The 132,598-nt window shown below is 32.7% G+C and overlaps 12 protein-coding genes and 1 long non-coding RNA gene across 24 annotated transcripts; 6 read left to right on the top strand and 7 right to left on the bottom strand.

Moving 5' to 3' along the window:
* Nucleotides 1-7,098: 7,098 nt before the first annotated feature.
* Nucleotides 7,099-7,629, bottom strand: LOC123697053 (protein GVQW3-like). The gene has a single exon (XM_045643471.1). It carries the CDS (start codon nucleotides 7,627-7,629, stop codon nucleotides 7,099-7,101), a length of 531 nt encoding a protein of 176 aa, XP_045499427.1.
* Nucleotides 7,630-37,938: 30,309 nt separating this feature from the next.
* LOC123696903 (60S ribosomal protein L26) lies at nucleotides 37,939-40,279 on the top strand. Its single transcript, XM_045643292.1, has 4 exons — nucleotides 37,939-38,053; nucleotides 38,279-38,459; nucleotides 39,023-39,163; nucleotides 40,106-40,279. Exons 2-4 carry the CDS (start codon nucleotides 38,292-38,294, stop codon nucleotides 40,241-40,243), a joined length of 447 nt encoding a protein of 148 aa, XP_045499248.1. The 5' UTR covers nucleotides 37,939-38,053; nucleotides 38,279-38,291; the 3' UTR covers nucleotides 40,244-40,279.
* An 879-nt stretch (nucleotides 40,280-41,158) lies between these two features.
* Nucleotides 41,159-43,067, top strand: LOC123696902 (bifunctional lysine-specific demethylase and histidyl-hydroxylase NO66). Its single transcript, XM_045643291.1, has one exon. It carries the CDS (start codon nucleotides 41,304-41,306, stop codon nucleotides 43,044-43,046), a length of 1,743 nt encoding a protein of 580 aa, XP_045499247.1. The 5' UTR covers nucleotides 41,159-41,303; the 3' UTR covers nucleotides 43,047-43,067.
* A 659-nt stretch (nucleotides 43,068-43,726) lies between these two features.
* LOC123696900 (protein PBDC1) lies at nucleotides 43,727-46,369 on the bottom strand. Its single transcript, XM_045643290.1, has 5 exons — nucleotides 46,234-46,369; nucleotides 46,059-46,157; nucleotides 45,522-45,948; nucleotides 44,156-44,190; nucleotides 43,727-43,980 (listed from the first exon to the last, which is right to left on the bottom strand). Exons 1-3 carry the CDS (start codon nucleotides 46,234-46,236, stop codon nucleotides 45,559-45,561), a joined length of 492 nt encoding a protein of 163 aa, XP_045499246.1. The 5' UTR covers nucleotides 46,237-46,369; the 3' UTR covers nucleotides 43,727-43,980; nucleotides 44,156-44,190; nucleotides 45,522-45,558.
* Nucleotides 46,370-47,337: 968 nt separating this feature from the next.
* LOC123696899 (proteoglycan 4-like) lies at nucleotides 47,338-56,238 on the top strand. Of its 7 annotated transcripts, none has more exons than XM_045643288.1 (9): nucleotides 47,338-47,355; nucleotides 48,136-49,100; nucleotides 49,280-49,395; nucleotides 50,043-50,206; nucleotides 50,779-50,952; nucleotides 52,031-52,137; nucleotides 52,409-52,591; nucleotides 55,314-55,440; nucleotides 55,932-56,238. In XM_045643288.1, exons 1-9 carry the CDS (start codon nucleotides 47,349-47,351, stop codon nucleotides 56,018-56,020), a joined length of 1,932 nt encoding a protein of 643 aa, XP_045499244.1. In that variant the 5' UTR covers nucleotides 47,338-47,348; the 3' UTR covers nucleotides 56,021-56,238. The 7 variants fall into 7 exon arrangements, with proteins under 7 accessions (XP_045499244.1, XP_045499243.1, XP_045499245.1 ...); XM_045643287.1 differs by having other exon boundaries at nucleotides 47,346-47,455; nucleotides 48,118-49,100; XM_045643289.1 differs by having other exon boundaries at nucleotides 47,355-47,455.
* Nucleotides 56,239-61,143: 4,905 nt separating this feature from the next.
* LOC123696783 (potassium channel subfamily K member 1-like) lies at nucleotides 61,144-74,740 on the bottom strand. The gene is made up of 5 exons (XM_045643147.1): nucleotides 74,010-74,740; nucleotides 64,787-64,927; nucleotides 62,942-63,151; nucleotides 62,057-62,245; nucleotides 61,144-61,802 (listed from the first exon to the last, which is right to left on the bottom strand). The coding sequence occupies exons 1-5, from the start codon at nucleotides 74,365-74,367 to the stop codon at nucleotides 61,501-61,503; spliced, it is 1,200 nt and encodes a 399-aa protein (XP_045499103.1). The 5' UTR covers nucleotides 74,368-74,740; the 3' UTR covers nucleotides 61,144-61,500.
* Nucleotides 74,741-76,235: 1,495 nt separating this feature from the next.
* LOC123696782 lies at nucleotides 76,236-90,754 on the bottom strand. The gene is made up of 3 exons (XR_006752122.1): nucleotides 90,628-90,754; nucleotides 79,311-79,421; nucleotides 76,236-76,334 (listed from the first exon to the last, which is right to left on the bottom strand). It is a non-coding gene; the product is annotated as an uncharacterized LOC123696782 (long non-coding RNA).
* Nucleotides 90,755-93,359: 2,605 nt separating this feature from the next.
* Nucleotides 93,360-96,469, top strand: LOC123696740. Its single transcript, XM_045643102.1, has 4 exons — nucleotides 93,360-93,425; nucleotides 94,443-94,645; nucleotides 95,142-95,247; nucleotides 95,387-96,469. Coding segments are annotated over exons 1-4 (783 nt in total). The 5' UTR covers nucleotides 93,360-93,423; the 3' UTR covers nucleotides 95,859-96,469.
* A 695-nt stretch (nucleotides 96,470-97,164) lies between these two features.
* LOC123696930 (pleiotropic regulator 1) lies at nucleotides 97,165-100,694 on the top strand. 2 transcript variants are annotated; one of them, XM_045643326.1, is made up of 9 exons: nucleotides 97,165-97,279; nucleotides 97,407-97,567; nucleotides 97,639-97,766; nucleotides 98,148-98,366; nucleotides 98,774-98,860; nucleotides 99,090-99,175; nucleotides 99,331-99,525; nucleotides 99,898-100,218; nucleotides 100,464-100,694. In XM_045643326.1, exons 2-9 carry the CDS (start codon nucleotides 97,452-97,454, stop codon nucleotides 100,653-100,655), a joined length of 1,344 nt encoding a protein of 447 aa, XP_045499282.1. In that variant the 5' UTR covers nucleotides 97,165-97,279; nucleotides 97,407-97,451; the 3' UTR covers nucleotides 100,656-100,694. The 2 variants fall into 2 exon arrangements, with proteins under 2 accessions (XP_045499282.1, XP_045499283.1); XM_045643327.1 differs by having other exon boundaries at nucleotides 97,226-97,274; nucleotides 97,402-97,567.
* A 1,220-nt stretch (nucleotides 100,695-101,914) lies between these two features.
* Nucleotides 101,915-104,460, bottom strand: LOC123696891 (tubulin-folding cofactor B). 2 transcript variants are annotated; one of them, XM_045643274.1, is made up of 6 exons: nucleotides 104,369-104,460; nucleotides 104,176-104,299; nucleotides 103,771-103,970; nucleotides 103,504-103,647; nucleotides 102,921-103,079; nucleotides 101,915-102,639 (listed from the first exon to the last, which is right to left on the bottom strand). In XM_045643274.1, exons 2-6 carry the CDS (start codon nucleotides 104,296-104,298, stop codon nucleotides 102,522-102,524), a joined length of 744 nt encoding a protein of 247 aa, XP_045499230.1. In that variant the 5' UTR covers nucleotide 104,299; nucleotides 104,369-104,460; the 3' UTR covers nucleotides 101,915-102,521. The 2 variants fall into 2 exon arrangements, with proteins under 2 accessions (XP_045499230.1, XP_045499229.1); XM_045643273.1 differs by having other exon boundaries at nucleotides 104,176-104,412.
* A 3,046-nt stretch (nucleotides 104,461-107,506) lies between these two features.
* Nucleotides 107,507-121,982, bottom strand: LOC123696656 (SR-related and CTD-associated factor 4). Of its 3 annotated transcripts, none has more exons than XM_045642987.1 (23): nucleotides 121,838-121,982; nucleotides 121,478-121,768; nucleotides 120,966-121,107; nucleotides 120,673-120,773; nucleotides 120,226-120,479; nucleotides 119,544-119,625; nucleotides 119,368-119,433; nucleotides 119,110-119,231; nucleotides 118,712-118,816; nucleotides 118,280-118,386; nucleotides 117,929-118,137; nucleotides 117,258-117,449; nucleotides 116,569-116,789; nucleotides 116,125-116,192; nucleotides 115,857-115,943; nucleotides 115,566-115,672; nucleotides 115,099-115,248; nucleotides 114,494-114,786; nucleotides 113,439-113,576; nucleotides 112,851-113,029; nucleotides 111,078-111,158; nucleotides 110,392-110,433; nucleotides 107,507-110,198 (listed from the first exon to the last, which is right to left on the bottom strand). In XM_045642987.1, exons 1-23 carry the CDS (start codon nucleotides 121,871-121,873, stop codon nucleotides 108,769-108,771), a joined length of 4,503 nt encoding a protein of 1,500 aa, XP_045498943.1. In that variant the 5' UTR covers nucleotides 121,874-121,982; the 3' UTR covers nucleotides 107,507-108,768. The 3 variants fall into 3 exon arrangements, with proteins under 3 accessions (XP_045498943.1, XP_045498944.1, XP_045498945.1); XM_045642988.1 differs by having other exon boundaries at nucleotides 116,596-116,789; XM_045642989.1 differs by lacking the exon at nucleotides 110,392-110,433.
* A 1,197-nt stretch (nucleotides 121,983-123,179) lies between these two features.
* On the top strand, nucleotides 123,180-124,726 carry LOC123696731 (protein FRG1 homolog). Its single transcript, XM_045643092.1, has 4 exons — nucleotides 123,180-123,339; nucleotides 123,601-123,971; nucleotides 124,094-124,286; nucleotides 124,523-124,726. Exons 1-4 carry the CDS (start codon nucleotides 123,278-123,280, stop codon nucleotides 124,668-124,670), a joined length of 774 nt encoding a protein of 257 aa, XP_045499048.1. The 5' UTR covers nucleotides 123,180-123,277; the 3' UTR covers nucleotides 124,671-124,726.
* A 731-nt stretch (nucleotides 124,727-125,457) lies between these two features.
* Nucleotides 125,458-131,249, bottom strand: LOC123696828 (DCN1-like protein 5). Of its 2 annotated transcripts, none has more exons than XM_045643203.1 (9): nucleotides 131,208-131,249; nucleotides 130,644-130,760; nucleotides 129,854-129,969; nucleotides 129,434-129,534; nucleotides 129,150-129,278; nucleotides 128,911-129,035; nucleotides 127,843-128,050; nucleotides 127,366-127,455; nucleotides 125,458-127,192 (listed from the first exon to the last, which is right to left on the bottom strand). In XM_045643203.1, exons 1-8 carry the CDS (start codon nucleotides 131,208-131,210, stop codon nucleotides 127,382-127,384), a joined length of 873 nt encoding a protein of 290 aa, XP_045499159.1. In that variant the 5' UTR covers nucleotides 131,211-131,249; the 3' UTR covers nucleotides 125,458-127,192; nucleotides 127,366-127,381. The 2 variants fall into 2 exon arrangements, with proteins under 2 accessions (XP_045499159.1, XP_045499160.1); XM_045643204.1 differs by lacking the exon at nucleotides 131,208-131,249 and adding an exon at nucleotides 130,851-131,120.
* Between the last annotated feature and the right edge of the window lie 1,349 nt (nucleotides 131,250-132,598).

Raw genomic sequence — 132,598 nt, 5'->3', positions numbered from 1 at the left:
GGAAAATGTTCATTTTTAAAACACAATAGCTGTCATATCCCCTTCCTAGTGAGCAGGCCTCCTCAAAAAGGGCAAAATATATAATATAAATATAGTATAACATGAGATGGAGGACAGAAAAGGAAAAAATCTTATGTTGGTAATATATTTTTCGACCATGCATCAAAAATTGTCGTCGATTAAAACATTTACATTTTATAAAGCAGAATATTAAATGAAAGAAAATGATATAAATTTATGTTTTAAATCTAATTGCCTGCCTATACGAACTTTAATTGAAACCCTATTGTGACACTGTCGTTTAAAATATGAACTGAAGATGAACTGTATGCATTTTTCTGATTTCACATACACATTAATTAACATAATTAAACAATTCAGTTCTCAGATTTTATGTACTCAAGTATGTTTACATGTGGTTGGAGTGAAAAAATACGATAAAAATATTACATTTCATAAAATAGAGACTATTTCAATTTTTCAGAAAACCGTAAAAGAAAAGTTTCACAATAGCTTCGTTGTGATACCAGAGACAATCAGACAACACATTTTAAAATATTATTGAAGGAATGCGAACGAATTCCCTTGAGAGATATGAGGCACATGCATTGGCACAGGCAAATCTGTTTCAGTAATAGATTTTCCTTTCAGGCTAAACCTCCTGTCATTTATGAGATTATGTCAAGATTATGTTCCTTCTGGACTTTCCTTCAACAAAATGTTGCCGTAATAATACTGTGTAAATAGAGTCAATAATGTTTTAGTACGTCGCTTAAATAAAGTGCTATTTAAGTTTAATATTTTAATCTGAGCATCGGAGCAAACTTTGAACAAATGTCCCATTTTCTCAAACTGCATTAGCATAAAATATAGGCAAAGTTTCATAGACTACGTTCCCCTTAAAATAAGACTCAAATTTGTTTGATTCCGTCGACCGGGCTGTGCGAAAATTGCTTGAACATAAATTAGTTTCACAGAATCTTAATTTCATTTAATATTGTTTACTTAATAACCGGAATTGATTCGACAAACTTTGCATTGTGGTCGAGTTAATGATAAACTTAACTCGGTAAAATCTTGTATTTAGAAGACTTCGATTTAATCTATCTGCTTATTTCTTCACGAATAAAGCTAATTAAATTATGTTTGTTGATTTTGTTTTAATTGTTTTTCTTTCTATGTATATGACTTGTATGTTCTAGTTTCGACCTTCGACCAATCTGTTGGTTGCCTGGAAGAGATTACTTGTTAGTAATAAGGCCGCCTTCTGTGTTGTATGTCCTAGCTTAAGTTTTTATTATACCTACTATTGTTATATTGGCAGCACAATAAAGTGTTTAATACGAAAATTGTCAACAGATTTAAAAGCTTCCCCAGTAATATCTAAATTGTACAGGTTAAACACAGATATTTTTTACAATCAAGCACACAACAACAAAACACATTTCAAACAGAAGTTCTTAGTATAAGGACACAACTTACAAAACGTACTTGGGCAGCGCACAACAAATTTAACACAAAATAAATTATAATATTTTCCTCATACTGAAACGAGGATCCTTATTACATTCAGCGGTTTGTAATAAAGAAGGAAATGAAACGAATTGAAGAGCGTGGGTTGGAATCGTGGCCCTGTCTTTATTACGATTACGAGTATTAAAAAATCTTTAATTATCTATAAAAACTCTTCTTTCACATTTATTATTTCTTTTGTTGGTTGAGTAAGGAAATCATGAAATGTTATGATTAGATAGCAGAATTTTTACTGTATTTTCTAGCCCGTGTTTTCGGTATAATACCTAATATGTTTTCTATCTACATACTACTAAGTTTTAGCAATTTCAGTTCAGAACTTTATACGTAAATCAGGAACAAACATTTCTCGAAATCTATACAAACTTTCGGGTTCATAAAATGAAACAGGATTAGGTTGACGATTTTCTAGATCTGGTGAAGTTAGATTATTCATATTTACAAGTATTGTGAAATTGTTTGTTACAATGTATCCTGACACTATTACACATGATATTTATAATGTGTACATATTTGTTTATTTTATGAATATTATTTCCACTCTTCTATTTCGGTCTGTAGCTGTTCTTCAAACAAGGGGGCCACTGAAAATCAGTGCTGTGCCGTTGATGGCACAGCTAAATACTGAGTTGGTCCCTTTTTGCTAAAGGTCTGCCACACTTTTGTCTCTTTCTCTGTTTTTGTATTTCTTTTCTTTTATTATATCTGTTGTTGGCCTTTGGTAAATAAATTCTTTCTTTCTTTCTTTCCTTCTTTCTTTCTTTCCTAGATTAAGTCTCAACGTGTAATTTTTTCAGAGCAATAAAGTATAAATAAATAAACCGTACTATAATGGTTCACAGTTCTCGTCGTGTAAGTAATACCATAGCAAAGTAAATTGGTGTCAAGTATCTATTGCGATTTCTCTGAGGGGAGGTGATGCTCATTTATCGAATGGTTTTACCATTAAAAAGTATACGATTTAATTCAGTCACATGATAAACATAATTATAGTTTTTTTAGTCATTCATATTTAGTATGTTATCTTGAAAGTTTATTTTGATTTTACGGCTTTTTGGTATTTCATATAATAAAATATGTCATATGCATCTATCTAATAGGTAATATAACTCTAAAGCATACAAACAATTTTTCCAAAAATCGTTACATTCCTCGTCTAGATATAAAAATAATTCTGAAATAACCTCCCATATCCCCACCTACAATAGTTCCATAAAATAAAATAAACAGTGAGGCAACAAATTCCTATTGCACTCTTGTATGACTGTAAACGACTTGGAGGTAATTTAATTAACAAAACAGTTCGTACAGCTGCGTTCCGATACCCTTTGCCAAAATCAAAATGTACAATTTATGTAACATCGCGATGCTGAATATTCAAAAGCCAGCCTTTGAAATATCTGCACAAAAGGGGCTTATTTAAGATCCCGGAAAGATGCGAGCAATTCCAATTCTATTTGCTGCAAGTTTAAGAAATTCAATATCAGTTTATGGATACCATCATGTCTCATAAGTCAAGGAATGAGGAAAGACTTTATGTAGCTATCCAAAAATAATTTATTCGTGGAGCGAAGATAGTAAAAAACAAACATTGTTTCCATCGGATTCACAAATTCAAATATTTATTCATTCATCTGAATATCGTTTCAAAGCGCTTTTGAATAGTCAAATTATACCAAATTATAGTCAAATTATATATATAGAATATAGATGGAAGAAGATTTATACGAAAAAGTAAGAAGAACCTAGAAAAAACTTCGCCATTGATCTCTATCTAAATAGGATTAGGCGAGGTTACGAATTTGGGCTCCTGTCCCGTCATATGTGGTGTAAAATGCATGGAATCCAGTAGGTATTTCATACATTTTTGTTTGTTTCGTATTAAAAACTTCTATGGTGTTACTGAACGTTAAAAATATACCTTAATATATTCATGAATAGGTATCTTACGTCTAAGTGTAATTCTTAGAATAAATATTTCCGTAAGTTTAAATATACACACATTATTCATAGTCCAACTCAGAAATAGCAGAACTTAAAGTAAAACCTTACTGCTGTAAAATGTATGTTTGAACTAATACAGTAATATATCACAGGCGTGACACAGCATATTCCGCGAGCACTTCTGAATAAAAACCAAGTGTTTCACATCTGGTGCATCTGTATTCTAGTACAACTAAATACAGTAACGTGCTCATAACAGCACGCTTTTCCTAGTACGAATATATGACCTGGTTTACAAAAATATATTACCTATACTGTTAAGGCGTAAAGTCGCCGTAGTAGGCCATTGCGAAGGAAAAGGATCAAATTCACAAATGCCATTTAATTTCAGTATTTCGTCATTATCATGAATCATGATGAATATACGAATCGAATATCATGATACGAATAGTAAAAATACTTTTTAAGAATTAACTTTACATTTGCTTTAAATTGTCCATTATTTAAACACGATGTTCACTTCTAAGAGAGACATGAGTCCCTAATTTTAAAGACGAGATGATAGCGGTTGTGAAAAAGACGGCCATCAGACCTATAAAGTACAAATACAATATTACGATTTCACCATTAGTATAATCACTATCCCACTGAAGTTGGCAGTGGGCAAAGACTCTCAAGAAAATATATTTTGAAAGTGCAATGAAGACGGAGTCTTGAATGAGCCCGTTCGCAGCGAGATAAAACCATTTTAGCACAGAAGATCGACGCTAAGGAGTAACCTTTTAAATTCTTTTGTTGTATAATGTAGTTAAAAGCCTGGATAATGATGTTACTTGCTCACATCATTATTGTCTTATGTAAGCTGTATTTTAAAATGCATAATGTATATAACAACAATATGTACATAACCTATAATCCATGTAACACTATGAATATAATGGCTAGTAACCAAGTTTTAAAATCACATTTACGTTTTATTTTATGAAATTTAAAATGTCAGTCTAAACAACATTAGATCAATAATCTTAACACGCAACAGAAATTGAAAGTAAAAATTTTAATAGTACCTACTGAAACTATCGCTGGAAATATCAGAGAATTCTGCACGTTCGATACGAGCTCTACTTTGATCACATTGACATATTACCGTATTCCTTTTCTGTGCATACCTATTGCTTCACAGAAATCGGTTTAGAAATTTTCATACAAAAATTATTGGAACGTGTGAATTCTCGTTGCACCTGTCTTTTGAATTCGTGCCGTTATTTTCCAGAATTTGAAGTTATTCTGTAATCTGTAATCTGTAGGTATTCTGTGTGTATCTATAAGAAAGTTATTCTTTATTTTAAAATAATCTATTATTAAATTCTAGTTTATTAGAAAGTAAGTATAATTTATTTTGATGCAAACTCTATGTACAAATTTCCCCAATTTGTATTTGACTGCATTAATTTCATTTTTATTCATTTCACATTGAATAAGTTTATTATCTACTTACCTCCACGATTATCGTGTACATGTAAACACACATTTAATTAGTCCTACTAACATCATATCATATGTCTATGCAAGTCTGCAATAGACGTAGAGAGACGTAGAGCTTCATAATAACCACGCTCATTGAAATCGATTGATGGTTGAGTGCCTTTGCTACCCAAGCTCCCATATTTTTCAAAAAGATCAGTATCTATCCTACAAGGTAACTAGTAAAACATGATAACGAAATTATTCTGTCGTCAAAACTTAATTTGCATACTCTCGTATGTGTAATAAAAATACCTGAATATTAATAAAGTACCACTTTAATGGCCTATTATATTTCGTCGCGATGATAATTAAATTAAATTTCGATTAAAATAAGTCATTTAACACGTTATAACAATAAAATTAAAAGCCGTAAATTACGTATTCACGAATTTCGAAACACACGCGTTAAACGTTCCGCCGCTGTTTCGTTGTGTTTAAAACAATGAGAGCTTGAGGCCGGAAACGCGGGCGGGCTGTTTGCAAAAAATATTCAATTTACATGGAGTGCTTTTATATAGCTAAAAGGATAATAAATTTAAATAAATGATAATGTGCTTTGTATGCATTGGAAAGCTCATAGAAAGGTTACTACGCATTTATACTGAGATGCGAATTTTTAAGTAGGCTTTTGTGAAGTAAATTACTTCGGTTGATGCCTTTTGATGTATGCTATAGAAATATCTCTAGCTTTCTCCTGATATTTAAAAAAGATTCAAATACATAATATTTTAGTACAAAAATTTTTATACAATGCCATCTAGTAAATAATGAAGCAAAGCTAAAAGGTAATGACTTTCAGCTTTGCCTAGTTTTTTTTCTAAAAACATGTCAAACATCAAACATATAAAATATGCAAGATCTTAGTGCAAGATAATATATGTAAAATATAATAACATCATATTTCCATAAATTCAACATAATTGTAGTTATGTCTATATTTATTACACAAAAAATGGGCTAATAGCAATCCTAATTTCTATTCATTTTAATCGATGACACAGTCCTTCTGCTAATTATATGCAGGTTTTAGTCTAAAAAACGGTTACTACAAAGCAAGCGATGTCAGGATTCTGAATATTTATGACTATCAAGCCTTTCCCGAGCCGCGCAAAAAAGCTAAAATATCTATCTAGCCTACAAAGGTCCGGATCAATAGCTTTCACGACGGATTGAACGATGTGAAATATTTACATCGTAAAAACTTTCGAAATAATATCGATGTTGTATTATAGTAGTGGGTAAAAAATAAAGATGTATGATGGGAAACTGCAATTGTGAATATGCGAATGCCTAAGCATAGCGTAAAAATAACAATTTGCTACAATCTAGATTATTAGGTTCTAGCTTCGCCCCGCGGTTTCAATCGCATTGCTTCGCTCCTGTTAGTCTAAAGGTCCAACTTTCTACTTTCAATATGTCAATATCCACCCATTAGGTGATGATTATATATAGCTTATACCTTCCTCGATAAATGGACTATCTAACACCGAAATAATTTTTCAAATTGGACCAGTAGGTAGTTCCTGAGATAAGCGTGTTCCAACAAACAAACTCTTCAGATTTATTATATAAGGATACTACTCTGTCAAGAAAGTACCGGGAAAATATCAATAATACACAAAAATTTTGTTATTCATCCAAATTTATTTTATCGCCTTCAAAGTATGCTCCTTTAGAAACTATACACTTACGCCAACGAATAATCCAATCATCAAAACATTTTTTAAACGCTGTTTCCGAAATGGAGTTCAGTTCTCGCCGCGAATTCTCCTTTATGTCTTCTACCGATTGAAAACGGGTGCCACGAAGTGGTAATTTGAGTTTAGGAAAAAGAAAGTAGTCGGCTGGAGCCATATCTGGTGAATACGGTGGTTGCTCGATGGTATTTGTTGAGTGTTTGGACAAAAATTCGTTCACAATGATGGCCTTGTGCGAAGGCGCATTGTCGTGATGCAATATCCAAGAATTTTCTTTCCACAAAACTGGCCTTTTTCGTCTAATTTGTTCTCTTAAACGCCGCATAACGCCAAATAATATACTTTATTTACCGTTTGACCTTCTGGCAAGAATTCCGAGTGCACAACACCGCGATAGTCAAAGAAAACAGTCAACATGACCTTGACTTGTGATCGACTTTGACGTGGTTTTTTTTGGTTTTGGTTCAGTTGGAAGACGCCATTCCGAAGCTTGTTGACTAGTTTGCATGTCAAACTCGTAAACCCACGTCTCGTCACCAGTACCAATGCGTTTCATGAATGTTGGGTCGGTATTGACTCGTTCTAGCATGTCCTCAGCGACTCTCATGCGATTGAGTTTTTGAAGAAAATTCAGGTCTTTTGGGACTAGCCGGGCGGCAACACGTTTCATACCCAAATGATTACTTAAAATGGTACGGATCGACTCGTGAGATACAGAAAGATCGGCGGCCATCTCTCTCAAACTTGCATGAGGATTTTCAGTCACTATTTCCTTCACTTTTGCAATGTTAACTTCAGTTGCAGATGTTGATGGCCTACCAGAGCGAGGCAAATCTTCCATCACATCTCGACCATTTTTGAACGCTTTGTACCACTCATAAGCACGTGTTTTTGATAAAGTCGATTCACCATATGCCTTCTGTAACATTTTCAGTGTCTCCGAACACGAAATTCCATTGGCGATGCAAAATTTAAGACAAACTCTTTGTTCGATGTTTTTGTCCAAACTAAAAACAGCACTGTTTTTAATTTAAATGACAGATGCTACTCAAACTCCGCGCCAAAATGGAAAACAGTTGTACCAACCTAACAACAACGAAAAAAACAAAAATTTGAATTTGGAACCATAAACAAATCATTCATTCCCGATACTTTGTTGACTGAATGTAAATTCCAGATTCCGATCTACAATTATTTTTATCGTTAATGTTTATAACTACAAAACACACTTTATCTTCTTAAATAATATTAATACAGCAATGTATAGTAAAAAATATAAAGCGTGGATCACATTTAACCAATTCAAATTTCACGATTAAAAAGAAAACAAGCGTAAATTTTCTAAACATGTCCAGTTATAAGTAAGTTTGGAACAATCTAGAACATAAAAGACAAGGGATGCAATCGAGTGAGTTGAACGTGACTTGATAAGCTATCGTGTGAGAAAACACCTTGACTACGGAGTTAGGGCTATCAAACTACTTCAAGAACCTTACGAAATTATTATTAAGAAATTATATGAAAACGATAGATACTGCTAAAATAAGGATACTATCTATACATACATAATATTTGTAATACTTCAATTGTAACGTTGCGCATTTTTATAGACCCCATAACAAAACCCTATAAAGACTGATCTATATCTATACATATAATAAAATCGTAGGAAAGCCAAAACTGTACATTGAATATTTTTTTAAAAGAATACTTGATCCATGATCTATAATCGATATAGAAACCAAAAACATAGTTTTTAGAATTTTTGTCTGTTTGTCTGTTTGTCTGTTTGTCTGTATGTATTTCCGAGCTAATCTCAGAAAGTACTGCATAGATTTACTTCAAATTTTGCATGAATATTCCTTAGAGGTCGGGTGAGGATAGTTTATACATATTATCATGATATCACCTTCGGGGGAGCAGCTGTGAACCTTTATTTTTCTTACCTATTCTGTGTACTACGACAGCGTACAATTTAAAGACTCATGTTTAAATGTTGGTTTCGAGTAAGCCATGCTATTATCTAGCTTTACAAAATAAAAACTATGTCATTTACGTAATTTGGGCAGAGAAACAGTTAAATGAATCTTAGCAGTATAAAGACAAATTTGAAACAGCGCCATCTATGTAGTGTTATAAAAATCAAACACACGTTAAATATATTGGAAATTAATAATAATCAAATGACGCATATATAAATGTTGTTTGACAATATCTAGATTGACACTATAAATTATGCCATTTAAGTAACTTGGGAAGAGAAACATAGTATAAAGAATGTTAGTTGTATAATGTTAATTTTGTAACAGCGCCATCTATGAGATTTCGTAAAAATCAAATCAATTTACATGTTAACACTACTGAACACACTGTTAAAAATTAATAATTTAAATATATGTAATTATGTTATTTATTTATTTAACTCTTTAACCCATATCTTCCGTTCCCTATAAGATATATTTCGTGTAAATAATAAATATACTACATTTTTTTAAAGTGAGGGTAGATTTTTATTACCCTCACTTTAAAAAAATAAAAACTAAAACTAGACACCATTATCTACAGTTAATCTAATGATTGTGTTCATTAGTTACAATTTTAAAAATATTCGTGTTTTATAAATTTACTAGCTTACCGCCCGCGGCTTCGTCCGCTTTGTCTAAAACCTAATAAATTATATACTAAAACCTTCCTCTTGAATCAATCTATCTATTAAAAGAACTGCATCAAAATCTGTTGCGAAGTTTTAAAGATTTAAGCATACAAAGGGACATAGGGACAGAGAAAGCGACTTTTTTTTATAGTATGTAGTATGTAGTTTTATTAATTTATAAAGCAATTGAATGCCATAAAACCAAAAATATCAAATGCAATCTTCGTGTTTTGTGAATTTTCACCATCATGCGTTCCCACAAAAGGTAAGTTGTTACTTATAGGTATTTATTTTTTATAATGATAGCAATTCATGTTTTTTGTTGGTATTATAGGTATTACACTTTTAGAATGAAATAATAAATGATGAATTCTTTTATTATTTTGAGGTGCATTGGGAACAGTAGTTTTTGATAAAATTTTATTTGTAAGTAGCTTTTTTTATAGATTTACAGTTAACTTTAGATTTTTTTATTAACAGATTCAATGCTCATAAAATTATATCGCCTTTGGAAGACGATTTCTGCTGATATTTTTACTACACCACTTGAAAATTGATGATTTGATTAAGTGGAAATTAGTAATCATCCGCTTCGTCAATTTTTGACTGAAGTTAATGTCCAACGTCCAATGGTTCAATCATTGGAAGTATCTCGGGAAATTTTGGAGGATATTCTTCAGGAAGGAGAGGAGGGGCAGCCAACCATATATCAAACTACTACGTTTTAGTACCGAAAAAAATATTATTGCCAAATGAAACGTAAATTTTGCACTCACAACTTTACAAGTAATGTTTTTATTTTGACTTTGGGTTAGGTTATCTGATTATAATATTTATCGTTATGGCTATCGAGGTACCGACCATACTGGGATCAGAGTACATGATATACAGTTCATCATCCAGGATTGCTAAGAGCATTTTCACACTGAAAAAGATGTTTTCTTTGAATCGTAGTTGCTTCATTTATTTATTTTTAATCATTTTACATAATATGTTTTATATTTTATACATGTATCATTTTCAGTATTGTAGATAAAATAAATTATGTAACGGTTTTATAAGAAAACACATTATATTTATTAGGTGACGGTGATTTCTTCCAGGCAAAAGATATTCATCAGCTCAATAAAATTGAATAGTATGTTGTTAGTTATTCTTTAGATTCACAATTTTAATGAGCATTTCCGCATGCAAGTTGTATCGTAGTTTAGATATACATATCATAACTTTTACATATTAAAGTTCCAACAAAACCCTCCAATTTTTGAGTAGAGTTGAGCAAGATAATTTTAAAAATGTGCCGTGTTAAGTATTATAGAAAAGGTAAGTTCGTTGGTAATTATTATTTCTTCTTCATTTACATGTTGTTAGTAAAAATAAACTTTGACTAACAGTCAAAGTAGTCAAAGTATATTTTAAGTAATACTACTTAATATCTATTATACTTATGTTCAGTATTTATCTGTATTATTATTGCTTGACAATTAATATATTTTTATGTCGTATACCAAATTATAAACATAAGTTTGATGTGTAATTAGCTGGATTTATTTTAACACACTCACAGACTTATATTTTATGTTAAAAGAGTGTTAATAGTGTAAATCATAATATATTTTTTCACAATTAAAAATAATCCTTTTTTCTGATGGTGTTGGCATTGAATTAAACCGCACTGTCGTTTCGTTCACAGTGTGTTATGAGGAGCATAATATTCGGTCCTCATAATATCATAAAAAATCTGTGCGAAAACAATAAACACGTGTGAGGCCCTCACGGCAGATCGGGGCGGTCTGACGCGAAGTGGGGACAGCGTTGTCACTGTATCGCTCTTGCCACGCTGGTCAACAGACTTATTCGATAGTTCAGTTTTGTATTAAGACCGCTGGCTGTGACAACCAACCCGTGAGACAACCAAACCCGGTCTCCCCTACTATCCCGTGAGACCGAAACCTTCACTGAGAGGGTATGACGTCTCACAGCTGATCGCAAACGGCATATTGTACTATCCCGTGAGACCGAAACCCTCACTGAGAGGGAATTACGTCTCACTACTGATCACGACAGTCATATTTTATCTCGAGAATCTGAAACTTTGCTCAATACGAAGACCGTTTGACAAATGATAGGGTGCATCATAATATTATTCGATCTCTTGAAGATGAACATGAGCATAAGCAATGACTAGAGTAGGGACGCGAATATTACAATTATATGAGACAAGAACGATTAATAAGTTTGTTTATTGAAAGATTAAGAATTGAAACTATTCGGTCTCTGGAAACGTACGAATAGCGAGAGGCCCGTCTTACTGCAGACAGATTTCGTCATGAGGTAAACTATCTGTACGAATTCGGTGGTGTAGTCTGACAAATATAAAAGTGGGTTTGCTCACACAATTGATTACAGATCATCTTCTGTATAGGCGATATTAACGTAGTATGTTCTTTTTGTAATGCTTTAAAGTGTAGTAAGGAGTCGGCTTTCGTTTGAAGATACACCGGTACCTTTGATGATCCTTTGGTGCTCAATAATTATCAGAAGGTCTGTTCATGCTTACTTTTAAGATACAAGGTCAAGTTTACCTTTTGATAGGATCCCTTTTGCCTGAAGGCCAACCTAAGTTTGTTTAAATATATTTTGTATTCGACTACAACGAATAGTGGAGTACAAGAAATCAATATTTCTCAAATTTAAAACTGAACTCATTTCACAATTTTAGAACAGGTTAATTCGTGTGTATGCAGTTTTAAATCGACATTAGAAGCTTTTCCTCAAGATGGTGATATCGGCACTCAGGAACTCCCTGGACGTGTTATAACGCCCAGGCCACAGTATTACAATTTTTCCTACAGTAGGGCGACGAATGTATTTTCGCATAGCAACGGAGGGGAACTCGCGGGGGGTCAAGTGACGCGGGCAACGTACCACAAACATGCTTAGTTTGTGGTACCGAGTGCGAAATATATTCATCGTGTTTTTAGTAAAGTTACTATGTAAACTAACGTAATTTAATATGTACTTAGGTACATGTTCTATAATGGTGTGCTCAAACTGTTAATCTACATTTAATTTAGATTATTATTTGATACTAACTACTAAGTAATGTAGAATTTAAATCACATTCATTCATGTTTTCTTCAGATTTTAAGATTTTCTTATCAGTGTTCAATTTTAATGTAGTTAAATTTATAAGAGACTATAATTAAGAACATTTTAAAATAAATTGTCACGTATTTTTTTTTAAACTACGAATGACGAAAAACGACCTAATCGCGGACGAAGTCGCGGGCAACAGCTAGTTGACTCATAAATTACTAACACCAGAAATTAGCATTTATGCATCAAACCATTCAAATAGTCTTTACATTAATTTATCATCGATGTTTATTTAATTATTATAACAACACTCTGATTTCTATTAAATATAATTAATAAGCAATCATTATAAAACCCCAGTATAAAAAACACATTGCGAATAGAAATAAAATTTGATAAGTTAGAATAATACTAAAAGTAACCCTACTGGTGTGACCTCGACCCCATTTGACCCAATTTCTTTTTAACGACTGCTACACCGATCGTTCCTTGAAAATCGGCTCACATCTGCTTATCAAAACTGTAACACCAGAATAATGATAACGTTAATAGTTTATGTTAAAAATTAATGACATGAAGTGCTTTGGCAGAATTTCGAATATTAATTCCACCAGAGGATTATTTTAAGATACTGTGACAATGTTCTTTTTATTCGTATCAGTTTAGGTATGAATTTTACTTAATTTTTTTTGGAATTTCCTTCAATTGGCAATTATTTCAAATAATCTACTAAAATGTATTCTTAAAAGCCTTCTGTGTTGTATAAATGTAGAGCTAGCTAATCGAGATTCGAGCTAGGGAAAAGGTACCATGAATATATTATTATTATTCAAAAATAAAGACTACTAATATACTTAATAGTAGACTTTATTGCACACTCAGAAGATCACCTACGGCATTATCCAAACCATTTATAATAAATATCACGGAATATGAACCAGCGCACATTCCAGTTTTCTGTATTTTAATTTAAACGTTGGATTCCTAAGCTTTGAACTGAATTGCTTCGTACAATTACTGCTATAATTTGTTGATTTAACCTCTTGAAAAATAATAAGGTAAAATATAAATTGGATTTTAAAGATGAAATTCAATAATTTTAGCAGTCATAAATGAAACAAATTGAACATAAATATTAGATATGGATAAGAATAAATAGACAATAATTTTTTATAATACTTTCCTCGATCAAAAGCCTACTATCACAATAAAAAAGAAAATACGAACATATTAAGCTATTATGTAAATTAAATTTCATCTTCATAATCCGACAATACGTAATCCATTTTGCATTGCTAACTCGACAAAGTACCTTTTCCCTAATCGTCCTTGATATGAAATTAATTTTCTATGCAGAAGACACGCGTTTCTCGTATAATTTAATTTATTTGTCCATTAGTAGAATAGAGAGCTGAGACATAGATATGAATCAAGTCTTCGATAAATTGGGCAGTAAGATATTAAATAATGCACCGGAATTAATGTTCGGTAGCTTTCCAGTAGTACACTATTTTATGAAATCGATGCAGTACTCTTTACATTAAATACTAAGAAACAAACAATCAAATAAAGATTTGACATTTTCAGATAAAGAGGAAGGCCTCCATCTTTAACTAAGAATTGCTTTAATATTAGCAGTTTAGCAAAAAATAAGATGAGCTATGTACTGATGTAATGAGTATGAAAATAAATCTATCATCCTAAATTATAAAGCCTATCTATATAATTATATTTTATACAAAAGTGGGTCTTAACGAATTTTAATGGAGAAAAAAGTCAATAGAACTTTAACACCAAATTGAATAAAACTCATGTAATATAAAATTTACTAGAAATTTATTTGCGGAGGTCGCACAAATATAAGATTATAATGTAGGTAAATAAGTTAACGCCTACACGACTTATCGAACTTGATTGATGAATATAACGTTAGGTAGAGTGATAAATAATAAATTTAATGTTTTACCCCATAAACGGATTTTTCTAAAAAGCTACAAAATAATGTCCCTTATTTATTCTGATTAAACTTCTTATAGTGAAGAAAATTTAAGAAGATTTTCTGTCATTTCCCGCTACTGAACAATACATTTTCCTGGCTAATAAAATTGTAAATAAAAGGGTAGCAGAGCATCTTGTTTGAAACAAAGTTAATGTTCACTTAAACTAGATTTCAGACAGACGAGGAAGTCGGGGCTAAGCATGCGGGACAAAGGGCATCGCCCGCCCAGACGAGAACTGAGAGCATATTTAACATTGGAGATGTCTGAGCGAAAATATATGAGAAATTTTGTGTCCATGTCAACTAATTTTAGAAACAATTGCCAGAGATGTAACAGGACAAGCGTGTTTAAAATCTGAGGCAAAGCAGTAACAATAATTATTTTTTGTATATTTTCGCCTCTGTTAACTGTGTGAGTATTAATTAAGATTTTAAAAAATTATCGTTTTTTTTCTGGTGTCTTAAGTTTTTCAGCAGTAATAGACTTGAGTAGTTTCTATTCACCCTATCGGTATTTAGTTATCATTTGTATTGTGTGAATTTGGTCCCTATGTTATCTGCCATGCTATACTCAATTTATTGGTCTTAAATGAAAAGCTTTTTTAAAACCGGTACACAATAATTTATTCACAATCGTCACGTGTTTTCCGCCAAACTCTTTATTCAGAGGGCTTCTTTGTCATCGTCTTTTCATTTATTTAAAACCACTAACGTATCCTAAAGTCAGACTGTCAATGTAACAAGAGATCCACATTGTACAATTGAATAAACCTTTATTTATTCTGGGCTAGTATTGGCTGCCGATCCAATATCAGGCCGAGTAAAATATATTATGCAAAATGTACTGTCTTTTAAATTGTCCGCTACATGACTTTTACATTATCGGTATGATTCATTCAGTTTGCTTAGAATAAGGTAAGAAATAATTATGCAGCACTTCTATAATTCGGTCGCCCATCGTCATTCTAAAATGATAGTACCTACTACTACTAATTATTTAAGTACCTAGTATCTAATAATTTGAGTAGAGTTACATAATCCAAAATAAATACATATAAAAAACCTTTTTTAATTATTTAAATTCAGCTTTTATAAAGTTTCTTCAGTTGTTCTCGAATTACGGCGCCAGAGGGACGAAGACTTCGAAGTCCAATAAACAACTCTTTACTTTAATTGAAAGAAAATCTTTCCGACAGTTCATAAACTGACCTCAATAGAGACTGGTGTTTGTTCTTAAATAACTATGTATTTTAGGTTCAAAATCGTGTAACAAGATCAGTGGGAATATGCAAAATGTGGCACGATAAGTTATTACATCTAATAAGCAAGGCCAATGTTTCACAGTTTAATTGAAAATTTAATATCATGCACAGCTTGCCCGAATATTGGCTTTGCCATTCACGCCACCCCCATATTTAAGCTGAAATGTTTCAAAATTTCCTCGTCTTTGTCGGATACTGAATCGAACGCTGATGATATTCATCACTTATTACACAGTCTAAACCATTCAGACACGTCTGAATGGTGTACAACTTGACATGCGGAGCTTTGCTTAAAATTATTCTGCAAACTACAGTTCTGCAAGCTATAATTGTTCGTGAAGGAATTCAAATGTGCTTTATAGCCAGAATTTTTAAATGAATTGCACAAAGTTATACCCTACACAATTATTTTCAATTTCGACTTTTGAATATTTTAATATTTTATAAGACCTGTTTATATTAATACAAAACACCAATCAGTAAATATTTGTTACAATTAAAAAAGATCTTTTTAAATACATGAAAATAAGCTAGCTTTAACGAGCTTATTTTTATTTGCAATTGATTTTTAATATCGGTTATCGGCTTATAGTATTCGTGCCAGAGATTTTAACGTAAATATTGTGCAGCTTTCGTGTTGGTGGATAAGTCGATTCGAGGTTACCACTTGCTCTCTATTACGTAGGCGATATGGAAATATAAAAAGCTGAAAATTAAATGGTTATAACGTTTTATTATTTCTCAGAAAAAACGTGTTTGAGTTTACCATTTCGTATGAATCTGTCAAAGAACAGTATGAAAGTGTACTTTTAGGGTAAAAGTATAATTGCATAATATTATGAACTTACTAAAACTACAAAGAAAGAAGATAACTTAGATAGAGCACGTTTAATACGTCTAACCTAGCCTTGAAAATGAAGGGTTCTCATTAGAAAACCGACGACTATAAAGCAAATTAATTAGCAACAGCTTTTTCAGACTTTTCTGGCTTAAAACAATTCTTTAATGTTTTCATGATTCAAATTATCGTAGAAATCTACTCGTATTCATTTTTTGTAGATATCCAGTGATATTCCTAACAAACTACATTAATGAATACAAAAAATTAATACAAATACCTAATACAGAATGACAATCTGTCAATTGTTAAATGAAAAAAATATTTGTTTTTTATTTTTTTTAGCGGCAACGGCAGGTGCGACTTTTAAAATTAATCTTTAGTTAGGTTAGGTAATAGCTCAACTCAAAGCGTTAGATATACAAAAATGTTTATGCTGTAAAGTGCTGCATTCAAAATATTTCAAATTGGCTTGAATTCCCATATTTGTTTTTACGACATTTTTTGATATCGACGTCACAAAATATTTGCTTTTATTAACCGACTTCAAAAAAAGGTCAATCAATTCGACCGGTATATATTTATTTTTTTATGTTTCTGAACCGATTTACGTGATTCTTTTTTTGTTCGATGCGGAATAGTTTCGAATTGGTCCCATAAAAAATTCTTGAAACTTGTTTGGCAAGATTTAAAGACACCAAAATCGTCGCCTTACCCAAGACGTGATGGTAGTGTCATGATGCGACATTGCCTACGCGCTCAACGAGCCTAAAGAAGTTTTACTTCAAAACTGTTTACACAATGCTTGAAACTGAAAGATTAAAAGGTAAAAAATAAATAAAACGAGATCGCTCCCGTACTTTAAACCATCCTTAATTACATAGTTCTAGTGTAGCAAAGCAAAAGCTAAATTCTGTTCAAAGACTGAAATCTTTGACGTAATTATCATAATATGGGGGTTGAAAATTTAATTATATTTAATTAACAAGCGCTCGCAGCGCTACAATCCATTGAACGTGAGATGGCATTTTCTCTCCAATCATTTTGGTTAAATTTTATTTAGGTCAACTTCAACTACCAGTGATTTTTGAATGTACTAAATACGTAGTAGAACCGATATCGACTGTACGATGTTAAATTGGTTGCAACTTGCAAGTACCGAAAATAACATTTCCAATGGTTAAATCGATCGTTATAGGAGTAAGGAGAGCAGTGAATTCTTAAAAAAAACTTATATGTTATTAAGTCTAAACCATATAACAGAAAGAGGAAATTTTCTATCGTTTGAGTATAAAAGCGAGTCATTTTAACTAAGAGTCATACTAAATGAACATGAACATAATACAAGTGTCATTTTATGTGTAAGTACGATGTTTGGTAGTATACTAAAATATGAATTGCGCATAACAAACATTTCTTTGCCATATATATCACTATTTAATTATTTATACATTCGCTGTGGGTTTTATTGCATAGTAAACCAATCATATCCAGTAGTAGTAATATAAACAACGATTATTGAGGAACCTTTTCTTTCTGTATTACGTATCGGTACTATCATATCGGTCGTCGAAACGTCTGTTACTTATTTAATTACTCACAAAGATATTATGTAACATTAGAACGGGAAAAATGCCGCCTACTTGTGAATTTCCCACAAACGGTGTGGGCGGCAAACAATCGAATTGACCTCTTTAATTTATGCCTTGGAAGATCAACCATCAACCTCTGTTTATATCACTTGTATAACAAGCTTTATCGATTCGAGACAATGGCTATATGGTCAAATAATTTAATAACTCAGGCCCCGGTCGTGGACCGATCGGGCCGCTCGGGGCTCAATGGGTTAATGGATTTAAGTTTTTTTGGTAACATCTATCAGCATAATTATCAGCTTCATGTGTGTGGGAAATGGGAAGTCAAGGCTAAAATACGACAGAATAAGTGTATTTCATTCGAACGCAATGAAGATTTAACTAAGTATTGTCTGGAAGAAATCGCTCTTAGTCATAAGACCCCTAATAGTTCTAAGTTTAAGCTATATTTAAGTTGTGTTTGTATTATTTATTTTATCTTTAAGTGCAATAAAGTATTAATAAATGTATAAAAAAATAGCTAAAAAAAACTTACATAACAACTCACTTTAATACAAAACAAAAAGGCAAACGTGTAAAGGAACTACGATTTCCAAATTGAAACAAATGACATCCAGTAGTTTCGCGTCAACTCACATAAAGTTTAACGTGAAAAATCGCGCCACTATAACAAGTAATAGTTGGGAATGGACGAGATAAATAACATTTTGTGGTTGCTGAAAAACCACAGATAGCAAACAAATTTGAGGTGCGTGATTATAATTATTCGACAAATGTACAATGTACATATCATCGTTATCATTAGATTGTAATGGTTTTAAAATGTATTAAATCATTATTAAAAAAGGTAAGACTGAAGTTTAATATTTAAGATAGCTACGAATCTTCTTCTGACGCTTATGAGATTTCCGTTTTAATTAAATTCATTTATTCATACTACATACTACAAAGACTAAAACGAATGAATACGTTATTAACTAAGTTCATTTAAAATCTAGTTAACTAAAAGACTGAGACCATAATAAAAATCACCCAGTTGTCTGTTCTAAGTTTCTAACGCCCACTCAATGGATCCCGTATGAAAGTGTTACCAAACACACACCCACGCACTTCTTTCTCTACAATATTTCAAGCAGATTGAGCAATAGCTTCATTGAAAACTGAAAAGTATTGTATTAAAAAGACATGTTACCATACACTAAGATTTTTATCTAATGTGCGCTTAGTTGTTAGTGCATTTTTGTCATTTATTTAAAAGAAGCGACAATGGCTTGAATGGCTTTAATTTTTACCCGACTACGGCAAAGCAAAAGGAGGGTTATGATTTTGACAGGCTATGTATGTATGTATGTATGTATGTATGTATGTATGTATGTATGTATGTTCATCTGTTCCCTCGTAACGTCTAAACAACTTATCAGAATTTGACAAATGACATATCATTAGAAGCGTCTTAATTGTCCGCTGGTTAGGCTATATAGGGTTTCACAAAATCTAATGTGGCGTCCTCTATCGGAAAAAACATACAGAGTAAAAAAATAAAGTTAAGATAAATATCCCGTGTTTGGTATCATTTGAAAGCGCTTTCCTTGTACATTTTGAATATATATATATTACTAGTATTTGCTCGTGACTTTACCTGTATTCATGGGCTGATTGCATATAATTCACATCTTTTCGTCCATAGCTTCTTTATTAGTTCATCAGTTTAACTTTTGTTAATATTATGCCCCCAAATACACTTTAACACCAAAATAGTACAAATAATATAAAGTGAAAAAACTAAAACCCAACTACGACAATAACCGGCGCTGAAAAAGTATAAAACAAGATTTCAGAATACTGAACTGAACAAAGTTGCTAATGTAGTTGCAAGTAAATGGACACAGTAGACTCTACCAAGATGCCTTCGTTGTAAATTGACAATAATGTCATACAATACTATTCTGAAGTATGCAATATTCCACTATGTAAAGATAAATTTTCATGTTTGGAAAGGCGTAGTCACACGTTACATAATATACCTATCTACCGTAGCACTTCAACAACGTGTGACTACGCCTTTCCAAACATGAAAATTTATCTTTACATAGTGGAATATTGCATACTTCAGAATAGTATTGTATGACATTATTGTCAATTTACAACGAAGGCATCTTGGTAGAGTCTACTGTGTCCATTTACTTGCAACTACATTAGCAACTTTGTTCAGTTCAGTATTCTGAAATCTTGTTTTATACTTTTTCAGCGCCGGTTATTGTCGTAGTTGGGTTTTAGTTTTTTCACTTTATATTATTATTTTCAATCCCACAATTTATTCTGTTTACCTTTCGACTTCGTTTTTATTTTATTGCCACAAGTTTACGACCGTATAATATTATCCTGGTCAACCTTGCCAGAATGGTTGATTTTATAATTCAAGTATGTTAAAAATTCTGCATTTACAGTGGAATATTTATATAGTAAAAATGTGCAAATAACATGCGTGGATCGCATTAAATCTGTAAGTGTCAGTTGAGCATGCATCGGCACGAATTGGGTCAAACTCGCATGGAAGTAACCACACCCACTTAGAAGCTGTATTCAGAATTCATCGAGTATCAAACGGTGAGCGAAGGGGATGGGACACCCAATCCTTCAGTTCTGTTTTCCTAATACCTTTGACTTACTGAGTTCCTAGAGAGTTTTTATAATATAATCTGCTTTAGTTTCTGGATGTTTGTGGATGACAAACGTGGTACCTACAATTTTGTCTATAAGATTTATTAAAAATATCTTTTTTTTTAGTAGATATAAAGCAAACAACAACAAAATTCTGAATAAATATGACACATATGTTTATTTAAATTTTGAAGTCAACATTCAACGCGTATGATTTCATAAATAAAAATAAATCCAAATATAAAGATTAAGGATAAGGCGTTAGTCAGTAAAAAATAATGTCAACACTCGCCAAGCAAACTCGGATAATGTTTGATATTTTGCCTCAGTCTCGAGGTTTCCGTACAGAACCCGAATTAATCCCGCTTACTTATACCTGCTTACGCGCTATCATCATTTGCCCTTTCCCAAATATCTTCTGCTTAACTTAACATCGCTTACACAGTACTGCGTGGGCATTATTACTATATTAATTTATTATCAAAGGACCCCTGACTCCTGCTAAAAAATGAAGATCGCCTAATTCTGACTTTTTTAATATTTAAAATAGCAGTATTAAAACGTTTGTAAGTTATTCCTAGAGAGTAGGTACCTAAAAATCTAACTCTCGAGTTTCGTATTGACAAGAGAATTTATGTATAATAATTCAAATTACTGTAAAATAATACAATTTTGAATACACAAATAGCTAAACAGTCAATCTAAGACATAACAAACAATATGCAAATACGATTTAACATTTTGACTCATTAGAATCAGTCTCAGTGAGCTGGACTTTAATTAAATTCCGCAATCAATGCCGCCATTCTGTCGGATATTTAGCATGTTATGGAGCAATCGTTACCTCTCCATGTGACCTTGTTTATCCCCCGCCAGAGTTTATGGGATTGCCTTTATTATTCGGCACATTCAACATATTTTTCGCTTCGGAATTTTCTTGAGGTATAAATATTGCGGTAGCCATAAATTTACTCTATGATCGGTAGAATAATATTGATTCGTATTGAGATTAATATTATTATTAATGAACTACTGGCAGATGCAACAATCTTTTAATAAAGAGAAAAACAATATTTATCTATCCCTGTTGGAAATGGAGAATGAAAGCCGAACATCTACTGTATTTAATGTAAAATCAAACAAAATATTTATATGTAGATTAACGAGGTTTCCGTACTAAATAATAATTTGTAGCATAAATCCAATACCCATCCAATTAATTATTTGCATAAAATATAGATTTGAAATCGTGTTCCTCCAATTAATGTGAGCATTGTTACAACGACATAAAATTCAACCTTCCCATCAAATACAAGGGCCATCTCTAACACGTACTTCATCAAATCGATGATTGGAAATCAAATCCATGCGTCCGTGCTATTTTAATTAACCACTAGTAATATTTGTTTCACTACAGTACATATTCATGGTCTCATCAGCTTACCAGTTAACATTCATCGGAAATTATGACATGATTTTACTCGAAACGATTTTATACACACCTATTTGTTATAATAGAGTTATCAAAATATACTTTTTCTGATATAAAAGCCTTTTCAAAGTCATATTTGCCATAGTAAATAAAAAAAAATAATAATTTACATTTTCAATAGAAGTCTTTCATGGTAAACCTATTAATCTACTTAAATAATTAATTTTCTGAATTCATTATTTTTTAATTGTAATTCAATTTGTAAGTTCTTTAAATGCTAATTGTATGAAATGTACAATTTATAAACTCATAAATGATCAGTCTTCATTTATAAAACCAATATTTACTGTGGGACGCGTTAAACTTGTGATAAAGGCTTATTAGACCACCCAATTTTTAGGGACCCTAACCCTAACTAAGAGTGGTGTAATAAGACTTAGGGAGTTAGTGTCCCGATTTAGGGCGATCGGGTCTGCCCGATCTGCCTAGCTCCCTAAGCGCCCTGCAGATTGGGTAATGTAATAACGTTTAGGGCGGTTAGGGAGCTCAGTTGCCGCGCGACTAGTGCGTGGAGTGGCTGTTTTTGTATGTAAGGTGTCACCAAACTTCCCTACTACAGGTTTATATAACTTAAAAGGGAAGTTCCAAATGTTTGTGACCACACCGCCATGTTAACAAATAAATAAATTGTTTAAATCAATTGTTTTAAAACTCAACAAGTGTTCAAATTGTTCTGCACCTACTCTAATTAATTCATTAAAACTCCCGGTTCAAGCACGCTTAGTATTTGCATATTTGAAAGCTTTTCACGTAACCGCAAATACTCTTTCACCCAGATCTTTCTCTTCTTTTTTAAATATTTGTTATTGCGACAACGGTTGCCACTGCTACAGCAACTTTTTGAAGTTTCGATACTGACGGCGGCATAATGTAAAATGCAACAATACGTTTATCTCTCTAGACATTCGCGTATAAACTGAGTTAGGGCCCAATTCGCAGAGAAGTGTAATAAGCGCCACACTAACTAGGGTACACGCCCACCCTAGATGCAGGGCCCTTCATATCGGGTAGTGTAATAAGCCTTTTAACTTTTGTCCCCTCACTGTATTTAGGTTAATTCTGGGATTTTTGGGACAAGGTACATTCTTGTTTGAGCATTAATCTCCCAACTTTTAAATCCGTATCCCAATCAGAAATTCGGACGGTAACGTATTTCAGCCATGTTTGACCAAAACCAATATTATCCCACAGAGCGCACCCCATAAATTGTCTCTGGTCGTAAATGTTAAATTTAAGTTTACGAGGACGCGCCGACCCACTGATTGATATTGGAAGATTGTCTTTAACTTTACGAGAATTACGGATTTTGTACATTTTATGGTGGCTTACAAACCTGATTGATCAGTATAGTCGTAGTTATTGCTTCTGGTTGAAAATGTTCCTCGACATTTATGGTAATCGCTATAAACATACGATTTACTTATTGAAATAGTTAATTTAAATCTTTATACGAATGTGAACGGAGATTTTTTACATTTCCAGGCCCAATAAATTTCTAGAAATTTTACGATCGGTTGGGGACGGATGCAAATCGACACATCGGGAATTTTTATTGGGTTTTACTCACAGATACGACCTTGTACGTGAGCCTAGTGTTGGATAAATTGGATTTTAATACTGGTGGAAGAATTCATGAGAATTATTTCGCAATAAATTTTTGCCTTTCATATAAATTTTGGTGTACTGCCGTATTAATCTGCCTATATTAATATGTTTATTAATTCTATCTATAAATCTGCCGTATACGTATTTATAATACGAATATGGCGATTAATACATACAAAGATAACAATATGTGAATGCCGCGATTTTTTTTAAATTGTATATTTCTTATTTATATATTTTGTTAAAGGTACTTATAATGTGCGAACACGTTTTATTACTTACCTTTTCCAAATTTTACTTTTCTATAACGCCGCAAAACAGAATTTACATACAGAACAGTTTCCATCCAAAAATGCATTAAATTTCAATAAAAACAAACTAGAGTTATAAGTGCGCAACGGTCGCGCAGGAAACTCTTTTAATTTTTTTCAAAAGTTCTCCATCTCGCTTCATCAAGATTCTCGCAATTTGCATTGAACTTACAAAACTCGCTCTCTCTGTAATTGAATCGTAAAAGAAAATTAAATTTATAACATTGAATTAATGTTTTCACTTATTTAATACATTCTACAGATAATAAAAACCAATTTGTATACGAAGTCGGTACTTTGAAAGTGTACATACTTCAACGTCTGATGATTAGTGTCTTAAATTAAATTAACTAAAAATAGTCATCTTTTACACAAATTATATGATTACATACAGTGTTTATTAATTAATAGTGCGTACTTTTTTCTACTCGATATATTTTTTAGTTATCTTAAAACTCGTAATTGTTTCAAACATTTTCATTAGGACTTAATTTCTTATCCGAGTTATGAAAATGTAGAGTCATATTATTGTCTAAAGTCTAAATTCATCTAGGCTTTTTTATCTATCCAATAAAACTGAACTACGGCGATTAAAATCATTATATTTTTTATACTTTATGAAGTTGGGATAACCTTTCAAAGCGTCACAAATATCCATTTCTATAAATAAGCAATGACCTATTAAAGAGCCTGTCACAAGCAGGTAAGTGGGACAGTGTGTGGAGAGTAGGTAAGTGATTAAGCACGCTGCCGACTTTTATATTTTTAACTAACAACCCTTTGCGTTTTATTAACTTTTCAATGAGTTTTTACTGGCAACAACTCAACATTTAATTTGAATTGTGAGATCTGTGAACTGGTCAAAGTTAGAAAACTAATAATATTAAAAACTAGCTTTCCGCCTGCGGCTTCGCCCGCGTTTTCAAAGAAAAACCCGCATAGTTCCCGTTCCCGCGTGGGATTTCCGGGATAAAACCTATGTTACTCGTGGATAATGTAGCTTTCGAATGGTGAAAGAATTTTTAAAATCGGTCCAGTAGTTTATGAGCCTATTCATTACAATCAAACAAACAAACAAAGTTTTCCTCTTTATAGGTAATATTAGTGTAGATGGAATACGTTCGAAATTCAAATTTTGTATATAATCTGTAACACAATCTGTAAGGATACCGCGAGAATTTGTCGATTTCACTTACGCTATTTTGTGAAATTCTCTTAAATATAATCCTTAAATTATACAAGATGCTTAAAAATATTGTGTTTCTTTGTAATTTGTAGAAAAACTTCATTTCCAGTTCTCGAGTGAGTTCGCACGAATGCCATTAGTCACGTCTACGTTGTAATGTTCTACGCTTCGTAGTAAAATGCGAACCACAGACAATTATCTATCTTTCTCTTGCTTTTTAATAGCCCGCTTAGAATGTACCTAATTTAAAAAAGCATAGATAAAAGAACTCAGAGCGCTGAAGAATGAAGATGTTTCTGAACCATTTTTGTATTTATTTAAAAATGTGTTTTTGCGTCACTACCCAAGTACCTAATTCCTATACCATCTTAAATTTAGTACGATTAAAAATAAAATCAGTTACACTTCGATATTATTTAATTAATATTCAGCTATAATAATTCATCAACGCTATATGTACGGTGCTAATTAGTAATTATTAATCGATTAGCAGAACGCAGTTGCGTTTCATAGAACGATGAAGAAGAGGTAATAACTACAAATTTATGAGTCAACTAGTGCCACGCCCACGCTTTATTTCTATTTCAAAATTCCTTACACTTTACAGTGACCTAAGTATATAAAAGCTGCCTGTTGATATAGGTACTTATTTGAGACAAAAGTAAGCTGTTTTGTTCTAAGAAAGTTATAAATCATCTTCAATGTAATAACATATACAATATTTTTTATAACTTTTAATGAAACGTTCACTGGATTTTAAGTGTCAGTTTTAAACCCTCGACTGCGTGAAAAGCATCGCTTATGTAACGTAAACACACGTAACACCGTAAACTATACGTCAGAACTTTATCCTACTAAGTACGATGCCTTTGCATCAGAACTATTATTTATCCCTTGTTTATTCCTCAAACACTTTCCACAACCTTCATAGATTAAAATGTAGTATGTAAGGATCATTTCAGCTATATTATGTGAGCAGTGAGGTACTTGAGCCCACATGTAGCACTATCTAGAAGGTAATTCCAGCTAAACTTGAGTTCCTTGCATGAATTACGCAAATACACTACATGTAACGTTCTACGTGAATTTAGAACATGTAGACTGTGTACTGTTTAATGTTTTCACTGCATTACAATTGCCAATGTTATCTGCTTACAGAAGTCTACACCATAATATTTTGCATCTTGTATTGTAATTAGCTTTCCACCCGCGGCTTCGCAAGCTTTGTGTAAATCATAATATATCTACTAAAACCTTTTTTGAGAACCACTCTATCTAAAAAAAATACTCTTAATCCAATGCCTATTTCCTTTTAAAGATCATAAATAATAAGCATACATAAGGACAGAAAAATGGATGAAGTGCCTTTGTTTCATACTATGTAGTGCTAATTCAACATAATGTTAGTTACTGTTAGTTGTTACATCGCAGCTCTTAATTCCATGATAATATTAATCACGTCATGTGATTCCCGGCAGTCTATAAATTTTAATTCAATGTACACATAAACAATGTCAGCTTCTATAATTTATGCGTTTATATGAATTAATTGGACAAATTGATTTATACCACCTACACAATAGAAGATTCAAATATATGGTCAGGATCACGCAGTGAGCACATTTCGTTTTGCAAGTAATAAAATATATCCCAAGATTGCAATCCATACATATATCACAATATTCGCTCTCAATATTATAGTAGTAGCGTGAGTAAATGCTATAAAAAATAAACAATAAAACTTATTCAGCGTACGCTTTCACACAATATGGTGATAGCAAAGTTGTTTAACAGGATAATAAATGGTTTAGTCCTTCGAGCTGGCGTTGTACTGACCTTGCATAAAGATATTAATGCGGAGACGTCTCAAGACAATAATGACGGAGGTTTCCCCTTGTCCTTTAAGGGTGTGATAACTGATGCGTGTAATGTGCTCTTTCATCATGTGTATGGTGATCGTTTGTTACTGTTAATTAGCATATCTTTCTAGTTTACTTGGAGATAGGATCATTTTCGTTCCATCGAAATCATTATTTTTGGTTCATAATTTTATCTTTGTAATCGTATTTGTACACGAGATCACAGATTACTAAAAAGTTCCCAGCTATGCATATTATGAACAGCCAATTTCCCATCGATATTATCATCAAACATAACTTCTATATTAACTAAATAAATCTATTGCGTAACAATACTTCGATTAAAGATCACCTGAACTAGGAATAAATCTGTGCTAGATACAATCATCTCCCAAAGCCTTTGTCTCATTATTAAGGTTTCGAATCTTTTAGCAGATTGTTGTACAAATAACGCAAGATATTATGATTTCCACGTGCTACGATTGTATCAATTTTTAAAATCCGTATTTTATTTGTTAAAAAATGTTGCTACCTACCCAAACATCAAATTAACCGTATAAAGACTCAAACTAAAACTCAGTTAATTTAGTATAATACCATACTTAAAGAGAGAACAATTTTATGGGCATTATCGAAGCGCTGTACACGTTGAGCTAGCGAAGCGTGAACGATAAAACTTCATAGTCTTTTACTTTCTCTTTAAAATTTTCCCTCGGCTATTTAGTTCCTTCGTGCAGTAATAGTTTATGTTGTACCTTTTTTTAGTTTTTATAGCCATTGTAAATTAGTCTTATTTTATCATTAGTTATAGTGCTTAAAAATCTATACATGCAACTATGCAACCAACATTTTTAAAATGTAGAGCTATGTCAATTTATTGTTGAAGCTTTGGTTGAAGCCAAGTTGAAGCTTACGAAAACTTCAAAAAACGGATCTGTAAATGGAACAAATATATAGTGATTTCGTAAAAGACAAAAAAAATATCACGTCATAAGAACAAGTTATTTTTTCGTAACAAGATACACACGTCCTTAAAAACTGCAACATTAGTATAAACACTGAATATTATTTAAACATTAATCTTTACGAGCATCCATTATCCTGCCATTTGATATGTATCCACATTTTATGACACGATTACGTGGGATGCAAATTTTATTGCAACGTTACACGATAAAAGTGAATTATGTCAAGCTTGTTATCACACGGATACATTGTTTTCCTATAACAATGAAAAACCATTTTCGTTCCAATCATGAAAAAATGTTATTTCAACTGAACCGCGCCCGTATTTTACACGTATTTTACTCTTTAAACGAGATATTTTTCAATTAATACCTGATATACATAAAATATGGCTGAAAATCATTTTCAATTCGTGATAATGCTCACATTTTACTGTAATAACTATAAGAATGTTTACAAAAGGCTATTATGAGATATCTACTATTGATGTACTGATTGTCTTTTTATTTCAACCGACAGTGTTCCCACCAAAATTAGAATATTACCAATATTACCTAAATCCAGAAATTACATAGAACTCTTTCAGAATTACATATTATGTATATCAATTAGAAAATTCAATACATTACACAAAACATTTGAGCTATCATTTTAAAAATGTAAATCATAAAGTCCATTACATATAATACTTTTCATATTAAATATCCAACTAGAAACATAAAGACGATCGTCTACGGTCTAGCTAGTTCGTATTCGGAAAGATCAAGGAAATTTCATTTATCCACGCCGGGTAGCGACATTGACTACCTACTACTTCAAAATTCTATACAACCGTTTTATATTATCGGCCGGTAAAACAATTTGCTTGGATAATCATTTGAGGAGGGAGCAATTCACGGTATGAATACACTGAGATAAAAGAAGCTCTGCGTAGTTTTTTCATGTTTATGAAACCTGTATCATTTCACATTTCTCATTCATCCGTCATCCTATATGTTCGCATTATTTTCATGGAACTTATTAATTGTGTATCTATTTCAATTTGAAAATATTATTTTAAAAAAATGACTTAAATGCATCAATTATTACTAATGAGAACAATTCATTCGTTCAAAATTACAAAAAGAATTGTGAAAAAACGACTCCGCTATCAGCATGTAACAGATTAAAAATCTTAAAAAGCGTCTTTTACACTTCACAAAATTCATGTCCATTTCGCCCTCTTACAAAAGATATGAATAATGAAATCACTCAATGAGGCACTCAGTTTTAATTATCCCGCCCTACCGCTTTACAGCAAGCCACTTGAGCAATTGGGCTACATAACTATCAAAAACATTAACTCTCGGACAAAAGGATCGTGTTTATGTAAAGTGTAGACTCATTTATGTTACTTTAAATAATTAGCTGAAATTGAAGCTGTCTTTATGATTTGCTATGATAATAGAAATAACGTATACCTAGACTTATTTGATTGAGTAAAATTTCTTGTAAAGTCTTTATCGAATATTTACGGACTGAAACGTTTAAAATCGATATTTAATTATTATTTTTTATTTCGCAAACAAATTAAGTAGCTTTTGACGCACAATTTAACATTATGTATGTTCCCATTATTACAATATATTAATACTGACGTTTGCAAAAACAATACAGGAACTGTACTACCAGTTTAATATCATTGTAAAATGTAATCTGGTATATGCCTCCTCATCCGAAATGAATGAAAATGGTACAGCCTTTTTACGGTAGCAAACTATATTGTTGGTATGAAATACACCAGTAATAAAAATGTCATTTTTACTATTTGCTGGGTACATTCGAGTGATAAAAGCAATCAAATGTGATATGATATGAATTGTTTGAATGCTCTCTTTGTGTTTTATTTTTTATGGCCACATGATGGCAAATGGCGGTTTTAAGAAATGTAATTTAAACTTCAATTGAATATTATTCGTACTAAAACATGTATTTTCACATGGAATTTGAATAACATAGAATAATATCATGCGAGCTGTGTATTATTGATGTGTACAATATTTTTAATCGTCAACGTAAAGTCAGATTTAATAAACATAATTATTTTAACTATTTCTTGCAGAAAAAAACTACGAAAGCTGGTACCAATTTAAAAATAAAAATTCACATATTTTTCTATTTTTAAATACTAAATCTTACAAAACGCCGACCTGTTTCCACAATTTTTGTTTAACTACCCGCATAAATAAAAGCGGATTCAACAAGCGCAAGTCCACGGTTTATGTGGTAATACGACATCATAAAATATTATCTGGAACGACCGTACCTTCATACGAGCCTCGACGTATGAATTTTTCACAGAGTCATGTATAATTATGAATGTAAAATAAAATATTACAAGTGATGAATTTTTATTAGTACGAAGTGCTTTTGCAAATCATGTCTGAAGCTTTTTTTTTATTACAGGAAGATGGTTAATCAAGCGGAAATAAGAAAAACCTTGCTAGTTGCAGATGTGCCAATTTAAAAAAAATAAGTCTGTCTTCATGAAAATAGAGACTTTACAGCATTACATTTTATTTATATACTATTAACGTATCATGAAAATTAATGAAAAGAAGAGCAAACATTGCAAAAATCATTCATTGCCTTTAATAATATATTCAGTGTACATAAACAATGGCCATTATAAAATATAAACTTTACAAAATCGACAAATCCCGAACAAAACCTTTACCGTTTCCTATGTAACCAGTATAATCCAAATTTGAACTATTATACACTAATAAATTCGTGGATAGTCCCAAAGGTAATAAATACATAATAGTCCAACTCAAACAAACCTACCCACTTAGTAAATTCACAATTTTCCATTGCGAATATTATACTCTACAGTATCTCTACTTATTACCAGTGAAACGTAGTAGAAAGATATGTACGTAACATATCTTTATAATTAAGAAAATTTAAGTTTGGCTTTTCGTAAACTGTTGGTAGATAAACCGCAGTATTGATTTACAGGTTACTTACAATGATAATGCAAAAAAATTTAATTATAATCAAAAAAATACGCGTCCAAAGAGATAGAAACACTCAATTTAAATTCATCAAGAAAGCATTTTCATATACATTTTATAATTGTCACAACTCACAGTCGACATACTGTTGTCTATAGGTATTGGCATTGCACCAGTATGAAAAAGTGATCCGCATAACCAACATTATTCCTTCAAAGCTTTCCCTTGTATTCATTCTGCTCGCCCATTAATATACCAGGCTTACTGAACAATGTCATATATGGCGGTGATTGGTCAAACGGTTACGAATTAAAAACCTTTACAAATCATGACTGTGTCTTCAAATAAACAGGATTATTTGAAAATTCAACATACCATCGTTGCACGTTATACATTTTAGAAGTTCTAGAGTCTAGTGGACATAACAAGATTTGCTTTATAATACGGATACTTGGAATTGGTACGGTTGAAATGTATATAATTCCTGGTAACTTAAAAAATATAGAGTAATTTCTCTACATTTTTAGATTTTTTAGTCTCTATCTTAAAATTTATGAACCTATCCTTTATGGGAAATAGATATTATTCACGTAATGTTAGAAAAATATCGTGTTCACAGTTCAGTATACATTTGTGATTTACTCTTATATTTACCCCAACGAATAAAAACGTGGATTTGTGTTGCAGATATTTTTATTCAACAATATTTTGGCTCGGTGGAAACTATTCAGAATGGATAGTGTTATGGCGTTAATGTACCACAAGTCACAAGTTATGCTGAATCAGACTACCCTTTTACAACAACAAAAATAAATACATTTATCATTCTTTTTATGGCTAGTAGAGAGCTTGAGCCCTGTGAAATATCAGCAGCCAGCATCACAAGTAATGCGAATTGTGTTTTGAAACGCTTCAAGTCACACATTTGCTGCAAAATAAACATCTTATTATGTCTCGCTTTCTTTCTTGGGAATTCCATTGTTATTATTTTATGCATACTGCCATATGTTTTCCATTCATATTAGATACATATTTGAAAGGGGAATTGTTTTTTCGTATGCAAAAAAATAATAGCATAATTAAATTCTCTGTATCAGCCATATCAGCTGTATCAGCCATAGTACAGCGTTACAGTAATGAAAGTCATGGTCTATATGCAAAATCTTGTCAAAATCAGTACCTATACCTACTTATTTCACCAACAAACAAGCTCAAAAACCTTTGACTACAAACACAAATAAAGTACTAAGAAAAAAGTACACAGATCTGATTCTCGGCTTAAATTAAACATTGAACCTTTTCTTCGAGCTAAAATTATACAAAACGGGAAGGAACATATTTTATGTGCATGTACAAATACGCATAAACATTTCTAATGTGAGGACGGTCGTATATTCACATTTCAATAAAGGCGCTCGCATCTCCGCCTGAATAAATGATTTCAAATACGGTGGAACCTTTGAACATGTATGAGAACTGTAAAATTCTATATCACTACCATCTTAGGAGTTATAAATCTAGCTTAACAGCTGAAATCTTAAGATTTATGACATATTTAATAGTTGAGTGGGAAGGTTGAATATTAACAACTTACCTACGTTAAGTGGTGGTATATTAAAAAATGTTAAATACATAATATATGAGAAATTCTGATCAGAAACTTTATTTAAAAAAAAAGCTCATTGACGTTTTACACAAAGCAATGCACTGGTATAAATTAGGTCACGTCTGGAACTAGAAGTTTAACTACACACATGCAATCTTCTGCAAATATTTCAAGTCTAAGTAGACAAATTGTCCAATATAAATTAATCCTCAATTTCTCATCAAACCAGAGTCCAGAATAATAAAAAAAAAGAATGCATAGGTAGTTAAATTTCACAAGAAAAAGTTTTCATAATTAAATGTATGATTGTATAATACATATTCTCTTACATTCACATTACAAGATCTCAAAGTGATATCATCCAAGCTAAACATATAAATAAACATACGTAATTTATTTTCAATACAATCTCATCCAGTAGGAAAATAACTCTTTGAATCATTGATACATCTAAATACAGATACGTGCGATTGAAGCGACAGTAAATATCTGAATTTAATTTTGAGTTTGTATCCAATTTCTATCGAGTATTTGCTCCCAAATGTAATAACTTTTGATACGAGTTACGACTCACTCAAACACCAATGTGCTTAGAATTTCATCATCTGTATCCTAGCTTCTTTCGATTTATGTAGGGTCGATGAACGAGGATTTTGGGTTTTCTTTCCATATAACATTAGTAGCATACATTAGTATCTAGTAGTTATAGCCTTCATATTTTAAATAGGAAGGCACATGTAACAGAGAGTGTAAAAGGTAAAATCAATCTTTAAATTTTGCTTAATTAATAATTTCGTTTGGATTTATTTTATATTTTACTTTAATATTATTACAATACTAGATAAACTGCCATAGGGTATAGGATAACCATTTGTGAGTAGGAGTTATTTAGGATCACAGAAGCTACGACCAAATGTCGTAGCCTCTAGGATCCTCTGCTAAAATTATAGCTATTGTAGCAAAATCTTAACTTTTAAACAATGTAGGTCGTAATATCTACCAGCTTAGCAAACGTAGATGTTAATTTCAACATAAATACGTTAAGAAGTTCATACAGCTATGGCTTAGTTACGAGCAACGCTGAATTAATCCACCCTTTAGTTTTGTACAATTAGTTATGGAATTTGAACGTAAATTTCGCTCAGTAACATAAGTAATGTGGAAGGGTCTTAAAACCTCTTTGAATTTATGTTACGTATATCAATATAGGTATCTATTTCCTCTAGCAATTTCAGTATGAACTGAGAGATATGGTAAGGTAAGTAATTCGATAAAATAAGTATTTTTGTTTCTTATTGTGAATGATGTTATTCATGGAAATTCGAAATTAGTTGAACTACAAATACAATATAAAGTGCATTTCGTAAACTACAGGTACATCGTTTTGCCTAAAAATTGATTGTGCGGTAAGTTAACAATTGTCCATTCATTTGTTTCATAAAATAAATAAAGTAATAAATAAAATAAATAAAGTTCCCTACCTATGAAGCTGAAATAGAAAAAAAACGAACCAATTACTATAACTAAGTATTTAAAATAAATATGTCTAAGCATACATATTACATATTCTTAAAGAAAACTTATTATTCAGCACGTACATAACTTAACTTGTACCCTTAAACTTGGACAAACTTGTTAATTAAAGTTCAAAATGTAGTTAGAAATTATTAATCTCTACGCACCTAGCACAGAATAATAATTAAACCATAATCATTTATAGGTATGGCTTGAGTTTCACCCGATCATAATAACACTAAAATCATACAATCTTTAGCTAATTCCCAAAAAATATTTTTAAATTCACTCATTTCAAATAAAAATCAACTGAGAAAAAATGTGTTTGTTTTTTATGAATCAAAATAAACATACTCCGCCCTGATTGTATTTTTCCGCGCGGAAATTCATATACCTAAATTCCCACAGATAAAAAATGGAATTGAATTTAGAAATTGTCTAAAACATAGGTGCCCAACCCCGCGACGGAGCATTTTGACAGACGGGTTCGAGCCAGGATTTGGGGTGACCTTCACTTACCTACGACCCCGAACATGGTCCACAGTCGCCGGGCGCTTTAGGGCGCGCGGCCATGTCTCTTTTCACAGATTTATCATCACCACGCTACGCCATTCACTGCACGTCACTCATATTATAACCGGGGGAGCAACGCGAGTAGCGTACACCCTCTGTGCACTCTCTCCATTCACTGAAGGCCCGGGCGAGGGAGGTTTGCGCAGACTCGGATGCGATGGTACAGGAGAGCCCTCTGCTCTCCTTTCACGGGTACGCCTCAGAGGTCAGAGGAACAAACGTGTGTCGTGACCATAAATAAGTAAACTCCGAGTTCTCACTAAGCATTTATTTCAGTTGCTAACTGTTGAAACTGATAATTCTAGGTTATCCTAAAATCTTCAATGCTAACTAATGTATTTATGTAGCTATAATTATGTGAATAGGTTTTATAATAGTTTTAATTAATTATTGAGGTCTCATACTTCAGATAATTTTTGTTTTTACTGTTGTATTATCTCAATAATTTTTACATGATATTCTTAATGGAAAATATATTTTATTAGTATGTATTATATTTTATTAGTACCTATATTCTAACATTAATTTCCACATCCCATATACCTATTATAAAAAATTTAATCCAATAGGATCGATAATAATCGATTCGAATTTATTATTAATGAACCTTAACTTTTGATTAACTGCAGAAAAAAATAAATTTTGATAACATTTTTTTTATATGTTACTACTAACTACTTGGTAGTGTTTATACAAGATTTATATGGAAACATATTAAAAGAATTTCATAAAACATGCACACTTTATATTTCGAACGTTGCATACAAGTTAAGCACTTGCTAAGCAATCGCTCCAGGGGCCAGGGCCTCCCTACTGCGAGGGCCTCCAAAAAAAATAAGATGTATTGTAATGTTGGATTTTTAATTATTTATTTTTATGCGTTGTTTTTATGTTATTTTTAATGATACGGACTAAAACCAATAGACTCGAGTTTTTCTTAGTTGTTTATTTAGTTTTAATAGTAGGTAGTAGGTACCTGGACTATTTTCAACTACTAATCGCGAACACATAATACCTATACCTATTTTTTTTAGTAGGTACCTACTACCTACCCAGCATTTATTTATTGTTTTTATACATAAGTATAATAGGTTCACAATTTTGCTAAGGGTGGGTACACAATAGAGCATTTTCAGTTTTCTCGAGAATTTCTATGTTGTAATTTACCGTTCCTGCGAAATGCGAATATACATATTCGATAAATGTACAAAAATTAACTGTAACAGTTCGAATTACATTGCATTCAATTTTGCTCGTGAAATCATACAACAATACGCTAATGGTTTTTAAAATCAAGGCTTTGGGTTAACCTAACTTCGTGTTCACTGTTCGAAAAGCATTTCTATACATTAAAAAAAGTGTCGAATACTTTTGTTCTATTATAGGTAAACGTTCTGAAATCTAATCTATCAACACTCAACACACGGTTTCAAACTTTCAAAACATCAATAGCTCTGCAATATAAAGCGAATGGAGCTTATAATACGCAAAATGTTCAGGGCCTCGCAATGCTTTGAGCCATCTCTGACATAAGGAAGCCTGAATCTCTCCGCATACAATCCAAACAATATGGCCACACATCCGCAACTTATGATTATAGCCGGCTTGTATGGTACCTACCAGCTACTTCTATGATGATAAAAAATACATACCTACGTATATTGCAAAACTTATATTTATTGTATGTAACATTTTTTTTAATAGTTTACAAAGCCTCATTTCCAATTAAACTGTAGGTTAATTGGTATAGGTAATGATTTCTGGCCTCTCATTCCTGTCTAAAAAAATGTCTTTTACTACCTTTAGTAGACCGTACACTTTAGTAGGTACTTACCTACTAAAATCGTAGAATTCTATCTTATTTTTATTATATTCTTTATATCTCGTTCAATCGTAAATTCGACTGCTATTTTTTATTACCTACCAGTAGGTACCTACCTACCTACATGAACTGATTTTGATGATTTTGTATTTTATTAAAAAAATACCTGCCTACCTAATTAATGTGTTGTATACGTACGACTGGTCAGATTTTAAATTTGTATTATTTCATTAACTATAATCATTTGTTAATTTCCTATCTTAATAATATGGGATTTAGCCGATTTTAGGACCGACATTTCCATGTTTATCTATTTACGAAATACCTATTAGTGGGAGATTGAATAAAGTGGGCAAAATAAGAAATCGACTGATTTTACTAAAGTGTTAGAACAAATAGGCAAATTTAGAGACATTTTTATTTAAAAAATCAAGTCTATTTCTTACAGAAAATACTATAGATTGAGAATATAGGAAGGAATATATTTTGTAAATAAATACTATCGGCTATAAGACTAGTGGCAATAGTTTACATTAAGTAAGAGCAATGCTTCTCTTTTTTCTTCTTCCCCTAGGCACCTAGTGAAGTTTCAGAACTCAAAATATGGACATCATTACAAGAAATTGGATAATTGCACTGTTGATAATAATATTTTGTAATAATATTTTAATATATTCATTGTTGATATTGATCGCTGACTACTCTTGTGGTGAAAAAAATATAGCAAAAAATCTATAAATAATTATTAAAACCGCCGATTACAATTATTAATCGTATCTACCCACTATCTACCTATTTGGTTATTAGTGATTTTTTTTTATTTATTTACTTTCAGCCACATTTTGGAGTATTTCTAACTATATAAGCTTTTTAACTGCATTTCAAAAGATTATTATACTAATAAGTAAATACAAATCAAACTATGTACATGGTAGAAAAACACAAGTAAGTAATAATAATTATTCCACTTTAAAAATATTCTATACATGTCTACCAAAATCATAGTAAAAGTGCCCTCTATGAAAAATGAACTGTACTAACACTTACTACGGAGATGGCAATACCAAATATTATTCATTTAGGTATTTAATTTCTTAAAAAAACGTATTTAGATGACTTATGAATTTATTTATACATAATATATCTTTATTATGGTTCATATTTTAATAATTACCTTTTTTCTTCTTAGTTTTCGGACGACGAAACTGAATATTAGTTTGAATATTTTGTATATGGCAATTCAGAACTTAACATACACATTTGTTTTTAATCTGTATGTCTTTTTAGATTTGATTCTTTGCCGTGTCGATTCGGGTAGGTCTTTTAATCCCAAAAAATCTTAGTAAACGTGTACTTTTATAACTTAAAACCACCAGATTTTTATTTTATAGTAGTCTAAATACGTTAAGCAATGGCTATTTCCCAAATTTACGCATTCAGTGCTTTAAAAAAACATTCCGGGAGTTTGACATCAAACACGCACAAACGGTAACCTATTGAAGTAGCGCAGTGAAATAAACGTGATATTTTGGATTTCAGCGAAGACGCCAGTATGAAGTACAATAAACTGGTTACGTCCTCGAGGAGGAAAAACAGGAAGAGGCATTTCAGCGCTCCTTCCCACATCAGGAGAGTACTTATGTCTTCGCCTCTTTCAAAGGAGCTCAGGCAAAAGTTCAACGTTAAATCGATGCCAATTCGTAAAGACGACGAAGTGCAGGTGAATATCTTTACATTATTTTAGATGGTACATAACCTATTTGCAGGATATATAAACATATTTTTTTAGCATTCTTACATTGTCAAAAAAACAAACTTATGCTTTCGGTTTACCACGTGTTTTCTTTGCTAAATTATGTCTTCATGCATTACTTGTAAATTAAATTGTAAAAATGAGTGCAAAACAAAATGATGATGACAAACCATTCTTAGACCACAGATATTTGTCGTCACTGGAGAGGTGGGCTTGAGGTTTTCTCTGGTCAGCCTCAAAGGTGTATGGCTAATCTGTGCCATGGTGTATTTATGGCTCTGATTGTTTTGCAAATGTAAATACCATGTGCTTATATTATGATGCAAGTCCAGAAGCATACTGAAATACATAATTTACTTAGGTACCATGTATTATTAATACTTTACTAAATGTGTAATTATGAGCAGGATATTAAACTATGAAACAATTTTAAATTCAATTTGTAGTTTTCTTTACTATTGCAATACAACAAATTATACGCTAAATATTTTCTGTAGATAATTTAAAAATAGTTAAAATTGCGGTGACAGGTTGTTCGTGGCCACTACAAAGGACAACAAGTTGGCAAAGTTGTGCAAGTGTACAGAAAGAAGTTTGTTGTCTACATCGAGAGGATTCAAAGGGAAAAGGCCAACGGTGCCAGTGCATATGTCGGCATCCACCCTTCAAAGGTTTGTTATCAATATATTTTTCTTTTATAAGTAAATTTTTCAATTATTATTACAACATACTATTCCTTCTAAATCAATCTACTAAATTCTGTAGCATCATGTGACCATTGTGTGGCTTATTTCTATATTTTATGTAAAATCATTAAATTGTACATTAATAGTTATTAAAATCTAATGATTTATAACACATTGGGCTATGTAAAATTCTAATTGTAATGAGTAAACAAAGCATATAGGTTCTTCTCTTTACTATATGGCAATTCTCGATCCCAGTGAGCATATAGGTTAGGAATCTAATGTTTTTACAATAGAAGATAGTAATTAGCTTAGTTAAATTGACTGCTTTTTAAAGAGTGATTTCCTTAAATTATTAGATAAACAAAAACTTCTGTCAATGGTAAACTAATATAACATAAGAAAAAAATTAATAAAAAAATTTTGTATGAATTTTTTTGATTGCAACAAATCACATCTCTTCTCTACCTGTATATAAGTTAGGTCATATTGTACATTTTAGTTTTGTTTAAAAATTTATTCTTTTCATTGTCATGCTTTATAGACACATCCCACAGAAAGTAAATAAATAAATAAAAAACACTTTATTGTACAATGCACAGATATAAAATACAGTGTGTATCTTACAAAAGGAATCTTCACCGTATCTATCCAAAATAAAATAAAATTTCTTGTGGTTGTGTTATACATTTAGTGATAAGAGAATAGAACTCCACAAAATAAAACATTGTAAACATTACTGATGTTGATTTTATGATGAAAACATTTATACTTAGGCTTTATCATGTCACACATTGGTGAAAATCAATATGTGCGTGATATTGTTACTGCTGAGACACTTCCATGGCTCTGAAAATGTAAAAAAAACTTTGATTTAATTGTATCCTCTGTTGCAATTAGATGCTAATACAAATTTGTTTATTTCAGTGTGTCATTGTCAAACTAAAGATGAACAAGGATCGTAAGGCGATCTTGGACCGCAGAGCGAAGGGCAGATTGGCGGCACTCGGCAAAGACAAGGGCAAATACACTGAGGAAACCGCTACTGCCGTAGAGACCTCGTGAACATAGATTTAAGAATAATAAAATTATTAAAACACACATGACTTTTCTCTTTCTTATTCCTGTTCAGATCAAAATAAAGAGCTAGAGCGCAAGAGCAACTTTTGTCACTCTATGGGGAGTTGCGTCGCTACGTGCGCGCACTTTCTTACTCACTTCTTACTAGCCCATAGAGTTGATGGGAGAGACAAAATAGTTGCGGAGACAAAAGTTGCTCTTGCGCGCTCAAGTCCAAGAGAATGTGAAATATTATTGGCATTTGAACTTGTTTGCAATTTCTTTTTGCTTATTACAGTTCACTGTAATAAAGCAAAAAAGTTTAGTTAGCTAGCTGATAAAATTTAGTACCTTAGGTAGTAATAATATTTCACATTCTCTTGGACTTGAGCTCCCTTTACCAGATAGTTATATATCTTGAAATCAGAATATTGTAGTAAATTACCAAAATGTTATTTAGAGCCTTAGCGTAGGTAGGTACATAAATCTCAAAACAAAACTGTGATTGATTTGGTTTCAAGGTGATATCGGTTCAGTCGTTCTCGAGTTTTGCGCTCACCAACATTAGGTAGGTAGGCGATTCATTTTTATTTTACAGTATTCTTTGTTTTATTATTATGATTAAGCTTCGATCAATATATCGTTTATTCGTTGAACTAAACATAAATTTTGTGAATTATCCTGGATTCATAATACATTCCATTAAATGCTATCATGTTATGTTTAGTAAGAAATATAAAATATTATATACTACGTGAACACTACATATATTATTGATTGGTTTGATTATGTAAATTATTACGTGATTTAAATAAGGTGAGGCGTTAGAAGCGTCCCAATTTACTCGTATTCTGCATTGATTAGTAACCTAGTAAGGCATTGACATGAAATGACTTATGACAATTGGTTATTGAGTTTGACACATAACCTAAAAACCTGAAGATTCATGCTGTTTTTATTATATTTATTTAACATTTTAGAATAGGTAAGTTGTTTGCAAGAATCGTTGAGTGTTTAAATGAGTAGTTGTTCCTTGGTGATTCTTTTATAAGTTGATTTTTCTATAATGGATTCGCCTGTATCAGCATTTGCTGTATATAGTACTATTAAACCTAAAAAACCGAAGAGAAACAAAAAAAGAAAGCCGGCTTCACCTAAAATCTTACTGAATCAAAATATAAGCGATGAAATTATGCAAAAAATTGGATCAAAACTCAAGAAAAAGGAAAATGTTCAAAAACTTGGGAGGATAACTAAAGAGAAAACCATCAAGAAGAAAAAGAAATCGATCCAGAAAAAAACAAAAGTTAAAGTTGATAAAAGATTAGATAAAATTCAGTCATCAGACGATGAAGATATCCCTGAGTTAATACAACCTAGTGTTTCCATAAATACAAATGATATTGACTCTGGGACATACTCCCCTCAAAGCAATGAGAGCTTTGACTTTACTCCTGTGATGACTGACAGTAGTGAAGAAGGCCTAAAGATACTTAAGTGGATGATAGCACCTTGTACAGTTGATGAATTTCTTAATCAAATCTGGGAAAAGAAGCCAATTCATATTTCTAGAAAAAAACCTAAATACTATAAAGAGCTTATTACAACACCAATGATAGATAAAATGCTGAGAACAGAAAATATTCAGTTCACCAAAAATATAGACATTACATCTTATATAGATGGTAAAAGAGAGACACATAACCCAGCAGACAGAGCGCTCCCTCCCTTAGTGTGGGATTATTATCTGAATGGTTGTAGCATAAGATTATTAAATCCACAAACATATATGTCTCGCTTACACTTACTTAATGCCACTCTTCAGGAATTCTTCAACTCGTTTGTGGGGGCTAATGCATATTTAACACCACCAGACAGCCAGGGCTTTGCACCACACTATGATGACATAGAAGCGTTTATATTACAAACTGAAGGAAAGAAACGTTGGCGTGTTTATAAGCCTAGGGAAGAAAATGAAGTACTTCCACGTGTTTCGTCTAAAAATTTTACTGATGATGAAATAGGTTCACCCATGATGGACATTGTCTTGGAAGCAGGAGACTTGCTTTATTTTCCACGTGGATATATCCATCAGGGTGTAACAATTGATGGAGAACATTCACTCCATGTCACAATCAGTATGTATCAAAAGCATTCATGGGCTGATTTGTTTGAGAAAATGTTACCCGCCGCTTTACAACTTGCAATAAATGAAAATGTAGAACTACGACGAGGATTACCTTTTGATATTTATGATAATTTTGGTATAGTACATTCTGATGTGAATACCCCTCGCAAGCAAGAAATTACTGATTTAATTATAAGTATGTTTGATAAAATTAAATCACATTTACCAATAGATGAAGCTGTTGATCAAATGGCTAAAAATTATCAAAGAGATGCTTTACCTCCTGTTGTCACTGATTTGGAGAAAGCTGTAACTGTGTATGGAGACACAGATGTCATGGTGAATGATGGAAAAGTAATAAATAGAGTGGAGATAGGCCTGGACACCAGGATTAGATTGTTAAGAAAAAATGTATTGAGAATGGTATCAGAAGACTGCATAAGATTGTATTATCATGTTGCAAATTCTCTAGAGTATCAAGGGAATGAACTACCGTTCTTGGAAATCGAAGAAGACATGGCTCCGGCAATAGAAACTTTGATAACAGCATATCCAGAATATGTGTCTGTGGAAAATCTTGATTTACAAGATGACAATAAGAAATTACAAATTGCTGATGTGTTATGGACTAGGGGATTGATTATGACTGAATATCCATTAGATAATATTGATGATGATTAAATCCTTTTTTGTTTGAAAAAATATTTTATTTTGTCAATATCCTAATCTCAAATCTGATGAGTTATTAAATATTAATGTTTCGTTGATATGGTCTTCTATTTTGGTTAATGAAATGAAAATTATAGTCTTTTGAATAAAATAAAACACATACGTACTGCAATACAAAATTTATTATAAAAATGTATGAGTAATTGAGCACCTCATTCATTTTTCTAAATTGATAATATCATCTTGGATACATGTTTTTAGCATACATATTTTAACCAAATATAAAATAATAACAAAAGATTACTTTTCAGTATACTTAGGCTGGTTTTAGTTTTACGCCGACGGCACGCGCACCGTCAGCGCTGATGGCCGAGATATATGGACTTCTAGGAAGCGTTTTTAAATGATGCGTACCTATCAGCGCGCACAGTGGTCAGCGCTGATAGCTACGCGGCCGTACGCGTCGCGCTTCGGCCCCGCGTAGCTGTCGGCGCTGACGATCGCCCGAGCGCCTCTGCTTTCAGTGAGCGTTCTAGCGTCGAGCGGAGCGGACGTCGTCAGCGCATTTTGGTCGTTGTCTGTACAGTATGGCGGTCAGTACGATACTAAAAGGAGCCACGCTGAGCCTCAGCGCTGACCAACTACGCGCTGAGGTATGAGCGCTGACGGTGAGCGTGAGACTAAAATCAGCCTTATTCTTATACCACTGTTATCAATAATTTCAAGACTAAAATATATGTACAGTCTTATGTAAGAAATTATCATATACATACATGGATACTAGATCTAAGAATATTTATTTTTATTTATATGATGTGTACTGGCAGGCTTATAGTAGTAAAAAGTACAATTTGAAATTGCTTGTAATAAAGTATTTTTTGATATAGTGTAAAAATGTTTAAAGTATTAAGATAAAATACAGATGATTATAATTATTATAGTTCTACTAGCGGTCCGCCCCGGCTTCGCCCGTGGTACATATTAACGTTTTCTCTACATAAAAACCATCCTCGTACTTCAAGGAATATAATAAAAAAAGAATTATCGAAATCGGTTCAGCCGTTCTCGAGTTATGGAATTACAACGAAAAGTGGCATTGATTTTTATATATTAGAAGAAGATTGCTTGACAATGGCAAGACTGTATTTTTAACACACAATGATATTATATATAGAAACAAGAGGTAGATACGTTACCAACGCACCAAAACGTAAACCGTGAATTGGTCCTAATTGGGACCAGTGGAATCAGTCAGATTGTGACTTGTGACAGCGAACGTACATGCTGATATAAACGTTAAAATTATCAATAATGCCTTCTTGTGTGTTCAGAAAGTGCACAAATTACGATAGTAAAATAAAGAAAGATAGAGGAATATCATATCACAGGTAAATGTATTAAAATATTATAATTTTAGAGCAAAAATAACAATTTGCAATTATTAATGAATGACACTTGCTTGACACTTGTATTGAAATAATGAAAGGGATAAAACATTGCTTCAATCCCTAGTGTGACAAAGCTAGCGCACACTGTGTTCAAAGATTATCATGTAGATACGATTATTGAAAATAGAACGGCTATTTTATTAATTTCGATTTGGGTAAATACTTGATTATTTTTATATTTAAATCCACACAGTGCATGTAATTAACAAATATATCTATTTATTATATACAATGAAATCGTGATGGCAAAAATGTTTGTTTGCAAAAATGATGTTGAATATACGTATACATTAAAGAAAAGATTATCGCTACTGACGAAAAATGCTATTTGCTTTTCTGTAAATAGCTATTGAACATACATTTTATTTGTGTTTTAGATAAAAAAGGCTTATACTTCATCCTTTCTTTTATTTCATACTTTTTTTCATCTAGGCACCACTATTATTATATCCTACAAGTTGGAGTGATGACCTTGTACGGGTTCCGGGAACTGCCTTGAAACGAATAGCGTAAGATCGGTCCGTATGGAGTTCTATAAGGAGGACTATGCTCAGCAGTGGGTGTTTATCGGGTGAAATGATGATGACCGAAAACGAACACCACAGCTAGTAATAAATGCTTAATACAGTTATATCTCCAAAAAAGTTTTTTCATTTTAATACAACTTCATAATAATGATTAAATAGTAAATGAAATTGTCACATTTGTTTACGTGTGCAGGAAACGTAACATCTATAACATTGAACCTTCTGTGTCGTTAGTCTATGCCAATTGCCATGGCAACTATTTGTTTATTTATATTTAATTGGTGAATTCTTGTGACTTTTGCTTACACCTGCGCGGAAGTGACAAACTATCTTTGTCTTTTTTGTTTATATCATTTTATTAGAGCTATCTCTCTTATACAGTCTGTCAATGTAATAAATTAAGTAAAATGAAACTTGTATTTGTGTGTGCCTGACACTGCATAGGAAGCATTTTTTTTGGATATCTTGTGAGTATATAACGTATCTATACATAAAATATCATTGTTAACACAGTATACTTATAATATAAGTGTAAATCATTTTGATAGTTTATGCCATTATTTCAGTTTGATGATTTTGTTCCTCCATATTTGCTTTAGATGCACATTTGTATCGTTTCTTAACTTCATTGTTTAGCCCCTCACGGTTCCTTGCTATCTCTATAGCGTAGAACTGAACCCGAGGAACCAGTATTGTATTTGATTCTGAATAATCACCTTTAGTATCTGCCCTCATTAATGTGCCAAAACTGTAATCTTCAACAATATTTTTAAATTTTTCGCAGTAAGCTCGCCATTTCGCTTTATTCATGTTATTTTTTATTTCATCTTCTTTGATGTATGATACATCCAAATCTGGAAAATCTTGTCTGAAGTGTGTGTATATAAGATCGTCATGTGGAGTTAGCTTTAGCCACCTTGTGTCCACTGAACACAAAACCTGCAATTTAAAATATATTTAATTTGTGATAACCTAGCTTATAGGACAAATAGAGAGCAACGATATATTATATATAGAGAGAGATATATAATAATTTCATATAGACATACATTAAAGTAAATATCACTGTGCTCCATTGCCCTAGCTGCCCATAAATGCTCCAAGGTCTCATCGTTACCAAATTCTTCTGCAGGTCTGGTAAGTACGTCCTGAAATATCAATTGAAGGCATTGGAGTACATTTCAACAGCAAGTTTTCTAATATTTTTGTTGAGAATATTCTTACCATATTTAATACAAATAAATATGAAGAGTGCAGATATTATTATGGCGTATTGTTGCTCTCTATGTATTATTACAAAAGTTTTTACAAGTTTTTCAATGTAATTACAAACACGAGTTCCTTTTGAGAGCCGCAAAATGCGATTGATCATTGACGTTGACAGCGTTGACAGCGATGAGCGAACTGTCACCCTGTTTACCAAAGATAAATTATAATAACACAGAAACATGCACATTCCCAATGAGCTATATTTTTTTAAGTTTTTTTGTAAAATCCTGAATAAATTGGGCGTTTATTCGTGTTTACACCACATACTCTTTAGACATTAAACTATTGGTTACTATAAATTACTATTATTACCAATGTAATTTAAAAAATCACTAACACATAAAGAAAATCACATTTTTTATGAAACCGAATTCATAAAAATATTTCAATCGTCAAAATATTTCATTTATCAAACAAAGGATTAGGTATTTAATATTAATAACCAGATTATTCTTTAAGTCCTATAGAATTGTGTATAGAATGTCCCTTACGTAAGAAGATAAGGGTTTGAAGACTTTGAAGTATTTCTATTTTTTATCAAATAGGTAACTACTAGGTTAATACTTGTAAACCTTTAGTTATTCTAATTTAATAATCTACACTAATATTATAAAGTGGAAAACTTTGTTTGTTTGATTGTCATGAATAGGCTCATAAACTACTAGACCAATTTTAAAAATTCTTTCACCATTCAAAAGCTAAGTACATTATCCATGAGTAATATAGGCTAGGTTTTATCCCGGAAATCGCACGGGAACGGAAACTATGCGGGTTTTTCTTTGAAAACTCGGGTGAAGCCGCAGGCGTAAAGCTAGTATTTAATAAAAAGATAATGATGTCTATCTTTTCTTTCAAAACCAGCTTCTCGCTTGGGCTTTTCATCTATTCATTTCTGTGTTGACATTTCCAAAAATGTTTTTTGAACGTGACCGGATTTAGAACGAGATAGCAGTAACATCAATATCCATCTAATACTTGAGAGAGAAAGAGATAAAATATTTTCAGATTTTATGTTTGAAACTTGACTCTCTCTAGTATTTGATTGGAGAGTGGTAAGAAGAAGGTGGCGCATGCGCTGTAAGCCGACGCCATCTCTAAATTACTGTGCTTATTACTTGTTGAGAAATTTCAATGATTTAAGATTTTACTTACCTATGCTAATTTATATTAAAAAGTGGTAATGATGGAATTACTTATTTGTGACTGAGTGCAAGTGTTTTTAATAAGTGTTTACCAACTTAAATGAGAGAACGCTGAAGGCGGGTATCGGTGTTGCGGAAGTTCTTAGATATAGGAACGCATATTTTTTACGACTATTTCCATTACGATCGTTACACATCGTTTTCGGACGTCTTTTAACATTTTATTTTTGAGTGACGACTTGTCATAGATATTGCTCCGCCTAAAAACAGTTTTTAGGACTAGTGATAGAAAAAGCGGGCAGTTACTTTGGCGTTCTTGCGCGCGTACCGCCTATACATAGACAACTTGTGTTATGTATGAAATATGAATTATTGTTTTGGGTCAAAGACATCTCAGTGTGTTAACCTGTGTCAACAACAGTGAAACCGCGGTCTTTAATGTTTTAACTTAGTAACGTGAGGAGCTTTTGATCTTTTACTGAAATGAACTCGGCGTTAAAGCCAGTCCTACCACAGCCGGGGGTACCGCAGCCGGGGGGTCAGGCTAGTCCCGCCAAAGCTAATGTGGCTAACGCTAACCACGCGGTTGGCTTACCTCAAGGCGCACAAAATTCCCTCCATCATGGTACTAATAATCTTGTAGGTCAAAATTTGACCCATCACATACCTAACACACCACCGTTGCCCGCCCACGCAGTACCGTCAATGGCGCCAGTTACAGCAAATATGGCTCAAATGGCTCAAAACATGAGCCACCATGGCAATTTATCTCATGTAACACAAAACTCTGTAACACCAACAAATGTGGCGGCAAGCCCTAGTAAAAGTGCAAGTACAAGTGCTCCAACTCCATTAAGCTTAGTACAAGATAAAGCAAATGCATCACAACCACTAGCATTAACCAGGACACCAGAAAAGAAAGAACCAGACTCTACAGCACAGGCAAATGGTACAATTGATTCTCCTAAATCAGGGACAAGCGCACCAGCTAATTTAAAGCCTCAGAATCCTGAGGTAAACAAAGATAAACAGGATATAGCTAAGACTTCACCTAGTACACCAAAACCACCTGAAAAACCTGCAAGTGCTCCGAGCACGCCACAAAAAGCAGACACTTCAACTCCTGTATCTCAAGGAGATGGTCCTGCACAACCAAAAGTAGCCACAGCAAATGAACCACCAGAAAAATCACCATCTAAACCTATAGAACTCAAACCAGCTCAAACAGCAGATGTTGCACCCACACAAAGTGACAGTAAACCTGTACCAGAGTCAGCTAATGAAAATCCAAGTCCTGTTATACCACCACAACCACAGAAAGAAGTAGTACCAACTGAGAATCCAAAGCCTGAACCAATAAAGACGGAAGAAAACGGAGACAGTAGAGATGTCGCACAAAGTTCTGAAGATAAACCTGTAGAACAAAAAGATAAAGCAGAAACACCAAAACCTGAAGAAGTTAAAGTGCAAAAAGAAGAAAAACCTGAAGAGAAATCAGAAGTAAAAACTCCAGCTAAGGCTGAATCTAAAGTATCAACAAAATCAACATTAAAATTAGCTACAGTCACTCCTCCCATGAGAAAAAGAAGGCAAATTTCAGAAAAAACTGAGTCTACACCAGCAAAGAAGTCAAATGAGGAGTCAACACCTGATACAAAATCAAAAAGAAATCGAACCAAGGTAAATAATCAATAAAGATAACATAAAAAAATAGTCCTATAATATTTTTGATAAACTTTTTTACCAAGGGCTGAAATCTGAGTGAAAATTTCTGCTTCAGCTTTCTCTTTGACTATTACTTAATAAGACAAGGAAAGTCTTTGGAAAAATATATTCATAATAAATTCCCACAATTTCAGGTGCAACTATACCAATCACCAACTCCTGAAATAGCGATGGCTACAAAGTTATCTGCTTCTGCTGGTAGATCTACACCAACAAAACAAAATGACGATAAATTGATTGTCTTTTATAAGTGAGTATAGATTTTACCAATTGAAACTATGTTTTAGGTCATATAATTATATTGCTATCACAACTCCTCAATTATAATTGCTTAAAAAGTTGATAATGATTGAATTTTGAATACAAACATAACTTTTCTTTGAATACATTATTGTGATGTCATCTTAATTTATAGTTTAAATGTATTAGACTTTTTTTATATATATAAATGTATGAAATAAACATAAAAACAAAGTTGCTAGTAAATAATATTTATATGAATTTGTGTTACTGATTGATATCTTATCTTACATCTATAATATAAAAATGAATCGCAAAATGTGTTGGTAAGCGCATAACTCGAGAACGGCTGAACCGATTTCTATAATTCTTTTTTTATTATATTCCTTAAAGTACGAGGATGGTTTTTATGTAGAGAAAACCTAAATATGTACCACGGGCGAAGCCGGGGCGGACCGCTAGTATTATATAAAATGTTACAAACAAAATATGCAAGTGTTAAGTTACCGTAAATAAATAAAAAGAACTTATTCCAACTTTTCTTTATTTAGCCTAATATCTGAAATAGGAAATATAATGCTTCTTTTTCTTCTTATTTTGAATTTATTTGGTTGAAATTGTAAATTGTAACTGATTATTTTAATTTGTTTTTCATAGGAATGAATACTTGGCTGTCCGAAATGCAGAGGGTGGTTTCTATGTATGCCAAGCTTTACAAAATGTGTACCGCACCACTCGCAAGATCAAAATTCGTTGGCTTTCGCAAGATAAAGCAGACCCCACTGGAGAGACATACAAACCTGATTTCTATGATGTCACAGGTGGGATACAGTTTTATTATTATTAGTATCTATGTGAAACAAAACATAATGGTATGTTGGGACTTAGAATATACTACAGAAATAGGAAATGGGTATTATAATTACATTTCTATAAAGCTTGTCAGAAATAGTAAATATTAAGTATCTACAATTTTGATTAATTTACTTCTATAACATGCATCATATTAAATTAAATGAACTTCATTAAGCAATTATAATATACATAATATAATTGCATTCTAATTTGCCTTCTTATCTCTTATGCACACATGGTAACAATTACTTGATATTAGGATCTTTGAATGTTTATTATAAAAAAGAGTGTGTGTACTTATGTACACGCGTTAGAAGTTAGACTTCTTTGGCGTATGGAAAAAATACTAGAATATACCACTTGAACATAGTTATCAATTTTCATACCACCTAGAACTAACTTCATGCTGTTAAATTTAGGTGTCGGTGTGCGCGCGCATCGTAAAAATTCACTCTCATCATCATTCTCCATCGCGCCAAAAGAAGTATAACATCAACAATTTTTGTTATTGACACGCAACTCTAAATTCGTATTCCAGACATGGAGTGCGTGCTAACGACGCTGTCGCTGACGCGGTCCGCGAGCGGCGGCGGCGCGTGGCTGCTGCGGCCGGCCGAGCAGGCGCGCGCCACGTCCATCCTGCAGCGGGCCCTGCGCGCCGAGCAGAGCGGCGCCAACTGCCTGCAGCTCACTGAGGAGCATCCCGATGGACGTGAGTACACGCACACACGCATGCGCACACGTGTATACAGGCGCGTTCACACACACATCAAAGCCGATTCAAAGGTAGACACACACTGACATTAACGCGTGTAGGAACGCACCTGTATACATGTGTGCGTATACGTGTATACAGGCGCGTTCACACACACAGATTCAGAGATAGGCACCCACAATCCACACTGATATATTGTACGCGAAGCATCGTATACATCATACGCATACGTGTACGGACGCACTCATGTATACAGGCGCGTTCATACACACATGAAAGCAGATTCAAAGATAAGTACCCGTACGCGTAGGAGCGTACATGCGTACACGTGTACGAATACACATATTATAAACATGCGGGTTCAGACACACATAAAGAGGTTAAGAGGGACACCCACAATGTCTTATTAACGCGTGTAGAAATCACACGCACACGTAAACACGAGTACACACACGCACAAGAAAATTGCATTTGACACTATACAAGATAAATTTTATTCATAATATATTTTATTCGTCTATAATATTTTCGTGACAAGTTCATAGACCCTAACACAGCAGGAAAGGTACAAAAGTAGACAAGTACTCTGGATATTGAATGTTTAAATATTCACACAACAACTACATACCATACTGTAGCATTTCTACATTCATAAGTTTCAAAAATCATTTTCATTTACATATTAGTAATTTTTGTTTGTGTGTGTGTGTGTGTTGCCTTGTTAACCGACTTCATATTGCTTACATTGTTAACATATCTTGAATTGCTTATAATTTTTTTGCATGACTGCGAAAAAATGCGGTACTAGAGAGAAATGACTTACCTTAAAATTACCCACTTTCTCAAGAATTCTCAAATAGTATCACATTTTTTTAACAGCTTAGCTGAATTTATGTTTGTGTGAGAATTGCATGTTGCGTACTTACCACTGAAACAAACTGCTTTTCATTTCATAACCTCATCGCATCCTATCCATAAGATTTTAATAATTTCACTATTACTACACGTCTTCATCATTTCAATCACAAAAGACGTCAGCATGGTGAATAGTGAAATATTTAAATCTGTTTGTCAGTGGATCTCTCGCTGTACACAGACGAGTCGCAACTGGACAAAAAGTCAAGGAAACGGACCAGCTCCAAGTCTTCGCCGCGGGGAAAAGACGACGACAATGATACTTCAGTAAGTCGTTATTTTAATTTTGAATATAAATTCTAAAAACACTGTTTTTTGTGTATGTGTGTTTGTAAATAATAGCTAAAACAAACATATTCTATATTTTACGATTAAAGTTAATTGTAAAATATATTTCGAATTTCATCATGTTATTTTGTAGTTCTTTTTTTCATATCAACCCAAAATCTAAACAGAAATTAATACATATTTGACAGACTTCAAATAAGTGTTACATTACAAATTTCATACAGATATTTAACAAAAAATAAAATTCCAGAAGGAAGAATCGACGCCAAGCAAAAAGGCGCGAACGACGCCAAAGCGCAGTCCGCGCTCCGCGAAAAAGTCGAAATCGCCGAAAACAGGCAAAGTGGCCGCAAACAAAGCGAAATCATCAGGTAGTTCGCCCATAGCGGCGGTCACAAGCAAGGTAGGCATAGTACGGCGGATTTATAGAAATGTACGTACTGCTCTCATCTCACTTACATACATTGTGGATTTGTTGCGGGGTCAGCACTTTAAATGCAGTATTTTAAGTTTTTTTTTTCTTTTTTTGAAAATTTGTTTTTTTTTTTCCTTATTTTTTTTTTTTGTTCTATAACTGAGTATATAATATTATGTAGCTAACAATATTGTTATATTATGCATTAATATTCGGTCATTTTTTTTTATTAATAAAGACGTAATTGAAAACAAGAAAAGTTTGTTCAAATATATAATGAGTTTAACAAGTAAAAGATTTATATAAGCATGCCGTGTTAAAGTGGTGACCCCAGTGTGTGTATGTGTGTCTGTGCCAGCCCGTACGTACGGTTTGAATGTGCGTTACGATGGGCTACGTCTGTTTAGATATTTTTTATTGTTTTTTTTTTTTTGTTTATTACATACTTGTAATTATTTTATTGGAAAATTGTTGTATATTTAAACATTGAAAAGTTATTTATTTAAATGTTGTTGAATGTTTTATATTAGTGTTTATGAAATTTGTGAATTTGGTTGTAAAAACGGAGTAATAGTGTAAACTATTAAAGCAATTTTGGTCCATAATTTTTTGTTCTAAAAAAATATTATTATTATTAATTAAATTTTCCTAAAGATTTGATATGAGTATCAATTCTAAACAGACGTTGGCACAGAGTTGTATGAATACAAATTTTAGTATGAAAATAGACATAAGAATGTGTAAACGAGTGAATGTTATGTCGAAATTAATTGATGCAAATGTTGCATGTTATAGTTATATGCGGTCCAACTTTTCAAGAATATTATTTTGATTGGGGTCAAGGTATTATTTAGTTTTCTTTTTATTATTTTTTTATGACGTCACATATCATTGCATTTTTTTATTTTCGAATTTGTGTTAGTCTCTGGACAATGTTTTTTTTCTTTGTTTGAATATATTATTATCATGGTCAAACACATAATCAAATGATAGATGCTCATTATTTTCATATGTTGAAAGTTATTTTCCTTAATAATTATTTCTATAGGTTCATAGGAATGATAGCTTCAACAACTAAACTCTAACATAACTAAATAAAATCATTCATGAGTCATTACCCATCCGCCATGCTTGCTTTGTGTTCTATTTGGTGTTCTTAATTTTATAATTATTTAATTTTCATGACCTCTAATTGTATATGATGTTTATTTAAATGCATGTATGTTAAGCATGTATTTATTTAAATGTGATCACTTTGTTGAAGGCATATTTAGCTGATTATTCTTTTATTTTATATTTTATAAATGTTAATTTGATTAAAAGAAATGTGTCTTTGACAAAGATTAGGATAATTAATGTGTTTGAAGAAATAGTGTCAATGGAAGTCAAATAAAAATGTATATTTGCAATAGATAGGTAAACCATACAATTGGATGTACAGTACTCCCAAACTAATAATGCGCATAGAAAAATTCGTCACTGTTCGGCAACTGTCATATTCCCCGAGCCTCCGAAGATGATAATATGTATATAGAGTGGTTAAATGTATTTTCTTCATACATAGTTTATTAGAATTATGAGTTTTATTGTGATTTTATGGTAAAAGAGATAAGTAACGAAATTTGTTTCGATAATTCAATGTAAGTTAATAGCGAGGATAAGACACACGATTGCGGATATATATTTGTTGTATTGATTTACTCGGAAAATTCTATACTTTATAGAACTATTAAAGTGTCTTACTGAAGCTGGCGTAATGATGGATGTATGGAAGGTAAAATAAGACAAAGTTTATATTTAAAAAAAATATTTTCAAACACTGGTTTACATTTAAATTGTAGAAATTTAATAATTAAAATCTCAGTCCAAAGGATTTACAGAATCAGGGATTATCTCTATTCCTGATATCGTAGAATGATCAGAACTTTCATTATGCCCTTATTAATTTTCATTTTCCCCACTGCTATCTGCCGCCTGTGTAAATAATCATTTTATCGGAAAATTCAACTTTGAAACAAAACTAAGAAGGGTATGTAACAGCAGCTCTATATAACTCCATACAGATATAATACGTGTGGCCACCACCAATATATAAAGACGACTGACGGATTTTTGAATTTTTTGACTGACAGGCTACCGTCACCTATCGCCTGAATTGTTTTCGATTGTGTATGACTCTGAATTGACTCCTATTTCTTTTGAACAAGGTGCAAGATGCAAGTGCATTGTTTAGGGCACTTACGATTCAATGATTCGGGGTGATTCGGGTGTTTCTAGAAATACGATAATTAGCGAAGATCTGCATGCGCATTATTAATTTTGGAATATATTTTTAAATATTTTCCAGAAATATAATACTTGTAGAACTATCTCTTGTGTTCAACAGATTTATGTTGAAACAGATAAAAAATTCCTGCAAAAATTATATGACTTATTAATTCAACATTGACCACCTGCACCGTAACGATACACTATTATATACACGATATTTGGCTTCCGTTTCTCTAATTCTTCCCTCACTATAACAAATATGTATCACTCTTTGACGTTCGTCGACTTTTTAATAGGAAACTTGTGTCATCCTAAAACGATTCTTTGAGAAAAAAACTATTAATACGGATAAAACGTACCGGACATTACTCAAAGCGTCAAAGAGTGACCATGTAACATGAATATGTGTGTATTCCATATACTATAGTTATTAAAAAAGCGGTTTTCGTAAACATAACGATATCCACAGACGGCAACGGCGGTGACGGAGAAAGCAACGGACAAAAAGAAAAACACACCGGCCAAGAAGACGCCGACCAAACCGGCCAAGGTTGAAACGCCGACGTCTACGCGCAAGGGACGGAGAGCGGTTAAAGGTTAGTTTATTTATTAGTCTATGCTAATACGTAGTATATTATTATTAGTCTGTGCTAATATTATAAAGCTGATGTTTGTTTATTTATATGAACGCGCTAATCTCAGGTATTACTGGTTCGATTTGAACAATGTTAGATAGCCCATTTATCGAGGAACGCTATAGGATAGGCTATAGTAAAAGAGCAACTATGGAGTTTATTGCCGGTTCTTCTTAGTAGATACTGCTTTCCCAATCGGTGGTAAATGTTAAAAATATGTAATTTAACGTTTCAAAAGTGCTTCTTGAAGAAGTCTAATTGAATATAATATCATTGAATATATAAAATGATTTTATCGAGCTTTCTGACAAAACAACGCCTTGTGTATAATGGATAACATTGATAAAATACCTTTAAATATTCGAGTCTAATACCTGAATTGATGTTTCTAGATTTTTTAATTTGTCCTCATGCAACGAAACACGTAAAATGATAAAATATTTAATTTGCAGAAACAAAAAGCTCTCCCATAGTCCCGACCCCGTCCACATCGACGGGCAAGACGACTCGCACGCCGCGAAAGCCGCCCTCGAAGAAATAATACACACAGACATACCGACACACGTTATATGTAAGCTAACGGTTTTGTCAAATTGAGGGACTATGGAATGTAAAGATATTGCAACGTGCCTATTGCATTGAGATATACATATGGAGACGACACCGCCTACATCACTTATGTTCCGCTCAACATACGCCATATGGCGTAACTGCACCCTCATTTTTTATTTGTTTTAAAGTGAAATGCATCAAATATGCCTTCGTGTGTGTTACGATATTGCACAAATAATACGGAAAAGTGCAAAGGAATAACTTTCATCGGTAAGTACCTAACTAGATAATAATTTTTAAAACTTAGTTAGAGCAAAAGTATGGCGCACAGATTTTGTACGTGGTGTCTCCTCCATACGTAGTACTATTATCTCAATGGCCTATTGTTAATTAGTTTGGTAATGAAATGATTTTAAATGAAGATACATTAATTCAGTGTACGTGCGGTACGGGAGCGCGTTTTATGCGCTCGCGCGGCCACGTGAAATTATAGCGTTTTTATTATTGACATATTGTCAATATTAAATATATCTTTGGCCTAATTGCTAAAGTTTTTCCCGATGATTACACGTTTAATGTACAATTAATTATCATTTACAGAATTACCGATGAATTTCGATAGTTGAATTTAATCTTTATATGCATGTGAATAGAATATAAAAAGTGAAAACGTTTATACTTTAAATATTCGATATATTTTTTTAAACAATTTCAGTTTTGTCGTTTGCACCACATTTCTCTCCATTTGACAAAACCAAAAATGTGTTTTCATATGAATGAAAATATTTATATTGAGTTAGCATAATGTAGTTTTTATTAATTGACTTATTTACCGGGAAACGTCAGAATTTGTATTTGTTGCGACCATTTTTGGTTATGACGTCATAATATAGTTATTGTAAGTTTCCAAAACTGACACGCCTCTTTATTGTAAAACATTTTAAATGACCATTCATGTCTTTATTGTATTTGATTTGTTAAATTTAATGGACTAATTTTGGTTTTATTTTTGTGAGACTCCAAACAAGGTTTAAAAGTTTATCGCTCAAAAAATGAGATTACTTTCAAAGAAACTCAATTCTATAGTACGCCTCTAATAATAGAACCAAATACCACGTAAAATGAAATATTTTCGCACTAGACATATCATATACGTAGCCTCTCATAAAGCGATAGACTGTTCGATTCTATAGAAAATGTAATACTGTTCTTGGCGCGAGTTACATGAATTAAAAAACAGATGTACATTGTTGTACTTTAAATTTTACTCAATATGAATTCTTTAAATGTTTTAAAAGTACAATAGTTTCAATTTAGATCGTAATAGTTTGAATAGATAGATTGATATTACATAGGATACACAATCAGAGCTTTTATAAGCAATATTCAAGTACACGCCACAATTTTCGTCAATTTACATGCAATTATGTAATTTTTTAAACGCACAGTTCAATTAACGATGTAGGCTGTGTTAGTTGCAAGGTCTATGAACAAAACTTTATTGTTTTTTTCTTTTAAATCACTAAATGTATCACAATCTTTCATTTCATTTCTTTCTTTATAATTACATTTTGGAAGAATTAGTTCATAGGATGTTTAGTTTACGGAATAACCAACGTTGTAAATAAAATTAACAAAAAATATCATATAGTAATGTCCGCGCCGATTGAAGAGTGGCTCCGTGAATATATGCAGTAAAGTTTTATAAATTGAGCCATCGTATTTAATTGGCGGAACATTATGTATCGAGGTATTTTTACCTCAAAGCGTTGAGCAATAGCTAATTAAGTTATTTTAGGATTAACTAATTATTATATAAATTCTAAACTTTTTAGAGTATTCGATTTATTGCGACACAAATTGTATATTAGTACAAAATATCGGCGAGTGCGTTATTGATAAATTTTTGGATGTTATTATTATATGACCTTAATTTACAATCACACTATTTTGTGCAAATAAAAGTTGAAAAACAATCGAAATCTGGACCAAACGTAACGTAGTGAGGTAAGTGTACAATTTGATGCCAAATGTTGAAACACTGCCTCGGATCTTTATATGAATTTATCACCTGAAAGTCTCAAAAGGCAATTTATTCGATGTTTCCTTTTTCTCTTTTAAGTAAAATTATCAAATATACTAATATAATTTTATTTTGTGGAAATGTTATGGCGTACTGGTTGATGAAGATGACGAATGAGTTGAAATAGTCATAATTTCTAATTTTAAGGAGAGAAAATTATGAAAAACGAGATTTATATGCAATCAACTCAATTGTCAACTTCGTCGACATAAATAGTATGTAAATAATTACATCACTGGCACAATATTGTTACGAATGTACTAATACATTTATAGTTTTTTTATTTGTTTTCGATGTATGGGTGACCTTATTGTTGCAACGAGCTCAGTGTGAGCGTGTGTGTGTGAATCATTAGTAAATGTAAGTACCTAAATGTAGGTGGTATTTTATTATTAAATAGAAATAAGATGGAATAAGATTAGTTATAGGTATATTATTGCGTGTGAATTTTCTGTTTTAAGTTAGAGCGAATAACTGGCCCTCTGGTACAATAGATGTAAAACATAAATTTAGCGTTTTATACAAAATAAAGATATCAGACGAAGAGTACTATTGTAACAGAAAGTCCACAAAATTTCTATGCAATTCAGAAATAAATATAAATAATTTAAGAAATGCGTTGTTTCATTTTTCTATTAAATTGTCTTACCATACATGGGCAATGGTCAATATTAAACATTTATTTTATCAAATCTTCATTTTGTAATTATCTGGTCTTAAGTAACCGATATAAATTGCATTATCTTCAAAAATATATTTTCTCATAAGCCCTTGAGATGAGCGAATAGTTTATCATTTGCATTTATTTTAATTTGATTAATAAATTACATTGTATTATAGCTTACTAGATTTCCGCCCGCGGCTTCGCCCGCGTTTGCAAAGGAAAACCCGCATAGTTCCCGTTCCCGTGGGATTTCCGGGGTAAAAATTATCCTATGTGTTAATCCAAGTTACCCTCTATATGTGTTCTCTATATTTCATTGTAATCGGTTCAGTAGTTTTTACGTGAAAGAGTTACAAACATCCATACATCCATACTTACAAACTTTCGCCTTTATAATATATATTAGATATTAGATAGATTGGAGCCACTCTTGGATAGAACTATAACTTGAACTATAAAACACTTTCACACACTTTCTTAAATTTTTATCATTTTAATTTTTCATTCTTTACTTATCTTTTGTCAGTCGTTTCTTGACTGTATCAAATTTAAGATGACAAAAGCAAAGAATCTATATTATTCTGATTTAAGGTGAGCGCACACTTATACGAGCCCAACGAGTCAAAGTCAAATAGACCTCGCACGGAAAGCGAAAGAATTGACCGCGCTGAAGAAATGCTCCGTCGTACACAAATAATAAAAGGAATATGATGAATGACGTCATCCGAAATAATCTAGGATACCCAGAATACTCTAAGGTACGGTGGATTCCACGTGGGCAAGTGTTCAGATTTCATATACTTACCTACGTAAAGAATTTCAAAATTTGTTCCATTGGCCTCGTTCGATGCGTTCGGACAAGTTTTTCGTTTACCTTTAATTAAAATACTAATAGGGGATAAAAAATAAAAAACACGCTGCTACTATATAAATGTTTATTTCAGATAAATCTCGGATACAGTTTTCTTTCTATTAATGCGGTTATCCATTGAAGGCATTTTGTGAGTCAACATCTATAACAGCTACAGTCTATGGCTACTTATCAAAATATTATATACTACTACGTCTTACGTTGTGTTTTTTCGACAAACTACAGTGACATAAATATAAATACATAGACGAAAATTACTAAGTAATTTATAATAACAGTAAATATTTCCTTTTTACACTCGTGCTTTTGTAAGTCCATCGATTCTAGTTACGAGTCAAAGAAAAGATTGCCTTTACATTTTAATATTATGTAGATAGTTTATTCAATGAATATCAAGCTTTTCTCCTTTAAATTTTTATTCGTTCATCTACCCAAAGAGGGCGAGACAGTGACCGTAACATTCAAAATCTAAATTTGACTTGTTGACAATAGTTGATTATTACGTATTTAAAAAACTGTATCTGTTGTGTTAAATTCAATGTTTTTACGCATAAGTTCATATAAATTCGTTAATTCTGTGCATTTTAAATATATTTCTCTAGTTTCATGTTTAAAAAAATATATATTGAATAGAATAAAATAAATATATTTTTCATAAGTATACAATGCCTCTAATAACAACTTTTCCATATAGATTCTATTAGGTATTTTGTATGCATAGTATCATTTTTGTAGGTAATGTAAACATTTGCTATTGTCAATGTTTTATTCTTTAAAATCTAAAAAATAACGGAAAGGATAATCACAGCCGTAGTTAAAAATTAAGAGGCTAGGAAAATATAATGTTTTGTAAAGTACATAATGAAATCAAAATTAACGATAATAAATAATTATATATTGCAACATTAAAAATATGTAATATGTACCTAGTGAGTAATTGTAGTGTGTACTGTGTTATGTAGGTATACATATTTGTTATTTTGAGTAGTTTTATTCTAGCAATTAACAGAGTTTGGATCATTTTAAAATTTATTTCGTCGAAAAGTAAACTTTTTTAAAAAGTGTTGATATGCATTTTTTTTTACTTGTGGAAGGAAGTTATGTATTTTCAAGTAGGTATTTATCAGGAGAAGCATTCAAACTCTCATTAGAAAAGTGCAAAATTTTATAAATTTCGTCAGTCTTACTAAGAATTTCTAAATCTATTTTTGCGGATTTAATAAGAATTCTGATTTTAATAATATAGTGGGGACGGTAATATAAACAAGTATATTATGACATTATAATAATAAAATTTGAAAATCTCAATTGATAATTTATACTTTTGGGATTGTCTAAATATTTTCGTTTTATTTAATAAAATATAGGTGGAAGTAAGTACATATATATTTAGACGGTACCTACGTTTTCAAGTATGCTAAAATATTTTGTAAATAGGTTACTTAACTACACATATTAGATAGACACTGATATATTATAAATACTCTCTTTTTCAAGTCAGTTAGTATTTTACCATGTTTTTTTATATAACTTAACGTTAAGTCATATCCACGATAAAATTTTTATGTTATGTTGTTATGTTAGTACCTACATGTATTAGTATTATATTAAATATTTATGTTTTTCTCTCATACATCAAAAATACCACAATATCTACATTAAATCAAGCATAAAACTCACAAAATACTTAAACTAAAGAAATTCAGTGAGCAAAATATTCACATCGCGTCTAGTCTAATATTTGTTGACGGCCGCCTTTATCGATCCTTTAATAGTGGATACAATGACGTAAGAATAAATTATGAGTCGCGCAAGGTTTTCAGAATAAGTCGGTCTATTGTTGGATAGAATTTACTGGACTCTTAGGTCTCTAGCATGTACTGGCGTGGTGTCCTCGGGGCTTGGGCTATCATCCAAATGTGGCCTGATGTGTACAACGGAACGGCGTTGGTCATGGTGGTTGTAGTCGTCCCTCATCATAAGTCCCCCGATACCGTACCCAGGGCAAATCCCTCCAGAACCACTTAAACGCATCTTCTCCGGATCATCGTCGAGTTTCATCGAAGAAAACACGCTGCTGAGATTCAGCTGAGGTATATCGTAGAAGACAGTCAGAGTCAGCATGAGGAACGTGAGACCCAGTAATAAGTAAACTGAAACGAAATCACAAATAATTCCAATAAGCTACCATATCTCCAAAAAGATAACAATTTAAATGAAACATCTGTTTGTGATCACGTAAAAGGAGAAAATCTGTTATCGGAATGTCGTCGCTCGACCTAGGTCGAATTGATACAAACTACTCCAATTTAATCAATAATGGATTCGTCTTTGGTTTACTTTGGTAAATGAAAGGTAAATGTAATAAATGTTGGTTTAACAAAATCTAATAAAAACATCAACTTACACGTCGTAGCAACTTTGTAGAGGGGTCTATACATCTGATCAGGGGAGTCTCCCGGGATGTAATCACCAAGGCCAATGGTTGTGAGCGAGATGAAGCAGTAGTAGAACGAGTCCAAGTAGTCCCATTCCGGCTCGATTGCAGAAAACACCCCCGCCGGTATCACCAGAAAGAATATCACGAGCATCAGCACTAAAAACATATAATTAGTTTAGTTTTATTAAATTAAAGGAAATAATGTTATATAAATTAACTACCCCTAAAACTGATTTCTAAAAAGTTTAGAAAAGAAAAGTTTAGTTAAGAATAATTAACATGAAAATCTTTATTCTTCATTCGTATAAATGTTTTGCAGATGATCGATCTACCGCTTTCTAGGTAGAAAGCGTTAGAAAACTCGTCTATCATCATGGTTTATAGTTTATACAAAATCTTTAGAAATTTTCATGTGTTATAAAGAGGAATTTTATTAAAACTGTATACGGACTCGGTAACAGTAGCTTGTGATTTGTGAACATTATTAAGTTCGTAGTAAATATGAAGGACCTTCCAATATATTATAAAACGGGCTATTTGCGCATAGGAATATAGACTCAAGGTTTATAAATTGTAGGTATATATAATATTACTAAGCAATTCTGACTTAACAGTTGTTAATAATTATAAATATTACATAATTCAAGAGGTATGTGACTTGCAAATCTAACAATAACTTGATATATAATTCCTTGAAATAGAGAGGACCAAAATATACCTAGGCTTGGCTTTAGGCTTATTGCATATTTCATCATAAGAATTATGAAGAAAGTACCGGAAATTTTTGTTAATAAATCTTACCCTAATCTAATTTTTGATAATCTGAAAAACAATCTAACTTGTATAACTTACCGATAATCGAAAGATGCACAAGCCGTATAGTGAATGGTCGATACAGGTGACCCAGCGAGCTATTGAGCGCCCTCAGCAAGGAGGTCGCTGGGAGCAGCAGACGTTCCACCAGAGCAGACAGCAGTACCAGAGTCAGGGGGATTCCAAGCAAAGCGTACGCCATACAGAACATTTTGCCTGGTTTCGATAGTGGTGTTACGTGACCATAACCTGTTAATGATTGAGAAAATTTAGTAACAATATCAGGCATAGGTATGTATTAAAATATTCGTAACATTATGTTTATCAATTTATATTATAATGCCGTGATGTAATAATAGACAGGCTGGACCATGGCTGGACAAAATTCCACGTGTATCCGATCCCAAAAAATGGACGGTAACAATATAAGTAAATAAGAGCAAAAAACTTTTGTAGAGTAAACCTTTTTTGGGTTCTTATCAGAAGATTGAAGAATATGAATATCATTCAAATATTGTAAAGCAAGATTACCTACCCCGAATAAAGTATTCTGGAATTTCAATGCGAATTTCTGATATAGCTACAAATAGATTTACTATTAGAATATATCACACTGATCTGTAGATACATACCTACATTACCTACCCTATCAGAAGCTAAAGAAAAATATACACTTGAATGTATCGAAATTTCGCATATTGTATTTCCAAAATAGTATCGAAAAGGTATTTCGATTTAAAATTCATCCCTCAGAAGGGCGGGACGTCGATCTCTATTACGCCAACAAACTTACCCGCTTATTTCATTTGAATTATTGATCCTCATACACAGAAAATAGCTCTAATAAAATATTCATACGGCGACATTATTGTCAAACATCGGAATATTCATCCATATTGAATATTATATATCTACCTACCGCCTACGTGCCATTTAGTTACAAGGATAAGAAATATAATAATACTAGCGATCCGCCCCGGCTTCGCCCGCGGTACATGTTTATGTTTTCTTTGATACGTACTCCTCGTACTTCAAGGAATATTATAAAAAAAGAATTATCGAAATAGGTCCAACACTCAACAGTTCACGCGTATAGATTATGTAGGTATGTAGTTTATAATAATTATAAAGTACCTAATGTATTGGTATATACGAGTAGTAATCTTTATTAAATTAGTGTTTAACATAATATAGCATTCAATGAAATGTATCGACTTTGGAGTTTGGATATAGCCACAGATCACAGAAACTAAAGGATCTATATATATATAGCTATATATATAAACTAAAGGATCTATATATGGATATAGCTATAAGATATAAACACCTTTGGTAAATCAAGTGTATAAATAGCATAACTTAGTCCAAATTTCTGTAATGGGTTAGCATGTCGCCTGGAAATTCGAATGACGTCGAGACCCCAGACATTTATGTACAATACAGCTATCTATATTTAGATTTACTATAAGAAATAACTAATTACACTAGTCACTAATTAATTATTTAGCAATTTACTACCTACAAAATTATATAGGTAGTAAAATTACATAAACTAAATATTCATGAGAGCAAAGGTACGTTTACGGTATAATAATTGCAGTTTTAAATTAAATGCCAATTATTTATTTTTACAAGTAATAGATTTTTCGACGCTTTTAAAATACGTTACATAACAGACGTTTAAAAAATAGTGGTTACCTATTTACGTACTTGACTTTGAGTTCGCTAGCTGCAAAGCTTTCGCAAGCTCAGTTTCATCTTTTATCTTTTACGTAATGTCTTGAATTTCTTAATTCAGAATTTGTTTTTTAATTTTGATCTGTAATCTGTGTCCAATAATGCCGGAAAAATTTTTCTAGAAATTGAATTGTTAAACGTCCTTACCAATAGTAGTGACGACAGTGGATGCAAAGAAGAGCGATTGACCAAAAGTCCAATTGGGGCCCGCACTGACATTTCTAGAACCTGATACTCCTTGGTTGCTGGCAGTTATCACCACGTCCAGGAGTGCCTCTAGATCAGCATCTATAAAAATATAAAACAATTAATTATATTCCATTAATTTTTAATATCGCTAGTTTCATAGGCATGTTTGAAATTTGGATGGGAGCAAACGAGGTGAACGGAATTGGACTTTACAGTTTACACAGGTGATTTATAACGTCGCAAGTGACAATGTTCAACCATGCGAAGTCAAAGCGTAGGTGTCTGGTAGGAATAAGCGATACCTAGCTGTTAAAATAAAGCTCATGTATAAAAAAGTAACGTTATTTATTTTAACTTCATTCATCATGAGTGTCGCATAAAAATTCATTTAAACATAAGCCAAGACATGTCGTGACCGCAGTAAGGGCGAAGTGCTATGGGTCTTTGCCCTCATATTAAAGGGAGGTGCCTGTGGTAAATAAACATGACTTTACCCGAGACACTTTCATTTGAGCGCGGGTAATGAAAACTTATTATAATTACATATGAGTGTAAGTATATTATGTAGATTGTAGGTGGGTATAAATTCCAACAACATTATCTTTTACTTTGTCTCTCTAACTTTTACTCTAAAGTATTATCACGTACTTGTCTATAAATAAACAACAACATGTCTTCTCTAACTTAAGTTCGTAAATTATGTCTAAATATAACCTTAAATTTTAATTTTACTTTATAAGTTAATGTAAAATTGTAAAAATTCCAATTATTAAGTATTTACCACATTTCTATTGAATGATAAAAAAACATGAGGGTGCTCCACATGTGCACGAGTACAACATTATAAAGATTTTAATTACTAGGTACTTTTCAGTTCATATGAAAGCGGTAGGAGGTAGGAGATCTCGACACATATGACGTAGTGTTTGCATTATTCATAGAGCACTCGTCCCTGTAAATGGTTTTTGATGCAACGCAATATCGCTCTAATTGCATTTTCAACAACCTAGATAAGTTGGTAAGAACATTTTATACGATGAAATATACCTAATGTAGTAGTTTTCATGTTATCAGCGAAATGTGCGGCGAATTATATATCGGGATCAGGACAATAAACGTGTAAAAATATATATTTTTAATTTATTCGATAAGTATTATAGGTAAATGACCAGCTCCAATAATGATAAAAGCCTACCTACACATTTTTTAAATGTAGATAATATATACCTACGTATATTCATCTATAATTTTATGGGGTTCAGTACGCCTTCTTAAAATTAAAATAGTCCTTTCTAAAATCAATCTTCCTCTATAATCCTCTCTTTTTCAACATACCTACTTACCAACGCAATAAAAGGATAACAGTGAGTCAACAAAATCAACGTAATTCATTATTTTGATATACTTACATATAGAGTCTGGATTATGTTAGGTCTAATTGAAATGGGTCAGCTGCCCAAGACCCGGCGCGCGTTCTGGGATTAATTAAATATGAATTAGGTGTAAAACTGTAAACGATTCTTTCCGAGTAAAATCAATTTTTTATTCATTCATATTATTTGACAATTTTTCCATGTAGTTTATATACCTAACCACGTTTTAATGGAATACTAATTATTTTTTAATTACATTATTGAGTTTTAAATTGGTGACTAGATTTTGTTTTATATAACGGCTATTTTTGCTGATGAATAAGTAAAATTCATACACTCAATAATGTCAATAATGTATAACATAATTTATCATCTCGGGAATATAGAGAAGGATTGAAAAATGGTAGGATTATAAAATACTTATGTATGACTGGACAGCCCTATTTCTACAACATTTGCATTCTATATATATTGAATGTGCACAGGTCAACGGTTTCATATAAAAAATACCACCTATTTTGTCGTAAAATCGATTTTACAGCTAGGTATATACTTTATGCCAGTTACGCTCATAAAGCAGTGAAGAACCAATAAAGAGCTTTTTTAACTTGTTATTTTTTATGTCTTTTCTGTCTGTCAGCTATATTTTAAATGAACGATACATGAATTAGACTTTGAGGATTGAGTAATGCTTACTCTATCGATATGCATTTAAAGTCAACATGAGCGCCTGATAGTAGTTAGGTAGATGATATCTCTTTGATAAGAGTTGTTTGACAGTGTGTAAACAAATGTAATAGTAATTATATATTTTTTAATTGATTAATGTTCACGTGATCGACTAATGGTAATTTAACACCCTTATTAACACCTAATAAAATATTCTTTAATCGGAAGCATGCAAACACGACATGCGAACTTCAAAGAACATACTTATTTATTTCCGTATAAATTTATAAATTCTATACCTACTATTTTCCAGGATAAGGAAAATCGAAACTACTGTTATTGCAATCAATTACGTCAATAAACATATCGTGTCATATTTATCAGATCACGCGGTATTATTTACAAAGGAACGCAATCAAAAGGGTGATAGCCTTTACTCTTACTAGGGGTATGTGTTCTTAAATCATTGTAGATACATACATATATTACTATATTTACTAGTTGTATTATGTATATGTATACTACTAGATCATTATGTTGTTAACTTAAGCATATACATATGCATACTTATAAGATTACGCTACTTACCTACACGTATTATCATGGATAACACATTATTATCAAGGAATATATGTGTTACGACTTAAGATATGTAAACTCGGCGCTGATCTATCGTTATAAAATTATAGTTATCTAAAGCTAAAACTAATTTTGTGATAATTGTACAATTTTATTTCGACTTTTTGTTTAAGTTTTAATTTAGATCGAAATAAAATGATTCTTAGGTAGGTAGTTTTAATGATCTTTAAGTAAACTAAATTGTCTCGTCTAAAATTTGATCTTCTCTTAATAATGTCGACATACGTATAGTTACCAGTTTAATGTAATACAAATAAAATTAAAAATCTTCCCTTTCACTACCAAAGATCTGGTCACATCTCATTAAAAACTATTATGTGTTGTAAGAACATAGTATATAAATGTATGTATGTAAAATGCCTTTTCAGAAAGTTGAAAGTAGTACGTTTTAGTAACGTATCTTGTCAGTAGTTACCTACCTACATATTAGGTAAAAGCTTTACTTTCAAAACTGTAGTTCTTGGTACATATTGAGAGACCTATATTGAAACCAGTTATGCATATCGTTGTAAAATATAGTTGACGAAAATTGATCGCTTTTTGATCCAAAATAAGAGTAAAAGTGAACGCAATGTTTCACAACAATTGCCTCAAGTCAATAATTTTATTAATAATCTGTGGACTACAAAGAATTTAAATTAAATAGTTTAATTCTTTTACTTTACTTTTTACTTTTACTCTTAACTATTTATACCAAGAAACTCAATTAACCTAATTTAAAGTTAGTCATGCTTAGGTATTCTGTCGGAATAATAAGAAGGAACCTATTAATTAATTGTGGAACTGCACTGTAATCTTAGACGATCCCGCCCCCATATTAGCTGATTTACAAGTTACAACACGATTTGACGTAGTGGAAGATTATATATTGATATAAACATATTTATTATTATCAAATGATATAGATTAATAACATACTGATAAGAATGTGCGTGTTACACTCTGTTCGTCATCACACTGTAAGAACAATAATAAATAATGATGTTTCTTTTATCTAATTACCATCAGAGGAATGCATGCGATTGCAATCACTTAGCTCTTCTTTGGTGATTGAGTATTATTTGAGCGACTCATTTTTAGGGTTCCGTACCGAAAGGGTAAAACGGGACCCTATTACTGAAACTTCGTTGTCTGCCTGTATGTCTAGGCTGTATCTCATAAACCGTGATAGCTAGAAAGCAGAAATTTTCACAAATGATGTATTTCCGTTGCCGCTATAACAACAACAAATACTAAAAATTAAACAAATATACATATTAAGGGGGGTTCCCTTAATACGGAACCCTTAGTGCGCGAGTCCGACTCGCACTTGGCCGGTTTTATTTTATAAACTTATAGCAAATCAACGCTACAAAATTGGGAGAGTAAATTGTCATGCCCACTTTATTCATATTTGGCATCTGATACTGTAATAGGATAGCCCTATTATGCAGTTAATTTTATCACCACAAATTGCTCCTTTGTAATATCGTCATACAATATATAACATGTCGGTGTGAGTAGCTCAGAGGGCAGAGCAATAACGTAAAATATATAGGGGTCAACGGTCCACTTTAGCTCACTCGATATATCTTTGATCGTGTGGGGTCAAATGAACTACGATTTTGTGTAGAATAACACAAGGAAGTAAGTGCTTCAATCTAGGTGTCACATACATAACGATGCCTGCGGTCAATTAAAGCTTTATGAATTATGATTGCCAGTGTTACTAGTTGACCTACTATAAAAGTACCCTACATATTACTTTAACTATCATGTTTTAGAATCTCTGTTCGATCGATGAATGTTGAGTTGATTGAGTGATTATAAGGGTAATATTAGTTAAGAATTTATTCTATTGAAACAATTGAAATTTCTTTTGTATTAAAATAAAACAGAGTGACACACTGATTACTCTGTTTGTTTTATTTTTTTTTTAATATTAGGTATATTCCAATTCTAAACTTCTAAATTAGATTTTTGTCTGCTACTATAATAAAAACTGTTCCTTAGCAAACAATTGTGAGACGTTGCCGAATAGTTTGATTGACATTTTGATGAATATTGAATTCCTTACTTACCTAAATATTTTTTGTGTATCTCAAAATTTCACGAAAGTGTAAAATTCTTGTGTTCGGCATACATTCATTTCAAAGTGTCATCGTCCGTAACAGATATATAGGTATTATATTGACATCACTTGACATACAATATCCGAGACAATTGGCGAGATCATTACAATATAGGGGGCGTTAAATAAGATTTATGAATCGATATCTACTTATACCCACGATAAAACTGATACAATTAAATTATATAAGCAAAGTTTAATGGAACGGTAATATTGTGGTAAGTAATATGTTGTAATTAATAGCGGAATGTACCGACATGACACTAATTAGTACTATCAGGGCAATAAAATAATAAATAATGGTCATCGGTCGCTGCCTGCATTGACTGCGTCCACGTGATCTTGGTAGTCTTTCATATAATTTAAATCTAGAAGTTCCTAGCATTTTTTTGGTAAGGCATTATGCCAGTTTGTCGACTGTCGATTGTATTACAAAAATATTAATCGTGATAATATAATTATCTTGCGGTAGAATCTTCCACACCGACAGCGAAGACTGATATAATTATATAACGAACGGGCCACGGCCGGGCCCCTTCCCCGGGATGCATTAGCGTTCCTCAAAAAAAGAGAGTTAGAATGTAGATTATTATTTGTGAAAGTTCAGTAGTGCTTAAAGTTCTTTCTATGTTACTATGTGTTAAACCTATGTGTTGTGCCTATTTTAAAGAATTAATTTATCCCCATTGGGTTTTTTCTATTTAAGACACTTGAAAATAGTTCTGACAGTTTTGATGGGATTCTCTTTACAAAGACAATGTAAGCGAATCTTTCCTTTCATAATTACGATACGAAGCACTACGAAGTTTCTCTTCATAGCTGTCATGTAGGGTCATTGCGCCTGTTCGCGTCCACTTAGTGCAGTTGGAAAGTTTGAAGGAGAAAATAAAAATGTTTCAGAACAAATTTCAACACAAAATTTATGTAACATGTTCGTTACATAGTCTATTTTAAGATTTACTTTCAATTGTGTTGGAAATATCATGTGGTTTTTATTTATCTAGACAAATAGCAGAATTAGGCGTTTTACCCAGTTCGCGTCCAAAAATTCCAGTTTGCGTCCACCCGTGGACCAGTTCGCGTCCACCAGCTTAGAAAAGGAATAAAGAGTGTATTGGGTGATATTTTATCAGATAAATGCAAATAAAAATTAGATTTTAATAAATTATTTATTTACGAATATAGTTATTTAATAAAAACCGGCCAAATGCGAGTGGGACTCGCACACTGAGGATTCCGTATTATCCTGTTTTTTTCATATGTTTTAACTGTAAATGATTATTTTTTCAATGTTTCCCTTATTTGTGCTATAAGACGTTGCTTCGTACCAAACTTCAAGTGGCTGTATTCACGTTAAGTACCCTGTAGGTTTTGATTCCCTTGCAAATGTCGAAATTTGCGAAAATTTTCAGCATAAACCGCTGTATCTTTTGATTGCTTTGGCTTCTAAGTTTGATTTTTTCACTGCTTCAAGGGATCGTAGATTTGAGTATTCAATATAAATTTCAGCTTTATACCTCCACGCGTTACTGAGAAAAAGGGTTTTGACAGAAAGACAGACCAGCAGACGGACATACAGACGGACGGATATCAAAGTAAAAAATAGCATAAAAATTTGCTAATTTTTAATGTGGTCTTAGTCAAAAATTTACAATCTATTTTAAATTACATATTTTAACAAACAATTCATTGCTACGTAATGAAAAACAATGTGGACGCAATATGTTCTATTGTTATGCACTAAGGGTTATAGTTTGCGCCCACCGTGGACGCAAAATGGAAGTTTTACAAATTCGGTGTAGTAATTCGCGTCCACCTTATTTTTGCTATTAATTGTAAAAGAAATAAGTTGATTTATAATCCATACTATTCCATGTTTTGTTAGCAAAGTAAAGAAACAGTTACATATTCAAAAATTCACATTTATCAATAAGATACTTACCGTCAAGCGCGACGCTGCGCACTATTCTTTTTCTCAAAATCCCGCGCGTTTTAGCTCTCTCGTTTAATAGCCTAAATTAAATAATTTTTTTTAATAGGATAGGCGGTCCGCAGGCATATTTTGAATATGTGTGCATGTCTCTTATACATTGAGGTATTATCGAAAATTTTTCTTATTACAATTTTACTTAAAGTACACTTATTTTCGTGAATTTTCTAAAATATGTCCGCAAAATGGACGCGAATAGGCAGGTGGACGCGAACAGGCGCAATTACCCTACATCTTCAACATTCAAACAACATGAGAAATCCATTTCAAAAGAAATCTTCCATTACTTACAATTGAAAGGCATTCTATCGAATAATAACGTTTTGAGAAGGGTCCGTGATTCTGACACACCTGACTTCCAAACTCAATTTTCTGTTCAAAGTTATTTCATTCTTAAGTTATTATTGGGAACCTACATTCTCCATTCTCGACTTAACTTATCGAAATGGCATTAAATGGTTCCTTTAGATATTATCTCGGATTTGATTTTTAAGCTATTGCATAGCTTCTATCGCGGGCCTTGAGCGCGGGGACCGAATCGAGAAATTCCGTAACGAAAAAACCTCACACTCCCCACTCCGACGGGCACGGACGTGTGGCTTGAAGGCATGCTATGCAATAGCTTTACCGAGGCAGTCCCCGAGTGCCACACGTCTTTTTTAGATTTAGAGATAGAGACATACTTAGGAGAATATTTTTCGAGAAGTCAAGCACCAGCAAATAATATTTTTACTAACGTACCCAATAACATAATAAATTTAATACTAATCTAGACAAAATATTATTCATTCTATTTGTACTTATTTATGCGATCACCTTCCTCATTTTATGGCATGCTATAGGCTGTGGCACTAGTTTCTAGTTTTTGTTGCAAGATCATTAAAAACCGGTTAAATGACCCACGCTGTGTGTTGTCTTGTCTATTTCATGTCTATTTAGAATTATTTAAAATTGACGGTGATATTGTGGACTCAGTTTTAAAATATTTATTTTAAAAACAATTGTAAACTGTATTACCATAGCAAAAGAAAAAAAAAACAATCATTTTATATGCTTTTATAAATAGGTAAATGAAAGAATGTGGTTAACATATTGTAATTTTTCAATTTATATCGAGCGTCAAGTCAAGTCTTGGACGCATAGACAAGGACGATGTTCCACGTTATAAAACTGGTTGCGCTGTACCTTTGAAACAGGTTTATAATAATCTATAAAAATTATCATCGTGTTTTATTCTATAGCCACATCTATAGCATTTATTAACATTAAGATATTTTCAAGAACTAGAAATAGGTATATTAGGTATGGAATATGGAACCATATTTACTTTGGAAATTATATACTTTTTCCTTAATTGCTTGAAATTCTAATAATACCTACCTAACTACCAACATAATATTACGTTAGAGAAGAGAACCAGGCACGATCATTACATTCCCAACTCTATAAAAAATAAACCTTTATCTGCAGACCCTCACCTGGAACCCTAGTAAATAAAAGACTGTTATTTGTGAGGAGCACCCAGGTAAAATATGTTTTTTACCGTACAGCTTTTTAACTTTTAAGCAGATAGAAAGCTCGCGTTCTAAACCAGTGACTTAGAAATTCTTATATAAACTTCCCTGATGCACGACTGTGCATCTTAATCTATGTAGTCCTATGTAGTCACATAGCATGAATATAATAAACGTAGGTAGTTGTTGAATTAAAAATATTTCCACGTAGGTACCTATTCGATAGACGAATATAATTGAGATTGAATCGTCTTATTTATTAGGTTTGATCTTATCAGTTCTTCGTCTCTCTAATAATATTTTAAATTATTCACGATAATGCTAATAATGATTATCTCTCTGATATTAAAATATTAATTTTCGGGTCATCAATGTTCATTTATTTTCTATTATGAGAAATAATGAGAATGATATATATTAAAACTGAAAAAAAAAACTTTTTTCAATAGGTACCTATATTAAAGATTTAATAATATGTAATGTGCCTACCAGTAATTTTTTCCCGATTTTAGAGCTAATAATAAGCTTCTAAGCTATACAAAGCTGATGCTGTTTATTGTATATTTTTTTTTAATTAATAGGTAGTTAGGTGCCTAACTAATAAAAATAATAACGATCAAAAGTCATTAAAACACTTTTTATAGCAGCTGTAAATCTGTAAATATAAAAGAATGTTAAAAATATATATTCGAAATATAAAAACGACGCGACGTTTCTAAATTCACAATAATTACCAAGCGTGTGACGGGTATCATTTTGTTATGAAAGCTAATTAAAACTTTCCTTTTCTAGTTCGTTTAATTTTGTTTTCTTTTTGCCGGTAACATAATAAATAGTAGTAGTTTTCACTTAGGTTAATTTGAATATCTTTTATCTAAGTCCTTACCCAAAACAGTTGGATTTTTCAGCATAAAATCTTGCTTCGCACGGATAACTTCCAATCTTATTTGATTTTCCATCGGCGTCTCTAATGCTGAAAACACTAGTGCTCCAGACAAAAGGTATGTTGCGTAGAACATTACATAAATCAGCAATAGACACGCGAATCTAGCTTTCCCAAAAATTCTCGATGTTGCGAAAAGCGGCTGGAACGGTGGATGTTCTTCTTCATACAAAATCTCCCTTTTCACAATCATTTTCTTCTGGTATGGGAATACTTGGCTGTGCACGGTCATATCGTCATCACTTCTTGCAGAGCTCATACTCCCATAGGAATGGATTCTCGTATACTTTGGCTTATCCATCTTTGTTATCGTACTTCTAAATTGCAACCGCAACTAAGTCGACTCACAAATGTCCGAAATAATGTCACAAAAATGTCCAAAACATAAGTAAAATACACTGAATTAACACGAAATTATATAATCTTTTTCAAATTAAGACACGTCAACATACACTTTTTCTAATGTCCGTTACATGAGAAAAACTCGTAACGGCTGTAGCTACGGTCAACTGTATTTGAAGAATCTTTTGGGATGATTCGATTCGAAAAACAACGAACAGGGTTTATATGCTGTGCGAATTACTTTGGGCGTCATCTTGATACATTTTAAAATGACGAAATGAAAAATCTAATTATCGTTTATACGAAACGACGTTAACGTCCGTTATACACCACGTCCGATAACTGAATGAAGCGAAACTGACAAAAAGCGTAAACTACTAATGACATGAGGGATTGCGCACGCGCATTCTTCAATTATTATTGCTTTCTGAGATATCTATTAAAAACTATTTAACAAAAATAAATATAGAAAATATATGAAATACCAGTTACTATTTATTAACTATAAAATTTATAGTAAATTTACGAAATAATAAAATAATTGTTTCAGAATTTAAAGAAATAGTTATAGGTATGTACCTATACGCAGATTATAGACTAAATAGCTAGGAAAGGAATGAATAAATATTTAAAATAACAAAATAAATATAATTCAAGAAAGTATAAATCTGGTAATGATAGCAAATAAAAGCATAGGTTGGTGGAACGTGTTAACCATGCGTGAAAAAGAAGGGTCCGTGAAAGGTTAATTTTGTGAGATAGCTATCAGTGCGAGTATGGATATGTGATGTTATTTTAAAGTTACACATTGAATATTTATTGAATTAGTTAATAACAAAATAAAAAAAAAATACAGTCGAAGCTCGAAAATGCGTCGTCAAAAAATGATAAGTTAATTATGTCAGCTGCTGTTAAAGGCTCTGAACGAAAATAAATAAATGGCTATAAAATCATTAACGTGTTTGTCATTATATGCGGTATATAGTGTTTTTTATTGTAATTTAATATAAATTATTTATTAAATATCTATAACTAAATATAATACATAAAATAAACTTAACACATCTAAGCGATTTTAAAGAGTAACTATTATTATTGTTGAATTGATAACATTCCCACGTATTCAATAGACGAATATAATTGAGATTGAATCGTCTAATATTAATTAGGTTTGATCTTATCAGTGCCTCGTCTCTCTAATAATATTTTAAAATATTGACGATAATGTTATCTCTCTTATATAATAAAATATTAATTTTCGGGGCATCAATGTTCATTTATTTTCTAATATGAAATTTATGTTATTACAACGAATTTTTAATTATAATTGCCTCCATATTATATTATACCTACTTACCTACCTTAGTATACCTACTAAGTACACAATTCTGCTGAAATCACGAAATTAATCCGCGCGTAACATAGAATATACCTATAACCCAAACTTAGTCAAACATTCACATAAATTAGTCTCAGAGCAAGGAATTAATGATAGAAAATTAAATACAAAATGACATATAAAACCCATTAATAATCGTCAATGAATATTTACCTAAATATTATCAATCGTAGTAAATGTGTAAATAATACACTCATAATTACTTTGTTTACGGCACGTGACCTTTATCATAATATTTATCTGCTCCAAATAGGTATCTAATAATTGTATATTATTTAATGTATGTACATATTATTTATTTAGATACTAATAATGTGAAATTGTAGTGCACATGGGATGTATCAATAGTCGAACTCTTTATTACCGAAAACTTCAAAAACAAACTACGTAAGTATTAGAAAATATATAAAAAGATACTATACCCGTAACAGAAGGATGATCGCGTAGAAAATTACTTTTCGCCATCTCCACGCGTTCCTCTCTTGCCTTTTCAACAGGTCCTTCGATTGCTTGGAAAACTGTAGCACCTAGAACAAATTATTAGGTCTTAGACACTCTAAGTACAGCTTATTACTTATATCCTTATAACGGCTAACCTTTCGAAGTACATCTCTTCATCCACCAATCCTATCGTATTTTGATTGACGGATTAGAATTGAATCATATAATGGTTAAGACTTAAGTACGTCGTAGAATATTATAAGAAGAAAATCGTATAATAAGTACGTACGAAACTGATTTGAAAATGTCATACTTATGCGAAAGTAAATAAATTGTTTAAATCAATGAAAACTAGCAAGTGATGAAAAAATCAGTTTTAAAATCCATAGAGTCTATGCTCTTGAGCTAGATGGAGGTAAACGGTACACCAATTAATTCACCCCCTGTGACGCCAGAACCACAGTTAATTGAATTCTCCGCGTCCGTTCCAATATCTCGCACAAAATTGCGCCCGTACTCGATTTTAAATCTATTATAGTTGACACTCTACGCTTGATTACATAAATTATGTTCAGAAATATGTTTTTTTTTTATTTTTTAGGGGTAATCTAGGAACTTAAAATAATAATAAGATAGTTACAATTTACAATCTATAATGGTTAAGAGATAGTTAAGAAATAGTTGTGTACCTATTAATTATACTGCTAGTTAATTATTATTAGTTAATTTATTTATTTATTATTGTCTATCATATAGAAATGAAACAATAATATTATCACAAACATTTAACTCTTCTTACAAACTAAGTTAAATGTATTAGTTAACAAAATTCATGCATTCATTAACCTAAGAGACTTAATGGTTCATATTTTTAATTTGAAAGTTATAAATGAATTAAAGTAGGTACTTCGCAGCAATAAAATACAACGCTACTAACTCTTCGCGAATCGCAAACCTCTTACCAACAAAATTGAATTACGGAGACGTTTAAAATGATTCAATTATAATACTGAATTCATTAACGAATGAAAAATAAAATGTTAGTAGAAATTTAAAGCTAGAAAATTGAATGGATGTTCCATCTCACTAGGATTAGTATTTTTTGCCGTTGAAAGAAGTAATTCAAACAAATTTGATTTAAATTAAAGCTGTAAAAGCGAGTATATTGAATTCTGTTAATAAAGACGTTGAAGGATTGCCCACATTGTAATACTGTTTATCGTGTGGTTTATTGTAAACAAAATCCCACCAAAAACATAAATGTAAAAATTGGAGCCGAGTTCAATCGTTGACTTAATTTGCCAAAAAAAGAAATGAGATCTAAATGTGTGCCAAGTTCTGCAGACAGTCCAGAAATTTATTTACAAAGATGTATTAAGTTCTTAGGTTGACTGAAAACTCAATTGTTTTATTTTCCCTTAGAGAACAATGTTTATTCCAAAATATAACTTTTTTAATTTGAATAATATAATTATTTTCACAAAGCAAACAACTAATGACCTATTGAACCCCATAATTTGATGAGGCTAGTTTTTAGAACCTCACAAAATATAAACAGTATGTAAAACTAGCCTCATCAAATTATGGGGTTCAATAGGTCATTAGTTGTTTGCTTTGTGAAAATAATTTTTTTTTTCTTGCGGTTTCTCTGTATGGTTTGTTTAGTATTTTCTATATTTTCTTGTATGTTATGAATGTCAGCGCACATTGCCCCGTCATTATCTGCAATTTTTTAAACTCGTTTTCTGTTTAAAAGATTACATGATTTTCTAAACATCCAGCGTGAATTTGTACACACACTATTACCAAGATGCAAAGATCGTTGTAGAAGAATCGTCGCCTTACTCCATGACGTTACGGTATTGCCATGACGCGATCTTGAAATTTTACTCTAAACGCGCCTAAAGATGTTTCACTCATATTAATATTACGCAAATTAAATCATTTCGACCTTCGACGAAGCCTTCTTCCATTACACTGAAATTAAAACTAAATAAAGAATAAATAAATGTGAATATGTATGTAAAATTATATATTATTTTTAACTGTATGAGCAATATTTTTATTACAATTTTCTTTTATTTTACGTTTAATAACAGTTTTGAATAAAGAAATCATGCAATCGAAGTAATCCGCCCTAGCGATACTAGCGCGAGTGAGTGTGATGTCAGAGGCGCATCGAATCTACAAATGTTTCGCGCTAAAATATGTAAACTTCAATAATCTATATCTCAGTCATTTATTGATGGATTTCAAAATTTTTTTCGGCCACTGATTAGTTTTGATCTATTTTTTAAGACTAGTAAGGTGAATATACTATTTTCTATTTTTTTAAACTTTTCCATTTTTCCATACAAACAAAATTTATGTCATTGAAAAAAAAAAAAATACAAATAAATTCAGTATTTTCTGATTTTTTCCTTTGTACACTCACTATTACCTAGTTGATTACAAAATTTGAACTTTCTAGGTCATCTGGAAGTGGGTTAGGTTTTGTATATGTCTATAAGTCAGTCAGTCTTAAAAATTGCGATTTTTGGATATTAATATCTACGCAACTGTTTAATCTGTATTTATGAAATTTAAGGTTCTTGTTTATCTTGAGGTCCTCTTGATATGTACCAAATTTGGTTTATATAACTTAAATAGTTTTCGAGTTATAAGGGGGTGAAAAGTGGCTCGAAATGGTTCGTGTAAATATACACACGGCTGCTGCTCGCCAGTTCTCTTCGCTTGAACTCGGCTTGACACGCTGCCGCGTGTCTAGATAAGGCTGGGTACATAAAGCAATGAAACGAGAGAAAATTTAAACTTATATCAGAGGAGAAGTGAGGATATTTTGGATTTACTTTAAGTTTACTAATATTTTAGAAAATTTTATTACAGCTAAGCTTTTTTAAAATACCTAATTAAACTTTAATAATTGTAGCCTTGTAGGTATAGGTACGGGAAATGTCACAGACCACAGTTGCAGAAATACTGTAGGCAAAGGTAGATTGTGGTACTGTGTTTTAAATAATAATCGATATAGAAACATCACTTTAATTGTAAAACATACATACCCATAGATAAATATAGAGCCATAGCCATAATAAGAACGAGCACGCGTAGCGCCGGCACGCTCCGCACGTGGCTCACACAGCCCGGCATCACGAGCCTCATCGCTTATTTATCTGTGGAAGAAACTTTGTTAATAATTTAGGTACATATTGTATATTCATTAAGCTGTTTATTATCTTAGGCTGTTATTGATTTATAAAACTGTTCATGAGCTTGATGAAAATGGTCAGGATGTTTTGATTGTACCTAGGTACCTATCACGATACAACCATGGGATTCAACTTTCAAAATCACTCGCTTTCATACGTACCGATTTTTTAATGACTGATAAAATTCAATTTACGCAAATAAATTACAAACTATAACGTTCTCATTTTGCTTTATTCAATTGCGTAACATTATACGAGTATGGATTTTCATGCAATTAACATCAAAAACAACGTTTACCGTGGAAAATTCAATTTATTCGATATTAAATCTCGTTCGAACTACAGGTAGGTATGGCTCTCTATAAGCTTGAAAATTCAATTACAAACTCTCATATCATCGTTGATAATCAAGTGTTTCAATCGAATGAAATTGGATGTTTTTAATCACGTTCATAGGTGAATATATTGCTCTAATAAGTTTATTCCACACAACCTCCTACATTTCTGCTTATCTTGATTGGATTCGATTCATATAGGTACGTCTCGTATATACTCGTATTATTGTATATCCGATGTTTATAAGTTAATCACAAAGTTGCGGTAATGGATCTCGCCACAGAAAATGAAAGAGCTTCGCTTTGGTCATGAGAATTCATTAAAACAGAGTAGCTGGCTCTCTCGGTAGGTACCTTGTAATTAGGTCAACAAACAATAGTTGAATAAAAAGTTTGAGTCATATTTATTATTATCATTATCCGATTCCGAAAGAGTATGGAAATAAGATAATAAGGCCTGGAAAGGGAAGGAAGGAAGGAATTAGATAACATCTGATTTCAGGCCGATTAATCCATTGTTTTCCGTTTACAGCTAGTCTTGTTATAAGAGCCGAATCATGGGTCTCTTGAACGTTTTAAAATTATGGTATCTATGTAAGGTGCACACACATTTACTATTTAGGCCATTAGGCACTGATGATCTGACCTGAAGATCAAAATAATCAATGCTATTATTATGAAAATTCATGGTTTATTTGCAGATATGTTAAGTTTTCTGATATACCTTTTTACCTAAATACATACCTACTTCATGTCATTCATATTAACTTTGCAAAAGTTAAACATTTCGGCCGTTTCATTTTGATACAAAGCTTTTAGCTGGAGTCCTTGAAAGTTTTACTTCATTGGCGACTTTTTTCCTAAAGGTATTTATCTTTAATATTTACGCATTGTTTTTTTTTATTATATTATCTGCCTACATAATATCTACTTAATTATTCAAAGACTACATCGTTAGCCATCCATTAAATACCAACATACATTAGTAACCATTACCGCTTGCGTGTCTTTACAAATATAGTTACCGTAATTAGGTGGCCATTAGATTAGATTATCTTACAAAATGTATCATGATATGATAGTAATATGCCTATATTACTTGTTTAGTATTCATTCGCCAAAATAATCTAACTACACTATCCAAAAACGTAAAAGATACCTACTTATATACCATAGATAGATAGATATACCTACCTCAGATAAGATAGGTACGTTGTTCATTATCTTTGATTTTGTCTATTATTGAGATTTGAGATTCACATAATTTAGGAATACTTATAATATCTTGATTAATATTATTAGTAAGTAGGGCAGATGCACAGTGCAGTAAAGTCTAAATTAAACAAATAAATTTTGTCTAACTAACTACTTACTGCAGGTTTGTAACAAAACATACTTTATGTTGCCTGTGGGCACTTTTCATGTACAATTATTTTAGCACAGTTGATTTTAGGCTGGAGCTGCTAGAACCTAGACGTCACAATAATACTTCGAATGACGTCATACGTAAAGTATAAAAATTTTATGTTATCGCCTATCGATATTCAATATAGCTACATGTTAGCACAAGGCACATCCGCATAACGTATAGGCTGATACGAAGTTAGCTCGGATTATCGGCTCATTGTATCCTGTTTACTATTATTATGGCGTAGAAAATTGCGGATAAAAACATTATAAACTTATTCTATTACTATTAACGCGTGGGCCGTAAAAGCTATGGTAAAAGTCTAGTTGGCAATAAGAAAAATCTTTATTCTCTTATTACTTTAATTATTTCGTAGACTACGCGATGTACCATTTAAATTATGAAAATAATTAACAATTAAGTATTAAAGACAGTTGGTAACTAATTAGAGTACCTATTAATTTTAATATATATAAATCTCGTGTCACAAAAATAAATAACGTTATAATGTAATATGGTAACTGAAAACGAAATGAAACTTTTCGACCTTAACTAATTACTATGTTTTGTCTAGACACTAGTGACTATAGACGTTATAAAGTCAGTCCAAGTAAATGTTATCGACGTCTATTTTCTATCGATCTTGAATCTCAGGGAAATATTTTGGAGATTTTTATCTAAAAAGTATTCACATGTTTAATATTATTGTTCTTAAACTCAAACTCAAACTCAAACATTTATTTATTCAATAAGACTACTTTTAGTAGCACTTTAGAATCGTCATTACATAAGTATTTTTAACATTTACCATCGATTCGGAAAGCAGTATCTATGGAGAAGAACCGGCAAGAAACTCCATAGTTGCTCTTTTAAAATCATGTCAATATTACAGTTAATTACTAGCTTTAGCTAGTCCAAATTGCCCTATAAGCCAACTAAGTACATACCTTCTAAATCAGATATAGGTCAACGAGTTAAAACGAAAGAGCAAGTTAATATTAAATCAAATTCCATATAAATGAATAAACTTTGACCTTTAATCTGTTATTTATCTAGACTGAAATAGAAACTAATCATCTGCTCGGACCCGGTTTAGTGATATCTAATAGCTTTTTAATAGACTATTAATAATTAGTTGTTTCTAGATATATTTATCTGTATTCCCGAGAATTATTAAATGGAGTTATAGGTTATATCAAAACATACAAAAAAGGAAAATTACTAAGCCTGGAGAGTATTTAGTGAGGTTAATTTTTATGAGGTTAGTGGGAACAGTGAGTTTTCATTTGAACACTTCACGTTTAAAGTTTGGTGAGGACTTAGCTGATAATTGTGCTTACAAGAGGACTTGAGTTCGTGCCAAGAGGCAAGTTGAAGTTTAAAAGTACTTAGTACTTCTAGTTAAGTATTTCTTCGTGAACGTATTAACTATATGTTTTATTAGCAAGCTATTAGACGACCGTGTCGCAGGGAATAAGGCTTAGTAGGAGTTATTTGTGACTCGCGCAGAATACAAAATTATGCTATCAGACTAAGAATTTATATTGAAATATTTTACGCTGTTAAGCCTTTTTGTCTATGATGAAAAGAAAAATATAATGTCGATGTCTAGTTCATAATGTATGAAATCATTCGGTTAAAGTTACAGTCATTTACTTTTTAACAGTTAGGCCCATAGCTATGTGTAAGTACACAGCAATACATGTCAAATATTTTGGGGAAAGATATAAGGAGATGAGATTGCTTGTTGAAAACAAGGAGATGAAAGAAGTACCCACTAGCGTTAAAATATCACAACTTAATCTCAAGCTGACAGATTCAAGCTTGTGTGAAGACAAGATCTTCATATAAACTCAAGTCTCAAGAGTAAGGTCGAGAGATGCCCCTGACCTTCGTGCACAATCGATACAAATTGTGTGTTTCACCCCGTGACATAGTGCGTGCTACGCATAGCTACGCTTGTGCTACGTAATCGAAAAATAGTTTGGAAAATCCAAAAGTGCACGCCTCATAATCTCATCCTTTACAATAAAATTGATTATTTATAAAGAGTACACTATAAATATAAAAAAGAAATAAAATAAAACAGTTGGAAAAGTAAAGAAAGCGGTACCGTAATAATTGAGCTATTTTTCTTGTGGCCCCACCTAGATGTGAAACTGCGCAGGTTTATGGGACTGACTACCAACTTATTTTTTTAAACCTTGGCTAATAGTATAAAGAATCGAGTTTATAATGGTGAATTTTGAGTACACTATAAATATAAAAAAAATAAAAAAATAAAATAAAGAATATATATATAGATATACCTACTAAAATTATGGAGAACAGTCGATATTTTTTTTTTGTTTATTTAATAACAATTAAACCACATCGAATCAGACCCTGAAAAATGAAAGGGTTCTATTCCTGAGCATACTCAAGCGTAAGAGAAAAAAAAAAGACTCGATTAGTAAAGTATTTCGGTCGCTATCGTGTTAACAAGAAAATCCTCCGCACATACAGACACACGGACGTCCAAGACAGAACTTTTTTAAACTGTTTTTTAACTAGTTTAAATAACAAAAATGACATCAAAAATATCATGAATGTTAAAAATAGTGTTTTTTCTTAATATGTGTGTGTATGTATTATCTTACAAGTGCAATGTATGATACATAAAGACATTTTAAGTTTGAAAAATCACAACGCTTCGCATATGAGGCGTGCAATAAATACATAGGTATGTTCGCAGGCAACAGCCTGTATTTACGTACCTATATTATTAATTAAAAAATATATATATGTAGTGTAAAGCAAAATTGCCTACTGATAAACAATGTATTCCTACTCAATTAAATATAATATTACGTTTTCATTTATTCCAACGGCCCACGTTGAAGACTGAAGTCCTAAAATAATGAAGCGTTTATATCAAATTTAGCGCTCTATTTTGTTATTTCGTAGCCCGGCTACGAAGCGCTTCAGGGCTATTTTTATTTATAGACGTAGGTATATGGAGCCTTTAAATTCTTTATTTAGATGAAAATGTAGGTCTCTAGATATTCTAGATATGTCTGCAGATGAAGTCTGGAATTATTTTTGTAACAAAAGAATGAATTAAGTGGGTAATATTATGCGTATCATAAAGGTTAGATAGTTAAATCGACTGAACCTAAAATAAATTATCTAGGTACATATACATATTCCCTTGCAATATTATCAGTATAAAATCTCAGGTTACACGGGTAGAGTTAGAAAGTTTAATCCTTTAAATGTAGAAACTCGTTACGAATGAGAGTTATACGCACCAACTTTTAATTGGGGTTATTGCCAAATCGTAAGTAGGTACGCTACCTACTCAAAAGTCTATGACCAAAAGTTTCTAGGTATAAAGTAGGTACAGTTCGTCAATTAATAGTTAAAATTATTTAATTGCTATTTACGTACTTTCATCTTTTATTTTTAGACGCGAAAACGGATAATTGGACATTCTAATGGAAACAAAAATAACTTCAATTAATCAAATATAATTCCTCGAAAATCCGGAGAGTTCTTAAATTTCGCCCTCGTTTTGGACTAAATACCTATATTTCATATAGAGGTAGATGTTAGGACGTAAGCATGCGCTAAGAAAGGATTTTGATCAATTCAACCCCTAGGGGGATAAAATAGAGTATAAAAGTTTATATGAATGAGATGTTATATGACGTAGGCATAGGCTAAGAAAGGATTTTCTGCCCCCAAGGGGTTAAAATAAAAAAAACTTATATTTACGATAAACATATATTTTTTATGTTTATTTTCCACCCCGTTGTAACTTTGACCATAATAATATCTCTACATCATTTCTACGCGAACGCTACACACTTTCTTCTTCAGGTAGCAACAAATTAAACATTGATATTGTATATCGTTATATAATATCTGTAACTCATGCCGGGGATATCGCGACATCAATCATTCAGAAGCGGGATCCGACCGTGACCCTTGTGACCCTGTCAACACTCGTCACGGTTCACGAATATTTTCACCAGTCCTCTTAATGTACACCTGATGTAGACTTTCAACATAAAAATTCCACGATGTAATTGATATTCTAAATATTCAGCGATAGGCATATATAAATGTATACAATATTACTTAATAGCAATCAAATTCAAAACGATGCTTGGAACAACCTGATTTAATGGGTAGAATGGTAGCCTTACAAAAGAATGTAGGTGCAAATTATAAAAAAGTATGTACTTAAGTATATTTAGAAACACTAAGTTATTAAAAGGTGTTTTTTAGTAATAAACTCATGAACTTATTATATTGTATACAATTTTTAAAAGTGATAGTTTGAATGGAATCTAGCTTAGTCATCTAAAAACAAACACACAATACTAATGAAGCTAATAAGAGCGTGTTAAAAGTAATGCAAGGATAAATATTATAAAAAGGATATCCGATGAAAATGGAACTGGGATACCCACAGGGGATACCACTTTATTATCCGACGTTCCAAAACACCAAAGATTTTCATTTCCGGGAATCTTCAAAATTGAAATATTATATTCATAGCTACACAAACATTAATTTCAGAATTAAGTAGACGATCAGGAATGTTAATGTCAATTCAAATCTCTATTTGAATAATATGTATGTATATGTTACAGTCAAAACCCTGAACCAGTCAATAACGTTATTGACCGGTAAAATCAGTTAATAAGGATATTGACTAAGGGCGTCGGTTAATATCCTTATTAACTGATTTTATCTGATTAAACCAGTTAATAACGTTATTGACTAAGGGCATCGGTCAATATCCTTATTAACTGATTTTAAGTCGAGACATCTAGTCAATATAGGTTTTAACCGACGTGCCCAGTCAAAACTCATAAAAAGTTAAGGACGTTAGTGAAATTATACTAGAAAATAATTTAAAAAGGTTCATAAAACTTTTTAAAGTGCAATATTTAAGAGTTTTAAGTTTTATTAATTAATTCGGGGTATTGTTTGTAAACTGCAACCGCGCGAGAATACATGCCCCAAAATATTTTGAAGATGGCAATTGTGTTTTAATAACAACTAGGTTTCCGCCCGCAGCTTCGCCCGCGCAGTCAAAGAAAAACCGCATTGTTCCCGTTCCCGTGGGATTTCCGGGATTGCGTTAGTTTCTAATTTGAGGAGTGACCTGCAGGTGTACTTCGAAGACTGCTACTGGATCTAATAGACGAGTAGAGCTAGGAATGCCGAGTTTGGGCTCGTTTTGTTAGTTATGTCGAGACCTTACCTCCGGAATTGATGGAGTGACCTGCAGGTGTACTTCGAAGACTGCTACTGGAACTATTATACGAGTAAAGCTAGGTGTGCCGAGTTTGGGCTCGTTTTGTTAGTTATGTTGAGACCTTACCTCCGGACTTAATGGAGTGACCTGCAGGTGTACTTCGAAGACTGCTACTGGAACTAATAGACGAGTAGAGCTAGGTGTGCCGAGTTTGGGCATGTTTTGTTAGTTATGTTGAGACCATACCTCCGGACTTGATGGAGTGACCTGCAGGTGTACTTCGAAGACTGCTACTGGAACTAATAGACGAGTAGAGCTAGGTGTGCCGAGATTGGGCTCGTTTTGTTAGTAATGTTGAGACCTTACCTCCGGACTTGATGGAGTGACCAGCAGGTACTAACAAAACGAGCCCAACCTAGCTCTACTCGTATAATAGTTCCAGTAGCAGTCTTCGAAGTACACCTGCAGGTCATTCCATCAAGTCCGGAGGTAAGGTCTCGACATAACTAACAAAACGAGCCCAAACTCGGCACACCTAGCTCTACTCGTCTATTAGTTCCAGTAGCAGTCTTCGAAGTACACCTGCAGGTCACTCCATCAAGTCCGGAGGTAAGGTCTCGACATAACTAACAAAACGAGCCCAAACTCGGCATTCCTAGCTCTACTCGTCTATTAGATCCAGTAGCAGTCTTCGAAGTACACCTGCAGGTCACTCCATCAAATCAGAAACTAACGCAATCCCGGAAATCCCACGGGAACGGGAACTATGCGGTTTTTCTTTGAGTGCGCGGGCGAAACTGAGGGCGGAAACCTAGTTGTTATTAAAACACAATTGCCATCTTCAAAAATATTTTGGGGCACTTATTCTCGCGCGGTTGCAGTTTACAAACAATACCCCGAATTAATTAATAAAACATAAAACTCTTAAATATTGCACTTTAAAAAGTTTTATGAACCTTTTTAAATGATTTTCTAGTATAATTTCACTAACGTCCTTAACTTTTTATGAGTTTTGACTGGGCACGTCGGTTAAAACCTATATTGACTAGATGTCTCGACATAAAATCAGTTAATAAGGATATTGACCGATGCCCTTAGTCAATAACGTTATTAACTGGTTTAATCAGATAAAATCAGTTAATAAGGATATTAACCGACGCCCTTAGTCAATATCCTTATTAACTGATTTTACCGGTCAATAACGTTATTGACTGGTTCAGGGTTTTGACTGTAACATATACATTTCAGTTGATTATCACTATGATAATGTACATGCTTATGTTTTGCATACTTAGGTAGAATAAAACCGTTATAATTAATTAAGTAGGTACTTACATAAATAGTTATTTGGATTGTAAATATAAATATACATGTCAATTGTCAATGTAACGTCTATTAGTTCCAGTAGCAGTCTTCGAAGTACACCTGCAGGTCACTCCATCAAGTCCGGAGGTAAGGTCTCGACATAACTAACAAAACGAGCCCAAACTCGGCATTCCTAGCTCTACTCGTCTATTAGATCCAGTAGCAGTCTTCGAAGTACACCTGCAGGTCACTCCATCAAATCAGAAACTAACGCAATCCCGGAAATCCCACGGGAACGGGAACTATGCGGTTTTTCTTTGAGTGCGCGGGCGAAACTGAGGGCGGAAACCTAGTTGTTATTAAAACACAATTGCCATCTTCAAAAATATTTTGGGGCACTTATTCTCGCGCGGTTGCAGTTTACAAACAATACCCCGAATTAATTAATAAAACATAAAACTCTTAAATATTGCACTTTAAAAAGTTTTATGAACCTTTTTAAATGATTTTCTAGTATAATTTCACTAACGTCCTTAACTTTTTATGAGTTTTGACTGGGCACGTCGGTTAAAACCTATATTGACTAGATGTCTCGACATAAAATCAGTTAATAAGGATATTGACCGATGCCCTTAGTCAATAACGTTATTAACTGGTTTAATCAGATAAAATCAGTTAATAAGGATATTAACCGACGCCCTTAGTCAATATCCTTATTAACTGATTTTACCGGTCAATAACGTTATTGACTGGTTCAGGGTTTTGACTGTAACATATACATTTCAGTTGATTATCACTATGATAATGTACATGCTTATGTTTTGCATACTTAGGTAGAATAAAACCGTTATAATTAATTAAGTAGGTACTTACATAAATAGTTATTTGGATTGTAAATATAAATATACATGTCAATTGTCAATGTAACACAGTGATCAAAACTCAAATAAATAGGTGATTTGAACGTGCTAGGGTTGAGTTATGTATTAAGTAACTATGTACAAAAGCATTTTGCTCAAAGAATGCTTACTGATATTTAAATGATAATAAGTAATTAGTTAGAGCGAAAATAAATTAATATAATAATGAAAAATTTAAAATTAGGTACATATTGTATGAAATATATCAGAATCTATACATATAATAAATCTGTAGAAGGGTCAATTCTGTACATTGAAAATATTGAAAAAATAAATAGCAGGGGGTGTTACTGGATCGATACCAAACCCAAATATGTGATTAAAAAAGTTTTTGTCTGTCTGTCTGTCTGTCTGTCTGTCTGTCTGTATGTGAAGACATCACGTGAAAACTACCGGTCCGATTTCGATGAAACTTGGTATAATTATACCTTATTATCCTGGGCGTAAAATAGGATACTTTTTATCCTGGAAAAATACGTAGAAAAAAAATAATCTTAATTTTTCAGTTATCCATAGACGTTGTTCTGTATAACAGCGAACACACGTTGCGTATTATTATAGGCCTAGCCGTATTTGGGTCCAATAGATATTAACAAGATGTCATTGTCAGAGTTACTCAAAATGGAGAAATAAACCATCCACTCGAAGACCGACATTCGCGCGGGCGGAGTCGCGGGCGGAAGCTAGTTTAACATAAAATTTTAAAACGACTCTACTACAATTTGTTATTTGAACGGTAAATCGAGCTGGCTGGTAATAACACGACACGGCACAACAAATAAATATACTATTTACTGGAATGAGTTAATTAATTTTTTTTTTAGTTAGAAAGACTGAAAATTGGCTGCGCGTTTGATCATAGGCAAACTCATTTAAACTTTATGATAACAACCCCGAGGTATTTTTCTTACAGGCTAGAGCTTTCGCAAGCTCATATATTTCATTTACAAGATTTCAGTTGACATTTGCACCTAACAATACCTTAAACCTATTTTGAAATCGGTTACCAAAAAATTTTTGTAGAGGCTCGATTAATATGTATTTTATATTTAACGATTTTAGTGTTTAACTCAAAAATATGGAATTTTGTTGACGTTATACGGGAAATATATCTATATCAATTTACAAATAAATTATTAATTATAGTATACGTAAGATAGGTAATTTTTTCATTTATTTGGATTCAATAGCGACAATCACTTGATTTTTTTTAATATGTTTTATTGAAAAAAACAAAACATTTAACAATAAAACGGTTCAGCCGTTCTCGAGTTATGCGCTTACCAACACATTTTACGATTCATTTTTATCTAATATATAAAAATCAATGCCACTTTTCGTTGTAATTCCATAACTCGAGAACGGCTGAACCGATTTCGATAATTCTTTTTTTATTATATTCCTTGAAGTACGAGGATGGTTCTTATGTAGAGAAAACGTTAATATGTACCACGGGCGAAGCCGGGGCGGACCGCTAGTATATGTATATAAGAAGATTATAAAAGATCTGATCCAAGTGATAGGTGTCTAAATATGTAATTAATCAAAATTAAAATAGTGTGCTCGGTGTATTATTTCAAAGAAATTCATATACTTAACAGAAACGGCATTCCATCAGAAATTATAATCATTTGCAAAATAATATTGTTTCCATAAAATAATATATTATAAGTACTGGAATCGTGTGATAGGTACCTATGTATCATACATTTTCCGAACCACCTGTAGATTTACGCACATAGACCCGAGGCACCAAGGGTACTATGTTATGTCTATTCTACGTTAATTTATAATTAATACAGGAGATATAAATAGCCCTTCAAATTAACAGACCTTTCATTATTGTGGTGTCTAAAAATACGTGAGTCTTTTAGATCTGATAAAGATTAGATAATGTATTCACAACTACTTACTTCATTTTTATTTTTTATTTAATAGTCTATTAACTTACCGTGTAACGAAAATGAAATGTAAGTACGAGATACTTAAGTTGGTTTGTAGAAAAGTTTTGAATACCGGCACAATAATTTAATACCCCGAGAGAAGCAGCGAACCGGCCACTTCGGGTGAAATCACCTCCGGACTGAGGTTTTCCTGAAAAGCTTGTGATGTGGACGACATTATTGCCTGAAAGCTTAGCGAAAATTTTACACGAAACGACAGCGACACGACAATTTCTATTACCTACATTTCTATAATTGAAATAATTTGTCAGTAGTAAATGTAAAATGCAAGTTTAATCAGTAATTTTGTTAACAATAAAGTAATTTATTATAATCATACAATTATTACTAATGAATAAAAATTTCACGATTTCAAATATGCAAAGAAACCGAAGAAGAAATCGATTGAAAAATCCGGAAGTTGTTATGAAGTGATTAAGCATAATAAACAGGAAACTATGTACCTATTGTGTTGCTTTTGAAACAGGAAACTATATTTTTTTATTTATAATTATATGTGAAGACTCTCATATCATTTTAAAATCGAATCTGTGCAGTTAAACAACACTAACACAATCTATCAATGGTTGTATACCTCATAACGGAGCGTGCGCGTTTCGCTCACTCTGCCATGACGCTTTATCAATGGGGCGGCCATCTTTTGACGTCATAACCATGGCTGTCATGTTTATTTTGTTCCCAACGAGCTTTTATTTTAAAACTTTAGTAGGTACTGTAATGACATATTGTTCAGATTTAGGTTTTGATAATGAATAAGGTAGCTACAAGCTACGCTTTTAAATTTATAATGAAAGGTTTGCAACCTACGCTACGAAGAGCGTTGTCGTTATGAGGTTATATTATTATGTCGTGGGTAGTTCGTACGTATATACATAGTTTGCCTATGTAGGAATTATGAAAGAAGATAAAATTAAAATAAAAAATCTGCACAAAATATATATTTTTTTTATTTTCAAAAGACCAGAGGCAGACACAGATTAACCCACTTTGCAATATCTTATAATACTTACAAATACGTTTTTATAAAATACGTTTCATGTTAGAAACAAGTGTCTACTTCGAATGTTGCTTTAGCGGATATATCCACTATATGATGTTCTTGTGCTATGTTATGGACATTTTTATTCATAAAATTAAAACATGAATATATATTTAATCTCCGATGTGGCCAAATTAGGACTGAAAATATTTCACCCATCGTATATTTGGATAGGTTTATGAATAGGTTGGCATTCAGGCGTCAGTACAAAAGAACTTATTTTTAAACTCCTTATTTTAGTTTAATGATAGTAAAAATAAACAGTAGTTTAAAATTATAAAATACGTTAGTAATTAGTTTTCAGTCCGCAGTTTCCCCCCTCCTCCCGTAGACAAAGGAAATTCCCAGGAAAAGTTGTGATCCACTTACCTCAGTCTCTAGCCTCATATCATAACTAGCTCCAGACACAAAAATCATACCATAAAATAGCTCAGATAAAAAAGAAATATATACCTAGATACTTTAACATTTATTACCTCCATTATTAAGGTCTAAGCTAAGTATAACTAAGTTATACCGTATACGGAATACCGAATACTAACATTTTAAGTAACAAGTAAAAGAAGACCAAGACAAGAAAAAAATCATACTAGGTAATTTTATGGAAAATAACTTAGATCCAGTAATTGTTATCTGGTGTTTCAAACAGTATTAAATAAAGTTTTGTCATTTGTGACGGGCAACAGGCAACTAAGGAAACCTACAATGGTTATTCATAAAAATATATAAAGTATGTTTCCGTATAAAGATACTAAATATTAATTTTCAAAACGTAAAAGTTGTCCTATTGAAATTGAATGTGGGAAAATATTTGTTATTATGATTAGGAGTTAATATATTTATTATAATTTTTAAGTTTAGAACAGTAACAGTAGAGAGCTCTTTTGCGTGTGACGGTAGCTTTAAAATCTATCATCTTTTTTATAATATCTAATATCTATACTAATATTACAAAGCTGAAGAGTTTGTTTGTTTGTTTGTTTGAACGCGCTAATCTCGGGAACTACTGGTCCGATTTAAAAAATTATTTCGGTGTTAGAAAGCTCATTTATCGAGGAAGGTTAGAAGGTTAGTTAAGGCTATATATCATCACGCTACGACCTACAGGAGCGGAGCCACGGGGGTGAAACCGCGGGGAGCAGCTAGTACAATATAATATGAAAGGAAACAAATAAAGTTATTTGTAGGCTTAAAAAATATAAATATATATAGTATTAAACTAATAAACTTTATAGTAAGTATTAAACTTATAGTAAGTATTAAACTACATGTTCCCTTTTTTTAATCTTTCCTTTTATCCTGTTTTAATTTTATACGTTAAATGCCCATACATTTTGTTTTGCCTACAGAGCATGTTATGAAAGAAAGAGTACACTATTCAAATTTTGCTGTGACCATGATTATTATACTTACCCCTGCTTAGGGGACGCAAATCAGTTGGCGCGCTTGCGCGGATCAATAATCATCTCTGTATAAGCTACTCGCTTACCGTTCAAATAGGGTGGATTTCAGCAAAACAAGATGTCCAACGCTGCTTAAGTATAATGGACCCTACAACAATTACTAGTAAAACCAGCAATGGATAGCATCCTTCGGTATCACATCAGGATAAAATATGTTTTACAAGTTCGGAGTAGAGGGTTACGCATGCGCTTTTCATCCCTGGACCAAAGTGGACAAGTGTAACTAAATAAGGACAGCTTACAGAAGTCTTTTGTGAAGAAAGTGTTAAAATATATATTTAATGTGAGTTTATTTTAGTATATTATATTTTATAATGTAAATAAGGGCACAATAATCATATGTACTGGATTAGATATTGTAAGAAAACACATTTTTGTATTATTTTGCAAATCTCTTTGTAGCGCGGATAAGCCATGGCGGGTAGTTAGTTATTAACTTATTAGATTTTATTATATGTCAAATTATTCTATAGACTATCATCTATACATATAATAATATCTCTATAAATAGTGCATTGGTAATCTATATCTATACATATAATAAATCTGTAGCAGGGTCAATTCTGTACATTGAAAATATTGAAAAAATAACTTGCAGGGGGTGTTACTGGATCGATACCAAACCCGAATATGTGATTAAAAAAATTTTTGTCTGTCTGTCTGTCTGTCTGTCTGTCTGTATGTGAAGACATCACGTGAAAACTACCGGTTCGATTTCGATGAAACTTGGTATAATTATACCTTATTATCCTGGGCGTAAAATAGGATACTTTTTATCCTGGAAAAATACGTAGAAAAAAAATTAATCTCAATTTTTCAGTTATCCATAGACGTTGTTCTGTAGTAGGTACCGCGAACACACGTTGCGTGTTATTATAGACCTAGCCGTATTTGGGTCCAATAGATATTTATAAGATGTCATTGTCCGAGTTACTCAAAATGGAGAAATAAACCATCCACGCAAAGACCGACATCCGCGCGGACGGAGTCGCGGGCGGAAGCTAGTTACTAATATAACTATATTTATGGAGAGAATTACTTTAAAAAAACGGGAGATTTCATTTATTCATAGTTAATATTATTAAAAAAAAACTAAAACTTTCTAATCCAGTGTGTTGAAAAATAATACGGTCTAAACTTTAAATTATAAGGTTTTCTATAGGTCTAGGTAGGTCGGTATACCTACCTTAAGTTGCATAGGTAGGTATTATAAAATCTATATAAGTATCAAACATTGATTTATAATATTTCAAAGCAACCTTTATTACATCGAGTGTAACAAAAATAATACTTTTTACAGGATGTCGTGTGGGCCAGAATGCCTCTCCCTGGGCCCTCCTCCGGACTCCATCGTGCACATGCCGCCTCCCCCGCTGCCGGCGTTCCTCGCGAACATGGCAAATTTAACACCTCCTTGCAGAGCCTTCAAATGTCCCCCGCAACACAATAATGAAGACAACTCCCTGTTCCCTGGTGTTGAATACCACGAGTTACCACGACATGGTGAGATTTTGTACCAATCATTAGGTACAAAAAGAAAGTAACAAATCGGTTTGTTTAGTCACGAATAAAATGTTTAATTGTTTGGCGTTCACTGGCGATAGAAATGTTGTTTAGCATATCTGTTTGTTAAATAACTAATATCATATTATTATGAAGTAGGTAGGTAGTATCAGTAATATAGAATATCGTAAGACTTGCTGATAAAGTAAATAACGTAACTGGCCCTAAATACATCAGTCAAGATACTATATCACACAAGGCTAGAACTATTAAGTAGACTCTAATTAGTTCAAATGTGATTAGGATCGATTCATTGAGGATGATGAATAGTTCTACATTATACTTTAAGTAGACTTCAATAAATTGGGACAGGGCATTATTGTTTTACAAAGGCAAAGGCATGACTATGCCCATTGATATAAATCGGATAAGATAGCTTATTTCTCACAATGTCATATTGATAATTCGTCCATATTAATAATAATTTCATTTTCAGAGCCAGCTGCAACAGACGACACATGGTTTTTGGTGTTAATAACATGCTGTATCGCGGTTTTGTGTATTGCTGCTCTATTGGCTCTGTTTCTTCTGAAGTGTCGTGAGTAAGTTATGCCTTTATAATTACGACTTTTTTAATTTCTTCTTTACCTCTTTTTATTACGAGGAATCATCTACAGAAACATGATTAATTGCAATTTACCATTTTTATTTTAATATTTTATTTTCTATTTATTGTTTTAGGGCGAGAGGTGGATGTAAGAGTGGAACAGGAAAAACCAGCGGCTCAAATGCCCTATATGGCAGTGCAGCTCTTGATTCTCGAGTCCTCTGGGCGGCTCTCACTCCCCGAGGTACCAGACATTTTGTCGCCGACACTTATCCACATGATGAAACTGAAGACCACCACTATGAATGCGTTGAACCACCTCTATACAAACTTGGCCCACCCGAAGACCTGGCTATCACCAGACATTACAACGTTGAGTACGAAGATCCAGCTCCGCTAATAGAAAGCTATTCAGACCGAACGGAGGAATACTTCAGAAACGGAATGGAGACTCTACGTAGAGGCAATAGACCATTAGTTTCCTCTCCAACAAGGATTGAAAGACCTAACTTGCCGCCACTAAATCTTCAGCCCAGAACTCTCCGCCGTGCACCTCACTCCCGCAGGGTCAGCGATGCAAACAATTCAGAGAAATCGACCATCTGAACCGAGAATGGCGCGGTATTTTCCGTCGCCGATTCAACAGATATCGATTATGAGTGGTCGATTACAGATTCAAACGTTGATCGACTTGTATAAAGGCATATTATACTTGTCTTGAAGATTAAACATGGAAATATAGTCTAATAAAACAGAAAAACTGAACGGAACTTTAATAGTTTTGTGTACAAAAAGACTTAAAATTTTCAAAATCGTGTTTATTCTCCGGTATTAAATTGCCAAGTGAACACTTATCTACATCAATCCAAATTGTAGAATATTTAATATACTTAGTTCTTAAACAAAAACAGGACTACATAATAAATAATAATTTGATTCATCTATATCTAACAGTAGCCAGTAGTAATCCACTTTTACTGCACTTTTAAACACCTCATTTTTAACGTACGAGTGATGTGTAAAATGTAAAACCATGCTTGAAAAAATTAATATAGTTTTAAGGTCTGATCTAGTCGATTGTAGTAAGTTTTTATTCTAGTAATTTTAACACTATAAACTTAGATTTTAAGTATAGCTATAATATTTATCTGTAAAATTATAATTAATTATTATATTAAGAAGGGTAAAGATTTTATTTCTTTTAATATCTGTGCAAAATTAATAGAAAAAAGTGACTTTTGTACCATTTAATAAATTATTCTTGGTTGCGTTATCTCAATTTTTTTCATTTCCTTCGACTTGCAGCGATCATAATAATTTTGATCATAATTTTTATTACTGCTCAAAAAACAGCTTCGATTTTTGCACCCACCGTCAAAAAGTGTCATTTAACCTTGCATTTAACCATTAAAATTTCAATCGTTCTAGATGTATTTTTAAATTACAAACGAGTATTTGTTACAAATATTATGAAGTACTAGATTTCCGCCCTCGGCCGCATTGTTTCCGTTCCTGTGGGATTTGCGGGATAAAAAGCCTTATAGCATAAGCCTTATAATCTTATTCTGGGTCTTCAGCTACCTACATTTTTACGTGAAAGAATAATAAACATCCATCCATCCGTCCATACTCACAAACTTCCGCGTTAATAATATTTAGTTAGTACTAATTATAGAGTCTTAGCCATACGTGTGAGTATACATAGATAGTATAGATGCTTTAAATATATTGAATATAAAGAATGAATATCAGAGAAGCCATTATAATTACCTCTGACAATAATATTAGATATGAAATAACTAAGGTTTGACCACAGGGTTTGACTGTTTCACATTTCAATGAATAAAATTTTTGAACGCGGTTGTTTTTCAGTCGTCGCTCACAGCTGTCACTTTTGACATTTAGTTTTATTTGACAGTTGACATAAGCGGGACGCGTTTTATAACAATAATTTGTAGTTCTATTAGAAATTTAAAAAGTATTGCATTAAACTGTTTTTTAATACTGAATATGAATAAACAAATCACATTATTTTGACTTATTGTCCTATGTCCCCTATGTGGGGCAGAGGGCGTCCACAGTGCGCCGCCATCGCGTTCTATCTTGGGCTACGCTCTTCACCTCCGGCCACGTCAATTAATATAATCAAATCACATTATTTTAATATATATTAAATAAAAAATAATAAAACAAGACAAAATGACTGACGAAGTAATAAAACATTCAGTGCACACGCTAGTGTTTCGTTCTTTAAAAAGATCTCATGATATGTTCTTAGCTAACCAAGGAATGCTGCCACCAATCGACGAAAAAGCGTAAGCATATATAGCATAAATTTGTGATGCCTATATCACCGATAAGCGATAACGAATGTTGTACATTTTAGGGAGAAAATACTTAGAGCTACCAAAACACGGGATAGCTATGGACTTGTCATGTCAGCAGTTCAAAAGGCACAAGCCATAAAACAACTGGAAGCTAACATGAGCCGACCAGAAACTCCTCATGACACAGGTAACAAAACAAATTCCATTTAAATTGTGGCAACAAATGAATACCTTAAAGCATGATTCACACTACACTGGGCCGTGCGGGGGACAAGATACAAATGAAATCATATCCATCAACATTTGTACGCCCTGGCCCGTCCATGCACGGGCATGAATCAATAAATGGAAAAGTATACAATAATGTTTGATCGCGTCCCGGACGGGTCACGGCCCGGTCGCGAAACGGTGTAGCGTAAATCATGCTTAATTATAACAATAAAACTTAATTGAAATCAAATATATTTAAGTATGGTTAACTGACTATTTTACTCTGTGTGTGTAAAATACACAATAATTCATCATTTATGATTTTAAATCATAATTCATTTACAAAATATTCATACAGAAATAGCGGAATCTGCAGCCATTGCGTCAGATGGAGCTATGCTTCCATACAGTGGGCCAGCCCCCACAAACACAGCTATCACACCACTACCAAGGAAGGCTCCAGTGATGCCGAGACCCAAGTGGCACGCTCCATGGAAACTATTCAGGGTCATATCTGGACATCTTGGCTGGGTTCGCTGTGTTGCTGTGGAACCAGGGAATGAATGGTTTGCTACGGGTAAATTGTATTTATTATTTATTAAAATTAATATGTATGAAATTGTAACAGATGTCTAATAGATTTTAACCCATTGAGCCCCAAGCAACCCGATTGGTCCCAGACACAATAGATTTTCTATTGTGTCTGTGGTTCCGGGGCCTGAGTTACTAAAGAAAATTTTATTAGAATTTTTATGAGAAATTAAAAGAATAGATTTTTTTTTAATAATTCTCTATTACATCATGGAAAATGACTAGAATGCATTTTTTAAGAATAGTTGGAATGATATCAACCAGGAAGGATTTCATAAAACAATCACTCACGTCAGATTGTTTTTATAAAATAATGAACATCATTAGTTACTCAATGAACATTATTAGTTTACCTTTGAAGGGTCTTTTTAAGCTTATTAAATAATATTTTAGGTGCTGCTGACAGAGTGATAAAGATTTGGGACTTGGCAACTGGTAAATTGAAGGTATCTTTAACAGGACATGTTAGTACAGTAAGAGGTAAGTAAAAAATTCGCTATTCTTTCAATTATGCATATTATGTTTAGTTAGTACATAATATAAAAAAAAAACTAGGTAATGACTTCATTGAGTTTTCATATTAATGTTTTGTTTTGTATTTATGTTAAAGAATAATTTGGAAAGAAATCATAACATTAGTTTTTTGGAATGTATTTCGTTATTTTAGTGTATATAATATTATACTTTTATATCATTTGTTTCATTGCAGGTTTGGAAGTTTCTGCTAGGCATCCATACTTGTTCAGTTGTGGTGAAGATAGACAAGTCAAATGTTGGGATCTCGAGTATAATAAGGTAATCATAATTCTATGCATTTCTGCATTGTTTCCGTAGTTTTCTTATATACCTCATCACGGAGTGATATAATAGATGTTTGGTCATTTTCTTAGGACTTAGGAGTAAATGCTAAGTTCCACATAGTTATAATATAATAAGTATAATTATTCCAGGTGATACGCCACTACCATGGCCACCTTTCAGCGGTGTACACACTAGCTCTACACCCCACTATAGATGTGCTAGTGACCGCTGGCCGTGATGCGACTGCCCGAGTATGGGACATGCGCACAAAGGCAAATGTCCACACGCTAGCTGGACACACGGATACCGTCGCATCGCTAGCGTGCCAGTCCGCAGAACCACAGGTGAGCACAGATAATTAATGCGTTTGACAGGTGGACCACAGATAATGTAGAAGTTGCACAGATAATAAATTGACGTCACTATCGACGTACTGGTGACCGCCGGCAGCGACGTAACTGCGCGCGTTTATTGTAGTAGAAACAGACCACCACACTACTAATATAGAGGAAAATATAATAGACATAGACACAGATTAAATAAATTGGTTTTACAGTATTTTAAAATACTAATATAAGTATCTATTTACAGCTTTATTAAATTTATCATTGTATTTTGGTATGTAAATATCTTCTTTAGTTCTTAATTTAGTGTTGTTGAAGAATTGTATTGTAATTCTCATAACAATTTATTTCACACAATGAATTTACTTACAGATCATTACCGGTTCACATGACTCGACAATTCGCCTATGGGACTTAGCCGCTGGCAAGTCAATGTGCACACTCACAAACCACAAGAAATCAGTTCGATCTATTGTCATCCACCCAACGCTATACACATTTGCATCTGCTTCACCAGACAATATAAAACAATGGAAGTGTCCGGAAGGAAAGTTCATACAGAATCTGTCTGGGCACAACGCTATTGTTAATTGTATGGCGGTTAATCCTGAGGGTGTGCTTGTGAGCGGCGGTGATAATGGCACTATGTACTTCTGGGATTGGAGGACAGGATATAATTTCCAGAGGTTACAGGTCAGTATTATTTTTTTTTATTTTACACATGACATTGACATGTAAAAATCAGTTTGGTGGTAAACCCTGTTTGTTTGATTATTAAGAAAAAGTTCATAATGTGACTAATACTAACTCATAAAAGCTTTTCATACTAAACATACAAAACAAGGTTTACAAAACTTACTACACTTTGAGATTAGCATAATTTTGATCATTAAGTATAAATTATTAATTTATAATCATTAATCAACTATTATTTTTAGGCGGCAGTACAACCTGGTTCCATGGACTCCGAAGCCGGTATATTTGCAATGACGTACGACCAATCAGGATCACGTCTCATAACTACAGAGGCAGATAAAACCATCAAGATATACAAAGAAGACGATACAGCATCTGAAGAGACGCATCCGATCAATTGGCGCCCAGAGATATTGAAGAGACGGAAGTTTTAATTAAGAATAAGTTTAATAAACGATTTTATTAAGTATGAATTTTTGTTTGATTTCATAGATGTTTATGTCATGGTATGTCGTAGTCGCAGTTGCTTAAAATCAGCCTTACTACTATGCCTCTTTATTATAAAACGGCAGTTTAATTTAAAGTCTGAATGATAAAAAAACTAATTTGATTATGATTTATTTTAAATAAGCTTTTTAGTATCGACAAGATCGTGCGTCCTCTTGTACTTAATACATAGAAAGTATTATGTCCAGTATAAAAATATAGACCAACCACCTCACAAGAATTTACAGTCTCTTCCTATCCCATCCCAGAGACTATATTTTGGTCGCGGCCGCTCAGACAGGCGCGGGTTAGCTTAACTCCATACATCAAAAGTATTCTGTGTCTAGTAACTTAGTAAAATGAATGAGAACACTAGCTTTCCGTCCGCGGCTTCGCCTCCTTTAAGATATTTCTTCGTACCGAATTTCATGATTCTGAGTTCACGGGAAGTAAAGAAGAAACTCGAGCCGAGTTTCTCAGGCGACAATAAGTTTTACAGTAATGACAATAAAGTAAAAATTCATATGACACGGAAACTGCGCTCCACTTCACTGCCCTTCGCCGCTCTTTTGGTGTGAGTTGGCCCTTAAACTGTAGGTTTTGAATTTTGATTCCCTTGCGAATGTCGAAATTTGCGAATTTTTTTAGCATTTACGGCTGTATCTTCTGATTGCGTTGATATAGAAGTTTGATTTTATTACAGCTTAAAGTTATTATACTTAGTTGTTTTTGGTGTGAATATCAATTTAATACTACATATAGCGTTCATGAGTTGTAAGTTTATAATTTTTAAAAATATTTATATTTATAATGTAATTAAAAAGTTTATGTTTTTCGCAATTATTCCTATATCTGTGTAAGACGTTACATTGTAACAAATTCTAAAACTTTGTGTACACGGAAACAACTTTTATTAGGTTTTGATTTCCTTGAGAATGTCGAAATTTGCGAAAAATTTCAGCATTTACGTCTATATCTTTTGATTGCGTTAGCTTATACGTTTGATTTTTTTACAGCATCAAGGGACCGTAGACAGGAATATTCGATATAAATATTTTCAGCTTGATACCTCCACGCCTTCCTGAGAAAAACGGTGTTGACAGACAGACAGACAGACCGACAACAAAGTGATCCTATAAGGGTTCCGTTTTTTCCTGAAGTTTGGAACCCTAAAAATAGTTGGGAAGAAAAAAATAAAACAAACAAATATATCAAAAAATTTATTGCATAGCTCATTATTTTGTTACACTGACATGTCGTTATTAATTTGCTCGAACATGAACAATAATTAATAGCATCAATCCATTCTTGGAATGTTTTGTTGTTTGCCAAACAACTCATAATTTACGATACAATATAATTAGTTATGTTATTGAACATTACTCATAATCAAATATAAAAAATACTCTCATGATTTTTTCAAAGTAAAATATACATATAACGATAAAATAATTCACACATACAAACTACAAAGTATAAGACTAGTAAAAACTGGTCAGTATGACAGGTTTACAAGAAATTATTCAACGATTAAATACACGTGAATCGTTAAATATTCTCACATCCTATCTTTGACAACACAAGTACATTTATACTCAATTTAAACCAGCACATTCAAAATCTTGATGTTACACATTCAACCAAGTCTCAGTCTTTCTTAATAAATGATTCTATCAAACTTGCATACAAAGCAAAATCTAACAACCACTTCCTAGTCATGATTAATATTTATGTGATTTAAATATTTAAGCGATAATTTTTTTCTCAGGCGCTAAATAAAATTAATAGGCTTTTGTGCATATTTTCGTTTGGGATCATATTTCATCATCCAAATCAAAAGATTCTTCAGGGAAGTCACCAACAGTTACATACAATGGCTTCACGAAACCTCCATATTTAGGCGGACACGTAAAGTACCTCTTGCCATTCACTCTGAAAATATTAAACAAAAATTATTATAATATAGATATGTATATCACATTATTTTTCAAAGGAATAAAAAAAGGTTATTTGGTTTTGTTCCAATATAGGAAAAGCTGAAACATTTTAAAATGGATTAAAACCACAGTTAATATATTAGAAAATTATCGAAAAATTACTATGTACATTTAATGTAGCTTGTCTTAGCCCTAGTTAAATACCTTCATTTTTTAATCAATTAATTTATTCTATGTCTTATATTTAAAAAAAAATAAGTATAAAAGGCTACTGACGATCCATCATTCTTTCCCCTTGGTTCATCGTATTGCACACCAATCCACAGGCCCTTGGCTCCATCCAGAGGTCCATTGTACCGAACTGTGGCCCTGCGGGTTGGCTGCGACGGTACACGCACTTCACACCTAGCACCAACTAGCACAGATTCTGCTATCCTAAAATGTTATAAATTGTATTAATAAAGAAAATAATATTATCTATCGAAACTGAATGTAACCATTAAAACTTAATTAGTTTGTTTTAATTTATTGAAACTAACAAAAGCAAACTGAATTACTTAATACTTTCAAATTGATTATAATACAGAAGATATTCATAAGGTTTTTGCATTAACCCATTGAGCCCTGAGCGGCCCGATTGGACCACAACACAATAGATTTTCTATTGTGTCTGTGATTCCGGGGGCTGAGTTATTAAAAAATGTCAAAATAGCCTGGTTGCCTGGAAGAGATTGCTGCTTTAGTGATAAGGCCACCTTTTTGTATGTGTTTTTTCATATTGTTTCCTCGTTTTAGTAAATAAAAATAAAGTATTTTCATTCATTCATTCAATATAATATATTGTTATTTTAGAACTCACTTGGCTTCTTCCTCCAATTCCTTTTGCTGAGTCTCCTTCATTTTGCTCATTTCTTCTTCATTATATTTGCCAAGTTTATTGCGCTGCAAGAATGACCTGAGAGTATCACTCTTTTTCTCATATTCTTCTTCAGATAACTTGAACCTAAAAAATTGCATAAATTATTAGAAAAATAAGGAAAAATAAGATTTAAGTTGTATGAGAAATAACAAGAAAACAATTTATATTATTAATATAAATTCAATACAGCATTGATAATAAACCCACCTTTCAGCATTATCTGATGCATCAAAATCTTGAATAAGAGAAAATTTATCAATTACATGGATCCTCATCCCATCGTCAATAGGATATGAGCCAAGTAATGCATTATCATTATCAATATCACAAATTAAGTTGTTTTTGTTGTCATAAAGCTTTAGTTTCATAGTTGTAGCAGAACCTCCAGTTACCAGTTCCAGCTTCGTCTAAAAATTGAACAATGGGATAACAACATTACTACAGAATTTCTTTGGCGACATGTAGGAATTTATTTTAAGTTTCTTGAATTTATAAGCTCTATCCATTACATTTGATAAGAATATGGCTTGACCCTCTTTTCATACCATTAATTCTGATAAATATCAAAATGTATTACAGCAGATATTATGATCACATATGAATCATACTAACCTTAAACTCCAATACAGAAATGGCTTTTTTGAACCTGCGTTCCACAGGAGGTGCATCTTCAGAATCAGATTTTGTAATATGTACATTTACATAGTCCTGCGTTATCACTTGAACTCCTTCCATCCTAATAGATTAAAATACTATACTATTTTTCAACTAAACCTTTCCTGGATAAATTTCCAAAACAACAAACCTGTGCAACAAACAATACGAAAATTTGCGAAGATGACAGCTGACAGCAGTGATCAGACAGATAATTTTTCAATTTGCTTTTATATGTCAAAGCTGTGTGTTGTGTGCATTGGCAATGACTAAGGAATGTGTCCTAAATGTGGTCCAAAGTATGCCAAAGCTTCCATAAAAAACTTGTATTTAAAAAAACTACGGCTGTGGTTTGACGAAAATGAAAAACGGAGAAAAACAAATCACAGCCGCAAAGATGATAAACTTACGGCATAACCACAGAGCAAGTAATATAGTAGGCTTAACTAACTTAGTTAACTTGACTGGACTAGACTAGACACATAAGCATCATAATATAGCTTATATTGCTCTTAGCAAGAAGCTTATAGCTCTAGCGGTTCGCCCCGGCTTCGCCCGTGGTACCTACATGTTTACGTTTTTTTTCATAAAAACTATTCTATCTCTCAAGTTGGATCGAACTGCACATGGTGTGCGAATTTTATTATAATCGGTTATGTGGTTTAGGAGTCCATTGTGGACAAACATTGTGACACGAGATTTATATATATTAAGAAAGATTAATAAATTATTACCTACTTGGTCTGTGACAAGACAGTGCACTAAAAATATTTGTTAAAATGTTAAAATCAATTAAGTACCTATATAATTGCTTTAAACTTAGGCTTACTTTTTCCATATATGCGTGTTCTAGGCGGAAACGAACTAAAAGTGGTCTCAGGTCTGAGCGAGAGGTCTCTCAACGGTAAAGGTTTCAACAATTCGTTATTTTTTTTTTTTTAATAATACTAGCGGTTCGCCCTGGCTTCGCGCGTGGTACCTACATGTTTACGTTTTTTTTCATAAAAACTATCCTATCTCTCAAGTTGGATCGAACTGCACATGGTGTGCGAATTTTATTATAATCGGTTATGTGGTTTAGGAGTCCATTGTGGACAAACATTGTGACACGAGATTTATATATATTAAGACTAGCTTACCGCCCGCGGCTTCGCCCGAACCGAACTAAAACGATTTGAAATTTAAACTATCCTATCTCTCAAGTTGGATCGAACTGCACATGGTGTGCGAATTTTATTATAATCGGTTAAGTGGTTTAGGAGTCCATTGAAGACAAACATTGTGACACGAGATTTATATATATTAAGATTTTCAAGCACGAGGATAGTTCTTATGAGGAGAATGGAGATAACGTTAACATGTATCGCAAGCGAAGCCGGGATGGAGCACAGCTATGTATATTGGAAATATACATACCTATTAGAAAGAGATAAGGGGAAGCTCCCTAAATTTTATGTCAAATTTGCATTATTAATGCTGATTTACACAGGGTCAGTAGACAAATCAGTCGCGGCGCCGAAATTCGGCGCCGCGACTGACTTTAACTGTTTACATAGACTTCAAGCCTCTGTACTGACTTCAAATCTGTTTACACAGGGTTTTTTTTCGGGTCAGCACTGATTTGCCTCCAATTTGTAGTCAGTTACTGACCCTGTGTAAATCAGCACTTATTCTGAAACATGCACACATACAATCAAAATGGAACTTTAGTTTAATATGATTTATTGGGACTTTTTCTTTCGATGTACAGTAACATTTTCGCTCGATTCATTTTTCATTCAAAAATTATGCCTGTTTTAAGGATTATTACATTTTTTTTAAAGATTTACTTGGACTTTATGTCTAAAATAAATGTTTACATTAAGAAAATAGAGTTTACTATTGAATCCCAAGATATTTTTTCTCTAGATCAATAATTATTACTTTAGATAAAAACGAAATAAGAATTGAGACTTACTTTTCGAGCTCGAACGCGATCAAAGAGCGCACGGCTCGTTATGGCTGTGTTAGCGTCTAGTAGGTACCGTAACCGGTCTCTCAGTGCCAGAAATGAGAAAGGGAGCCTCCTCTAAAGTAATAAGAAGGTTCATACCTAAAATATGAACCTATTTTATGAAATTGAGATGTTTCCATGAACATTGATTTTGATAGTATTGCAACCAAACAACCTTATTATTATTAAGCAGTCAGTACCTCAGATAAAAAAAACCCTTTCCTTTAAGATTGTGTTTGTTTGTTGTGGTTGAACGCGAAAATCTAGGGAACTACGAGTCCGAATTGAAAAACTATTCATTATCATCATCATCATCATTGTCAGCCTACACTCGTCCACTGCTGGACATAGGCCTCAGTCATGGCACGCCACTGAGCCCGGTCGTTTGCTCGTTGTCGCCACTGAGCAAGTAATATGTTGTCGCCAGTTTTGACCAGCAACCCTGTGTCAGCATATTAGGCTGCGTTTCCACCAGATATGTGCGAGGGATGTCTAAAAACCAATCCTATCGCTTCTTTTACCTCGCCCCGGACCTCGACAGATCAGCTTTGGTGGAAATGGCTCAGGCGCTAGATTTTTGCGCATACAAAACAAGTGAGGGAACAGTGGGGAGTAGCAAAACTTCCCGTTATTTTAAGCAATGTGGGATTCGAACCCGCGTCTTCCGTTTATATAGTTCTAGTGGCTAGTGCAGATGCTATAGACCACTACGCTGGCGACTATACGACAGCGTACGTATTATATTACGTATTATCGATGTCCCATAAAATATTATGAAAATGTATTTATACCTATATTACAAAATACGTCTTACCCGACAGACCGATTAATGAAAAAAATTTAATGAAATTGAAATTAAAATTATAATTTAAAGTGAACAAATAATCTGTAGGATCCTAAAATCCTAAATTAAAAAAAAGTTTGCATAAAAGCTATTTAATCGACCTATTATTAAATAATAATTAATTGAGGCATGTAGGAGTATCTACAATAATTTACAAAATATAATAAAAAAGTTACCTACAGGAAGTGGAAGTGATATTTATAAACATTAACGATTTTTATTTATTCCACTAAAATACTGCTTCCACTATAAAAGCTGAGATAAATTCATATATTTTTTTTAATAATAATAGAAGATATTGTGAATCAGCTACACAGGACTCGCCAATGTTGCAAATAAAGCTGAAATGCAAACAGGAAAAAACAAACATAACAATGTGTGCAAATGGCACTTCGACGAGGCAGCATGTTTCGATCCTATTTTGTTTTGAAATAAGAATCAAAAAATCACAGTGTATTTTTAATTTTTATTTAAGCACAAATATGACAAACATTTAAGCATGCAATTTAACTTTATAACTACACCAACTAACGTGTTCTTATTTTATCCACAAAACAAAGCCAGCTATATAAATTTATAATAATCATTTTAAAATAAAAATTATATTTTACATCAAGTGAACAATGTATCATTAAATTTGTAATTTAAAAATATTCCTACTTTAATACCTTATGCATAAATGAAGATATAGATTTTGTTAGTATCTTAACGATGTAATTAGATGAAATAAAAATAAAACTTTTCTACCTTCACCAAGATATATGAAACACAAAAAATGAATAATGAATTGATCATAGTCCATAATATTAAATTAAAATTACCTAACTAACGATTGTATAAACACTAGGTCAAGCCTATTAATCTGAAAGATTTAAACGATGGGCCGTATCGTCGACACCTAATTTGGCGACTGAAGACGCTTGAAGAATCCATTTTATTCCTTATCTTCTATTTCCAGTGTTGATTCGGGTGGCACGGCGTCGTCGAGGCCTTTGCACACATTGCTAGTGATATAATTTATGTTGCAATGGATCATATTGGTAGCTAAAAGTAGGCTTAATTTGATACAAAGCTAATATATCCATTGCGACATAATTTAAAAAATGATATACACTCGTCGACAACAATTGTTTTTTTGTCAATAAGTAAATGAAAAATATTGAAATTACTGAAACTAAAACTTACAACTTACTAACATTCAGTTAGGGCGTGAAAAACATTAAAAATTGTTGTAGACGTGCGTATTGCGTATTGTATCAACATAGCAACCGTACCTGGCCCGGGTCGCTCCACTTGAGCGCCCGGGCGGGTTCCTCTTCACCGCCGCAGAAACAAAACACCAATAAGGCACTCGGTATTTATTTCAATCGTATATTGTATAAAATTATCTTTGGCGTTATAAATCTGCGTTAAACTATTTGCAGCTCACCAGTGCTACCAGTTCGAGTTAAATAAATTACATCAATTTATTGGTGTCATTTGATGACGACCTCATTTGTGATATTAAAATTATATTATTATGCCAACAAAATTATATTTTTGATTCATTTAAATAGCAACAATAATATTAAAAAAATTCATTAAACGACTTTCCCGAACAACGCGCAACTATTCCGAGCTGGCAACACTGCGTAGCTGTGTGTTTGTGACGTCGGGCCCGGACGCGTCACCCGAATCAATTCCACTGGAAATATCCAAACTTGATCCACCGCTGTCAGAGATGACCTTCTTTGCTTTGTGCCACTTCACTTTCAGTATTTTCTTGTACTGGTTCATTTTGCGTCACTTCCTGCACCGCTTTATCATTAAATATATCGTCCGACTTGTCAGCAGAATCTGTGCTGGGTTCATGTTCAATTTTTTCTTGTACTTCTTTTGACGGTACTGAAAAACTCGTATCTACAGCATCGTTTGCGTCGTAAAGATTAGCTGATTCACTAACTTCCTCATTTACCTCTCTGCTATCTTCACTGTTACCATTAAAAGTATTTGTTTCTACTTTATTAAAATTATCATGCTCTATTTCATGATCGTTTGATTCTTGAGTATCTTCCTTTTCTGTGACATTCGATTCATGTACATTATTTTCTAATGTATTTTCTTCTAATGGAACACTATTTTCCTTAGATTCTAAATTATTGCTTTCATTTTCTACATACTTTGTGTCATAGTCTACATTATTAGTATCTTTTTCTACAGAATTTGTTTCCTTAACACTAGGCTCACTAGTTTGTTCGCATTTGTTAGCTTCATTATCATTCGTATTATTTGGAACTTCCGTTTGTTCAGCTTCTTCACTCTGATTTGTGTTTTCATCAGCAGCTCCCCATCTGGATTTTCTATCTTTATCTCGTCTCGAATTCCTGTCTTCGCGGGGTTTTGTTCTGTCATCATGGTTTCTTCTTCTGTCGTTTCTATCTCTTTTATATCTATCTTCATGTTCAATATTTCCGGCACTCCTTCTGTCCCTTCTTCTGTCATCCCATTCGTTTCTCCTGTCCCATTCTCTATCTCTATTCCAGCCCCTTTCAAATTGTTCGCGTTCGTCAAATCTTCTGTTCCTATCAAAGTATTCAGGGGGACCATCAAATCTAGGTCCATCAAACTGTCTATCTCCTTCAAAACCTTCGTATTGCCTTGGTCCTTCGAAAGGTGGTCGCGGTCCATCGAAAGGCGGTCTGGGACCATCGAAAGGTGGTCTTGGAACATTGAAAGGCGGTCTAGGCCCGTCAATTGGTTGTCGTGGACCATCGAAGTGAGGTCGAGGACCGTCAAATGGCGGTCTTGGGCCATCAAACGGTGGACGTGGACCATCGAAAGGCGGTCTTGGCCCATCGAATGGAGGACGCGGTTTAGGGCCGTCGAAAGGTAGTCTTGGACCATCAAACGGTGGCCGTGGTCCATCAAATGGCGGCCTGGGTCCGTCAAACGGTGGTCTGGGACCATCAAATGGTGGTCTTGGGCCGTCGAACGGTGGTCGGTTATCAAATGGCATTCGATTGAACGGCGGTCTATCAAACATTGGCCCAGGACCACCTTCAAACGGTGGTCGTTCAAAAGGAGGTCTATTAAAAGGCGGTCCCATATTATTGAACCTTGGTCCAAACGGACCTGGGCCTCCTGGTCCTTGATCCATCCACGGTCCTGAAATGATATAAAATTCTATTGTTATGTGATGTAAGGTCGAAGCCAGCTTATATTTTTCAGACCGAATATTCATGATAACGAGTGATTTTATTTGCACTATCTACTTATATTAAAATTATCTTAACCAGATTTATTTCCTACGACAGATTTAATTCAGTCTGAAAAATTATGAAGTGAGAGAGATTCATACCTCTGACAGGCGGTCTGATCGGAGGTCCTCTCATTCTTAGCTCTGCAAATTAAAAATTTGCTTGAATCCTTGTTTATTGATGTTTGATACTTAGAAATAATAAAATAAAAATAATTTGAAAGGATTCATAAAAAAAATAATTCAATAGCAAGAGCTAAGTTTTCAAAAATAATAAGATCAAAATAAAATACAATTACGCAAATAATAACACTGTATAAATACATAACTACAAAAAGCATGAAAAAATAAGGCTATAAATAGTTAAAATAACGCACATTAAAGAAAAATAAGTTTAAAAATTTGAAAATATTTTGATAATGTATAAATAAATAAAACCAGACAATAACGCCAACTGCGTTCAGACAGACAAAGGGATTTGTGTTAATAGATGTGTTTTAGTATTTAGTAAAAGATATTTAAATTATTTAATTAAACTAGTATTTGAGGGCACGGAGAAGAATGTTTTAACTATTTATTACATTTCAAACACAAACAATAGAATATCCTCTCTTTATAATTCTAGAAATGGTAATTATACAGTCAAACATTACTTTTTTAATTGAGGCATAAAAAGTGATAATTTTGCAACATGCTATGTTATATCACAGGTATATCCCAGGTGAATCATTAATAGGATCATATTATAAAGAAATTGGGATAAATAATTAATTGATAAATAAACTCACCAGCCCTGAACATCGGTGCCATTTGTCGTGGTGGAGGCAGCTGTGTCCATCCGCCCTCGTTTTCGGCTTGATTATCACCCCCTGTAATATTTATTAACGATATGCCAACATACATTGCTAACTAAAGTATTTTTATAACGATTACATAACGTAAATTTTCATTTCACGAAAGCTTTGTCCTAATAACAAAAATGTGTCTGGAATTCCTGTCTCATAAGGAATTTAACATTTGAATTGGAATTTAACAATTGTATGACAAACATACATAGTTGAATAATAATGGGGCGAGAATTTTCATTTTGGTGATTTTATAATGTTCAAATGATCACGACAACGCAACATACGACTGTTTTATTGAAATATGAATACATAGTCACGAAATTTATTAAACGTGATCACACCCCGGACACTCCATACAAAATTATAGTTTTGACAGTCACACTGTAGAGACTGCAAATGTGTGTGTCAACTCTTTATGGTTGGCACATTTGTGACTAGCGTAAAAAAAAATTCGCGTTTTTCTGATGAAATACATCCGTAAACAGCACAATATCTAACCATTTTCTACGAAAAACGATAATCACAAATCCAAAATAATAAAATTGCTTTAAGTCAATTTGATTAATGTTGTCAATCTTCGTTGCGTTTCGTCTAAAGACGTCGTTGGTATCGTCCTTGCGGGGAAATGGGTACCATAACATGTCTGATCGTGCGGGGTGAGGTAAGTGTTTAATTTTGGCGGGAGGCGGTGAGTGTGAGAGCCGTTCTGTAGCGTTTAGCTACTATAATTATGTATTCTGTGACGTGATGTTACACACTTTTTTTTCGAAAAAAGTAGTCAGAGAATCTACACAAGGACCACTGTATAGTAGAATATGTGTTTGTGTAGATTTCGTTTGTATTTAAATTTGATGTAAAAAGCAGTCAAAAGGATGCGGGGCACGTCCCTGTCGTGACACGGTGTACCCTAAATCATGCTTAAAACAAATCGCATAATTTAAATACTTTAGCAAAAATATTGAATGTAAATCGTCTCTAACATATAGATGTAGGAATATCGTATAATTATAATTGTCATATAATTAATTAGGGTTACAGGTTAGTTTAAATTAGGAGTCAGATTAAATAATAAGAAACAGTACATAAACACTGCCAAGCCGAGTAGAAATCATGACAAAATAATATTATCTAACACAGACGAATCACAAATTAATTATTTGTTTCATTAACACTTGTATATTGTAAGATGTCTCGCTCGCACACACCACATCAACATTAGGGTGCTTTTTCACCAGAGATGTGCTATGCTATGTTGCTATGCGTTTGATATGCACAAATCATATTCATTGACGCATATAGCTTAGCACTGGTGGAATCGGATTCAACTAAGATATGTTTTTTAAATGGAAGGTTGCATATTATGCATTTATGGTATGAATGGGTGCTGTGGATGGCTGCGAGTAGTGTAGCTATATGCAGAGCGGAGTATACTATCAGTACGTTATATAGCTCGAGCATCTTCCTAGCGCGGCTGGTTTGCAGCGGCGCATCTTCATAGCAAATCTTACTCGCACTATTATATGTAATAAAAATAAATAATATGCTTATCGTCAGCGGAAACGGGCACATAGTTTCACAGCATAGCTATTTCACTTTTGCAGCACAGCACATCTCTGGTGTAAAAGCACCCTTAAAGTCTTTTCGTTTGTTGACTATTTGCCATGTGGTGACCTATCTCAAAATCCCTCCGCTATACACAAATCTTCAACTGACCATTATCAAGTGGTGCGGGAGGCAGGTCGATCTGCTGCTCGCTGTCACTGCCCTGCTCTCCGGGCTGCTCTTCTTCCATCTCCATCTCCTTGCCGTTGGCCATCTCCCACAACCGTTCTTGGAGCGTCTTCTCGTTTGATGGCTCGTTGCCACGTGGCGACTTGTCGCGGCCTCTTTCTCTGTATAAAAAAATATGTAAATAAGAACTATATAATATGTATATTCGTGTATTTCAATTAATGATAACTAATGGCTAAAAGAAGCATCCAAGGTCTTAAAACTCTTAACAGCTATAATATATGGATTGGGACAATATAATAATTTCTCAATTCACTATTTCTAACAAATTTCGAAATAATTAACAATATGTATAATTATTGTAACTGAATAAGCTACAAGGTAAATAATTAGTAATAAATAATAAATAATAATGTAGTATTTGACTGAATTTCCAAATTGTTTTAAACTTATTACCACAAAACCTTTCAACGGTTAGGAATACAGTGCGGAGCCAAAATTTTAAGAAAAACTATTTTATACTGTATGTTACTTGTATAAACAAAAGCCGTTACATAATTGTATACTCACGGATTATTGCCATCTCTACTGACACGGTCACGATCCCTGTCACGGTCGCGGTCCCGTCCGCGGTCACGGTCACGTCGCTCCCTGCCGCGATCACGCTCACGATCTCTGTCACGGTCACGACGGTCGTCACGTTCTCCTCTGTTGTATTGTTTATACAATCAACTTATTGTACGAGATTGTTAACATAATGGAATAAGCAATACTGGAAAAACTACACCACTGTTAAATTTTTTAACCATATTTTAATGGTAGGCCGCGATGGTTCCAATGTATAGAAATAGATAATGAACTATATAAATGTTTATAACAAAATCGATATGCTCATGTACAGTGAAACTTGGTTAAGTGGGACCTGGATAAGTGAGAAACCTCCATAACTGGAACTCATGCTTAGGTCCCAACACTTTGGCACTGAATTACCTCTGTTAGTGGGACGAGGTAAACCTCTATATCTGGGATTTGTTCTTTCGATTTATCATCATAGTTACCTCTATAACTGAGACAGCGAGTAAATTTTATATGCATAAAACTCTGTAACTGAGATAACATTGTTTATTTACTCATCCTTATTCTACCCACAAATTCCACACGTAATTCCAAGTACGTAAGTACAAATTTAGAGCTTCAATTACCTTCAGTTTTAGTTTCGCTTTACTATCATACAGATGTTTATTTGAAAAATAACCTGTATTCTCACCTCTATTAATGGAACTCTCTGTAAATGAGACAGATATTTATTTATACCTGTATAATTGTATATCTGAGACACTGGGTAAGTGGAATACCTCTTTAAGTGAAACGACATTGCAGGTCCCTTGAAGTCTCACTTAACCAGGTTTCACTGTATTTCATTATTCCTCATTCATAAAAATAGCATTTCAACAATCTTTTACTTTCAATGCAATTTTGTGAAACTTGAAATCAAAAGGGAATACCAAATGCTCCAAAATATTTGTTATTATTGTGTTACATATAGTGATTTAACGAAAGTATTTCACATTGACAAATAAACTGCCCGTAACTACATTTGTAAGCTATACACAAAGCGTACAAACCTATCCCGCTCGCGTCCGTCCCGCCTCTCGCGATCCCGGCCACCCCTTGGCTCCCTATCCCTAGCGCTTCCATCCCTTCCACTGCCATCTCTTCCACTTCCATCTCTCCTATCCCGATCCCGTCGCTCTCTATCCCTATCCCGATCCCGTCTATCCCGGTCACGGTCACGTCTATCCTCATCCCGTTTGTCGTCCGGCGGCGGCTGGCTAGAGTCGAAGTTGTCCGGGTTGAAACCAGGGGGCGGTTCTGAGCTGTTGAACGCCGGTGGTGGCTTCGAGACCAGCGCTTGTAACTGCGTAAAAAGATTAGTTGAATGTTAGAATGCCAAAATAAATTTTTCTGGTTTAGTCTAAAAATTCAAATAATGGTTTATTGCTAAAGAGTGAGCGAGAATCGAGGGACGTATCAATTCTGTATAAATTCAAATACTTTGTAAATGTACTATGCGAATTAATACTAAAATAAAATATAATCTTACTATAACAAATATGCCCTCAAATATATTATGTACGTAATTATGATGATGGATACGTTTGCAGATTTGTTATTATTGAAAAACCATCAATTTGGAAAAAAGTAACGTCCTTGTTAATAATAATATTACCTGATCAGGATGCATATTAGAAGGCACATTGTCACGTATATGCATTTCGCTTTGACTGTCTGTAGGAGTATCTTCGGGGTCCAACTCCATTGCGTCATCGGCTCCACTCACGTCTGAGCTGGCTTGTTGTTGTTGCTGTTGCTGTTGTTGCTATAAACAATAATATTGATGAGTTAAGAGCATTATTACGAGATAAACTTATTTCTATACAGGTTTAAATCACATTGGAAGAGAAACGCTTTCTGTAAATACTATTGAATGTCTTTGAATGTTGTAATATTAGTAGAAATGATAATAAATTAATAACTTATATTGTATGTTGTTGTTTTTAGATTGTAATATGCTTCAAAATATGTTATACTTGTTACAATTTATAATTATTACTCTTTTTAAACATTTTTGGAGTCACATTTAATTATTTTTGTATAAATTAAAATTGCAGTTAATTTTATTACACTAATACTAACCTGTTGCTGCGGCTGCGGTTGCGAAGGTAACGGTGCATGATGCAGCGGCAACACGAGACCGCCCATTCCCATGCCCATCAGCCCACTTAGGAAACCGCCCACCATTCCTGTACGAAATAATAACAATGGGTAAATAAAATAGATACTCAAAATAAAAATTTATGTTGTTCATAGTTGTAATATTAATCATTCTAGGTCAATCTAGGATTGGTTTCTGTGTATGAAAAAAATCCAAGGTAAATAATAACCAGTTGTTTATTATACTGTTTTTATATATTTTTAATAAATTACCTGATTGTTGTAAAGTGTGAGGTTGCATCGAAGGCGGGAATCCTAATAACGCACCGCCCGCCCCTAAACCACCGTCTGCTTGTACACCTGTGTGTGCAAACAAATACACATTAGAATGATGTCGAGTAAATAGGTACATACGTAAACTTCAATCATAACAATGATGGGCGCTTTAACAACAATATTAAAAATTCAAGTTTTTATGTTATCGAAAGCCAAGTGCCAGAAGGATTAATTTAGTTTATATTTAAGATCTGTTTTGTCTCACCTGGTAATGGTGCGGGAAGCGGTGGCCGCATGCCGGGTGGCATGCCTGTGGGTAGACCTGGTCCCAGACTGCAAAAAAAAATATAATGAAAAATTTTTAAGTGATAAACATCATACACTCGTCCACATGAAGAATAACGGAAAGTAACGGCCTGCGTACGCGCAGTTAATGTTATTTATTCAAAGGTGAATAATTCTGAAGCATAAAACATTAAAAAATTATATACCTATTATCTTTAAGACTATCATTTTATCTATGGTTGGCACTTATAAATCATGATCAATTAAACATTTAAAACGCACTTGCCGTAACAACCAAATTATGCAAAAAAATTACAGAAAAAATATTTATTATTAGATAAGGTCTGCAATTACGTACTATAATAGTGTGAGTGTATTACCGGTCACCAATTCACCACCGTCTATCCCACGTGTAATATATTACCTAGCGTCAACAGTATAGGGCACGTACCCCGGCGGCGGCATCCTCGGCACGGGCAGCGGTATGCTGGCCGGCGGTGGGCCACTCATCGCCATCGTGCTGGGCGGCAGGTTGGGCAGGCTCGGCAAGCTCGCGGGCAGCGCGCCCAGCGGGAGCATGCCCGCGCCGGATACTGGTGGCATGCCGCCGAGTAGCGGTATCTCGGACATCGATTTTGGTATTATCTGGGTGGAGAGACGATTATTACTCACTCTTATTCAATTTACTGATTAATAAACAGTGTAGTGTAATTTATAAAGTATGTAGTTTCAAATTAATATTTTTATTTTAAATTGGTAAGTGAAATATTATTAAACCAGTGTTTCTTTATTTCTAACAGTATAACTGATTTTCAAATGACTACATTTAACACGACACACCAAGCACTATTACACGCACACATACGTATCCCGTGCGGATACATGGAAATTCCTCCTGGCTCAATAATCGATGAGATTTGAGCACATTCAAACAAAACTCCACAATCCATTCGGCTTCTTCACAAAACACATACACACACACACATACGCATCCATATCTGCCATTTCACTACACTCAACACGTAACACGCACACACACATACGTATCTGTGCCTGCCACTCCACAACGTTCATTACACAATACTGCACATCACACCGCGCACACACACTCACCCTGGGCGGCAGCCACGGCGGCAGCGTCTCCTCGTCCACCGCGCCGCCCTCCTCGAGCGCGTCGAGCGACAGCGCGCCGAGCACCCAGCGCGCGTGCAGCGCGGCCCACGGCAGGTACGCCACGCCGAGCTCCGCCTCCCAGTAGTCCTTCCACTCGCGCCCCTTCACGCCCTTGCCGGCCGCCCACGCCACCTGCGCACAATCGTATTGTGTCAAATGTGATATTACGATAATAGAGATGTAAATAATTATTATTATCACGAATAACGAAATATCCTTACGCTTCTATCGCAGTTGGGTAAAAAAATAAATTTCTACATCTACACCTTTAAACTAGTAAGTACTTTTATTTAACATCAAACTAATACTTTTCATCTTTTGTGCCGTGCACATATTGTGTAAAGTGACTTATAACGATAATAAAGGAATAAAGAATTAGAGAAAAATTATTATTACGAAAAACAAAAATTCCTTTTGCTTCTATCGCATGTCATTCATCGGGTAATAAAATAAAGTTCTACATGTGTGTAGTCACTTTTTGTCAAACTAATACTTTTCATCTATTGTGCCATTCACTTCTACTGTCTGCTTTTGTTTGAAGAGTGCATCTAAACTCTAAAATAGTAGTCTGCTTGCTATGTCATTAATGTAATTTAATTTGAATTACTCACGGTTATTTCCTTTGAATGCAATTTATGCCTGTCTAATTTTTGCTTTGCTCTTGCAGCATCTCGTCTCCTTTCCATAACAACAAAAGCGCATCCCCTCGGCGGCACTAAATCCACCGACACAAGACCTCCAAATGCACCAAAAAGGTCGGACAATTCCTCTTGTGTTGCCAGTTTCGATAAATGGCCCACCCATAGTGTTGTACTACACACTGAAATGATATAATTTATAGATTAGAAAAGTGAAATAATATAAGTAAAATGTAAAAAATTTCGTAAATATAGTTCAAATCCAAGATTTCCCAATCCAATTACATTATTTTTATATTTTATAGCAACGGATTCTTAACTTACCACTTAAGTTCTCCTTTTTAATAGGTGGCAATCCCTTTTTTTCACGTTCCCGTTGTTTTTCTTTTTCCGCCTCTCTCTCTTTGTAACTTTTTTCCTTTTCTTTATCCCTGTAAAAAATTAAACATAAATAAGTACAATGTTTTATCTACAGTATGTACTTCGAGAAATTAAATTATTGGTTGCACATTCATCAAACTTTCTTTGTTGAAATAATCCTAAATGTATTATTCCAATTCAACTCAACATATTGATGAACATAACATTTAATATTTTGTTTTAAAGCATTCAAATGTTTTAAAAATGAAATTTTTTTTTTAATAAAAAAATTATCACGACGCAGCAATCGTCGTTGAATCATAAGAATTTTTAAACATGTATATAAAAAAAATTATAACTACAATTTTAATATTAAATCAAAAAGACATAACATACCTATCCCTGTCCCTGTCACGGTCCCGACGTCTACGCGGCGATCGCGAGCGACGCCTCCTACGCGGTGATCGTGATCCGCGACGACGGGATTTCGGCGATGGACTCCTGAAATATATAAAAGATTTTTTAAATTATTGATTAGAAACTAGACCTTCAACGGATATAAATTACAAGTTCAAATATATTTTGGTAGGTTTTATTATGTAATAGGGCTATCCCAAGATGGAATCATCTAAATTAAAAAATATGATTATTAAAATATAAATTTTAAATTTCATGTTGAATTGAATACTTCACTCATAAATATTTTTTATTAAACTCATTAAATGTGTAGAGGCCGCAATCTAGCTTATTTAGTCTAGACATAAGTAACACATACAAACAATAAACATACATACCTAGAATCATTTGCATCAGGAATTTCAATAACTTGAGGTCCAGCGTCCACAAATTCTATATCAGATTCATTTGCCATGTCATCCTTTGATTCATTTTGCTTTGGAGGCTCATTTTGCGAACCCTGAAATTAACGTGACGATTTCCATTTTATTCACATTCATCACTTTTCAATTAATGTTAAAGTATTATATATTACTATCTCTAGAGAAATTAATTACATAAGAAAAACCCTAGTGTAAGTCACATAATATACTCACTAAGAAAGGAAGCCCTTGGTTTTGATTTTGCTGCATTTGCAAATCTGACATCATTGGCATTAAATTCTGAAACAAATAACAAATGTAAAGTAAATGGTATTATTGGCATTAGTATGCATAGAAAAAAAATATTTCTACTTAAAACACTAATGGTTAAGATAGGTGATAATACTCACGGGTATCTGCATTCCTGCAACTAATTGCATTTGAGCTTGTAAGCTTTGTAGTTGTCTCATAATCTCCGGATTTGTTAATATGCTGAAGGAAAAAATATAATATTAGCTTTTGTAGACCATTTTTTAGATAACAAAACTGGATGCTTGGATATAAAAATAACTGCACTTTCAATAATAGGAATATTATTCTAAATAATCTGTCTGTTTGTTTGGGTTCTAATAATATGTTCCTGGTGAAAAAAGTTACTTATATGCACCATAATAAATATCTATTGGAATGCTATCCTTGTTTCATTTAATTATTCACCAGTAAAGTTCCATGACCCCTAGGCATAAGGCAAATGTTCCTAACCTTCATAAAACATTATCTGGTTAACAGGTTAATGACCTACAGTACAAACACTTATGAAGAAAACTCATCTCAAGGCTGCATTCCACAGTTTATAATAAGTCCTGTTTTTTTTATTTTATAATCTTTACTAATACATAATATAATAAAGCTGAATAGTTTGTTTGTTTGCTTAACATGCAAATCTCAGGAAAGGCTGGTTTGATTTGAAAAATTCTTTCAATGTTAGATAGCCCATTATACACATACATATAGTAACGCTAAGACCAATATGAGTAGGGTAATGATAATGATAAAGAACTAAAATAAATAATGATTCAAATTAAAACTCACCTTCCTAACGCATCAGCTGGATTATGTGATTGTTGATGTTGATGAGTAGATTGAGTATTTTGTGAATGTTGATTATGCTGCATATTGTTTTGATTATTGTGAGCATTATGCATATTCTGCATATGAACTGAGTTGTGTTGCGGCGGGGGACTTGAGTCTGCCGCGGGAGTATCATCTCCACTCTCATATTCAAAATCGTTGAGTAATTTGCGATTAAATTTAGCTGGCGGCGGCCCTGAGGGCTGATCCTGAAACTGATAATAATAACATTTAAATACTAATATACTTGTTTTAAACGTAAATTAAAGTTTATTAAGAATAATCTCCTTCAAAATTAACTTAAAGGGTGGTTTGAATTTTCTATGAGCAGTCAGTTTAGTAAATTGAAAATATAAAATTATTGTAAGAAATTTAATAAAAGCAAATATGTAAAATATGGATAATTACCTGATCACCCATTGGTGTAGAAGAATGTGGCGTATGTTGTGATGCAGGGCCAGGAGATATTTTATTATCTGACGCATTATGGGTGATATTTAATGAACTCCCTAAAATTTAATAAAATCTTAGTTATATTGACAAATATTCTATATAGATAGAAGCAAATTCATTATTTAAAGTTTTGGTATTAATGTATTACGAACATTAATTATTGAACTTTATTGTTTAATGATGCAAATGAATATCAAGCAACTATAAGAAAATTAAAGATTGCAAATAATATTGCATCGATTTGTTACCATTGGCAGTGTTATTTTGTTGTTGTTGTATTTCCAAATGTAAAGGATGATTTGGATCTGCCATATCCAATAAGGGTTGGATGACATCGGGACCAAACACATTATTCTTTTGCCAAAGGTTCAACACTCTGATGATGTTGCGCTGTAATATTATAAAATTTGTATTGTGAGAATAAATGAAACATACTTATTGTTTATAATAATTGTTGATAATTAGTTTCATGATAACATATAGTATGGTTTTGTTTTAATTAAGATATTATCAGAATTATATATCAATATTATCATAAATATGCTATTCTTTTTTTATTAATCTAATGATTATAAGAGACATTATAATAATTTAATGTAAGAGCATTTAGCTTATCTGACTTACTAACAGGATGTCTACCAATAAACAGCAAATATTTACCTAAATTCATAGACAAATTAAATCTATACTACTCTAGCGGTACCGCTGGTTATCAGAGAACGAATCATAACCTAATATATGGTGACTTTATATAACCAACCTTATCTTCTGGAGGGCATCTAAACAGATTAGCAAATGTTTGTTGCATATTTTTGGCAAACCTAGGGGCAAACACGTCTTTATCTTGTCCAAATTGATGCCTTGACTGTCTTACAATTGAATCTATCACGTAAAGTCCCGGAACTTTGTATTCAGGTTTGCACTTTTGGATGAACTTTTCAACACTATGTACAACGTGTTTGTAGAACTTAATTGCCTTGATAGCACCTCTTGTTATAGCACTCATTTTTGCCTTTGATATTGGCGGCTTATTTTCGTACAACCCGGATAACTGTAAGAAAAATTTTAATGAAGAAAGATGCCACGGAAAACGTAAATTTCGAATAAGTTTTATCTTTACCTCCGCGTTGAACGATTTCACTTCTGGTTTATCCATTTTGTTTATTTATTTACTATAACTTAAATATAAACTAAATTAACTATTAAACATTATTATAAATCGGAATTAAAATCATTTTCGTGAGCACATCAACATGCTCAGAATTACAAAATGGCGTGAATAATGTTACCAGTTACCAGTTACGATTCTAATTTGTGACCATCTGTGCCATTGTGCCATTACATGAATTTTTTAATAAATTTATCATTTTAAAATAAAATCTTTTAATTTTGTATAGTACAAAATTGGTTAGTCAATTTTTCAATAATCTTATAACAAATTGAACGGCATGCATGTGTGGTATTGTGTGGTATAGTCTGGGTCTAGCACGGGTCTAGTATCCATACTAAATGTTCTGTGATCCATATGTGTCCATACCTTGGTCCATACCAATCCATAATAATACATATTATAAATGCGAAAGTAACTCTGTCTGCTGTCTGTTACTCAATCACGCCTTATCTACTGAACCAATTTACATGAAATTTGGTATATATAGATATTTTTATAGGTATAGGATAGGTTTTATCCCGGAATTAATCCCACGGGAACGGGAACGGTATGCGGGTTTTTTTTGACTGCGTGGGCGCTGCGGGTGGAAAGTTAGTAGTATTATATGTGTAACCGGTCCATGTCTAGTCATATCATTTTTCTACATTTTATTGTGGAGTCTTGTGTGGAGTGCTCGCCACTCGCCAGGCGCCACAAAATTATTGCAGTACATAGATTACTAATTGATCTGTGTGTACCAAGGTCCAAGAAGTCCAAGGCTAACAATAACGTGATCAAGAAGCAAAGACCTAAATTTGACAGATCGGAAAACTTACGAGTACCCGCTTCCACGGTAAAACTTAACGTCGAAGTACGTCGCGTCAGGTCGCGTCGCATCTTGCTGTGAGCTGACTCTAACTAATAATATAATCTTATAATTTTTTCCGTTTTATCGATACCGCTGCACAAATCAAATAAAAATCCATACTGCACATTTATAATGAAATGGTATTGTAATACTGTTTCCATGGAAATATTAATGCTGCGCCGCCGCGCCGTTAGCGCCGCACGAATGGGACTTCTTTCATTGAGCGCTGTCTAGAACAATGATCCAACGAATCAAGATTTAATATTCTGCTGTTTTGATTTTTAGAATGCACAGATTCGGTTCGCACCATTCGCACACGGTTCGCACATTGTCCGCACAGTCATGTTCGGTCATGTACCTTATCTATGGTATTATTAATCTGTGGACTGTTGTCAAAACTCAAAACTCAAAATTATAAACAATTTTACATTTTGGCTTTGAAATAAAATAAAAATTACTTTTGAAAATAGTTTAAATTATAACATAATACATAGAAATAAGAATAAAAAAATAAGATCATAAGAATACCATTTTTTTTAACAATGACCGACGAGTATTCTGCGGTTAAACGTGGTAAATTAGTTTTAAAAGGAGATAAACCAAAGTAAGTTTATTTTATTTTCATAGCTTAGCGCCTTAATGCTTTAATACAATAATTATTGATATTTTTAATATCTTTGGCCTATATTATTCAACTACATACACACATGGACCCCTCCATCCAGTCAAGATACCTAGGTAGGTAACCTAGGTTTACCCGTGGGACCCGTGGACCATTTTAGCTTCGTTAAAAAGCAGTCTATTTAAACTTTTAGAATAGTATTCTGTATTAATCATTTTACTAATCACATTAAATTATTTTTAGAGCAAAGAAACGTAAACACAAAAATAAGGATAAAAGTGAAGATTCAAAAATAGATGAAGACTGTGTGAAACATGGTAATTGGTGGAAAGTGGACAAAATAGAGGACGTAACTGGACCTATATCAATAGAATTTGGAAAGAACTCGTATATATCAGCTCTAGATAATGGTTTATTTACATTAGGCGCTCCACATAATGAAGGGGAGGGTCCATCCCCTGAGGAAATTTTTACAGCATTTCCAGCTGGTGATAATAAATTTGCACTGAAATCTGGTTATGGGAAATATGTGGGGGTGTCCAAGAACTGTGTGGTCACTGGAAGGTCTGATGCTGTTGGCCCCATGGAACAGTGGGAACCAGTATGGCAAGATGGTAATGATATTTATCTATTTTAACATCTTTTAATGATGGATAAAGCTATAATTAGTTTTAAATTTAACCAATTATCATGGTATGTAATTAAATTATCATATTCAAAAGGCATTCATTTACAGGTAAAACAGCAATATTGAGTTCAATAAACAAATTCATGTCTGTAAACCCTGAAGACGATTCAGTAGTCACCAACAGTACCACAGCCGGGGAACATGAGTTTTGTAATATTCGCTCCAATCGAAGTAGGGAGGTGAAGAAAGTTGTTGTCCCTGAGGAGGAAGGTGACTTGGCTGAAGTTGAAGTTAATTATGTGTAAGTGCTCTTGATAAAATTCATAATAGGAGGCATTTGCCTTGACAATGTTGTGTTTTGAACCCACATGTTCTTATTATTCATATGTTTTTTTGTTTGCTGTTAGTCATATTGATAGCCTTTTATTGGACTTTTTTTTAAAGTAAAGATGGAAATTAAATAATAATAGAATCAAAAATAATTTCTAAGCTATCAGATTAATCACAATACTGAGGAAATATTTATTTTTTTTTCAGTAAGAAGTTTCAAAAATTTCAAGACAAGAAATTACGTGTAAATGAATCTGGTGTTATTGAGTTGAAGAGAGCTAAAGTGGATGGTAATTTACATGAAACATTATTAGATCGACGAAGTAAAATGAAAGCCGACAGATATTGTAAATAATAATTATTTATATGTTTAGTGCAACAAATATAAATATATTTAAATCATTGATTTAATATTTGTTTTCTTTTTGCTGCTTTGAATATGTACCCAAACTTTTTTTTTACCAAATTAAATGTTTTCATGTGTATTTCTATATCTGGATGTAATTGAAACATTATACTAAATTGATGATAATTTTTTAAAATATGTAGTTATATATGTAACTATGTATTTTAAAAATAAAGTGAACAATGTCAAATATTATACAGGGTTACTTGTAAAACACCAGCAACCTCGCAGGACAAGATAGCTAACATCATAAGTAACAACATTTGTTCTACGACTATTGGCATAACGCAATAAATTATTTTTAAATGATTTTGTAAGCTTTTATTGTACTCTCTTAACATTTGTAAGTCTATGTTCTATTCATTTACGAAAGGACGATGCGACGCCCCCTTCCCCCTCTCGTTCGCTGGGATGCGCGTAGAGTTTATAATATTCAAACGGAAAATTAAATTAATATTTATTTTTGTATGAAAATAAAATCTAACAAATTATCAAAATTCGTAGAACAAATGTTGTTACTTATTATGTTAGCTATCTTGTCCTGCGAGGTTTCTGGTGTTTTACAAGTAACCCTGTATAGGCATTAACATTAATTTATAGATCTTCTCCCGATATTTCAAACTAATGGTGCTTACAATTCCTGATGGTCTACAAAATATGTATATGCGTTAAATAAAATAAAAAAAATGGCTCAGATCTAAAGGGATAATTTTCAAAGGAAAACAAAACATGCATATAATTTTCAAATGATTTATTTCTCCTGAATGACAATCGGTATGGGGGCCTAAAACATTTTAGATTAAATTTTGATACACCGTTACAATAGAGACTGTTACTTTGTATTTTCCACAGAGAATTTGAATATACTACCTACATGCTTATACAAAACCATATCTACACCTAAACCTAGGATTAGACTAGACATCTAGTCCATTGGAACTTGTTTCAGAGCATTCGCCTTCAGTCATGATACCCATTTATATTCAATCACATAGTAAACTTAAAACAATATACGAGTTTTGGCTTGCTCTGATACTGATCAGCAAATACCAATAAATTTTAAATAAACAGTATAAACGGGTATCTTGACTACTTAAATACAAAAATGCAAATAAGTCTCTGAAATTAAAGCAAATTCGAAAGCATTTTCAGTCGATTTCAACATATTCAAATTCTTCAACACTACTACTTGCCATTATTTATTCATACAAATATAAGAAATCTATTTTATGAAAACAATTTCAGAATGTTTAATTATTTATTAAATACATGCACTATGACATAATCTAGATAACAATAAAGAAGTTGTAAAATAGCAGATTACATACAACAACAATTTTATGTCTGATTAAAGGGTAGTAACTCAGGCCCCGGAACCACAGACACAATAGAAAATATATTGTGTCTGGGACCGATCGGGCCGCTTGGGGCTCAATGGGTTAATGTGCGATTCAGTTAAATATTTTAAACATTCTGTAATCATTCCGGTAAAAATGATTATATTTGACATGATGAGACTTGGCAGTAGTACTTGGCCATAAATGGTACATGCATTTGATTAAATAAATATTGTGATCGTTTACAATATGAAAACATACAAGAATTATAATGAAAATGAATTGTACTATACAATATTAAATAAAATTAAAATGGCCCATATGCATTATTATAAATCAATGATCTAAATTTTAAAACTTAAAAACGATCATTATATTAAATTAATGTTAATTACATGTAACAAACAAATATGAATGCTTGCAATCACATAACTAGTTCATATGCAATTTACTACACTTTAATTGGACCAAAATGAGAATTTAATTAAATGTTGTCCTCCTCATTTACAGGATTTAATAAAAAAAAACAATTATAAATGTTCCAATGTTATTAATATAATAAAATTATTTACTATATTTTGCTGAACATTAACAAATCTTGTACTATTTCAAAAATAACGTTGGATCGGTGGGCGTTAATAATAAATTAGCTAATACAAAATGTGTCAATGAGTTGCGGGAGTATTAAGAAATGCGTGCATGAAGGAAAGAAAAAAATCAGACATATAATAGTTACTTACTAAGAGAATTAGGACTGTGATTCTAGAAAGAAAATCGTTATAATTGGAAAACAATGCTGAAATAAAAAAAAAATTAGTCAATTGATTTAGAATAAAGTAAAGCAGTCTTCAAATAAATTTACACCTTAGCTTTTAATTTAACACAGCTGTTGTTGAAAAACAAATCTATTGATTATATTTATAATTTATATACATTATCATGACATTTAAAATGAATAAATATACAAATGACCGACAAATAATCACAGTTCCAATTCTTCCATTGTGACAGTGTATGGATGGATGTATAAATCATATAAATATACATAGATATAACTAATCAATATACATGACACTTAAAATTATTACAAGGCAGGCCCACACTGAATCATGTGAGAGTGAGCACTGCCTCTTCCTGGAAATAAAATAAAGAATAATATTAATATAATCTTAAAACAGTTCCATAGTTTACAAAAATAATATATACTATAGATATTTTACTTCAATATAATAGATTTTTGAAAGTCCTCTTATAAATAATAATGTTATCGTAAATATTCAACCATATTGGCTTGTGATGAAACCAACCTGTCTCGGTGGAGTCTCAGCTGGCATGCATGGCTGAATCTCCGCGCTCTGCTCTTAGCCATTCCACAAATTCATCCAACATTACTGGCCCTAGTAAAAAAAACAAACATTAAAAAATTACAGTATAATATAAACCCACTTCATAAATATGAACATTCTGTTGTGTAAAAAAACAAACAGACCAACAGCAATGTTTCATTTGTAGGGTCCCATTTTACCCTTTTAGTATGGAACCTTAAAATACTGATAAGGTATAACTTAATATTTATTAAATCCCACTGAAAGCTCAAATAAACTTTTTAATGTAAAATCATCGCTCTACAATGTAATTTTTTGCTATTTATTTCCACAAACAAACAAACAGAACAATAATTCTTATATTTCAAATTAAATACAAATAAGTACTAAAGTTGTTAAAAAATACACCTATTTCTATACCCTACCCTAAAAGTCATTAGTTATTATAAAAAAACTCACAAGCTCCGTCCGCGTCATACGCCGTGAGTTGCGTGTCAACAGTGCGGCTGAACTCCAGTATATTACACCATTGGTCTCTATTCACGACGCGGTAACGTCGCTCGTTGCCTAGAAAGTTCGACAGTGGTATTCTGAGTGGCCAGCGAGGGAGGAGTACACCGAGCAACGCTCTCGCCGTTCCTGTATCTAGTGAGCGCTGATCTTTATCCTGTGGGATGTGATGGTTTGTTATTGGTATATATGGTAAAAAATTATTGAACAATTATTGTTAACATGGTAATTAACTGTTCACTTGAGAAGTAAGCATTTTTTAAAGATTTTTTTTAATTGCAATACAGTGGAAACTTTTTATAATGACATTGGAGGGGAATATCAAACACGTTATAATAAACGGACGTCATACAATGCATTTTGTAGAAAAAAAAACAATCTCCTGTTTTTGTTAGTATTTAATACAGAGAAACAAAATAGATGCCTACACATTGAGACTCAAAACAAACAAAAAATCGGATCGGTCGGTCGGAAAACTTTCAACACTAATTTCTGTTTGGGAAAATTGTGATATCCGATCACAACACATCCGTTGTATCCGAACACAATTTTCCCAAACAGAAATTTGTGTTGAAAGTTTTAGAATTAATTTAGGTCAGCATAACCGGACAATTCATTAAAAATTGGTCACAATAAACGAAATGTCACTATATACGAAGTCATTTTATCTGACTTTTATTAAGAATTTTATATGAAAACCAAACTTTGCTGTGTAATACGTCATAATAAGCGGTTGGTCAATATAACAGAAGTCATAATAAAAGGATTCTACTGTATTTATGCAAGTTAATTTTTATTTTAATCAGTAACCACAGACAGTGAAAAATTTCTACATTATGAAACACATTACCTAGTTTTTTTCAATTTATTTTATGCAATAAAATTGAATTTGTTTTATATATATGTTTGTTGTTCAGCCAAGAAACTGTATTTTCAACTGTGTGTATTAAAATATGAACCACTATATAATGGTGTCTTAGTAATTCAATTTATTAAAAAAGAAAAAATATGACTCACCCTAGCAAAATCATATGAATATCTATAAATAGCCTTAAACATATATGGATCATTGAGTAAACTGCGCAGGTATTCTAATTTAGACTGCAATTTGTGTACACTGTCACATTGTAGCTCCGTTAAACCTGTTTGAGAAAAAAAGTTTCAAATTAATATTGCTATGACCTTCTTAAGGAAAGAAAATAAAAATAAATATTAGGTAGGTTATAATTTGGTAAAATATTTAAAACATCAGTTACCTTTTAACCATTCTTCTTGTGTAAAATATCCCATTTGTTTAGCCCCCATTTTATAGGCAATGACCAGCATTACTACATTTTCTGGATCTACTCCTAAGTCTTGACAAAATTTTTCCATACCTTCTGGACCTAAGGCAATAAAAATTAATTATATTGTCTTAAATACTGTTATTTTTATACAACCAAACCATATTTACTGCACCTTTTTAAATGTGTGAATAAAATACATTTTAGATTTATGTATGAAAGAATAATATTATGCATTCATTATGTTAAACACTAACCTAAAACATCTGGCTCTGAAACCGTTGTGTATTCTTTAAACCATGCTAAACATTTCTTTGCACTAAAACTTGTGTCTTCTGATTTGGAATGTCTTCTCGAACTGAAAGAAAATAAAATTTATAGATAAATACAATTATCTTTATAGTAAGTCCCCAAACAATGTAACATTAAATCACAACTAGTTTAGCTTATTCAGATAGTCATCTCTTTTTACAATCAAAATGAACATAATAGATTTAAGAATTTTATTGCTTTATTTTTAAAATAACAGCCATCACCATCTACGATGAACAAAGCATAGTTAATTACATTTAAAAAAATAAGCCTTGCTATTAGAGAACACTTCAAAATTGGTTACAAAGTTTATGCCAGTGCAATTATAGAAAACAGTATAAATGTAGATAGTAGGCACATATCACCTAGTATTTCTTGATCTCTTGTGATGGTGGTGGTCTTCAAGAGCTGTGGTGCCGGGCAGCAGGTCTGCTGCTGCACCACGCGTGCGTTTGCTGCATCGTGGCATTGCTCTACCACCCTGGAATAACATATAGTGTCTAATTATTATTTTGTAAATGAATAATAATGCATACTAAGTAAGTGCAATTAATTAGAAATCATTTATAATGTATATTCATGTTTTGTTTAACTTTTTAAATTGTAATTTTATTTAGGTCTTAGGATGTAAACAAAAGCAAATTCATCATAAAAGACAAATTGCAAGCTGTATTGGTTTAGTAAATCATATAGATGCATGTATTTGAATGGTGTAAAATGTAAATAATGACATGGAAGAACTGAATGACAAATGTTTGTTTAGACTACACATTTTTATCCTCAAAGACATTAAAAGTATAGATAAGAGTGTAAATATATAATAATGTAAATATAAACTATACACTAAGTTATATAAAAACGTTATATGAACTTAGAAATAAGTAGATAGACAATTTCAAGAGTGGATACAATTGCAATCTTATTACCTATGTATATTACATATTATGAGACTAGTACTTACAACTACAAATAGTTCATCTATATTTAACAACAATTTAAATGCCTGAATATTGACACCCACGCAAGTAAAGTCGAAGAACAATATAAGTATTGAATACTAAGCAGGAATTCGACATTACATTTATAAAAGTACTCAAAACACTCAATACAGATCGGCTGCTGGAAGAATTATTAGCAAATAAGAAGCTTACGTACAATCGGTGGTAGATTTGTCAAGAAATTAGGGAACTTGAACGGATTTTCGTCTCCTATTTTGCGAATTTGCGGAGACAGCTTGACGAAAAAATGTCCTCTTGACAGGTCGATAATAACCTGAAATAAAAAAATCAATGTGCTAATAATGATTTAAAGAGCAATGAAATGAACGTCAGTACTGTGAATATATTTGGCTTTGTATTATACCTTAAAAATATAAAGAATAACAACACAAGGAATAAATAAACGACTTGATTTGTTCTAAATATTATTAACTTATTGTATGTATTATACCAAAGTAATGGGTATCTATCTGGTAATATTTAAAGTATACAATAATAAAAGTTTCTTTTTAATAATTCAATTGAACATAAAACATATTGATCTAAGTAAATAATAGTAATAATAAAAAAATTAAAGTGCAAACACAGCGGCAGAGAAGTGGAAAACTCAAATTCGATGCAACTTTTTTTCAAACCACAGATTATATTATAGATATAGATTTACATTTACTTGTATAATCACAGATAGAAACACAGATAGAAAAATAATTTTCAGGGTTACCATATATTTTTTAATATAATTCCAATGCAAAACTCGTTCAACTTTTTATGATTACATTTGATTACCTACTACTTGTAATGAGTTTATAATGAGTGAGTAATGTTTAATATTTTTTACGTCTAATTCGGTAATATCTAATTATTGGGATGTTTAAGAGTTAGTATTTAAATCTGATAGACCTACTGATTTTCTCTTGTCACCCTACATAATATAACATATTCTTTAGATATTTTATTTAAATAATAACATAATATATTATATAGTTCGAGTCGGATTTAATCAAGGCACATTGTTACATAACATCGATGTAAAAAATTTAATTTAGGTTCCACATTTAGGTTCTTAAATATGTCCAATATTTACCACTTTTAGTTCAGTTGGGTTCGAACTTTTTTTTACTTACATTTTAATTTATGTCATCCAATCGAGAATAGGATCAATTCTGCGCCATTTTGTGGCACCAAAGTGAGAATTAATAATAATCTAAGTACCTACCTATAGAAAAAACATTTGTATAGGCATTAGGCAAAAAAAATAACCAGTGATTGAAGTGCATACCTGTGAGTAAAACGTATTTTTCCAAGGAGAAAATTGAGCAATAATAAGAGCCAGCGCGCACGAGCAACTTTGTCTCCGCAACTACGCACACCGGCACAATTAGCGGAACAGAAACCGATACGCGAGAACATCGTCTGGGATTTGAACGAATAGCAGCAGGTTCTCTTTACTGATGAGTGCAGAGTTCTTTTAAAACAGATCAATGGGAGACAGCGAATATGGAGACACAGAGGAGAACGCCAAATATAGTCTAATTTTGAACACACAGTGGCTTATGGTGGCGGCTCGATTATGGTTTGGGGAGGGATATGTTTGAGAGCTAAGCCACGTAGGTATACCGGTGATGCAGTGGCCTGCAAATTCCCCCGATATAAATCCGATAAAGCATGTCTGGGACTTGCTAAAAAGAAGGGTTAAATCCACACTGCCACTCCCCAACAATCTGAATGAACTTGGAAACGAATTACATACTTGAGAAGCGGTTGCCTCAAGAAATCATCGATAACATAATCTGTAGGCTGTAGCAAGCCCAGACGAATGGAAACCGTAATCAGAGCAAGACAGGGAAACACTCGTTCTTAATTTTGCTTTAATTTTATTGTCAAATCTTTTAATGCTTACTTTTTTTATTTTTTTGTGATGGTTCATAATCATCTAAAAATTTCACTTATTTCAAATTTCTTAATTTTTCAATAAAAAATAACGAAGACTTTTCAAAGTCGTTGTTAAAAGATGTTAATCAACTTGTTATTTTGTATCTAATTACATTTTCGTCAAATATATGCGTTATTATCTCATAGTCTCACTTTTTTTTTGTTCCGCTAATTGTGCCG

This window comes from Colias croceus, chromosome 13 (genome assembly GCF_905220415.1).
Source record: "Colias croceus chromosome 13, ilColCroc2.1".
Taxonomy (NCBI): domain Eukaryota; kingdom Metazoa; phylum Arthropoda; class Insecta; order Lepidoptera; family Pieridae; genus Colias; species Colias croceus.
The sequence above is the reverse complement of the archived record's forward strand: the minus strand, read 5'-3'. Positions and strand labels throughout refer to the sequence as shown.

Excerpts from the sequence above, each read along its gene's own strand:
- LOC123696930 (XM_045643326.1), top strand. The coding sequence starts at position 97,452 with ATGACTGACGAAGTAATAAAACATTCAGTGCACACGCTAGTGTTTCGT. Across the intron at positions 98,861-99,089 it reads ACATGTTAGTACAGTAAGAG|GTTTGGAAGTTTCTGCTAGG; the intron begins GTAAGTAAAAAA and ends GTTTCATTGCAG. Across the intron at positions 99,526-99,897 it reads GCCAGTCCGCAGAACCACAG|ATCATTACCGGTTCACATGA; the intron begins GTGAGCACAGAT and ends ATTTACTTACAG.
- LOC123697053 (XM_045643471.1), bottom strand. The coding sequence starts at position 7,629 with ATGTTACAGAAGGCATATGGTGAATCGACTTTATCAAAAACACGTGCT.
- LOC123696899 (XM_045643283.1), top strand. The coding sequence starts at position 47,904 with ATGAACTCGGCGTTAAAGCCAGTCCTACCACAGCCGGGGGTACCGCAG. Across the intron at positions 49,396-50,042 it reads AAATTGATTGTCTTTTATAA|GAATGAATACTTGGCTGTCC; the intron begins GTGAGTATAGAT and ends TGTTTTTCATAG. Across the intron at positions 55,441-55,931 it reads GGGACGGAGAGCGGTTAAAG|AAACAAAAAGCTCTCCCATA; the intron begins GTTAGTTTATTT and ends TTTAATTTGCAG.
- LOC123696740 (XM_045643102.1), top strand. Across the intron at positions 94,646-95,141 it reads CCACGAGTTACCACGACATG|AGCCAGCTGCAACAGACGAC; the intron begins GTGAGATTTTGT and ends TTTCATTTTCAG. Across the intron at positions 95,248-95,386 it reads TTTCTTCTGAAGTGTCGTGA|GGCGAGAGGTGGATGTAAGA; the intron begins GTAAGTTATGCC and ends TTATTGTTTTAG.
- LOC123696828 (XM_045643203.1), bottom strand. Across the intron at positions 129,279-129,433 it reads TTCAGAGCCAGATGTTTTAG|GTCCAGAAGGTATGGAAAAA; the intron begins GTTAGTGTTTAA and ends TTATTGCCTTAG. Across the intron at positions 127,456-127,842 it reads GTATGACGCGGACGGAGCTT|GGCCAGTAATGTTGGATGAA; the intron begins GTGAGTTTTTTT and ends TTTTTTTACTAG.
- LOC123696900 (XM_045643290.1), bottom strand. Across the intron at positions 45,949-46,058 it reads ACAGTGATATTTACTTTAAT|GTTTTGTGTTCAGTGGACAC; the intron begins GTATGTCTATAT and ends TTTAAATTGCAG.
- LOC123696783 (XM_045643147.1), bottom strand. The coding sequence starts at position 74,367 with ATGGATAAGCCAAAGTATACGAGAATCCATTCCTATGGGAGTATGAGC. Across the intron at positions 62,246-62,941 it reads TGTGCATCTTTCGATTATCG|TGCTGATGCTCGTGATATTC; the intron begins GTAAGTTATACA and ends ATATGTTTTTAG. Across the intron at positions 61,803-62,056 it reads CTACAAAGTTGCTACGACGT|TTTACTTATTACTGGGTCTC; the intron begins GTAAGTTGATGT and ends ATTTCGTTTCAG.
- LOC123696891 (XM_045643274.1), bottom strand. The coding sequence starts at position 104,298 with ATGGAAGGAGTTCAAGTGATAACGCAGGACTATGTAAATGTACATATT. Across the intron at positions 103,971-104,175 it reads TTTCTGTATTGGAGTTTAAG|ACGAAGCTGGAACTGGTAAC; the intron begins GTTAGTATGATT and ends TTCAATTTTTAG. Across the intron at positions 102,640-102,920 it reads AGGGGAAAGAATGATGGATC|AGTGAATGGCAAGAGGTACT; the intron begins GTCAGTAGCCTT and ends TAATATTTTCAG.
- LOC123696731 (XM_045643092.1), top strand. The coding sequence starts at position 123,278 with ATGACCGACGAGTATTCTGCGGTTAAACGTGGTAAATTAGTTTTAAAA. Across the intron at positions 123,972-124,093 it reads GGAACCAGTATGGCAAGATG|GTAAAACAGCAATATTGAGT; the intron begins GTAATGATATTT and ends ATTCATTTACAG. Across the intron at positions 124,287-124,522 it reads GAAGTTGAAGTTAATTATGT|TAAGAAGTTTCAAAAATTTC; the intron begins GTAAGTGCTCTT and ends TTTTTTTTTCAG.
- LOC123696903 (XM_045643292.1), top strand. The coding sequence starts at position 38,292 with ATGAAGTACAATAAACTGGTTACGTCCTCGAGGAGGAAAAACAGGAAG. Across the intron at positions 38,460-39,022 it reads GTAAAGACGACGAAGTGCAG|GTTGTTCGTGGCCACTACAA; the intron begins GTGAATATCTTT and ends TTGCGGTGACAG. Across the intron at positions 39,164-40,105 it reads TCGGCATCCACCCTTCAAAG|TGTGTCATTGTCAAACTAAA; the intron begins GTTTGTTATCAA and ends TGTTTATTTCAG.
- LOC123696656 (XM_045642987.1), bottom strand. The coding sequence starts at position 121,873 with ATGGATAAACCAGAAGTGAAATCGTTCAACGCGGAG. Across the intron at positions 116,790-117,257 it reads CGCCGTGGCTGCCGCCCAGG|ATAATACCAAAATCGATGTC; the intron begins GTGAGTGTGTGT and ends CTCTCCACCCAG. Across the intron at positions 113,577-114,493 it reads GACGGACGCGAGCGGGATAG|AGGAGAACGTGACGACCGTC; the intron begins GTTTGTACGCTT and ends ACAATACAACAG.
- LOC123696902 (XM_045643291.1), top strand. The coding sequence starts at position 41,304 with ATGGATTCGCCTGTATCAGCATTTGCTGTATATAGTACTATTAAACCT.